At 37.0% G+C, this 121,361-nt stretch overlaps 16 protein-coding genes and 1 pseudogene across 21 annotated transcripts; 6 read left to right on the top strand and 11 right to left on the bottom strand.

Annotated features, from left to right (window-relative positions):
- Positions 1 to 2,051: 2,051 nt before the first annotated feature.
- Positions 2,052 to 3,703, bottom strand: LOC137718253 (uncharacterized). The gene has a single exon (XM_068457770.2). It carries the CDS (start codon positions 3,456 to 3,458, stop codon positions 2,418 to 2,420), a length of 1,041 nt encoding a protein of 346 aa, XP_068313871.2. The 5' UTR covers positions 3,459 to 3,703; the 3' UTR covers positions 2,052 to 2,417.
- A 13,690-nt stretch (positions 3,704 to 17,393) lies between these two features.
- LOC137718555 (ethylene-responsive transcription factor ERF003) lies at positions 17,394 to 18,480 on the bottom strand. Its single transcript, XM_068458108.2, has 2 exons — positions 18,310 to 18,480; positions 17,394 to 18,210 (listed from the first exon to the last, which is right to left on the bottom strand). Exons 1-2 carry the CDS (start codon positions 18,390 to 18,392, stop codon positions 17,754 to 17,756), a joined length of 540 nt encoding a protein of 179 aa, XP_068314209.1. The 5' UTR covers positions 18,393 to 18,480; the 3' UTR covers positions 17,394 to 17,753.
- Positions 18,481 to 24,853: 6,373 nt separating this feature from the next.
- LOC137718117 (homogentisate phytyltransferase 1, chloroplastic-like) lies at positions 24,854 to 27,929 on the top strand. Its single transcript, XM_068457622.2, has 12 exons — positions 24,854 to 24,896; positions 25,382 to 25,701; positions 25,810 to 25,893; positions 25,969 to 26,043; positions 26,137 to 26,220; positions 26,341 to 26,430; positions 26,549 to 26,650; positions 26,756 to 26,851; positions 27,037 to 27,108; positions 27,225 to 27,320; positions 27,455 to 27,559; positions 27,650 to 27,929. The coding sequence occupies exons 1-12, from the start codon at positions 24,854 to 24,856 to the stop codon at positions 27,689 to 27,691; spliced, it is 1,209 nt and encodes a 402-aa protein (XP_068313723.2). The 3' UTR covers positions 27,692 to 27,929.
- A 508-nt stretch (positions 27,930 to 28,437) lies between these two features.
- LOC137718300 (Ribosomal protein L39 family protein) lies at positions 28,438 to 29,143 on the top strand. Its single transcript, XM_068457818.2, has 3 exons — positions 28,438 to 28,532; positions 28,629 to 28,732; positions 28,864 to 29,143. The coding sequence occupies exons 1-3, from the start codon at positions 28,530 to 28,532 to the stop codon at positions 28,910 to 28,912; spliced, it is 156 nt and encodes a 51-aa protein (XP_068313919.1). The 5' UTR covers positions 28,438 to 28,529; the 3' UTR covers positions 28,913 to 29,143.
- Positions 29,144 to 30,071: 928 nt separating this feature from the next.
- Positions 30,072 to 34,236, top strand: ASP5 (aspartate aminotransferase 5). The gene is made up of 12 exons (XM_068456836.2): positions 30,072 to 31,027; positions 31,196 to 31,267; positions 31,459 to 31,530; positions 31,626 to 31,820; positions 31,982 to 32,020; positions 32,108 to 32,197; positions 32,293 to 32,401; positions 32,488 to 32,597; positions 32,808 to 32,951; positions 33,085 to 33,251; positions 33,501 to 33,765; positions 33,853 to 34,236. Exons 2-12 carry the CDS (start codon positions 31,196 to 31,198, stop codon positions 33,982 to 33,984), a joined length of 1,395 nt encoding a protein of 464 aa, XP_068312937.2. The 5' UTR covers positions 30,072 to 31,027; the 3' UTR covers positions 33,985 to 34,236.
- LOC137717456 (uncharacterized) lies at positions 34,050 to 35,019 on the bottom strand. Its single transcript, XM_068456838.2, has 2 exons — positions 34,705 to 35,019; positions 34,050 to 34,580 (listed from the first exon to the last, which is right to left on the bottom strand). Exons 1-2 carry the CDS (start codon positions 34,877 to 34,879, stop codon positions 34,321 to 34,323), a joined length of 435 nt encoding a protein of 144 aa, XP_068312939.2. The 5' UTR covers positions 34,880 to 35,019; the 3' UTR covers positions 34,050 to 34,320.
- A 764-nt stretch (positions 35,020 to 35,783) lies between these two features.
- On the top strand, positions 35,784 to 36,735 carry LOC137718118 (uncharacterized). The gene is made up of 2 exons (XM_068457624.2): positions 35,784 to 36,113; positions 36,338 to 36,735. The coding sequence occupies exons 1-2, from the start codon at positions 35,784 to 35,786 to the stop codon at positions 36,494 to 36,496; spliced, it is 489 nt and encodes a 162-aa protein (XP_068313725.2). The 3' UTR covers positions 36,497 to 36,735.
- Positions 36,736 to 37,323: 588 nt separating this feature from the next.
- CTC1 (conserved telomere maintenance component 1) lies at positions 37,324 to 43,569 on the bottom strand. Its single transcript, XM_068458178.2, has 16 exons — positions 42,400 to 43,569; positions 42,184 to 42,302; positions 42,032 to 42,106; positions 41,832 to 41,910; positions 41,670 to 41,732; positions 41,511 to 41,588; positions 41,151 to 41,348; positions 40,680 to 40,784; positions 40,264 to 40,542; positions 39,623 to 40,084; positions 38,947 to 39,528; positions 38,769 to 38,860; positions 38,426 to 38,657; positions 38,187 to 38,301; positions 37,670 to 38,004; positions 37,324 to 37,583 (listed from the first exon to the last, which is right to left on the bottom strand). The coding sequence occupies exons 1-16, from the start codon at positions 43,507 to 43,509 to the stop codon at positions 37,410 to 37,412; spliced, it is 4,098 nt and encodes a 1,365-aa protein (XP_068314279.2). The 5' UTR covers positions 43,510 to 43,569; the 3' UTR covers positions 37,324 to 37,409.
- An 8,755-nt stretch (positions 43,570 to 52,324) lies between these two features.
- On the bottom strand, positions 52,325 to 56,829 carry LOC137717668 (mitogen-activated protein kinase kinase kinase 5). The gene is made up of 10 exons (XM_068457105.2): positions 56,024 to 56,829; positions 55,141 to 55,905; positions 54,936 to 55,023; positions 54,551 to 54,613; positions 54,298 to 54,461; positions 53,871 to 53,946; positions 53,664 to 53,723; positions 53,452 to 53,577; positions 53,091 to 53,278; positions 52,325 to 52,956 (listed from the first exon to the last, which is right to left on the bottom strand). The coding sequence occupies exons 1-9, from the start codon at positions 56,413 to 56,415 to the stop codon at positions 53,099 to 53,101; spliced, it is 1,914 nt and encodes a 637-aa protein (XP_068313206.2). The 5' UTR covers positions 56,416 to 56,829; the 3' UTR covers positions 52,325 to 52,956; positions 53,091 to 53,098.
- Positions 56,830 to 70,142: 13,313 nt separating this feature from the next.
- LOC137717971 (uncharacterized) lies at positions 70,143 to 72,799 on the top strand. Its single transcript, XM_088698352.1, has 4 exons — positions 70,143 to 71,177; positions 71,628 to 72,108; positions 72,181 to 72,271; positions 72,465 to 72,799. The coding sequence occupies exons 1-4, from the start codon at positions 71,036 to 71,038 to the stop codon at positions 72,540 to 72,542; spliced, it is 792 nt and encodes a 263-aa protein (XP_088554478.1). The 5' UTR covers positions 70,143 to 71,035; the 3' UTR covers positions 72,543 to 72,799.
- On the bottom strand, positions 72,734 to 74,983 carry LOC137717970 (protein REVERSION-TO-ETHYLENE SENSITIVITY1). Of its 5 annotated transcripts, XR_015965619.1 has the most exons (5): positions 74,773 to 74,963; positions 73,824 to 74,258; positions 73,228 to 73,502; positions 73,027 to 73,110; positions 72,734 to 72,885 (listed from the first exon to the last, which is right to left on the bottom strand). XR_015965619.1 is itself a non-coding variant. In XM_088699019.1 (4 exons), exons 2-4 carry the CDS (start codon positions 74,130 to 74,132, stop codon positions 73,080 to 73,082), a joined length of 615 nt encoding a protein of 204 aa, XP_088555145.1. In that variant the 5' UTR covers positions 74,133 to 74,258; positions 74,773 to 74,964; the 3' UTR covers positions 72,734 to 73,079. The 5 variants fall into 5 exon arrangements, 3 of the variants coding, with proteins under 3 accessions (XP_088555145.1, XP_068313595.1, XP_068313596.1); XR_011065838.2 differs by having other exon boundaries at positions 73,027 to 73,502; positions 74,773 to 74,958; XM_088699019.1 differs by having other exon boundaries at positions 72,734 to 73,110; positions 74,773 to 74,964.
- Positions 74,984 to 77,031: 2,048 nt separating this feature from the next.
- On the bottom strand, positions 77,032 to 79,523 carry LOC137718502 (YCF36, putative (DUF1230)). Its single transcript, XM_068458063.2, has 4 exons — positions 78,432 to 79,523; positions 78,280 to 78,308; positions 77,891 to 77,947; positions 77,032 to 77,415 (listed from the first exon to the last, which is right to left on the bottom strand). The coding sequence occupies exons 1-4, from the start codon at positions 78,949 to 78,951 to the stop codon at positions 77,215 to 77,217; spliced, it is 807 nt and encodes a 268-aa protein (XP_068314164.2). The 5' UTR covers positions 78,952 to 79,523; the 3' UTR covers positions 77,032 to 77,214.
- Positions 79,524 to 79,612: 89 nt separating this feature from the next.
- LOC137717628 (putative serine/threonine-protein kinase SIS8) lies at positions 79,613 to 86,240 on the bottom strand. The gene is made up of 13 exons (XM_068457046.2): positions 85,334 to 86,240; positions 84,448 to 84,888; positions 84,140 to 84,243; positions 82,123 to 83,117; positions 82,009 to 82,049; positions 81,673 to 81,741; positions 81,463 to 81,563; positions 81,110 to 81,188; positions 80,925 to 81,023; positions 80,703 to 80,771; positions 80,523 to 80,572; positions 80,255 to 80,431; positions 79,613 to 80,163 (listed from the first exon to the last, which is right to left on the bottom strand). Exons 1-13 carry the CDS (start codon positions 85,763 to 85,765, stop codon positions 80,061 to 80,063), a joined length of 2,760 nt encoding a protein of 919 aa, XP_068313147.2. The 5' UTR covers positions 85,766 to 86,240; the 3' UTR covers positions 79,613 to 80,060.
- Positions 86,241 to 95,078: 8,838 nt separating this feature from the next.
- On the top strand, positions 95,079 to 96,251 carry LOC148695289 (uncharacterized). Its single transcript, XM_088698351.1, has one exon. The coding sequence runs from the start codon at positions 95,079 to 95,081 to the stop codon at positions 96,249 to 96,251; it is 1,173 nt and encodes a 390-aa protein (XP_088554477.1).
- A 6,119-nt stretch (positions 96,252 to 102,370) lies between these two features.
- On the bottom strand, positions 102,371 to 103,211 carry LOC137718119 (glycine dehydrogenase (decarboxylating), mitochondrial-like; annotated as a pseudogene). The gene is made up of 4 exons (XR_015965111.1): positions 102,864 to 103,211; positions 102,679 to 102,756; positions 102,469 to 102,594; positions 102,371 to 102,379 (listed from the first exon to the last, which is right to left on the bottom strand). The product of XR_015965111.1 is annotated as a glycine dehydrogenase (decarboxylating), mitochondrial-like (transcript).
- A 4,353-nt stretch (positions 103,212 to 107,564) lies between these two features.
- LOC137717351 (glycine dehydrogenase (decarboxylating), mitochondrial) lies at positions 107,565 to 112,702 on the bottom strand. The gene is made up of 15 exons (XM_068456682.2): positions 111,202 to 112,702; positions 110,824 to 111,069; positions 110,630 to 110,707; positions 110,439 to 110,539; positions 110,162 to 110,357; positions 109,902 to 110,027; positions 109,559 to 109,744; positions 109,376 to 109,489; positions 109,100 to 109,252; positions 108,783 to 108,971; positions 108,598 to 108,675; positions 108,386 to 108,511; positions 108,201 to 108,299; positions 107,997 to 108,114; positions 107,565 to 107,868 (listed from the first exon to the last, which is right to left on the bottom strand). Exons 1-15 carry the CDS (start codon positions 112,450 to 112,452, stop codon positions 107,780 to 107,782), a joined length of 3,150 nt encoding a protein of 1,049 aa, XP_068312783.2. The 5' UTR covers positions 112,453 to 112,702; the 3' UTR covers positions 107,565 to 107,779.
- Positions 112,703 to 117,900: 5,198 nt separating this feature from the next.
- On the bottom strand, positions 117,901 to 119,888 carry LOC137716857 (GATA transcription factor 21). The gene is made up of 3 exons (XM_068456219.2): positions 119,460 to 119,888; positions 118,528 to 118,992; positions 117,901 to 118,363 (listed from the first exon to the last, which is right to left on the bottom strand). Exons 1-3 carry the CDS (start codon positions 119,715 to 119,717, stop codon positions 118,019 to 118,021), a joined length of 1,068 nt encoding a protein of 355 aa, XP_068312320.2. The 5' UTR covers positions 119,718 to 119,888; the 3' UTR covers positions 117,901 to 118,018.
- Between the last annotated feature and the right edge of the window lie 1,473 nt (positions 119,889 to 121,361).

Here is a 121,361-nt window from a genome sequence, read left to right as displayed (position 1 = left end):
TTATGAAGAGTTTTATTTGTCAATGAAACTACCCATTCGACGAATTCAACGTTCGGATTAACATTGTGTGTGAGTAAATGTAGGTCTGTTTGATTAGAGCAATTTTCGCATTAGGTAGGACATAATGGGTTTAAGTGAAAAATATTTCATACATAATGTGATCAGACAATAATGCTCAAATTTTATTTGTAACAAATATAACTTAGGCTTTTGAATGTTAGATATATATATAAAGGATTAGATAGTAGTTTCACTGGCAATCTACTTATTTGGGGGTCGAAAAGACTCACATAGTCACTTCATCCTTACTCTAACTACCATCGTGTAATTCAGTAGCGATAAAAATCAAACTGAGAATGAATCTTATTAAATACAGATCTAGAATTCGTTCACAACACCGAATCATCCCAATGCTTTTGAATGGTACATAAATCATTTTCATACATATATTTTCTCATTTCGTACACCTTTATTTGTCCATGTAGCTTAATTTTCATTTGATTATTCAACCCTCCTTTAACTTAAATGCAAGGCGGGAGTACAGTGGAAACTGGAAAAGCAGAGTCTCTTCCGGCCGCAGTCAACCTTACCACCAATGAAAAGCTTATGAAGAATCAGACGACCTTTTTCTGTCCCAATACTCATTCATTTCATTTGACCGGTTCATACCTATTGCTTTCTGGGTCAGGTCTGGTCGCCCAATATTGTCCTTTTACTTTATCAATTTTCGTGACTCCAATCTACGGTCCGATCTCGGTTTTTTAGACGGTGTTATTCTCACCCATATTTTATTTTCTATACATTTTTTTTAACCATCCGATGAAATGAATTGAAAAAAATTAAAATAATAAAAATGTCTATCATATAAAAAGAGTTGTGTGAATGCACCGTTTATTTATTGACCAAAGAGACGATCAGCAAATTTCACGGTTCAAAGTGCGCCTAAATGATCAAGATATTGCTTTTATTTAATTTACAGCACAAAAAAAAAAAAAAAAGCCACTTCGTACCTAGTGACAGAATCCGGATTCTCTTTGTGAGGATTTCAGAATTTATAAATTATGTCTGTTTATCGTACATCGTACGGTCATAAATTATTTTATTTAAAATTAAATACAAATAGTACTTGACAAAAATTGACCGCACGATGTACGATAAATAAACACAATTTACAGATCCTCATGATCCTCACAAAGAGGATCAAGAGAGGTTCCTATTGGCTAGTGGCATTCCTCTCACTTTCAAATTTGATTCTTGTCAAAAACAAATTTAAAATTATAAGGCATAATTCACTCTTCAAACTTTAGGGTAATAATATTGTTTGTTAAAACAAAAAACACCAAGAAAATAGACTAAATAGTAGAAATATAAATAAATAAATTACATGCAACATGTCCAGTGTCGCAAACTTTGGAAAATTTCAATTGAACTACTCTACCAGAGTCCCAAACAAAATCTCACAGCTCACGACTGGAAGAGATTTTTCAGTGTGAGCATCACACAGAATGGTACAACACGTGTCATTATATAAATTGTGAGATATATGTGTTAAAAAATTAATAGCTTAAAAAATAAAAATTTTCATCACTTACATAAAAACACATGATGTACCATCCATGTTCCTGTCGCAAATAAAAATTTCTCCAGGACCAGATGTTAGAATCTTAAAAGCTTAAGGCTTTTTGTTCTTATTTCTGCGCTTTTTGATTCTCTTTGCTTTTGTTAGCATAAAAAATATATCTTGCTTAAGAATTTAAACCCGAAATGTACTGAATTGGAAAGTAATGTACAAACCATTAAAACAATCAACCACTTCGAATAAAATAATAAGTAAAAATTTCCTTCTAATAAATAAACCTCGAATAAACGTTGTTAAATGCATTTAGAGGATAAACTCTTTTAACTACTTAAACTAGTAATCAAGATGTAGTGAATTGAAAAATAACGTCCAAACCACTAAAACAATCAAAAGTCCCGAACATTGAGTGGGAATTTCCTTCCAACAAATGAACTCGAATAAACGTTCTTAAGTACTTGAGCTAGTAGCGTGATGGGCGAGCAAATACTTATGTTTTTCTTCATCTTTCACAAACTTCATTACACAAACAATACGAAAATTACACCAATTCTCCCAATACAAAAAATCAACAACTAAAAACCAGCTGGGTTTTCTCTTTTACTTGCCTAGTAACTAGCTAGCTCTAATTATCTACGAATTTTGTATATATGCTTCAATTAAATCGGAATTTATTCAATTTATGTTCAACAAACAAATGGGTTAGTAGGAGATTACTAGCTAATCAGTAATACCATTATATAATCCAATCCCACCAAGATTTAACATCTCAAACACACTATAGTACTAGTTTCATGAATTGAATTGAATTGGACTGGATTGGATTGGACTGGATTGGACTTCACCTTTTCCAAGCATAAATCTGCAGAGAAAAACCAGCAGGACCGCCGTTGAGCTCGCTCTCCTCCGTACTCGCCCACTCCATCACCGACGAGCTTCCGCCGGAAGAACCCGCAGACGACATCGATACCGACGAAGATGAGAAGCTCTTCCCCATCTTTCGCCACTCAATCCCGCTCATCCCGAAATTCCACGAATTCAGATGACCCGATTGGTAATTGTTCTCTTTAATCTCCTCATCTTCTTCGAATCTGAACATGAACACCGCGTGGCCGTCGTCGCCGTCGCTCTCGAAAAGCCAGTTGTAGACGTCCCAAGAGATCTGCAGCGGAGTCCCGTCGACTTCGATTCGCTCGTTCCCTCTGAATTTCCACTTCAACCGCTTTATCTGCAGGACAATTTGGCCGTCGACGCTGAAGCAAAGCCGGGTCGGGTCGGCGCTCGACCCGCAATCGATTTGGATCTCCCGCAATTTTCCGCCGAACCGGGCTTTCGTGGTGTAGATTTTCTTGGCAACGACGTGCTCTCGTTTCAAGATTGGGATTTGAGAGGTCTCTGATTTGTTGGCCCGGGTCTTGGCGTAGGCTTCGCGGGTCAAATCGCCGACGAGGAGGGTCATCTCGTTGTCGACGACGACAGCGATGTAGAACCCGGATTGGGGTTCGGGTCCGGAGCCGAACCGGGCTTTGGAGAGGTCCCAGTAGAGGAGAATGTTGGGGGAGAGCTTCTTGGAGCCGTGCCTCTTCCAGAAGAGGAATGGCTTGATGTTGAGGTGGAAAGAAGGGGAAGATAGCGACGGAGGGAGGGGGGAATCGAAGGAGTGGCGGAGGAGGTTGAGGTGGAGGGAGCGGCCGAGGAAGGAGCGGGACCAGGTGAGGGAGAAGAGGGCGAGGTCGGTGTGGTAGAGACAGGTGGTGAGGTTGGGGTGCCCGGAGCTGGGCGGCGGAGGAGGCGGCGGAGACGGTGGTGGGAGGCGGCGGTTCGTAGAGGTGGAGGGGCGGAAGCAAGAAGGAAAAGCGGAGGAGGAGTTGTGGCGGGACATTTGCGTGGTGAAGTTTTAGAGCCTACTTAGATTGTAGTGTTGGATTGTGTTTTAAGGGAATCTTTGAAGGGTTTTGGTGCTTTTTTGGAGAGAGAGAGAGAGAGAGAAAGATTGAGAGACGCGGTGGAAAGGGGAGGGGTTTTATGGTGGAATATTGGGAGGAGAGAGAGGAGAGAGAGAGAGAGAGAAGGGTCTCTCAGAGATTTCACAGATGAAATTGGGAGGGACAAAGGTAGGGAAAACAGAGACCGTCCGGACTTCATAGAGAAGGGATGTGATATCACACATTTTATTTTATTTTTTACACATCTTTTTAATTTTCAAACGTCGGAATATGAGAAGTAAAATAAGGTGTGTGGATAGCACAACCCTACAAAGAAATATTGGACTTTCATTGAACACGTGTAAAAAGAGTCTTCTATTTGTACTTCCTCTTTAGCATGAACAAATAAAATCACAACGTTTTAATTTAATTAAAACAAGTAGTGGATGTGGATGTGGTAAGGATTTCTATACGATTCATTTTCTGTTTAGTGCGTATTATAACGGTATTGAAACGATTTTGTTTCTGCATGCCTTCATTAATGAAAAAAAGTTTCAAACGGAAAAAACTATTGTAAATATGAATATTATTTTATTGTAACGAGCCGTTTCAAAATAATCAAAATCATCATTTTAAATGTATGCAAAATTATCAACTGAAAGTACAAAATGAGAAAAATCTACGCACATGCAAAACTGTGATCGACTCGTAAAGAAAAACCACTTGTTTCCACACGCATGTTGAAGACGGACACTGCGAACTGTATATTGGACGGTTCCCAATTGGTCGACATACTCGAGTCAAAAGTACAGTAATATTTTCTTTTCTTTTTCTTTTAAATATTACGTATATTTATTTTTTAATTATGGACCTGTAAATAAATCTTCTCAATACTCCTTTTTCCCATCCCAAATTTGTCAGATTTTCGCATAAATTACTTACCCATTTACTATTAGATTGTTTGCAGATGGAGTACTTTTACATCACATCATTGAAAAATTTTAGTAAATAAATCGTAAGTTTATTTAATCTACATGTTGATATTTAATTAGACTTGTAGAATTCATTTATGTGCCATATCAGCATACATTACATAATTTTTAATGAAATTATGACGGAATGACTATGTTGATTTGCGATACCCATTTTCAAGGACGATATCCACCAATTTCCAATTTCAAAAATCATTTCAATCGACGGGTCAATTTCAAAAACCATTTATGATAGAAGTCCTTTAATTTACATAGTTGGGAGGGGAACTGGGGAAGTAAAAGAGAAGGAAGAAGCAAGGCAAGGAGGAAGAAAAGGCCAAGAAAAAACCTGAAGCAACGCCCACGCTACGTGATTTGTGGTAAACCTTGAAAGTTCTTCCTATCTATTATTAAATCTCAAACATTATGATCACACATAAAAGTCAAGGCAAAGGCATTTGGAATATTTGAAGTTAGCCATTATTTTGGCCCCTTTGAAATTTGAAATCAAAATTTGGAATGGCCAAAGTCTCTCCCTAAAGCGTGTCAAGAACCAAATTTATCAACTTAGAACCTTTTTTTGTACATTACCAACAAATTTAGCAATATTGGTCTTTACTTAATTGGAGAATGTCTCAAAGTTCATCTTAAGTTAACATGATGATTCTATGTATGTATAATGAGTTCGGTAGTGAGTCACATTTGTCGCTTGTTATGAATGAATTAACGACCAAAGTAAAATGATAATTGGTCGTTGCTTAACTGAAGTAGGTATCATGTTCGACACAAAATGATATGAGAACGTGAGTTTGATACTATATTGTAGCATATTAGGGCTTGTTGTGAGTTAATTAACGACTGGTTGTGAATATATCTTCGTAAGTATCATATCCCTTATAAAAAGAACAAAGACAATTGGACAAGTTGAATTATTCCTTAATTTTTATCTTGGACTAACAAGGTAAGTTCCTTTCACAGTATATGATTCTATTACTGTCATGCAAGTTCCTATCACCCTGTATTCCTCGAGCTAACCGGACAATATCATAGCTTTTATGATTTTATCCTACTTTCTCAGCCTATTTCTCATATTTAATTAATTAGATAATTAGCGATGTTTTGGTGAGTGTGATATTTATATGTAATAATCATGCATTGTAAGTGTAATTTGTATTAGTTACTTAATACTACAATCTAATGGTATTCCTCTTCACTTATAAGTGAGAGACCTTATGTTCGATTGTCGCCAAAGGCGAAGTTGAACCACATTATTATAGCAACCCCATTGTAAGGTTTAGCCCACTCCCTCACCTCATTAGTTAGATAATATTGTAACATCCCACATCGGCCAGGTGAGTGGATCCTCTATGCCTTATATATATACTCTCATCTCTACCTAGCACGAGGCCTTTTGGGAGCTCATTGACTTCGGGTTCCATAGGAACTCCGAAGTTAAGCAAGTTCGGGCGAGAGCATTCCCATGATGGATGGCCCATTGGGAAGTTCTCGTGTGAGTTCCCATAAACAAAATAATGAGGGCATGGTCGGGGCCCAAAGTGGACAATATCGTGCTACGGTGGAGTCAAGCACGGGATGTTTAATTTGTATTACACTATTATCATAATGGTGTGAGTTTGATACATGAGTTTGATATATTAAATGTTGGATCCATCCATTTTTTGTTCTCTTTTTTATAATTTGTTACCTATTTTCTCTCTTTTATTTATTTATTAGGTATTACACTCATAAGTTCAATATATTGAAGTAAAAAATAAAAATCCCTTTCAAAGCATTCAAATTTTCCATCCTATTGTAGAAGGTTTTTTTTTTTTTTTTTTTTTTTTTTTTAATGAACAAACGATAGTATCTACACTAAAGGGATAGGGGTGGGCTTAGCCTCACAATGAGCTAGCAATAATATGGTTCAAACTCACATTTGACGAAAATCGAACCAAATACCTCTCACTTATAATCGTAGAAGTTTAATTTCTATATTATTGGAATCATACTCAGCTTTCCAATCTACTATAGAATGGAAGGCCTTACTGCACTATTTCATCGTGGAATACTATCACAAATTTATCGATCTAGAGAAATTTGAGAAGGGTGGTGCTATCTGCACTCATTTTTACCTTTTATACACCTCTCTTACTTTTTTGATTGAATCATATGAATGAAAGAAAAATCAATAACAAAAAAATAATAAGGATGCGTGAAAGGTAAAAACCGCAAACGATATTAGTCAAGTAGTTTAATGAGCTAGCAATAATATGGTTCGAACTCACATTTGACGAAAATCGAACCAAAGATCTCTCACTTATAATCGTAGAAGTTTAATTTCTATATTATTGGAATCATACTCAGTTTTCCAATCTACTATAGAATGGAAGGCCTTACTGTTTTTTCCTTCTCACAATTAATTACTATTTCATCGTGGAATACTGTCACAAATTTATCGATCTAGAGAAATTTGAGAAGGGTGGTGCTATCTGCACTTATTTTTACCTTTTATACACCTCTCTTACTTTTTTTATTGAATCATATGAATGAAAGAAAAATCAATAACAAAAAAATAATAAGGATGCGTGAAAGTAAAAACCGCAAACGATATTAGTCAAGTAGTGGGGACATACATAGGGAGGCTGACATCAGTTAGCCAAACCTTAGTGAGTTAGAAGCCTATTTTTAATTTTTTAGATTGAAACATGGCATGTGTTATTTAATAAAGAAAACCATGATCCAAGTTGCAAAGCAAATCAGAGCAGCCACAAAATCCTGACACTTCATACCACATGCCAGATGCACACTTTAACGCGATACAAAACCATCTGGTTAACGGCGCCACAATTTGCACAATCCATAGTTTCATATTCCTTTTTCCTATTTATGGGGTCCTACAAATTAAAATGCCACACGACAAAGTTCCTAGTAATTTAAACGGTAGAGTTAAATCAAAATTAGGCTGCGTGTTATGTGACTTAACCGAATTTTTCTTTTTTCTAGTGTAAAAATATCGATGTACTTCAAAAAATCAAAATTCATGGTAATTTAATATCGAATTCGTCTTTTATATAAAAAAAATTAAAATTTAAAACATCTCATTTATAATAAAATGAAGGACGTTTTTAAGGGAAGAAATAATCTTTTTTTTTTTAAATTGGGATTAGTTGTGGGGCCACAACACATCTAACTTTTACGATCGGAAACGTTTATTTTTCAAGTTGCACCTTTTAGATCATTCTTACAACATATTAACCAAATCGGTAGTATTTGAGATATCTAGTTGAGTTCAAAGAAATTGACGAACACTTTGTTTAATAAGAAACAATGAAGTTTCATATGATAATTAAATAACCAAATGATTTCGGATTGAATTGAAATTTTACAAGGATGATCTACGAATCGAGACTTACAAAATTGATGGTTCGGATCGTTGAAGTTCAATGTAGAGTGAGTCCCACAACTAATCCTCATTAAAAAAAAAAATAGGAATCCCTCCTTTTAAAGGGCCTAATGAAAGGAATAAACTTGGACTAACAGGTTAAGTGACAAAGAAAGCAAGATGTTTATTTATTTTCAAATGAAGAAATATTAGGCTAGATGAGCTCTTTGATAATAGTTACGTGCAAGAAATTTATCCTCTTCCGAAAAAATTAAGACCATTACACCCAGAAACTCGCCGCCCATCCTTCCTCCGCCACGATTAAACGAGATGCTTTTGAAAAACTTAACAGTATCAGACAGGCGTGACCCAATTCTTTTTCTTTTGTCATCAAACAACCATGGAAATCGAAGCATTTTGTGGTTGGCAGATGTCATCCTTTATTTTGTCTCCTTGCTTGGTCTTCTGCTTTAAAATGGCCAGCTGGTACTTTAGGTACTCGACCGTTCCTTTTAATTGTACTTTATCTTTACAAATTAGACCTCAAATTAATGTGATTGCGAGGTTTTTATTTTTTATTTTTTGTGTGTGGAATTTCCAGGAAATTGAGGCATATGAAAATGTAGGGTTGTTACTTTTTTCAAAACTGTCCTACACTGCCTAAGACAAGTATTTTAGTATAAATTAAAAAAAAAAAGAAAAGAAGGGAAGATGCTTGGATAGAGCCGGTTATAGTCTCTTAGTTAAGGGTAAGACTGAAAGAACGATAAACAATTGATGAAAAGATACAAAATCGTGATACATTACTATTTATTGGATGTTTAGCGCTGTTTTGTAATATTGTGCTACGTCACGGACTCACGAAGTTTTCTTATAGCAATATTTTATTTGAGTTGCTTATCATGAAAAGTGTCAAACTTGAGAAAATGTAGGGAAATGGCCATAAGAAATATAGGGAAATGACAGTAAATGCAAATCAAGTTCAGTTGCGTTGACCATATTGAATTTGATTTGAACGCGCACTAAAATGTCCTACTACAATGTACGTTTTTTTTCTGGGGAAAAAAAAAGTGTAGCATATTTTTTTTATAGACGATAGCGTTAGTGGTTAAATTGTTAGTTGCTAAAGAGAGAGAATCGATGAATATCAAACCTGCATTGAAGTGTATAATGCAAAAACATGATTGATTTCTTCCAATTTAAAGTCTTCATATTTTCTTAAGAAAACTAGTCAAAATAAATGCCAACAAAGACAAAGTAGACTTGAAGGGGAAGACTCAGTACAGGGTGACTAGAGTCCAAACGAAAGTCCTAACCACTCTTTTTCTTGCAATTTCCTACGCAAAAGGGTTCACAAGAAGTCTTTATTTATTTATTATCTATTTCTATAGAACCTCACTTTCACTTGTAGATGGTTAAGTTCATGATTATTACAACGTTAACGAACAATGTTATTACTTTAAAGTCTTAACATCTAATTAAGTTAGAGATAATATCAATATTGATTAGTAGTGAGCTGCTAAACCGTCTCCAAAATTTTTAACATCTACACTAGTCTACGAAAGATCTCAGGGAGTGTAGAGGTTAACCTAAACAGAGTGGAAAAAAACAGAAGGACCTCCCCCCACCCCATCACCATGTGCAAATATTCCCTTTAACTTTAAGCATACCCTACAAAACAGTCCACGCCTAATTTTGTTGTCTTTATTCTTCGTGGGTATCTGAATCTGAATCTTGGATTCAGCGCGCTTACCACCCTAACGAACCCTAAATCCTTAAATTAAGAAACCCTAATCTTAAATTAAGAGTAGCTAATCCAATCCAATACACTTCAACCTCTGCTCCAAAAAACAGAGTTAAGTTGTGCTTTCCCTTCAGATTCTGCTCCTATTTTAATTTCCAAATTTATCCATATATACAAGCCCTTTATGCAAAGGGATTTCCATTTTTTTTCAAAAAATGGGAATTAGGTCTGGGGTTCCCTCCACATCGAACTGCAACAATCCGAACAGTCTATTTTGTAAGTCTCATTTCATAAATCATCTTTACAAAATTCAATTCAATTCGAAATCATTTACCTATTTAATTATCAAGATAAAATTTCATTGTTTCTTATATACCAAAGTATTTGTTAATTTTTTTGAATTCAATAGATGTCTTAAACATTTCCAATTTAGTTAATACTTTTCAAGGATGATCTATAAAGTGCAACTTGAAAAATAAACGGTTCGGATCGTTAAAATTTGATATGGTGTGGACTCTACAACTAATTCCCATTTTTATAAGAAAAATGGGGTCCCTTCCCTTAAAGGTTTCTTATATATATTTATATATATTAGGTTTGGGTTTTATTTTTTATGAATTTAAATTGTCAACGTTAGGTGTTTAGGTTCCACAGTGGGTGGTCCTCAAGTTGAATGAATTCATATTTGCAACAACTGAGTAGACTACTTCAAACTAAAAATGACAAAACATTTGGCGTGTTCAGAACTACTTTTGAAATGACCAAAAACGGTTTAAGATACCTTAAAATTATTTAAATAACAACAACGCTTCTAACAAGCAACAATGATTGACAATAAAATATAAAAGTACTTGCAGACTATACAACCACTCGGAAATGATAAAAGTGCTTATGGATAATAAAACCACTTGAAGATGGTTTGTTGTAGAAATATTAAAAAATTCAATGTGCTTTTAATAAAAGTGCTTCCCACACATAAGTTCTTATACATGAAGTACCTTATAAACAAGCGTTTCAAATAGGCCTAATTTACGAGTAGGCAGTGAGTTTATGATGAAATTTCTGTAGTGCATGTTATTCAGGTTATACATATGAATAAAAGTCGTTAAATTATTTAATCTAAAAAGATATAACGATTTTTGTTTAAATTTATAACTTAAATGTGTACTTGTTCATATGCACCAGAAAAAGCCTAGAGGTTATGAACCACAAACATGAGTTTGTTGGGCCTTTTAATATATGATAGGGCTAGTTAGAAGCCCAGTGTCCAATCAAGTTAGGCCTAACCCATTTCAACCCAACCTTATATAGGCGGAAAAGAGTATTACGATACTAACGGCCCAACAGCCCGTGACGAAAATAACTTTCCTTTAGCTCTCACATCATGTGATCTTGTATCGAACAACCGAGAGATTTTTTAGTGTGTTAAGAATACATAATGGAATATCACATGTTATTATACTATTGGAGAGACTTGAAAACAAAACAAAACTTTTATCCAATTGTATATTGACATGTAATGTTCCATTTCGTGTTCTGGGCACAATGAAAAATCTTTTCAAACAATAACTTGCAAGAACTTCTATAAACTTATGGAATTGCCCAATAGGTTGCTGCCACGTGCTAAACTATTGATTTGTATCCATATTCCTTATGTACATGTTAATTGTAGCCCTAAGCTCCAACCCAAAAAGAGTTTTACAAATAGAAATGAAATGTGTTTAATGCATGCAGACGTGGACATAGTCACATCAATCATAACGGATGTGCTTTCTATGTACACCTAAATCTTCCTCATTATAGTTTTGATTAGTTTAAAGTACATTTACCATGTCTAAACATTCTTTTCACTAAGCGTATATAATAAAATAAGTGAAAGGGTCCACCCCAAAACCAAAAGGGTTCTAACTAACAGTTGAGTCCTCTCTAAACCGTAGGAGATAGTTGCGCGTCATACAACTCACCGATGTCACTTACCTCTATTGGAGGCTCACTCCGGGCCGGTTCAGATCACTTAGAGCAAGTCCATTGGGGCTTTATAGCCCGGCACCCAGTTAAAACCTTCTAGCCCAACCTAATAGGCTGGCACCCAGCCCAATCCAAGCCATAAGCCAGCCCAGAATCGACAGACCAAAGAGCTGGGCCATCTGACGTTCACCTTACGTCAAAGCCCACTTAAATTTTTTTTGCGCCAGGTGCGTGGGAAGAACGCGCGATTGGGCGCGCGTCGTCGACAAGAAATCAAAGGCGAGGCCCGCATACGCAGGTGCACTCACTGATCTAATGGGGAGGCCACGTGGCCCCGTCCTAGGCCGTTGGATTTCCAGCGGTAAATTTTTTTTGAAATTTAAAATTAATGGCTACTGAAGTGGCATAATGAGGACCATTCGATTTTCAAATCAACGATCCAGATTTTTCAGCCAAAAAAATATAAAAAAATAAATAAACTGTCAGAAATTATTAATATTTTTTTATAAAGTCAGAAATTAAAAATAAAATAATTATTATTTTATTGTTTTATAATAAAAAAATATTTAATAAAATTGACTACATTATTTTTTTAGGGATAGAGATGCATTTGGCCTATCACTGTTCACTGAGTGGATTAAATGAATTGGGTGCTGGCGCATTTTATTAAGGGTGGACTTGCTCTTACAATGCATGGCTTTATTACGTCAGACTTCTATCCTTCGATATAAGATACTCAATCTCCATACTATGTCAATATTTTCATACGTTCAGTTTTGTTTTTTCCAGATCCTTCTTCCAATAACAAAACTGGATGACATGTTCGATCAAGCACTGTAACACTTTGACAAATTAGGTAATATATTGACGAACCTCCACATGTGAAGTATCCAGATTCAGCCCTTCTTCTTAAGCAGTCTCAAAGCTGCTAGATTATGTCCGAATTAATATGGTGAAACCTTTGCCTGCCCCATCGCCTACTCAACAGATAATTACGTGAATAAACGACAAAAATAATTAATTAACAGAGATGATTAGTAGTGCTTGAGGCTGAGATTATCAAGCCATATATTTGTCTCATTGGATTAGTTTAAAGAGTAAGTGCGGTTAGCACCATGTGGATATGTCAACAACTTATTTAAACATGCACAAACTGCACAGGTCCAGCCATGTGAACATTAATTGGATGGGGAAACAAGAAGAAATGAAGAATGATGAGACATATACCTAATGTCATAGAAATGATCAAATTCAGTATGTGACGATTAGGTGCTGCAACGTTTACAAAAATTATTGCGATATCATAATTGTAATATGTTTAACTTACTCTTTATAATATGAGTGGACAAGGAGTTCATATACCTTGCTAATGTGATAAAAATAGTCAAATTCAATATGTGTCAATTAGGTGTTGCCACATTTACGAAAATTATTGGGATATTAGAACTGTTATATGTTTAACTCACGCTTTATACTATGAGATGAGTGGATAACGAGTTCATATACTAATGTGATATAAATAATCAAATTCAATATGTGCGGATTAGGTGCTGCGACATTTTTACGAAAATTATTATGATATCAGAACTATAATCTATTTAACTCACACTTTATAATATGAGGGAAGAGTTCACAATCACTTAAGATAACGAGTTTACATTTTATGGTTAATAGTCAATTTATATATTGTAATAGAATATACCAATTATACTACGTGATGGTGTTCTAATACAATATGAGTTATGTGCTTGAAACAGGTTCAAAGTATATTGGTTTCGCAGGGAGAGTAGGCCACCCACCAAACCTCTCACTTCCAGACTTTCCTCACACCCTACTCCCTTACAACAAAGCAATTTGCCTTTTGGATATTTTTGCATGCTTTGCACTTGATCCAAGAAGCACCTAAAAGGCTAAAATAAATGATAATTCCTATTAATTAGAAAGAAAACTGAAATAATTACTTGTAAATTTTCGTGTTGGGTCACGAAAAGATTGAGCACCAAATATGATTGTCTCTTCCAAAAACTATTCCTTCATGAGATTCTATACACCACCATGATTGGATACACCATCATTTGTTTGACTGCTTTTGCTTCTGATCAAGATCTTTCCTTTGACTCTTGTAGTCCTCTCTCTCTTTCTCTCTTTCTCTCTCGCTCTCTCGCTCTCTCTCTCTTCTGGTGTGAGATTCAAGTGAATGCCTCTGTTCTGTTCTCCAAATGCAACTTTGATCATTGCGGTCACACAAATTCCGTACGTTGCATGTTTTTACCAAAACCCTAATCAGTTGGTTTTCTGGAAGAAAGAACAGAAGAATTACTGCTTAATTAATCCATCGTTTTCTACTTTCTACCTGGACAAATGCTATGTAACGTGCAAAAACGATGAAAAAGTTCAGAGCCAAAACCCGTCCATTTCAATATCTAATCAGGTTATCAGATCAATCTTCAGTAAAAGAAGCGGTTGTCGTCTAAATGGGAATTTTCCCAGAAAACAAAATGATTTGTTCTCGTTCAACTGGTAATTTTGTAACATGGTCAATATGGGGAGAAACTCACAACAAGATAGTCACTGTGATGGTATTTTAAGTTAATTGCGCTCTTATGCGTTTTAACTTTCTCATATGTTAGTGCATGATTGATTTAAAATATTGTCATAGTTGTATTCGATGCACGGGGAATTTGAGGAAATGGGGAAAGCAGTTTTAGTTCAGGTGGAAAATTGATCATGGTCCCCAGGAGAGGTCTCAAGTTTCAAACAATTGATGATGGTGAACTCACTAACTTTGGTCATTATTTAAGCACTTTGATCAAAAGTTAAAAACAATATAATGAGAGCAAACAACTTTAGTTTTTGATGGTTGTGGGGAGCAAAATCAATTCCCAAACAGGTGAACAATCATGAAGTTTTTACTGATAGAGATGGGACACCAAAAACTCAAAACTAGCAACACACATGCATTTTGTTGCACAAATTAAACAAAAAAGTCGGGATTAAAAAAAAAAAAAAAACTAATGAAAAGAGTTTAAAAGTTGAGTTTTAATGATAAATACAAAATAAAGAGTCAAGTGAATAGTACCATGATTGATTTTTTAGTATAAAAATGTGATTTTTCGTTAAAGTAAACAGTACTATGAGTTTTTTTGTTAAAGTTTCATTTTTTTAATCCCAGTAAATAATATATATATATATATATATATATATATATTTTAACAATTGATATTATATACGCTAATAAGGAGGGGGATGAGCTTAGCCTCATAATGGACTAGCAATAATGTGGTTTAAATTCGTCTTTGGTGAAAATTGAACATAAGATATCTCACTTACAAGTGAAGAGAAATACCACTAGACCGTAATACTAAGTGACAATAAGTATAATTAAGATGAACGTATTTAGCTACAAGCACTCAAATTAGGGTTGGACTAGGAATAGGAAAAAAAATTGCCATTAGGACTGGGGTTCAAAATCCTTAGGGAGAGGTTGAATTGTTTTTTGTTTATCCAAAAAAGGGTTTATTTTTTATTTTTGTATCAATGATATTTTATATTAATTAATTTATTTAAATTAGAAAAAGAGAGATTCAAACTTGAATATAAAGGAGATATCACATTGTTGTATCCAACTTTGACTATTTAGAAGTTTGGGTTTATATAAGTAACTAAGGTTAGACATAGTACGAAACCATATGAATTTAAATAAAAATAAAATAAAACCAAGGTTACTTGTCCCCCTGCCTATGCTTAAAGTATCTTCACCATACAAACATCATAATTCGAACAATTCATTCTCATTTTCATTGTCTAAAGATCATATAGGGGAAAATTTATTCAATTTGAAGATCGTTTAGTCATTCATATGCATCAAACAAATGAAAGGTTCATTATGAGGATACTCCTTGTTATAAAAACAGTCAATTAGTTTGACACGAATGAATGGCTAAACGATCTCCAAATTGAATGATTCTTCTCATAAATGATCTTTTAATGACGACAAAGAGAATGAACAATTTAGATTATAATGTTCGTAAGGTGAAAATACGTTAATCATAAGTGAGAGACAAGTAAGTTCTCCTGTGGATGGAACGCGAGCATTATTATTCTCTCTGAAATTGAAATGAAAAGGCTTGAAAAACCGAATATTCTCTTCTTCATATCATGCCTATGTCTCAACTAACCTACCTAGATAGCATTCTACAAAAGGAATTGGAAAATAACAGCGGTAAAGAATCTAGAGATAGCTATAGCAAAAGTTACTGAATTATAGTTACTTGATCTCATAAGCGTGATAGCGATCATTCTCCAATGGTTGTAATCACCTAATTTGTAAGATTTCTAACTATGTCTTTAATTATTATCACATAATTTCTTATGTTTTTATGGCAACACCAAGCGTTTATATGTGATTTATAATTAAACTTTCTGTTAATAGTAAGTCACTATGTTATTTCCAAATTCATGAAACAAATGTTGGAAAAACTTTACATATTGTGCTTCCAAATTAGTCACTTCCCGGTTTATTCTCTAAAGTCTAAATGGGAACGACGTACCTACACTTTTTAAATGTTATTGTGTCGTTCCGGACAAATAGTATAATGTCATGCATTTTAACTTTGCCACATAACGTTATATCATTGGTTCAAAACTCACGGTGACATCCCAGTGTGCATGAGGGAAGTCTCACTTCTTGTGAAGGGCTCCTTATATATATATATAGATATACACACCAATTTTTTGGTGGATTCAAATAGCAAGCTATGACAAAAGTGTGTCCAAAATGGGTAAATCGCCAACAAAAATGCTGCTCATAAGTTGTTTTTGCAAGGGTTCATAAGTCAGAAGTTAAAAAATGATATAAACCCAGAAAGCCGTTTTAGTCCCATCAGTTATCAGAAGATAGAAAATTTTCATAAGGGTCGAAATTTTTATGGTTTTAAACACACTATTTTAATTCTTTTTGACTTGTAAATTTTAACATAAAGAAGCCACAAAACCATGTGTTGTCGGAAGTGCCTAATTTCAAGCATTACTTTTCACCTGCTCAATGTGATCCTTTTTGGATGAGATTACAGTCCCGTGAGCGCACTAGCACAGCATTGAGCAATTTTATTATTTATTTTCTTCGAAAGATATAATGTGCAGAAGCAGTGATGAAATTAGAATTTTAGGTTATGATTTTGACTAAAAAAAACTTTATTAGAGTATTTCGTTGAGCATTTGGTATTGATATGTCGACACTTGCCAATATTTACTGAAGACTTATGTCAATATATGTCAACAATTACTATGATATGTAGAGACTTGTCATTGATGGTTACAATAAACTGTAAAGTAATGTTGAAAACTGCCAAAACTTGTCAACTAAAGCATTTCGAGCGTTGGAAAAGCAAAGTAGAGTTGCACACAAGAAGAGAAGAAAGAAAGACAGAGATGATAAAATCTACATACAAATGTACATAGCATTTTTGAAGTTGTTGGGGGCCATATGGACAACCAATTACCTTAACCGATGACCCCATCCTGACTCTACAACTGTGTAGAAGAAATAATAGTCTAGTTAAATACAAACGCATGATTTTACTCATCCCGTGGCACGAGGTTTTTACTTTTTATGCGGACATTGAGAGTGATATTTGTATGTACAGGGAATTCTAATTAGTTGAATTTACTGCATACACTTTTTTATGATCTTCGAATTTTCCATGTACTTTCAAGTAAAAGGAGTGGCTGATTTAAAACATCAATTCTGTAACTTTCAGAAGAAACCCAAATCACTTGCGCTTATTGCGGAGAAGATGAACTGGAAACAATTAAAAACGATGAATAATTAAGCATAAAATTAATAATAATAATAATAATAATAATATCATACATAATAATAATGTACACATAGCATCATCAAAGTGTTACTTGGTAGTCCTAATGGGGTTCTAAGCTAATAATGCAGCTGAGGACTACAATTTCTAGCAAAGTTTGAGAAAATTGGGTTAAATCTGCTGAATGAGTTTGCATTGGCAGAGAAATAAATATAGGGCTCTAAATCAAGGCTCTCGATCGGGTCGAAGTTTTTGAAATGATTCTAATCAGTAACGTGCATGAATTGATTAACGAGATTTTCACGGTTCCTTCTAATAATCCAGCGAGACCACTGCCAGGCGAAACGGCGGGCGGAGTAAAGAAGCACACTTTAGGTAGCTTGTGGTGGCACAACAGAGCATAATTCAATGGAACCGTAATGCAGCAACTCCTCAATCATCTGCTCAATGTGATCATCTTCAAGTGGCTTGAACTGCTGGCTGCTGCTCTCTACTTTTACTTCCCTCACAACCCAATTTTCCTCTGCTACTGGTTGATGAATTTCCGGTTTGATATCCGGCATTTTCGCACCCGATGACGCTAAAGTTTGCGGCTTTTTTGGCTCTTGCAGTGAAGTTTTGGTCATCTGGAGTGAAGCCATGTAGCATCTGTGCAGTTTTGCTGTCAAAGTTGCCGAGAGAAGTTTCGAGGCCGAGGACTGAGACGCATTCGGGTTATAAGGGAAGTTTGTTCTTGCTCTAGGCCCGCACATTAGCCTCGCCGCTTCGTCGTAAGCTCTCGCCGCGTCCTCCGCCGTTTCGAACGTTCCCAGCCAAATTCTAGTCTTCCTGCAGAAGAAAAGAAAGAGAAACGCTTCGTTTAGTTTCCAAGTAACAATGCCGAAACGCGACTGTAAAAAACTGCGATGTTTTGAAGGGTGGACTTACAATAAAGGGTGGCGGATTTCGGAAACCCAAGAGCCCCAGTGCCTTTGTCGGACGCCTCGATATCGCTGTTGCGGTCTCGCCATTGCTGTGCGAAAGAAACGTTTCTTTTAGAAAGTGTGTGTGAAAATGCATCAGAGAAGAAATGGTAAGTGAAGTTTGAGGGGAGAGATTGGTTTTTGTAGTTGGGGTTTGTCAGACAGATATAAGGACAGTTTGGACTTTGGAGGCTCTCTATCCAAGGACTTGGGTCCCACAAGAATTGGGAGTCTAGAGTTTTTTTTTTTTAACCAGGTATTTCAAAAATCTTATTTTAGTGGTAATAACAGTTTTATTCTTTTATTCTTTGTATATTATTAGTTAACAGTTGGCTTTAAACTTTTGCTGCAAACTGGGATGATTTTTTGAATAAATATTTGAGGGGAAATTTTCAAACTGGACCCAATTCAGTTCACATGGCTTTGATATTATTTTTTGGTCTCAGAAATACTGTAATATTGTAAATTGGATTAGATTATACTTCTGTTGCTCTTTTGGACCTTCTATTCCTAAGAAAATCCAAGGTCATAGTCCCCACAGATTCTTCATGTGAGTTTGGTGTAAGCAGACAAAGAAATTCATACACACACACATATATATTTTTACATATATGCAAATAATTACAGTCTAACTCCTTTTTTTTATGGTTGTGAACTTTAAAATATTAATTATTGTAAGATTATTTTTTCTAAGGAATCTTGGAGTTTGAGTTTCATGTATGTTTTGATAATAAAAAATGTTATTCTTATTGTTTATTTGTAACATCTTTCTAATAAAGAAAGAACCTACATGTAATGGTGGACTCTAACTTTATTGGAGAAATGATACGAATGATGGTACAATAAATAGTAAGTGTATCACTATTATTTGACCGAAGTTTTGTAAACTCTATGACGTGATTGTTGATAATTTAATTATTACTTAACTGTTGATTAACATACCTATTTCATATTGATGAAACATCACATGATTTACAAAATTCGTCTAAAGATCTGGTCTACAAAGCATTATTCTTTTTTTATTTTTAAACAGATGATAGTATCTACACTAAAAAGATGAGAAAGTGGACTAAGTCTCACAACTCTTCGACAATATAAAGTTGCAAAAATTTGGAACTGATTGCTTATGTGCAATGATCAAAACTGATAGGCTTTGCATGCTCTGTTTTTGGAGGGTAAACAGTAAAAATATTGGTACCACAATATGATTGGGTCAAATCTTCGCATGTGACACCTAGATTAAAGATTCATGAACCAAAATAATTATCCTGTAGCTGATTTTAGAATACGAGGATCTAACGCAGCACACCCGATTAGTTTGCTTTGATAGCATGTTCGAGTGTGAAAATCTAACCAAAAATCAATTGATATCAAACGTGTAGCAATTCCAATTTGCGCAACGATATATTTCGTCGCAAATTCAATCGATTTGCCGTAAGGGAGAGCCAACTTGATTTTTTGTCGTGTGATTTGTACCCTCCTGAATCCTCGTTGAATTTTTTTTAGAAATTACGGTGATGACGCTTGCAAAACAGGGGAGATTGTTGGAACCATCTACAAAATATGGTGTGCTACTTCATAAGTGGTATTGGGATACATATGTCATATATATATATATATATATATATATATATATGGAACAATTCCATGACACTATTTATTTTTATAATTTTTAACACAAGTTGTTGTTGAGCCCATTTTGTAATTATTTTAACGATCCGAATCGTTTATTTTTTAGATATTTCTTCCAAGATTATGTCTATCAAAATCACTAAAATATGAAGCCATATGACAGTTGAATTAAAGGTTTAATGTTTCTTTTAAAATTGTATTCGTCAATTTTCTTCATTACAAATGAATATCTTATGATTTTGAATTTGTCTAATATTTTACAAGGATGATCTCCAATGATGTTCTAAAAGATAAACTATTCATATAGTTAAAATACATTACAGAGTAAACTCACAAAAACTTGCATCACAAGTTGTGGTGTTTTCGGAGCAGGCAAACCTAATGTGTTGGTGTTTTTTTGGATTGCTCTAAAACCTGGATTCTCCATGCTCGGATGCAGGGGAAAGCTTGTGGCTTGTGACATAAGCTGCTAACTGCTTTTTAGAGACTTCTTGCAGGTTTTCTGCAAAAATATCAGAGGATTAATTTGTGTAAGGTATTAATTTAACTTGAATTTTATGAGGAGTATTATTTTCCATGCTTATCTCTCTCTCTCTCTCTCTCTCTCAAGTTGCTGCAGCTATTTGTGACTTTTGGTTTCCTTTTTTGGAGGCATCAGGAGTGAGCATGCCTATTGGAAACCACTTTCCACTTTACTTGCAGTTTCAGGTTACAATTGTGTGGCATCCCAATTAGTGTTTGTCAAGACCTCTGGCATTTCCACGCGGATGGTGGAAGTAATATCGTACGCAGTAATGCTAGATACATCATATTTGGTGGATATTACCTGGTGTTACCGTTAGACAAATTTTAATAGCCGTGATTTGCTATTAGTTGTTCCTTTTAAAAAAAAAAAAAAAAAAACCCTAAATTTGTAATCCATAAAATTTAGGTTTTAACTCAAAAGCAATTTTTCTCTTCCAAAATTTTAGGGTTAAATTTTAGTCCAGAATTATTAAAAAATAAATTTAGGCTAAATGTTTTTTTCGATAACTTTTTCAACAAGTAAAATTTATGAATATTATCTTAATTTATTATTATGAACATTTTAGTCTGAAAATATTTAGATTTCGATAAATAATAAAAAAAACATTAAAAATACTTCAATTTTGAGTGATTCTTTCAATAATTTTTTAAAATTTTTTTAGACGTTGAAGTTTGGATCGTTAGATCTTTTTTTATCCTTGGATATGAATATATTCGATCTTACCAGCTGTATTTAATGTATTTATAAATTATATTTAAAATAAAAGTTTGAATCTAAATCATTGGATTAACCAACGGCCCAATCTTTACAGCCGTCATATTACAAAATAGTCGTTGGGATGATATAAGGTGGCAGACAAAACTGTCAACATCATTGATGCCAACCGTTAACCTGACTTATTTTTTGGGCTAAATCTGCCCAAATTTTAGCCCAATTGTTGGAAGAGATTTCAAGAGTTTAAAACTTAAAATTTAAGTTTTAATTCAACCATTAGAGTTGGTCTTAGACATTCAAACCGTGTTAATCGGTTTAGTCTCATGGTAAAACTTACTTTAGTAGTATAATTAGCTTTATCCACAATAACAATATGGATTAACCAATAGAGGAGTGTCAAAAACATCGAATCTTGTCTGCTATGTGAATTCAACGAACATGATTGAATAGAGCAAGACTTTACGTGCCTACGAGACTGATTCCAATAGCATTTCGGTCACAAAAATCGACACCACGTACACAAGTAAACACAAAAGCATAAAGATCATATGATTTGTTTGATTTCGTTCGCCGATATATAGGCTTTTAAAGATTTTTCACCGTAACGAATTTCCTCGATCGGATTTCGAAAAGAAGAAAGAAGACAAGACATGTGAAAAGAGCAAGAAAAAGAAGGGGAAGAAGTGACAGGAGCAAAGACAAAAGAACAAACAGCATGTTAGCATGAATCTTTGTCACAAATCATCCTGGTTTACAGCTAAACCTTTGGCTTGATTTTTTTTTTTTTTAATTAACGCGGGAAAGAGGCGGGACCCAGGCAATAAGCGCGTGATGTGGGGCCCGCGATGGTATAACACGAAAATGGGTGATGGGAGACGAAGGAAAAACTGGAAACCTTCCCTCCACGGTTTTTGTGGCCCATGACACGGTCCAGTCCATACATGTCAAATTTGTCAATTTGTCAGTTTTGGACCAACCCTCTCCGAGTCACATGCAAACATAAGTTTTTTAATTATTTTTTTTTTAACAAACGATAGCGTTCAATCCGGTGAACATTATTATAAAGGTTGAGAAAATGTTAATACATTGAATTTAATCAAGGAAAATCATAATCCTCCTTCCAGACAAGACAAAAGATTGATACGTGTATGAATAAGTTATTACATGGTTTTATGTATATATGTCAGAGTGTGATTATTAAGTTCGTAACCAAAGATAGATCGAGTGTTTATTGAAAGGTTACTTACTTCGAATGAGGTAAGCGGTTGGATCGAGGTGAAATTGAATGTGTATAAGATCATCTACTAACTTAATTAATCTAATTATTGATATTCGTATTTCACAACGAATTGTAGTGTGGGAGACACATGTTTTTGGTTTCGTATATATTAGTAACCTAAACACAAGGTCGACATTTCACATTCTTACATGACCACTGATGTATGATGTGGGGTACGTATGGTTGTTAGGCTGACATATGTGGATCAACATACTCTACTATCATGAAAGAAAATTGAAGTTTCATATTAAAACCAATTGGCTAATGACAATCGAAACGGTAATCCATTCTTTACATGCACAAACAAGTGCTTAATTTTTCAATATGAGACAACACTCTATATCCGTGACACCAGTTTTTTAACACAACTTTTGACACAGGTATTTGTGGGGCCCACTCAATCATGTATATCAACATCCGAATCGTCTATCTTTTTAGGCCTTCCCTCAATGATTATGTCTACACAAAATCAACCAAATCTGAAACTATATGACCGTTGGATTAAGAATAAATATTTTAATGGTTTTGGATTTGTCTAATTTTTTTAACCGTGTTCGTACATTTTCTCTCCTAAAAATAAATGTTTTAATGGTTTTGGATTTGTCTAATTTTTTGCAACGATGATCTATGAATGATGCTCTAGAAGATAGAACGAATGGCTACCTGAACTGGACTCGGCAGTGGAAGAACTCGCTCCAATGTAGCATTCGAGGGAAGGGGGCACCCTTTAAGAAGGAGCTTCCGAGAATTCATTACTCGTTGCATTTGGATTGTTAAAATACATTACCAAGTGGATCTCTAAAAAACATATGTCAAAAGTTGTGTAAAAAATGTGGTGTCACAGAACCGCCTCCTATATTATTAGTTAATTCGTGTAGGAATCCCAAACATCAAATATGTCATGTGGTTTGGTAGTTGGTAACCAGCTTTGCATCCCCACATATACTTGAAACATTACTAGTTTCTTTTGTTTTGTTTTGTTTTGTGGTTTGGTTTGGATACAAATAACATGCATCAAGTCTTCGACGCGGTTTTTGTGATTGTGATAGGTATAAATGTGTGTCGTCCAGCTCCAGATTTTGCCCGCATCCCATGGGATTTTTGCCCCACTGTCTTCTTGCTTCATTTCAAACTTTGAACGACAACCTCATCACCACGTTACTCATTGGCATGCAACATTGCAACGAAAATGACATATATGCCTGTGTCCCTGTTTGCAGCATCAAAAACTGAGCTTTCTAACCAATCTAGCACCGTGTTGTTGATTGGATTATTACCGGAGATTCAAACCCAAGATATCGGGTGAGGAGATTCAAGTATAAGAAGATCTCAAGTGAAGGGTCTCCGTTTGAGGCTCTGAACACGATCCGGGCAATGTTGCAAGCCTACAAAAATTAGTCAAGCTCAAGCACATGCTGTTGGCGTGCTGTGTGGGTTGCGTAGAAGGAGAGTTGAGGCTCGGCTACCATGCATGCATATGGTTCAATTCTGTAGAAACTTTCGATCAATAGAATAGGAAGGTTATTCAACCGTCAAATATCAGTCCCTTTCGAAGCCATGTGCCGCACAAATTATGCAAAATTAACATTCCTAAAACGAACTACCCTTTCATTTAAACCCTTATTACAAAAACTGAAATTTGGGTGGGTCCAATAAGTTTTTCAGAGTGATCATCACGAAATATTATATATATATAATTTTTTTTTGGCAATATATACTCTAAATGTATGACATATTAACCATGTTATAACTTTTGAATTAATAACATTTTTAAAAGGTGACTAGCTGGTGGCTTTGCCATGGTAGTCTACTCTTCCGAGGCCACCATTGTGTGGTTCATTAGTACCAGAAATCAAACCTACTACGTACCGTGTGACATACAAGTCTGAAATTCGTTCCCAATCTAAAACTGTCTTTGAGTTTAGCCATGTTGTACTCCATGTGAGTGTGACCGTTTCTTTGGGTTTGGTTGTTACAAAGTTTAGGCTTGATAGTTATAGGCCTCCATGTTAGAATTATGCAGATTCAAGTTTGGGCTTATTTGCTTCACAGACCGCGCTTTGAAATTGCAGATTTAGCCCGACAGGAATACAATTTGGCCCAAATCAAAACTCACGTTAAAATGCAACGTAAGTACATTTGGAAGGTCAAATAATCATTTCTCTTTTTTCGGTAAATAATTATTGAGGAGCTAAATAGGCAAAATCTCTCGGTTTTTAATACTTTCAAATGTCAGCACAGATTACCACCATCAAAACATTTTTACCATTTTGAACCAAAAAAATGGAGATTAGTTGTTTGAATACATTTATCATTTTTTTGTCAATCTGATTGGAAGTGCAAAGAGGAGGAAGAGAGATGCTTCAGTGCAAGTCTCCACGTTCATGGGCTTGTCCTCATGGTTAGTTTCCGTCTCTTTTATCTGATAAAAAAATAAAAAATGATTTTCACAGGCTCTGGTTAAAGCTCTTATTTGATTCTCGGTCACTTTATTCAATTCAAAAGTAAAAAATAAACAAAAGTGTGCACGAGTCGATGATCAAACTTTTCTTGATTTACTTTTACCGGGATTTCGAGAGAAGTAAAATAGTTGAATAAGCAAACAAGCGGTAAGCACATTTCTCTCCATTTCTCAACTGTAGTGGTTTTTTGAATTTTTTTTAATATTGACAAATCTCTAAAGATTATCTGTTCAGCAAAATTTGGAGTTCGTTTCGCAAATAATTTTTTATATTATATTATATTTTATTTTATTTTTTTTGCTGTAAATACATATACATGCAGGTGCAGTAACTAGTTTTAATCTCCTGGTTGATTTTCTTTACTTTTTTTATTTGATATAATGATCTTTCCTCGTTTGAAATTATCGTAACTGCGTAATGCCAGTTCAAGTGGCAGTACTGAAGCTAACACAATGCAACTTAACCAAGAACAAGAAGTCATTCCCGCGATGTTGTTCCGGATCAACGATATTATCTGTTCCCACAAATGCAAATCCAAATTGCGATCAGAAGATCACAGTAGCCAGCAGAAACCGTGGTAAAAGATTCAAGAAATGGTATTGCCTACCTATTTCTTTTCAACATGGCTACGCATCAGCAAAACCAGAGAGTGGTGATGAATTTCTGACTCGCTTTCAAGCTGGCCTTTGTAAACAATGGGATGCTTTTCGTCGATTTAGTCGTCCTCACACTGTAATTGGCACCGTGAGTTCCACATATGTGTACATTTTCCTTTCAGTTATCAATATAATCACACTCGGATATCGAACAATCGCAAGCTTCACGAATTCATCTTGTTTGGTTTGTTTTCAGGTTATAGGAATATCGTCGGTCTCTCTTCTTCCATTAGAAAATGTTACTGACCTGTCCACTGCATTTTTTGTAGGACTGTTGAAGGTAAAATTTCAATATATATATATGTGTGTGTGTGTGTGTTACATTTTTTCCTCAAATGATCATATCTTTCTGCAGGCATTGGTGCCCTCAATACTAATGAACATTTATGTGGTGGGATTGAATCAATTGTACGATGTCGAAATAGACAAGGTATATCGTTCATTCATATAATAATGGAGTTTCTAACATGGCGAAAATCTCAGTATACAGTGTTGATTTTGTATTCTTTTGCTTGGTGCTCAGGTTAACAAACCCGAACTCCCGCTTGCTTCGGGTGAATTCTCCATGGGAACTGGGATCACAATTGTTTCCACAGTTCTGCTGATGGTAGTTGACTGGCAGATAAATCAACCATGTCTTACTTCTTGTTGTCATGTTTACCTAGCATATACACGCTTTTCCAATTTTTCCTTACCATCTAATAATTGTTTTCTGTTAACTTTCAAGAGTTTTGCAATGGGATTTATGTTCAAGTCTCCGCCGCTGTTTTCTGCGCTTGTGATTAGCTTTCTGCTCGGAACTGCTTATTCCGTTGAGGTGAGTTACTTATGCTTGCTCATATAATCTCTTACTGGCTTCTGAAAAATAAATTAAAATTAATGTGACCATCAAACCAATCAACATCTGAATTTCTATGTCTCTCTGTCTTGAGTAGCTTCCCTTGCTTAGGTGGAAGAGGCATGCATTTCTTGCAGCTACTTGCATCCTAATCGTGAGGGCTATCGTTGTCCAGCTTGCTTTCTACGTGCACATCCAGGTATACATGCATAAAATGGTGACTCAATCCGAATGAAACAGGTTACGTGTGCTTGTGAATTTGTCATCCATCGGCGTTGAAGAAGTTAATTGTTTGTATTTACAGAAATTTGTCCTCGGTAGACCAGTTATGCTTACAAGATCACTGGCGTTTGCGGTCTTTTTCATGTGCATCTTCTCCTCCGTCATTGCTCTATTCAAGGTTAGACCTGCTGCAACTTAACTAATTACTGTAACAGATTTAATCATGTATAATGAAAACAGCAACTCGGTTAATCATAGCTCAAGTGATTAAGAGCATTCAAACCTTACAACCGATATACTATCTTCGACTGGAACAATCATATGTAGTTACGAATTTACATTTTGCTTGGCATATTTTTAAAGGATATACCAGATGTGGATGGTGATAGAGATTTTGGCATTCAATCATTCAGTGTTAGCCTTGGGCAAGAGAAGGTTACTGATTTCGTTATTTTGTTTATTTTTTTATTTTATTTTCTACGACATATTGTGCAATTCTCAGTTGAAACAATGAAGTCAAAACCTGAAGTATATATATCCTTCTTCTGCAGGTATATTGGGTATGCGTAAATATGCTGTTAATGGCATACGGAGCTGCCTTGGCCATAGGAGCTTCTTCCTCATTCCTGCCATGCAAGCTTTTCACTGTATGTCTGAATGTCTACCTTACAATATATAACTTACATGGCACCGGCTCAACGTCACGTCCTGTGTCATGCACGTTACTCTCCTATCCTACCTATTTTTATTTACTGTTTTACTGATATGGCTACGCTTGCAGATAATAGGGCACGGTGCACTCGCGTCCCTTCTGTGGATTCGAGCTCGGTCCGTCGACATAGCCAATAAAGCGTCACTCACTTCGTTTTACATGTTCATCTGGAAGGTTGAGTGATTTCTTGATCTCGTTTTTTCGTAATCTAAATACAAGGTTTTGTTAGTTTAACGCTAAACTTAATATTGTTGTCGAATGCAGCTGTTTTATGCCGAGTACTTCCTCATTCCCTTCGTACGCTGAGTGGTGAAGACTTTCGGTAGCGGCCATGCTCCTCTGCTGCTTCTTTTTCCTTTTAGCAAAGAGAAATTTACTCATAACAATTGATTTGGAATACTGCTACAACGACGTTTACTAGATTCTCTAGTTGTATTCCGACTCCCATTTCCATGCATTTGAATCTTGTTAGTTTTTGTTGTGTTTGGCTTGATCCTCAATTAAATGCGCAAATGCTACAAAATGCATGTGTGAATTAGATCAATTATTGATTTTTTTCTTTGCATCCAAGTTTAAGTCTCTTTAATAAATTTGAGTATTCTTAATATGGTATCGTCAAATGTAAAATAAGGGCTCGTTTGAAAATATTTTTAAAATGATTGAAAACATTTTTAAAGAAAGTGCTTTTGAAACTAATCATTTGTAAATATGTAACTAAACCCAAAAAAAAACACTCGAAGTGTTTACTACAAGAAGCACAAAACTGATGCTTCAAAAAATAGTTCAAGTGCTTTTGAAACCCAAAAATCATTTCACCAAAAGCACATTCAGTCATTTTAAAAGCACTTATAAATGAGCTTTAAGATTGTGACGAAGAATAACGTTTTACAACCGAGTTGATCCAATTAAACCCGTACAAACCTTCCGGGATATTGGGCTTGAATTCCCTTGTAATCTGGGCCTTGAAACCAACATTCACCGAGACGATGGTTTGGTTTGGGCCACAAATATAGAATTCCAGTTTTACCCTTCCCTTATATCAAAACTGAAACAGCGCCGGTTTTCGCCAGTCATCGCGCTGTTAGGGTTTTCGCTGTTTTGCTCTCTGCTGTAAACTTCGCGGCGGATCTCCAATCTCGCAAAAATGGTGACTTCTTCTCTCTATCTCCTCTCTCGCTCTGTAACTGCCATTAATGGAAAATGATTGAGTTTCTGATGGGTTTTTTTTGGTAAATATGCGCAGCCGTCGCACAAGAGCTTCATGATCAAGAAGAAGCTGGCGAAGAAGATGAGGCAGAACAGGCCCATCCCTCACTGGATCCGTATGAGGACCGACAACACCATCAGGTCCATAAATACTTCTCCATTTACTCTAATTTTCGTTTAATTATTTCTTAATTTTCTCTTACTTTTGATTTGGTTCTTGATCGGTTCTCAGATGCTTATAGTTTTTCGGTTTTTTCCGTGTTGTGGATCAGGTACAATGCGAAACGCAGGCACTGGCGCCGCACCAAGCTCGGATTCTGAGGTGCTTTGCTCCCAAATTTTCAATGGCAATTTAGCATATTTTGTCTTTTTGATTTAGGGGTTTTAGTTTTTGGTTCTTACCTTGTTGAGAATCCATCGAGTTGTAAGAACTCATAAGAGTCTTTAAATCTCAGAAGTGCTTTTATCTTCCCCTCCTTAAGTTTCAGAAGTGCTTTTAACTTCCCCTTGAATTCTCGATTAAATCTATCTGCTGGAGAATCTTGTTTTCCTTTTCCTTGTGTTCTATGAACTTGGTACATACAACAATTGCTTGATTGGTAATTTGGTAATTAGGGTTGCTTGATTGGTAATTTGGTAATTAGGGTTGGATCGGAGTGGATAAATATTAATTTCAAGGTAGGCTGTTGAATTGATTTTTCATTTGGGGTGTAAACTTATACCTTTTAATTTCCGGAAATTCGGATTTTTAATTATAATTGATAAATATTATTTATCATTTTTATAACTTATAAATGTTAGAAAGAATAAATTTTCTTCACGACTAATCGCATTTTAATATTCTCCAAATGAAAATCATTCGCCTCTCGCTTTAACATACCTTGAATTCATGTTGCCCACAAGTATCGGATCCTAAATATCGAAATTTCGTAGTTAAATTTATTCATTTTCCTTCGAATGCTTTTATAAAGTCGGTTGCAAAATCATATTTGATTCTGCATTTAATTCCAAAAACACTTGAATTGTTTTTTCAAGATTTATTATCATTTTGTTAAGGATTAGTTTTAGAAATATTTTTATTAAAATCGCTTTTAGTTATTTTAAAAATATTTTGAGGGGCCGCGGAAGTGGAAATGATTATGTATTTGATGGTGGTCAGAATTATAACCAAGGGGTTTGTAGTTTAAAGTGAGTAAGAGAAGGGATGTTGAAAGATCAATTTGTAATGGTGAAGTCTTTCATTAGAATAACGATATTAGAAGTAGGAGATTGATGCTAAACTATACAAGGAGCTTTGAGCTTGCTATTTATAGATAGTGAACTTAACTTATGATCTACAAACGTAAAACACTACGGCATTTCAATTTCTTTCTAGTCATTATTGTATGATTTTTACGCTCCGTAAATTAAGTTCATTGTGCTATGTAAAATTCTGTCCCCTAGCATATAAACCTCCCTTGGGCATTTTCTTGTGTGCTTTGGAGTGTGATGTTTGTGACATCCCACATTATCCAGGGGAGTGATCCTTAAATGTATATTCTTATCCCTATTTAGCACGAGGCCTTTTGGGAGTTCAGTGGCTTCGGGTTTCACGGGAACTTCGAAGTTAAGCGAGTAGCGCGCGAGAGCACTCCCAGGATGGGTGACCCATTGGGAAGTTCTCGTGTGAGTTTCCAGAAACAAAACTATGAGGGCGTGGTTGGGGCCCAAAGTAGACAATATCGTGTTACGGCGGTGGAGCGGGCCCGGGAAGTGATCCGTCCCGGTCCGGGATGTGACATATTTAATTGTAAGAGAAATTGTAGCAATTGTCTCTTAAATTGTAGTAATTGTCTCTTAATTTTAACCCAATTAGAGTAATAAACTTTTAGCCAAAAATTTGTGATTATTGGTCCATTAAGTTATCAAAACGTGTATGTATAGTCCTTTTCGTCAACTCCATTACAACTTTCGTCAAAATGAGTTACATGCTGTACACATGAGGTCGAGTTAAGGAACAAATATGGAAAACCAAATGAGAAAATTGTAGTAACGGTCTCTCAATCTTAATTCAATTAGAGAAATGATCCTTTAATTTTAATTTAATTGAAGCATGATCTCACAATTATATCTAATTGTAACAATAATTCTTCCAACATGATCCATTTTGTTTGAAGTCCGATAGAGTTGACAAAAAAAATCTATAACTCTACGTCTTCACGAGTTAAAAAACTAACGATGACGATAACAATTTTGAAGTGACGTTGTGAAGTTCCGTTCTTACCCACAACGACAACGATTCCAAATCTATAACGACAAAAAAAATCTCACTCTGATGCTCGCAAAACCAAAACCCACTTATCCCAGCCAATAGAAGCAAACCAACGAAAGATCACCTCGCTCAAACGGCTGAGTCCTCCTCTTCGGGTTCATCGCCCTCCTTCTCTCTCTCTCTCGGTGAGTTCTCCTAATCACTCGCATTTTAATCCGCCTGAATCTGGTTAATCACATCTTAATCGTCATCTCTTTAGCTCTTGATTTGCTCCTGGATCACGTAATTAATCAATTTTTTTGGCTCATCATTTTTTCTGGTGTTTGTTATCTTATCTCGATTGCCGAATTCAGATGGCTTCAGCGATGCTGTCCTTAGCTTCGGTCTCGCCGTCGGCTTCTCTGTCCACTCACGAGACTCCCAAGGTACTACCGCTCTTTTGATCGTTTCGTAATTAATTCCGATTTTCGTCTTCTTCTTTGATCTTACTGTTTGGTTGCCGAGAAAATGTTGAGTTTCCCGGAAAACTGAGATGGTGTGTGATTTTGTTCTCGGAATCTCGGAAATCGAAATTGAAATCGAAGTACTGAACGTGTTTGGTGTGTATTTTGAACAGGGGAAGTTGAAGCTTGGGAGTACTTCTTGGAGCTTGAACAAGGAAAGAAACTGTCTGTTTGCGAAGACAGAGGTATGTGCTGTGAGCTGCTATGGCTATTTCGCGGGCATTTATTGACTTTTTGCTTTGACATTGATGCTAATGCGGTGTTGTTTTGGTTTCTGTAGTCTTTTGGTAGGGTATCTATGGTAGCTGCCGTGAATGTCTCTAAATTCGAGGGTGTAACGATGGCCCCGCCTGATCCAATTCTCGGAGTTTCTGAAGCATTCAAGGCTAGCACAAACGAGTCAAAGCTCAACCTTGGAGTTGGGGCATATCGAACGGAAGATCTTCAGCCATACGTGCTTGATGTTGTTAAGAAGGTCAGATCGCTATCCTCCACAAAATACGAAAATCTTTTGCTAATGAGTTATGAGATTCCACTTGATACTCCTAGGAATCGAAAGCTAATTATTGTATTTGTTTTTGTTCTTGCTGTTCAATCTGAGATTCCAATTCAAAGCGACACGATTTGCTTTTGTAGGCAGAGAATCTTATGATTGAGAGGGGGGAAAACAAAGAGGTAAGCATACTCAACAATGTAACTGATCTGAATTTTTTCTTCGTAAAATTAAGATTTACTAACTTCAATATATTTACAATCATGTAGTACCTCCCAATAGAAGGTTTGGCAGCGTTCAACAAAGTGACTGCAGAGTTATTATTTGGAGCAGACAACCCAGTAATTAAGCAACAGAGAGTAAGCAAGAAATCGGAGCTCATAAAATAAATCATGCAGTACATCTCTTTGATCTTATCTCGGTCTATTAATTGTTTATTTTTCATTTTTTGAAGCTAGCAACTGTCCAAGGTCTATCAGGAACTGGTTCTCTTCGCCTTGCTGGGGCTTTTATCGAACGATATTTTCCAGGGGCAAAAGTTTTGATATCATCTCCAACCTGGGGTCTGTATTGTCACTTCTGTATTATTGTAAGACTGTCTCAAGATTACTAATTTGTCATGTCTAAGTCTAACATAATTGTGTTGCAGGTAATCACAAAAACATTTTTAATGACTCTAGAGTTCCATGGTCAGAGTACCGATACTATGATCCAAAAACAGTTGGTTTGGATTTCGAGGGGATGATAGCAGACATAAAGGTAAGATAGCTTTGTGCAGGAATTGTATAACCATGTACATATACGTTGTAGTTTTGTATTTTTGGAATCAGTATGCTCATTGATGCTAGGCTCTGGATCTTGAGCAGACATGTTTTTCAATAACTACAATTGCGATGTGTTTATATCTTCTCTATCTCTGTCTGCTGTTCTGGAGTTAACCACTAATTTGTATACCGTTCTATCTTATAGGCAGCACCTGAAGGATCTTTTGTGTTGCTTCATGGCTGTGCTCACAACCCTACCGGCATAGATCCAACCCCTGAACAGTGGGAAAAAATTGCTGATGTCATTCAAGAAAAAAACCATATCCCCTTTTTTGACGTTGCATACCAGGTATTTACAGAAATGGAAATGATAATATAGAATCTTTAGAATCAAAGTTTTGATGTTATATTTCGTATTAGTAAATATATTTTCATTCGTTTATTCATAAATGAACTTATGTTGATATGGTATCGTGCTGTAGGGATTTGCTAGTGGAAGCTTGGATACTGATGCAGCATCTGTCAGATTGTTTGCTGCACGTGGTCTAGAGCTTCTGGTTGCTCAGTCATACAGTAAAAACCTTGGGCTCTATGCAGAAAGAATTGGAGCAATCAATGTTGTCTGCGCATCATCTGATGCAGCAACAAGGTATAATAACCATCAATATGCATAAACGTCACTCATAACGCATAATTTTCCAAGTAACAAAGTTGCTTAATCTTATTTGAGGTTTTAATTTAATGGCTTGGGTATAATCTAAGTTCCTGTAATTGGTTACAGTATTGTGGTTATTTGAGTCTATGATCGTAATCACTTCTGCTAAGAGTACTTTGACATCCATTGTGACTCGTACCTGAATTTTTGGGATGTGCTAGTGATTAAAGCTTTTATGTTCAGGGTAAAGAGCCAATTGAAGAGGATCGCTCGACCTATGTACTCAAATCCTCCAATCCACGGTGCTAGAATTGTTGCCAATGTAGTTGGAGATCCAGCACTCTTCAACGAGTGGAAAGCAGAGATGGAGATGATGGCTGGAAGGATAAAGGGCGTAAGACAAAAACTATACGATAGCCTGACCGCAACAGATAAGAGTGGAAAGGATTGGTCATTTATACTTAAGCAGATCGGCATGTTTTCATTCACCGGCTTAAACAAGGCTCAGGTAAATCCTCATTCTTTAAGTCCTGTGATTTGATCTATATTTCAGCTCCTAGATTTAAACTGATCTCCTTCCGTTTTGTCTGGTCAGACCGAAAACATGACAAACAAGTGGCATGTATACATGACAAAGGATGGGAGGATTTCCCTGGCAGGTTTATCTTTGGCGAAATGTGAATACCTCTCGGATGCCATCATTGATTCGTACCACAATGTTAGTTGAAGCAACTTTGATTAGCTGACATACAAGTACGAACGAGGCGTAGAAAATTTTGGTGAGCCTGATAATTAAACAGTTATTACCATACTTGACTGAGATCTTGTAAAATAAGCATCTGCAGAATCGGGGCCATCTCTGGGTCATACATCGAACACATAACAGAGATTGTAATACTTATGTCCGTACGAAGTTCATATCGTTGGAAACATTTTATTTGAACAAAATATTCATGGTCCTGACTCCATTTTTATTGAATACATGCATCAAATCACACAAAAACAGAAAAATTAAAGCACTGCTTCTTCCCCGGCCTGAGGCCTAGCTCGTCCCTGGCATCGACTATAGCTGCCAGTGTGGCCATGGCACGGCGAAGAACTTCATCAACCCCTGTTTGCAGTGTGACCTGTTGGCTCCCTGACCGCAAGCAAAGTAGTGTGGCCGCCACTGGTTCAGCACAAACTTGAACCCCTGGCCGCCTCCCTGCTTAGCTTTTGCCACCAGCTTTGCCCTACGGAAATCACATGTTATGTAGCTCCACAGGTCCGGCAGCAAGTACACGTCATGAGCGCCGGCGTTGCTTGGTGGACTGTACTTGAAAACTGCACATCAAAAAAATGGGAAATATAAGATACACATTGTGAATAGCTGGAATTTTCTCTAACGCGAGATAGTTGCGGGATGTAAGTAACTGGTTGATCGGCACAATACATCGGGTTGACTTACCCAGCGTGTCCTTGATGTAAAATGGGCCATTTTTGAGAGTCCAGTCAGTGTAGTTGAAGCCGAAACGCCAACCTTGAGAGCCTCCTACAACGACAGTTTTGGCTTGGCAAACAGCCAACAAAGAGACAGCTACGACAATCAAAACAAGCCCTTGCGAAGAGAAACGGAAACCCATCTTCAAATTCTTGAAGAGGGAGATTAGAGAAATGTAATTAAGGTGGAATTAGTGACTAATGAGATTGAGGTGATGGAGGGTTTGAGCAGATTGGTGGGTTTATATAGTACATTTTGGTCAAATGTTATGAAGCAAATCGGCCGGAAATCGCCTCTTTTCTCACTAGAGTTGGGTATAAAGTGGCAAAAAAGGTGTAGAGATTTTGAGGGAGTTCTAAATTAACATTTTTGTTGATATAAAATGTAAGATTTGTCAACTATTTTATGGTGGCTTTTGGTTTTCTCCTCATGCCAATGTCGTTTTTCAACCATTTAGAATTAGGATGGGAAAGCTAAGAGAGGGGAAGCCTGGAAGGTGTCAAAATGTTGACGAGTGGGATTGTGGTTAGAATTTTGGCGAAACTCCACTTAGAGGGAGAAAAACATGTTTATGGGTATGATTAGGGAGGGATGGCCTCTAGAAACAACTAAACGTGGGTTGGTGCGTGGCGGACCACCATTAACCTAGAGAATTCAATGGAAAAGTAACTTGCAAAAAAATTGTAACTCAGTTAGTTAAGGACACTCTATTTATTACCGTTTGTTTCTAACAAAAAAATAAATAAAATAAAAAGTAATCTTTGTTGTAAAAGTTGTGGGGTGAATGCCCACATGCTTTCGGCAAAAGGTGAGAAGAATGATGTATTTGTTGTTGTGTGATGTTTTCAAAAGTGACAATCATTTCATCTTTGTAAGTTTTCACGGGAGTGGCTCTATTTAAAGCTCAGTTTCGCAATCCTCGTTTTCGTTGGCCAATACGTTTAAAGGAAAACTAACAAAAAAGGTTTGAAAACTTTTAGTTTTAACGATAAGGACAAAATAAAGGGTAAAGTGAATAGTACCATAATTAACTTTTTAGTGTAAAAATGTTGTTTTTCGTTAAAGTGAACAGTACCGCGAGCTTTTCATTAAAACCCCCTACGTTTAATCCCCTCCAATGCGATGCAAGAACCCGCCAAGATAAGAATGTGAAGTCGAAAACAATCTTGAGTCCGGAAGAGCAGGGGGAGGCGGAGCACCGAGCATTTGCCTCGGCATTGGCAAGTGCGAAAGAGGCTACGGTGGTTGAGTTTTATTCACCCAAATGCAGGCTGTGCAATTCTTTGCTTGATTCTGTTGTGGATGGTGAGAGTAGAAACTCGGAGTGGCTTAACATTGTCATGGCAGATGCAGAGAACGCGAAATGGCTTCCCGAGGTACCCTTCATCCTCAGCGTTTTGCTCCATATACATGTTATATGCTTGAATTTTTCGACTTTGTAATATGAAAACACACTGGTTTTTGTTACTTTGAAGCTTGTAGTGTCAAGGAAATGCTATGAAAATTACATAACCGATTTGGGTTTGAAACCGCGCTTGAATACACGTTGAAGCTAATAGATTGTCTGACAGTTTTTCCGTCGCTGGAAATGCAAATGCAGCGCCTCCTTTACGTCATCAGATATGTGCCTTGCTTTGTTATAGTGGACAAGAAGGGGAGGGCACCGGCAAAGACGGGGATTCCGAGCAGTCGACTGCACGTAATAGCAGGCCTCTCTCATCTTCTCAACATGAAGCTTCCTCACAAACCTAATAGCTAGAGTTCAGAGCACAAATGCTGTTCCATGTTTTTGTGATTATTTTGTTTTTTCTCATGCAACTAAGTGTCTGTATAGGCAGAAAGCTGATTAGATTCTGGATGCTTTGATTGCTCATGGTCAAGCTAATGCACCTTCTTAGTATAAAAACTAAAAACTTGTGTTTTCCACAAAATTTTATGCAATTTTCAAGATTTCATGTAATCTTTTGCATTCTCAATAATGTTTTAAAAGACGAAGGCTTAGGCGAGGCGTTTCATGATAGCCCTGTTTAGGCAGAAGCCTTGAGGTAATAACATGCTCTTATAGAAATGTCTTATTTTTAAGTCTTTTGAGATTTGTAAGATAATATTAAAAACAAAAAGTTTAACAGAAAGAATATGCTGAGGTAACAACTGTTAGCAAAAGTGACTCAGTTTAAAGTGACAAAACTCGCAACAAAGTTGCAGATTTCGACTAATTTTTTTCAGATTTCAGCAACTTTTAAAAAAATTAGAAGCCCAATTTAACTCCTCATGCCCACCTTGACTGCGTTTTGGCAAGTTAAAACCTACTCTTGCTAGGCAAAGGCATTTTCATGGTCGCCCCGCCTTGAAGGCCGCCTAGGCGCATCTTAAGGTGGGTTTATAAAATACTGATTCACATAAAGGAAAATGTTACAAGTCCTTAAAATAAATATATAAAAACAGTCGGGAAAATTCCACCAAAAAAATAAAAAAAAAAGTACAAATTTTGTTGAAATTTGCAAAATCAATAGTTTTGTGAAAAATGCTAATGTTGAGATTTCTTTAAAATGTGTTTGCCTGAATTTTAAGAAAATATATGATATATGTATAAATTCGTGAAAACCAATTAGAAAAGGGAGCTATAAGATATGGAGTTATATGAACATAAATTTGGTCTTGACATTTTACAATCACCCGTCGAGCAGTTGTTGTAAAACATTCCTGGCCTCGGTGAGAGGACTTGTGTAGTGAACTTCTCTGGCCCATACATGTTGCATGGAATGCACAGACGCCTCCGTTTCCAAAACGTTCGCCGTCTTCAACCGCTCGATTGCATTCGAATCCATCATCCTCCCCACAATCGTCTGCAAAGTCGAAGTAGAAGTATCGTAAGCAGTTGATAATTGAGCAATTTAGTGAAGAGTTACTGCGTGACCAGTTCCCAACTCACCCAAATTTTGCTGAAGCAAGCGTGAAAGATTATGAACTTTAAGAGGTTTTCGTCGTAGCTGCTGAGGGCGTTTTCTGAACTCACAGAGACAGTGAGATCTTGATAGGAAGACTCAAACATTGATCCGAAGTTCTTCACTGTAATTCGGTCATGGTTATTTAAAATTCTATCAAGATGGTAGATGGTGGCACTAGATGCATTGTTGTTTTTTCTCATCCACTTGAAGGTCCAGCCACTGGCATCAAAAGCCGACACTGGGAATTCTTCATACAGCCTTAGCAAGGTTGCTGCTCTTTCGGAATTAGCCCAGCAACAACATGGGGATGAGCCGTCGTCTACACGTAACAATAGAGAAGCCGAATCATAAACTAGAAAAAGGAAACAAGATACGCCCAAAAGAAGTACAAGGATAGCAAATCGAAATCTTGTTCATCCATTCATGTAGAACGAAGTGTTAAACTTTAAAATGCCGAAAATGCTGTATATGATCATCTTTCTGAAGAAATAAACAGATTACCCAAAACAAAACCAGCAAGCGGGATGTTGACAAGATATGGCCTGAAGTGATCTGTAGGCTGATGATTGACATTTCTAATTTTCCTCTCCAAAACCACGATATGGATAGCAACAACCTGTTCGATGGCCAATGTTGATACACAAGAATAAGCTTCATCCGTCCAGGAACTCGATTGTGAAAAGCAGAAAAGGAGATACAAGATTCAATCGTAAAGAGAAACAAGACAATATAAGACTTACCCTGCAATGAAACTGCATTGGCTTGGAATCCAAGCACCGTGCAAACTCTGAAATCAAACCGGAAGAAACAACGTCTAGAGGCCCATCATTCTGAACGTATGAAGCAGGACTGGAGCGCTTGTCACTGCACGATTCATTGACTACCCTTACTGAATTTTTGTTAAAGCATACTGCCCTTATGGAATTGATTACAATAAATGATGCAGATGTCAACATCCATCTATTTTGCCCCCTGGAAATCAAAGAATAGACATCAAGCCGTCAAACTAATATATAGCAGTGCAACATTAAATAAGTGAACTGATAATTAATTATGTTTGAAAAGACTAATTAGATTGCATACCGCAATTCAAGAACCCGGTGAAACGTTGCATCCACACCAGGTCCGAACCCGACAGGAAAGGAATGTTTACTCCAAGAACCAGATAGCCTTACCTATTTGATTAAAATGATGAAATGAGATAGGCACACTATTTTATCTTATTTTAATAAGAAGTTAACAACTAGGAGAAGAGAATTACAATCTGATGGTCCACCAAAACATGAATACAGCTGCTTGTAGCTCTCTGAAATAATCTCAGCTGCAGAGGATCACCAATGTTCTGATAGTTCAAAAATGAATCGACCGAATTCTCTTCAACACTATGAACAGCAAGCACTTGCCCACACAAAGATGATAGATTTCCCTGAGGAAATAGGCAGTTCAAATCAAGTGACAGCAGAGGCAGAGTCATTAAAATCTCTTCAGGTGTCACGACTGGTTTGATCAGGCCCTCTTCCAATTCGGTCAGGATTACCTCTCCAAAACCGATTTCATTTTCAGGGAGACAGAGAGATATATCTGGAACATTTCCAGGGGACATCTGAAGAAGTACTTCATCACGGTCTGCAGCCACCTCATCATTTATCAGTGAATTATCTAATGGAAGATTTTTTGATGAACTATTTTGACAGTTCTCATCAGGAGTAAATGAAAGGCTCCACAGATGGGTCTTGGATGGGATACGAATATAATCACTGCTGGAAAAGCTAGAATCCCTGAGATTACAAAAGGAATCTTCTCCATCATGCTTTGCAATATAATAACAACCAATCTGCAACAACTGAAATGTAAGAAAATAAAAATTAGTACAAGTTATTTTACGAAATTATTTACTCAAGCATCTACTAGCCAGGAAAAGGAGAAATCTGGCGTACCTGATACTTATAAAAACTTTCAGATGTAAACTCCAGCAATACCTTCTGTCCACTTTGTCTGGAAAAGCCACCATTACTTGATTTGGCACTTGTGCAATGCAAGATAACTGAACCTAGACTCTGACTGTTAACTCCACTAATCCTAGCTGAACAAGATATCTCACGAGAACTCAAGTCACAATATCTCTGTTTCTCACTAGATTCCATGTAAATAGAACAAGAACTCAGTTCTCTGGTTGGCTCACTGGAAGTGCCTATTATACTGGAAGTTGAACCCCTGCTTGATGAGTGATCAACCTTCCGTCTCTTGGGAGAAGGTTCCATGGAATTCTTCGGATCATCTCCTACAACCTCAGTTGGATATGAAATTTGATCACTTCCAGAAAAAAATAATTTCCAAGGCAAGATTATGGCCTCCACAAACATACTTGAAGGGTTCGCTATCACCAAATCACCTGAAAACTGTTAAAATTCATATAAATCGATAACTAATAAGTAGAGTGAAAACAGAAAGCATTTCCACGTCTACTATTAAGGTCCCACTCTTCCATTTTGGGGTTTGTGAAAACACACATGGAGCTCCTAGACGCAGCTTTAAAAACATTACAGAAATTATTTAAAAAGCCAAATTTGGAATATACCTTCTGTAGAACCGGAAATTTGTGGGTAACCAAAAGCAGGTCAAACGTTTCACTTTCAAGTCTCTTCACATCTTCTCCAAGTCCAGTACAAGGATAAAAGGGAAGATTTCTGCACATAGAATTCCTCAGGCGAAAGTAAACATAAACTGTTAAGTTCATCTTTCTTGTCAATGGTATCAGATGAAAGATGTTTCTGCATGAAAATAAATCACTGTCAAGCAATCCTGTACAATCCTCAGACCGGGGCATTCCTTCAATAACAAGACTGTAGTCAACTACCTGGAAAGCCAAACAGAACTAAGTGAGTCCAGATACAAAAAGGTATATTGGACATGTGCCGATTAATAGCTATCTCATTCCAGAAAGGTGGTTATTTCTAATGGAGAATGAGTGGTAACACTATTGTCAATCACGACCTTGTATATCCTACTGGCATCCTGAGTTGATGGAAGGTCTGGTACAAGAACATCAATGCTCCCAGTTGCATCAACCAACTGCAGTCTTCCAGAAGATGGAGAAGTCTGTATAATGGAATATGAAATGTAGAATAAATCAACTGCAATAAATAATAATTTGTTGAATTACACATACATTATAGTATTACACAATGATAGAGATGGTAAAACAACGAAAGTTGTGCAAATTTGGACTATAAAATTGCTTCTTTTATTTATGAGATTCAACTCTTTAATGCTAACACCTGAATATTGAGTGTCAATATAGTAAATCATATTCTGTCACAATGACCTACACCTTTCAATTACTTCACCAGCATTTTGTACTCAGATATTATCATGTACTGTTGTTGTGTAAAACAGTTTAGATAACTGGCATAGGTATCAGCAGTATTACTAAAGACATTAGGAAATACAAAACCAACCACGAACCTTCAAACTTCCAATCAAAGTTACACCTAGATCTTCACTTGAAAAAATCTTTCTAACTGACTGAACATGAGATGTCCCTTCACAGAATTGAAGGCTATATTTCTTGTTATCGTGCAAATTTCCACAGTTACTTTCCAACTGCACTGCAGTCATCCATAAGGCCTCACAACGGCATATGAAAATACATAAGGGCACTACCTGAACTTAAGAAAAGAATATGACAGTTACTTTTCAGTATTAACCTAACACCAAAAAACCATAAGAAATTGAAAAATCTATATTAGATTGAATGTGCCAATATAAAACAGAGCAAGTCGATGCAAAAGTGGATTGCCTAAATGATTCTGGCCATGGACATACCAAATTCAGGTTGCCAATGTATGGTTCACAACTGCAGACACATGAATCATGGTTGCAAAGTTCTGTGAATACTCCATGCTGCAAAAAGAAACTATTTAAGATCTTGACAGAAACTTTAAAAAGACTAAGTTTGTTTCTACCAAAGTAAAACCAATTTACCCGAGTTTTATGCATCGAAGAAGGAAAATGTGAACTAGCATACGTCTGAACCAACCCTTCCTTCTGGCAGCACCTTCCAACCATCCAACTCACCTTTTAGATATAACATAACAACTACTATGGAAAAAAAAAAAAAAGAATTCCAGTTCAGAAGTAAATTACATATTTTGTTCCCAAAATCTCCTTTTCAGATAAGATACCAGCAAACTTTTTCCGGAAACATGTGGCAACAAGCAATACCCTGAAACCCAACCATCTTACTTAGTAAACCAAACAGGAAAGTAATATACTCTAAACATTGAACACCAAACCACTAAATTTCCCATCCAAACACACAATATAGAAATCACCGAAACCAATACCATAATCTGGCAGAAAATGCTAAGGACTCAACGAACTTCTCCAACGAACTCTGTGAATGTAAAAGTACATGACACCTGCAGCTCACAATTAGATAACTTTGTGAACATGGATTCTGGGAATCTCAAGTACAATTCAAAAGACATGGCTTTACCCAGTTTCCAATGGAGAGAAAGATTCCACAGTAACACTAGTCTTAAAGCAAGCACCAAGTATAAGCATTCTTGTCCAAGAAAATCTGGGATTCACAAAATGGGTATTTCTCACAGTAACCTATGGAGAAGCCAAGAATTAAAAGAAAATAAATAGACAAATAGTATAGATCAAAATATTTCAAGTCCGGGAAAGGAACAAAATTTATAGGACTTACGAGAGCACCCGCCCTTAGACTATGTGGTGGAGTAAGCAGTTGATCAGTTAATAAAAGCCACACCTCATTGTCCAGCTCGACAACCATCCCGTGCATATACACCCCTTTGACTAGCCCTCTATACGTGCCACACTCACCTTTTCCTTTTGTATCAGCTGTACATTTCGGCAACCAGTTTTTGGACGATCTAAGCAGATGCAATGCAGAAGTTTCCGTAGTTACATACATTAGTTTAGACTCTTTCTTTCCTATAAAAACCATCTTCTTTTTCAAGCCCGACAAAGCAACAACGTTTCCTACAAGTTTCGTAAATACAGGGTGCCAACATGAAGCAGAACCGGAACAATATACAAACATTGGTTTGGTAAAAGAATGTGTATTTTTCCCTCGAACTGAATCCTTCAGGGCCAGAATTGATTCCTTTGAACTACAAAATTTGCACTCACAGACCATAAATTGGAGTAAAAAGCCTTGGAAATTCGAGGAATGGCTCGAATCCAAAGCCTTATTGGTGTTCGAATTGTTCTCACCGGCTGTACACGGAACAGTGGACAAAGGGCTGACCGAATCCAATGTGCCGAATATACCATGCCGAGCTCTGGATCCATCTCCGCGGCCAGTCGAAGAGCCTATAGCCAGAGGAACATACATGAAATTCGAACTGCAGGGACGTAGTCCGCCATTGGAATCTTGAAAGCTCCATCTGATAATCTCCAAGAACCCGCCGCTGCGTTTCAAGGGAATGAAATTCCAAGCGAGAACATTGATTTTCTTCCCGATAATCCGAGCGTCAAAATCGAGAATATCGCAGCAGATGGAAGCGGCGGAGCCGTCGGAGAATTGGAAGCAAGTGTTGTAGGAGCACGGAGAATCGGATGCGGTGGTGGTAGTGGGGAGGGCTAGGGTTCCGACGATGACGGCGAAGTGGTCGAGAGGAGTGAGAAACTTAGGGCGAGGGTTGGGATTGGGGCTAGGGTTTGAGTGGGTGGGAACGGAGCGCGTGGGGAGCTTTGACTTTTGGTTCGAGTTGGGAGAGATGGAGGACGTGGCGGTAAGGGGACGGCCGCGCGCGAGTAGCTCTGCGACTGTGAGAATTCTCACATTTTCCATTGACGAGGAGTGAGAGAACGGTAGAGCTCTTTTGGAGGAGAGTGAGTGAGAGAGGCAGTGGGGGGCGCGCGGGAGCGGGAACGAAGGTGTTTGTAAACCCCATCAACGACTTGTCGTTTCACTTTGGAAACACGCGTCACGTTTACAATGCTGGGGATTTTTATCGCAGAAAATCCACTCAAATGCAAATGCAAACATTTAAAACCATGAATCCTTGATTTTTGTTATACTTTATATATTTTTGATCTTTTAGTCTTTAATTTATGTGTTATCTTTTAGAAGAAATTTTTTTTTATGTTGTTTAGTTATCCCCAAAACCGAGCCGACCTTACTTAATGAGAACATTGACGTTATGAGATTCATACTGCCGACGTAGACTCCAGTCCACTTAGTGAGATAAAGTTCTATTGTGGTTGCTATTATTGTTTAGTTCTACCATTAGTCAATAAATTAATTTGAATATTACAAACATAAATATGTACTTTTGAAAAATACTTAATTTTCTTGACAACAAAAGAAAAATACTTTAATTTTCTGTAAATTTCTCAATTATCCGGTAAGATACATGTTTTCTTAGAGATGATAAAGTTGCATGCATGAGTTCTAGACACAGCTCCGCTCAGCGCCGTCCTCCGGGGCGGCTTCTCCGTTATTCTATGCCTGTGGCGGGCGGCTCTTTCCCGTGGCAACGTCTTTCTTTTTCTTTGTCTCCCTTTCTTCCCGTCTGTCCTAATTAACTAATTAAACCACCTAATTACGAACAAGGAAAAGTTTTAAGTTTCCTATTTCAAATGGGAACGGGATTCCTAATTGCCTCTGGATTTTTCTTGTTACCTCTAATCCTCTCCTACTAATTATGGGATAAATACTCATATATATATACACACGAGTCTCTATAAACCGATCGATCTGCATACAAACTTCTACTTCTAACAGCCATCACCCTCTCTTTTCCGATTCACAGCCATGAGTTCCGTCAACGAAATCCGAGCCAACGCCAACCAAATTCTCCGTCAGGCAGGTGAGATCCAGAACGCTAACATGTTCGGACCTCCCAAGTAGAAAACAAACTCCAGCGAGCACTCCTCCGTCAAGTTGGATGAACTAATCGAGAGTGTTAGAGATATTTACGAACGGATGGTACAACGCCGTCCTGAAGAAGCAGGGAACTGGATTCGGTATGCCAACTTCGAGATGAAGAATGGCGACGTTGCGAGGGCGAGGAATGTGTTTGAGAGGGCGGTGAAGAAGGTACCCCTAGCCGACGACGAGGAGGAGGATGACGGGGCTGGGCAGTTGTTTGAAGCTTTCGCTGAATTCGAACAGTGGTGCAAAGATGCCGAAGATGCACTGTGATAAAATAGGGTAGATAAACAGGAGTGTTCGGCCTTTTTTTGTTTTTAATTTTCTTAATCTCCAGATTTCCAATTCCTTATAGCAAATTAAATTTGTTTTAATATGTGATATTTTACTTCAAAAAAATAAATAAACCAAAATCCTTAACTGTAATCAGTCTGTTCTGCATAGAAAAGCCTTTCCCCGTCTCGAAGCGACATTTTCGGAGCTCGCGGTTTCCAGTATCCGACATGTAAAAGTAATCTGCTCGGGATAGTCCTTCAGGAAGTGCTTTGCGAGGATTCAATAACTTCCTAATAAAAGCACTTCTACCAAAAATGCTTCTGAGCAGAAGTGCTTTTTAAAAAAGCATTTTCAAACCGTCCATAAATCGTGCATTGAGTGTAAAACCAAAACTTAAAACCATCTCCGAAGAAGATGTCAAATATTAAATGGAATGCCGTATGATGTAATCAAATTTAAAGGTAGGAGCAAGCTTCAATCAATATGTCAATTCTACGTGGATTGATATATGAGTTTTCATATGTTAAATTTGACATATGAGAAAATGTGACGTCAAATAGTTTTTAATTATTTTATTATGCATATCTCATTAATGCATCAATTATAGATCTTGAAATTTCTTTTAATTGATTTATTTTTAAAATGGATCATACAAATATCATTTATAACAAAAAAAAACATATTGGTTGGAAAAAGAGAAAATTTGACATTGTCACGTCACTCATCAAATTAACATTTGACATTTATTTTTTGACATCTCCATTGGAGATGCTCTAAGAACATCTCCAAAGAAGATGTCAAATCCTAAGTGGAATGGCATATAATCAAATTTGAAGGTAGGAGCAAGTTCCAAGGAATATGTCAATCCTATGTGGATTGACATATGAGGTTTCATATGTCAAATTTGACATATGAGAAAATGTTATGTCATATTTTTAATTATTTTATTGTGTGGATTTCATTAATGTACCAATTATAGATCTTAAAAATTTATTTTAATTGATTTATTTTTAAAATAGGTCCTATAAATATTATTTATAATAAAAAAAAAACATATCAATTGGAAAAAGAGAAAATCTAACATTGTCACGTCAGTCGTCAAATTAACATTTGACATTTATCTTCTGACATCTTAATTGGAGATGTTCTAAGAAATTTAACAACAAGAGGCAAGATTACCAATTCAAGTTCACTGGCCCTCAAGGAGGAAGTCGGCGTTGCAAAATGTATACCATAAGAGAAGTCGCTGTAAAGTCGATTGATTAGACCTTGAGAAACTTCAACATTCCCTACGTCTACCGAAAAATCAAAGAACAAAATTGATTTCGTGAAAAACTACGACGGCGATAAAGTTAGGAACGGAAAGGAAAAAGGGAATTGAATACCATAGCAAAGAGGCTTCCCCATTGAAGAATTTGGGGCTTCCGGTGGCGAATTTAGGGTTCAGGCTGCTAACAGCGCCCGTTAGATGGCTAGTTGGAGCTATTGTTGTAACAGAAGCATCATTCCCGTTAGAGCAACTCCAGCGTTGCAAAAGCCCCCTAAGGCAACTTACTATTGAATCCATCCAGTGAACAGTAACTGCCTTTAATAAATAGTAACTGTCTTTTGCATCTCCACCCCTAAACTGAATAGCCGTGGCAATAGGCAATAAAATATTAGTATTTTTTATTTTATAAAATAATACAAAATAATTTTATTTGTAATTTCGGATAAGATTTTTAATCGTTCTCGTTGCGCCACGTGTCATTAGTTGAAAAGATAATTTTTGGGGATAGATTTTGATAAGATTTTTATCCAATGTTGTCGTGCCACGTGTTGTTACCTTTTCAAAATCGTTAAGGATAGATTTCCGATAAGATTTTTAACCAATCACGTAGCGCCACGTGTCACAATCTGTTTACAATCTTTGAGGATAGATTTCAATCATATTTTTAACGAATGATGGCATGCCAAGTGACATTATCTACAACATAATAATTTCTTATTCCTCCATATAACCCACCATCAATCCTAAGAAATCACACACCAAAATCAAAATCTCTACCATTATTCATAGTTTATGCTTCCTTCTTACAATGTCTTCTTCAAGGATGTTGTGGGAAATCGATGAACAAGAGAAATAATTGTTTAAGCAAGGGGATGTTTAAGCAAGGGGAAGAAAGGTTCAATCTTTAGGTGGGCAAAAATGAAATGGAAGAGGATGAGGATAAGGAACGTAAAATGAGAGATGATGAAGCAAGAAGCCCAAGAGCCTCACAATCCTATCAAACATTGATAGAAGCAGGCAAAGACAAAGTACATATATCTTGGACGATTATTTTGTCCGTAACAGTGCATTCCCTAATACGTACTTTAGACGTCGTTTTAGAATAGAACGACATTTGTTCAACAAAATCATGATTGCTGTTTGCAACCATGATTCTTACTTTGTGCAAAAATCATTGCTGCCTTGCGGATGCTTGCATATAGAGCATCTGCAAACCTAGTGGATGAGATAACGAGGATGAGGAAATCAACCATTCTTGAGTCCCTGATGAGGTTTTGCTCCATAATCGAATCTATCTACACCACAGAGTACCTTCGGAGACCTACTGAGATGGACTTGCAAAGGCTTCTAAAGAAGGGCGAAATGTGAGGTTTTCCTGGGATGATTGGAAGCATCAACTGTATGCACTAGACCTAGAAAAACTGTCTAAGTGCATGACAAGGAGCTTATGGGGATAGAAAATGAGGAAAAAGTATCATTTTGGAGACGGTGGCATTATTTGATACATGGATTTGGCACACTTTTTTTGGTGTTTCGGGAGCTCAAAATGACCTTAATGTCCTTACCTAATCCCCAGTGTTCAACGATGTCCTGCATGGAAAAGCACCAAGAGTCACGTACTGGGTCAACGGATATAAGTACCATGGGCCATACTACCTAGCAAACGGCATTTACCCAAGGTGGTCATCGTTTGTCAAAACAATGCCACGTCCGTGAAGTGCAAAGGAAAAACACTTTGCAAGCTATCAAGAGGGGTGTAGGACGAATGTGGAGCGTTGTTTTGCTATCCTCCAAGCTCGTTGGGCAATTGTTAGGGGTGCTGCCAGAATGTTTGATTTAGAGTCGCTTCGATCCATCGTGATGACATACATCATTCTTCACAATATGATTGTCGAAGATGAGTACGATTATGATGTCGTTGATGAATATGAGCCAGACGCGATGAACAATTCCAGAATACAAATATATTGTGCTTATGACTCCACCGAAAAACCCGTGCAACACGAGCCATTACAAAGGAATGGACATTACAATGAAAGGCTCATTCAACGATATACTGCACTTCAGGACCCATATATGCACAATGCCCGACAATTGACTTGATAGAGCACCAGTGGGAATTGAAACAAGCTTAAGAAACTTAAGTTCATTTAGTGTGTTTGTTTTATTTGGTGTGTTTATTTAATTTTATTTGGTGTGTTTTTTAAGTTCATTTAGTGAGTTTTTTTTAATATTTATTTAGTGTGTTTGTAATTTTATTTGGTATGTTTATTTAATTTTATTTGGTGTGTTTATGTCCTTTGAATAAAGATTCTCTTAGTTTAAATAAATTACCAAATTAAATAAATATAAAGTACTAAATTTAATAAATTGGAAACAACATAAGGTACTTTTTTCAATAAATAAGAAATTACAACTCAAAGTGATTGGAAAATTATGGGCTCCGATTAAAAACAAATTCCCTAGTCCCTCATGAATGGAAAATCATAACCTAACCAATTTGTGGTGCTAGGATCATATCCTCTTGTGGTGCTAGGACCATTTCCTATTGCTCTCGCTTCTCTTGCATGCCTACTTCGCACCACGTTCGCATTCTCCGAATTCCAAAAATATTTAGAATTTGGAGACATCGCCTCTATAGGCTGCTTCATAATGTCACAATCTTGTTGAACCCTTCTTTCTTCTTTAAGCTCTTCCTTTTCTTGCCTAAGTAGCTCTCTTTCTCTCTCATTAGCTTGAAATAATCTCTCAACAGTTGCAGTTTTTGCCTCCTCTCTAGCCTTATCAGCCTCAAATTTTGCTGTTTCCCGCGCCAAAGTCAATTTACCTTGGCAAGCAAGTTCTTCCATATATTTTGCATAATCATTCTTGGAAGCACTCCCTTTTCTCTTTGAAGCCTTCTTACCTTGAGGCCTAATTGGATAACGGGTCGACCCCAACGCTTGTTCAGGGGGCGTTTCCGGCATTTACTCTATGTCGGTTTCATGAACGCGCGAGGCATGATTGGGCGTAGAGTGTAGAGGGGTGTTGTTCATGACAACTTATGGATCGACAAGCACAACTCTGAATTTAGGACAATCTTTGACAATATTCCAACATTCCCATCGGGTGAGTGATTTGTTTTTGTTTTTGGTTTTGGCATTATACCAAGCTTGTGCTTGAAGTGTCTACATAATGCGGGAGAAGAAATAATTACAATCAAAGTAGCTAATGTAAATTTGGGTATAGTACAAACAAATAAATAATATATTGTTACCTGATCCGCTAAATTTTTCCCACTTCGAAGATTACTACTAGCTTGTGCCCAAGACATCTCTCCAAAGACTAAACGATTAGCTGAGTATTCTCCAACGATTGGACATCAATTCTTTGGTTCTTTTCCCACCAATTTTCTCAAGATAATTGGTATGAATGAGACTCCAAATTTCTCGCAGCTGCATCTCATTACCTGTAATTGGATCATGAGTAACTTCAACCCAGTTAGAACACAACGTAACATCTTCAGTAAGCGTCCAATTCGTACCTGCATCATTAGTCATTTTGTTGGAAACCAATTGGATTGAAACTATGAGAGAAAGATTGGAATGTGATTGAAAGTATTTGAGAAAATATAAAATTGTGGTGTAAGGTAGAAGATAATGAGAAGTTATTTACAGAAAAATAAAATCAACTTTTTTTTTTATTTAAATTTTTTTTTTCGGATTTTTTATTAACATAATTAATTTCTGCCGTTGGATTAAAAAAAAAAATTTGAAATCCAACCTGCACAACGATAACATTTTAGAAATTTTTAATGTGAATTTTTTTTTAAAATTTATAAAGGCGAATAACGTGGACCGTTGATCTTGAATCCAACGGCTGAAGGTTCGAATAACGTGCCACGTGTCTAGCCGTTTACGGAAGGTTTGAATTTTTTTTTTTTTACCATTGGAAATCCAACGGTCCAGATAAGGTATCCGTTGAAATCCAACAGACGACGTCGCGCCACGTGCCCCACAACGGTAACATTTCAGAACTTTACGTTATGGGCCCCAGCGCCTGAAAAGTTGTCGTGGATGCGCCCCCACGCGCACGTTTTATGCACGCACCTGATGGAAAATTAATTAAATTGTGGCTGATATCACCCTGACGTCAGCGTGGCATTACCTGGCCCTCAGGCTTTTGAGGCCACAAATTCGAGCCGGGCCTCTCACTTGGGCCCCCCTGCCCAATCGCCTGCATGGGTTGGAGAAGATAGCTAGGGCTATTGGGTCATCAAAGTTGCCGGTCCATCGGGCTTCAGCTTTTGCTGGAGTTGCTTTTATCCGTTGAGAATGTGAGATTAAACCGATTAAATTCGAAAAGAAAAAAAAATCCAATTATTTTAAAAGGAAATCGCGTAATACTTTACCCGTTAACACGTGTACCCACTTTTTAAAAATAATAATAAAATAAAAAAAAGATAAAAAAAAGGAAGATTCATGGATATTTATATTTTTTTAAATGGTCAATTTGACTAAACCCACCTATAAGCCTTGTTTCACATTTGTCTTTGAACTTTTACTTTGCTTTGCGAGCCATTTAGAACATCTTCAACCCAAACTTTGATTGCATGGTGGGGGCTCTAACGTTACGTTTTGACAGCAAATGTTTGTCTAGCCGATTTTTCAAAGTTGATGTGGAATTGATATCAAGCTGCCAGCGTCAAATGCTTTCTTTTGATTTTTTAAACAATTTCCACCACTTTCAAAGCAACTTATTCATTCTTTACTAAACAATACTTAGCTATTTAAAAATAAGTAAGAATTCATACTCAAAATTTTTCAAAATTGTTCGTTGTCAATATATAAAATTTCATGTTTATAATCAAAACCGTTCATATTATAAATCACCCTATAAATATCGCTTTTGTCAAAAATTAATTAAAACTAAGGTCGCCTCATCAAATTGTTTAAAAACAAATGAACAGTATTGGTAAAAGCATTACGAACCGTCTATATATTTGCTACAATAGATTGACTAAACGACCTTAGTTTTAATTTATTTTTTGTAGGGAAGATATTTACAGTGTGATTCATAATATGAACGTTTCTTATTATAAGTACAAAACTCTATGATTAAAACATTAAGAGTTTTGAGTAGGAGTTCCTACTTATCTTTGATTAAGTAACGTTCTTTTTCATTAGTTTGACTATGTTTCACCAAAAAAATAATATTTTATATTTATGTATGGGTCCCACTTAAACAAAAAACTCAAAAATCTTCTTTGGAAAATGAAAACTCAAAAGATGTTATTTAAATATTTTTCACCACTTTCAATTTGACTAAACCAGAAAAAGATCCTCACTGGATTCTTTTTCTAGAGATCTGGAGGATCTTGTAATCGTATCCGTTTTTCGTACATTGTGTACTATTATATTTAATTTTAAATTTTAAATGATTTCGGACTGCACGATATACGATAAACTAACACGATCATGGAATCCTCTGAATCCTCAGGAAAAGGAAGGGATCCGACTAAACCCACCTATAAGCCTTGTATCACTTTTGTCTTTGAACTTTTACTTTGTTTTGCAAGCTACTTAGAACATCTCCACTTTGATTTTACAATAGATGCTCCAACATTATGTTTTGACAGCAGATGTTTCTCTAACCGATTTGTTAAGGTTGATGGGAATTTGATATCAGGCTGCTACCGTCAAATGCTTTGTTTTGATTTTTCAAATAGTTTCCACCACTTTCAAAGCAACTTATTTATTTTTCATTGGTTTGACTGAGTCCCACCAAAAAGTAATGTTTTATATAATATGCATGAGAAAGGAATTTCTGAATCCCTTTCATCAAATTTATCAAATCAAAGAATTCAAACTCTTGAAATTTGATCTAACAGCTAAAAAAGAGAGCATCTTGAAAAATTATAATAATTTTAGCCGTTGAATCAAATTTTAAACATTCAGATTTATTTATTAGATGAATTTGATAGAAGAAATCCGAAAAGAATCCCTTTTCATATGTATGCGTCCCACTTGGACCAAAAAAATCAAGAATCTTTATTGGCAAATGAAAACTTAAAAAGTATGTTATTTAAATATTTTCACCACTTTCAGAACAACTTATTTATTTTTCATTGGCCTAAGTTTCACCGAAAAGTAAATATAACATATTTTATTTATACCTATTGGTCCCACTCGAACAAAAAAAAAAAAATTAAAAAACTAACATGTTCATTGGGGAACGAAAACTCAGCCACCAAATACAAAATAGATAATATCTTTTGACATTTTACACAAACATTTTGCACAAACATGGGAAACAAAGTTTCAAAGTTCCTATTTGCAGAATCCACAGAAATTGGTATTTACAAATTAATGGTGACCAGCTCCCATCACCTGTTCTTAGGGAGTGAGTATACAGTCTCTATCTGGATTCCCTACTAATAATCTTAACTCCGCGGAAAAATCGATCCTCTCCCCGACTATGAACCCGCCGTGTTAGCTCCAAGTCCTCAACTCGACACCAGCTTCCACATCCCGCTCAGTTGACTCACCGGTGAAGCTTATGCAACTTCATCGGAGGCACACCAAGCAATGGCAAATCTCCGCTGGAGCTGCGCATTGGCATTCCTGAAGAAAAGGGCTTCTTCCAAATGGAACGTGAGATAAAATTTGGTTCCATATCATCCGATTTCAGAGGTTTTGGGACTTCCGCTCCATGGTTCCTTTAAAAGCTTATGGCTGGAGACTTTGAACAAGGGATGCAATTCGGGACAAGGATGAAGAATGATGCAAAGCCACCTCTCAATTAGAAGTGTGTGGAGAGATCGATATATGCAATTTATCCTGCAATGGTGCACATGCAACATGCCAAGATATCTACTTAGTGGTCATATATAAAAAACTCTCAGGCTCTAGTTTCCATTGAAATTTAGTTTTCCAAACTTCATTGACCTATGGATGTTGAATTGAAAACTTACTATTAGGTTTACGATTGAAAAGGTCTGACGGGTGAATTTCTTACAAACGGATGCTCAAGTAGGTCACTAGCTGATAGTCTCTCCATAGGGTTCCTACGGAAGCACCATTGGAGGAAGTCCTTTCCCTCTGCAGACAATGTTTCTGGTATATCCGGGATGGTGTTTAGAACCTTGAACATAGCCTGAGGCTGGCAGAAGGAAGACAACATGATGTTAAAAACTTATAAAGCAATAAAGCCATTCTCGAACCGCATGTTGTCGGATTTTTACTGTACACATGAAACTAGGGGTAGTTGACAATATTCTGAAAAAATCCAAAGCTATGACGAATAAAACATAACAAGTTTCAACATGAACTTACTCCTGTAAAGTCACTCCACGGAGGTTTTCCATTGAACATCTCAATGACGGTACAGCCCAAGCTCCATATATCGACAGCCAAAGCAAGATCAGGATCAGCATTGTTCTGCATTGCAGCCCTTATGACCTGCACGAAACAAACCAAGCAAATATAATCGATATACAGTGTTTACAGGCCATCTACGATTTTGTGTATAATGATGATGTGCTTACCTCAGGAGCCATCCAGTATGGACTGCCCTTCAAAGAAAGATTGTACGACTGCCCATTGAGCTGAATACAAAAAGTAAGTTAAATATGAAACCCCAAAAGTACTGCAGGGAGTGCTCAGAGTCATGAATTGGATTGTTCAAAAATTGATTTGTCAAGCTTATGTCAGGAGCCAAAGCAAACTGAAGGTGTTTACAATTTATTACTCACAAGTTTTGCCATCCCAAAATCGGCAAGTTTAACAACGCCTGATGCATCAACAAGCAAATTTGCACCCTTTATATCCCTAGAACAAACATCCAAACATCGTCAATAAAGCAAAGTAAGCTCCGAAGGAATACAACATGATCAGCAAATAACCTTTCTTTAGAATAATCATTGGAACATCATTAATAAGGCAAAGAAAGCTCGGAAGGAATGCAACAGTGATTCTCCAAATGTTTTGCCCGGCTGGAAAAATATTAAGAATCTCTACAGTATATCCAAATATGCTCTTTGAAGAAAAACATTTTTCCTAAGGTTCTTCTTGTCTCATCATTTGTTGAGCCGAGGCAATTAGTGAAGTAACAAGCTCCTTTTAACAGATAAGTGAGGTCACAATATGTTATATAAATCTGCTACCAAGCATTATTATCACCTGTGAACTGTCTTCATGCTGTGCAAAAAAGCCAACCCAGAGAGGATATGGCGAGTAAAATTGCGAACTACAGATTCTGTCATAACTCCAATATGGTCTTGGACATATTTATTAATTGATCCAGGATGAACATATTCCAAATATATGTAGAAGTGATCATCAGTCTGCATATGCATAAACAATACTTCCCAATTTAGCAAAACTTGCAAAGATTAGATTTTAATAAACTTTCACATGTAAGAAAGATACTCACCATCTCACTACCATAATACTGCACAATATTTGGATGCTTTAGAGTGCGGAGGACTTTGATTTCCTGCAACAGGTAGCTAGTAAGAACAGAATGGGAAACATTAAAAGCTACCCCAGAATGTCCAGTAGCATAGTTGAGCACAACTGATATGTAATTTGATCATATGCGAAGAGATGTACTATGAAGGGTTTTGACCTTCTATCCTACAGAAAATATCGACCAACTCATTCCTTCCTATGATCGACACATGCAGACACAGTGCAAGTACATGCAAAACTTTCCCTAAATCCGCAGATTTGGTTGGTCCAGAGAAATCTAAAGGTAGACAACAATAAGCTACAACTGCTCTATGAATTGAAACTGGTAAAGGACTCCAGAAAAGGACCTGCTCCAATTGCCTTATACATTCAGCAGCTTTAGGATCATCAGGAATGACATCAACTTCCTTCATTGCACATAAGGCCCCGGTTTCACTGTCATATAATCAGAAAATCTTAAAAGAGCTAAATTCAAAAGAACAAAACAAAATAATGATCATTGCAGAATAAAGTCAAGAGAAAGTAGCACAAAGCTTCCGGGGACTAGCATACCGGTTGGTTGCGAGATAAACACTACCAAAGGTGCCACGCCCAATAAGTTTTCCCTTCTGCCATTGACCTTTCATTGATGATGTGGATAGAGCTTCTGCATTGTACGGCATGACAGACTGCTGTGGTGGAGGCGGCAGAGGCAAAGGGTGGGCACTGACTTGGCTAATACTTTCAGCCCTCTCTAAAGAATGCAAAGGAAATGCATTTCCATTTGAAATTTTCTGGTTGAAGCGTGGACTTCGAGATGTAGGAGAATGGCTGGGGCTATGAGCAGGTCTATTTGGTGATAATCTTGGAGGAAAGGCGTCCTGATTTTGGTCGTGGGGAGCCCCAAAAGAAGTGAAAAAATCCGCCGTGGGATTTGATCTCCTGGGACTAACTGCAGGACTTGAAAAGGGACTTGTTGGAGCACTCCTGCTGGTGTTGCAAGCTTCATATTCGTGCGGCGTTCCCCTATGGCAGTTGCTTGAACAATTAACGGGTGAAGTGGGGGCAACAAGTATAGGATAACTATCGACCGTTTTCGATCTTTGGGGACTAAAAGGATGCCTTGATACACCATTCACCAGAGCTTTCCTAGAAAGAATATTCAGACCAAAGTTGTTAAAGAAACCACCACCACTGTTAGCATCTTGGGAGAGTGCCCCTCGACGATTGTTCGAATAGGCACTCGCTGGTGCTGCTGATCCTCCCGAGGTTGTGGCAACTTGACTCGAATAAGAACTCGGCGCTGCAGATCCTGAGGTTGTGTGACTTTTGATCTTCCTGATAGTTCAAACAGTAAAAAACCACCCCAGTGCAGCATTTTAACAAACACATAGTAAGCACTTATCAAATACCCACAAACAAAAAACCTGATGAATTCTAAAGGCTTCTCTTTTACCTGCAGCCAAAGTACCCATCTTTAGCAAATTCGGGTTTCCGGGTCACGTGCGATTCAGGGAGCGGCAAGGGCTGCGGAGCAGCAGGCGCAGAAGACCAGTGGTTTGACTTGGACCCGCAACCCGGCGATCTTGACTTCTGGGTCGAATATTCCGGAGAAGTAGGCGAGGAGTAAGATTTTTCAGGGAGGGTAGAACCCAGGTCCTGGCTGTTGAGGTGGCGGAGCTTCCTCTGCCGGGTGAGCCGCCGCGGGCTCTGGTCGCTGCTGCCCCCACCACTGTCCTGTTTCAGAGCAGGAGCAGAGGAAGTAGCAGAAGAAGAAGAAGAAGAACCAGGGGAGGAGGAGGTTGTAGTTCTGCAGGGTTTGTGAAGAGGAAACGAAGAAGAAGGCATTTGGGCTTTCGAGAAAAGCACTTGTAGCAGAAGCTTAAGCTAAAAGCCGTCGTCTTGAAGTATCAGAATCTCAGATTTTTTTTTTTTACATATGTGGAAGAGGAAGATGCTGCGTCGTTTCTCGCTCGCTTTGATCTGAATTTCCTTGAGAATTAAAATTCAAACATGTTGAATTTTATAAAAAAAAAGTACTTGGAAAAAACAATAATCCTTCCAGTTTAAGACATAATCATGTGATTAGGAGATGACTAACTGGGAGACCCTTGAGTTTCGAGGTTGTCGTCGGTGGTGTTGGAGGGTTTGGGGAGTCCGATAAGAAGAAGAAGAAGAAGAAGACGACGACCCAACGAAAGATGTGGGTGTGTTCACAATGTCAAGGCACGCGACGACCTTCTAGTTCTTCCATTTTTATTCACTTTAATTTAATTTAATTTAGATTAATTAATACTTGAAAGTACTGACGTGTGCAAAGATTTTTTTAGTGTGATCGACACACGAGGTAATACATTATGTATTATTATATAAATGGTAAGATATGTATATTAAAAAGTTAATAACTTGAAAACTAAAATTTCCTATTACTTATATAAAAACACGTAATGTACCTTCACAATTAAAAATTTGTCCTTCTTTTGAAGGTAAATGTTTTTAAATTTTAAGGAATAAAGATGGTGACGAAAGCTAAGATACGCCGTATGCGTACTGCAAGGCATAGTTGAGTTGAGTTCGAGGAGCTGACTCAGTCACTCAGCTGAGCTGAGGGGAGGAGGATGAGGACTTTGTCAATGGAAATGTGAAAAACGATTTGGATTTGATCTTTTTGCGGTCCGGTTGATACCGTGTTAGGCTGTTTTACTGTGTTCTTCGACGTTTTATATCTTTTGGGGAGAGAGGGAGACTTACTAGGAGAAATATTATGATATATGTATGTTGTTACAGCGATGTTATTTGATAATAAATATCTGTAAGTTTGTGTCCACTTGTTCTTATTTTATTGATATGGAACGTCATGTGACGGCTTATTCATATTATGTACGTTGTTCTTGGTATAAAGAGATTTGATCTGTAGTTTGTCGTGTTCTTATTCGAGTGAAAGAGTTTGAGTCTCGTTGTACTAAATTAGAGTAATTTAAAATGTTCTTTGGTCAAAAGAAAAGTCTTAGGCATTTTGGACCATATAAACCATGTGTATTTACTCAAAATCAATACTAATCTCTCAATGAAAGAAAAGCGTATTACCGTATCTTAAAATTAGCTTTTTGTCAAATTCTTAACGTTTATTAATAATGTGTGTTTTTGGATAACCATTTGCACTACAACTGGTCGAATCAACCGTTTTGTATGTCTCACATCACAATATGTAATTTCCATTATGTAATCCTCACATCACAATATGGAATTTTTAATAACTCCCATACTAAAATTTTCGTTGATTGTGTGGGTAGTTCATGCTTATTAATTTTCTCATATTTTTTTTCCCCATAATAAAATGAACAATTATAAAGAAGAGCCCTATAAAACAAGCAGCAACAACGACAAAGCATTTTTCCAATAAATGGAGTCTGCTGTATGAATCCTAAAACGTCATTACTCTCGATTTTGTGTCACATCTTCCGTTAGATCCAAGTATTCTAAGTCTTTTCTTAGAATTTCTTCCAAAGTCTTCCTAGGTTCTCTACCCCTTTGGCCCTGAACCTCTGTCCCGTAATCACATCTTCTAACCGGAGCGTCAGTAAGCCTTCGTTTTATATGTTCAAACCATCGTAACTGATTTTTTTTCATCTTTCCTTCAATTTCGGCTACTCCTACTTTACTTCGAATATTCTCATTCATAATCTTATATTTTCTCATGTGCCCACATATCCTCCCATAAAACAAGCAAAACTACAAAAATTTCAAAACCAAGCAGACCGCACCTAAACGGAAGTAATTTGCCGGAAAGACGAGTTATTTCATTCTCTCATATTCTTGACTTTACCTTTTACACTTTTTTTTTTTTTCACGAAGCAATTTGTATAAAAAGTCTAATGTCTTGCTTGTAAAACGCGTAATTAATGTTCAAGTGTTGGAATACCAGAACCTCATCGTCGTCAACCCGACAACGCAACGCCCACTCACCCAGGCAACTGAGGCATCCGACGCAACCGAGGCAACTCAACGTTGCATGACTTTATACGTACGTTGATTCCCATCCCATGCCAAATTTTGGGTTTGAATAGCCGCCTCCTCCTCCTCCTTCTCGATCACTTTCTGTCTCTCTTAAATCATAGTATTCTTGGGCAGCTGGTCGTCGTCCGGCTGTGCTGTCGGGTCGGCATGCATTAAGGCTTGTCATCCCATGCCACAAACCTTAATTTCTAAGCTTACCTTTGCGTTTAACAAACTCTAACCTAAAGGCCTCAATGTTACTTAGTACTACAGTCTAGTGGTATTCCTCTTCACTTATAAATGAGAGGTTTTAGGTTTAATTCTCACCAAATGTGAGTTTGAATCATATTATTGCTAATCCATTGGGAGATAAGCCCACCTCTTCCCGCTTAGTATAAATAATATCGTTTGTTAAAAAAAAAAAAACCTAAAGACCTCAACAGTTGACATTCACATTTTCTCAGAAACTTTTACTGATTCTTTTTTGACTGTCTTTTTCTTTCATATTTCATTAGACTGTAAAGTCAATTTTTTTTTAAAAAAAATTTCTTGTACATGTATTGGTTTTTTCATAATTTCATCTATTTAAAAATTCAAATAAAGACAGTTGAATTCACGTTGAATAAGTAGCTAAAACAACAAGAAGATAATCCATATATATAAATGGAGATGGTTAGTAAGTTCATCATTGTTCAAAGTATATTTCAATGAAAAAAACTATAAACATAAAATAAATACAATTAAAGCAATCAAAAAGTCAATTGCTACACGCTTATGCTTGTAGCAAGATGTTAGTTTTTTTCTTTTTAAAATAAAAGGATAGAGAACATAATTATTTGGAATATAACATACATAAAGACAAGTTATAAATAGGCAAAAGTTAGAGAAATAACCTTTGTTAGAGACATGAACAAAACGGGTGCAAAATATCATACTGTTTAGTGTCGTAACTATAACAAAAGAATAGTAGATAAAAAGATGAAGTAAGGGATACTGATATTATTACTTTTAGTTGTTTTCTTTTGCAGGGTGTTGTGATCACACATGGAGTGCTTTTTAAATAAAGCCACTTCCACGAAAACTTATAAAGGTGAAATGAGTGTTCTTTGAAAACTTCATACAACAACAACATGATCACTATTGTAAAATCTTCTCACCTTTTGCCAAAAGCATGTGGGCATTCACCCACAACTTTTACAACACTCCCCTTGGATGCCTATAATATCAACATCAGTTGCCTCGTTAAAGCCTTGCTCGGAAAAAACCACTGGGAAAAAACCATAGCGAAGGATAAAGAGTACAACTTTACCTGGATTGTTGATATAATGTTAACCATGCTTGTGTTGCCTTGTTAAAACCTTGATAGGAAAAATCCAGTGGGAAAAATCCTAGTTGAAGGAAAAAAAGTACAACAGACATGTATCATGAAGACTCCCCCTGATTCGGCATTCTTCAAATTTAACTAATTGGTAAGCCAACGTAATCCGGTATCTTGCACTAACTTCTGAAACGTGCATTTAGGTAGACATTTGGTGAACAGGTTTGCCAGATTTTCATTGGAACAGATTTGTCTGACTTCAATAACTTTAGCCTTCTAAATCTCATGTGCATTGAAAAACTTTGAAGATATGTGTTTAGTCTTATCGCCCTTGATGAATTTTTCCTTCATTTGGACAACACATACTGCATTATCTTCATGAATGACAGTTGGAATGTCTTTCTTTGAAGGTAGACCACATGAATTCCAGATATGATGGATCATTGATCTTAACCAATAACATTCACGACTTGCTTCATGTAAAGCAAGTATTTCTGAGTGATTGAAAGAGGTAGCAACTAATGTTTATTTTGTTGAGCGCCATGAGATTGATGTATCTCCATTAGTGAACACATATCTAGTTTGTGAGCGGGCTTTATGCGGATCATAGAGAAAACCAGCATCTGCATATCCAACAAGAATCTAATCATTTGTGGATTTCTCTGAGTAGAAGAGACTCATGTCTGTTGTCACACGAAGGTTTTGTAAAATATCTTTGACTTCCTTCCAATGACGAATTGTTGAAGCATAACTATACCTTACTAACAAGTTGACTAAAAAAGTTATATCCGGTCTAGTACATTGTGCTAAATATAATAAAGCATCTATTGCACTCAGATATGATACTTCTAGACCAATGACCATTTCATTATCTCATTTTGGATGAAATGGATCTTTCTTAATGTCCAAAGAACGAACGATTATTGGCATACTAAGTGAATAAGCTTTGTCCATGCCAAATCGTTTCAGGATTTTTTCAATGTAAGCTAATTGATGGACCAAAATTCCATTAGCACAATGCTCGATCTGCAGGCCGAGACAATATTTTATTTTTCCAAGATCTTTCATTTCAAATTCGCTTTTCAGATATTCAGCAGTTTTATTGAGCTCTTCAGTGATTCCAACTAAGTTCATATCATCGACATATACTGCCACTATAGCAAATCTAGAATTTGATTACTTAATGAACACACAATGGCAAATGACATTGTTGATATATCCTTCTTTGATCAAATACTCATTGAGACAATTATACCACATTCATCCAAATTGCTTCAGGCCATATAATGATCGTTTTAATTTGATTGAGAGCATACCTCGTGGTTTGTTAGTCCTTTCAAGCAACTTAATTCATTCTGGGACCTTTATATATATGTTAATATTTAATTCTCCATATAGATACGTGTTGATGACATCCATAAGTCGCATATTAAGTTTTTCTGAAATCACCAAACTTATTAAGTAACGGAACGTAATTGGGTCCATTACAGGAGAGTATGTGTCCTCATGATCAATTCCAGGTCTTTGTGAAAAACCTTATGCAACGTGTCTTGCTTTATAACATGCAATCTCCTTTTTCTCATTGTGTTTTCTTGTGAATACCTATTTGTAACCTATGGGATTTACACCAGGCGAAGTTTGGACTACCGGTCCAAAAACACTTCGCCTTTGTAAGAAATTTAATTCTGCTTGGATTGCATCTTTCCACTTAGGTCAATCTTGTCTCTGTTTGCATTCATCAACAGAGTGAGTCTCAATATCATCGCTTAATATGATTTCAATGGCTACTGTGAATGCGAACATGTCGTTGAAGATTATTTCATTTCGATCTCGCAATTCATTAGTACATGCATAATTTATGGAGATTTCTTTGCCTTCATGTACTTTTGTCTCTTTAGGAACATGTGGCTCATCAATGACATTTTCCTTTTCTGAAAGTACAGAATCATGAATTATGGATTTGTCATTCATTTTCTCTTTCTGAATGATTTCATTTGGATTCAGTTGTACCCTCATCTTTTTTTTTTTGAGGGGCTAAATCTTTTGAACTTGGGGGTCTACCATGCTCCAAGTGTGCACCAAATGAATTATTCGCTGCCACTTTATTTTGTCTAACGGGGACATCAATTCTTACAAGCACATTTGTAGTTGGTATATGTAATTTTGTTACTTTCGTAGTATCATTAAATGTATTTAGCATTTGATTAGCAATACTTTGAAGATGAACAATCATTTTCACTTCATTTTCACATTGAGTGCTTCGTGGATCAAAATAAGATAAGGTGGGTACAACCCATGTCAACTATTGCCGTTCTTCTGGAACGGTTTTTTCTCCCCTTAATGATGGGAATACTATCTCATCAAAGTGACAATCCGTAAAACAAGATGTAAACATATCATCTGTCAATGGTTCCAAATATCTAATGATAGATGGTGAATCAAAACCTACATAAATTTCCAGTCTACGCTGAGGTCTCATTTTAGTGCGTTGTGGCAGTGCAATAGGCACATAAACAACACAACCAAAAACTCATAAATGTGAAATGTTTGGCCGATGCTCAAACACAAGTTGTACTGAGGAGTATTGGTAGTTGGTTATAGGTCTCAATCGAACCAATGATGCAGCATGTAAGATGATATATCCCTATGTAGAGACTGGCAATTTTGTTTTCATGAGGTGAGCTATTAATTGAAGCCACTTGATAAATGATTCTGCTAGACCATTTTGAGTATGTACATGAGGAACAGGATGTTCAACATCAATATCTAGTGTCATGCAGTAATCATCAAAGGTTTGAGACGTAAATTCACCAGCATTATCAAGTCAGATTAACTTGATAGGATAATTTGGGAACTGTGCTCGCAACTTAGTTATCTGAGCAAGAAGTCTTGCAAAAACTACATTTCGAGTAGATAAGAAGTAAAAATGTGACCATCGGGTATCTGCATCAACCAAAATCATAAAATATCGAAATGGTCCACAAGGTGGTTGAATAGGCCCATAAATATCCCTTTGAATTCTTAGCAAAAATGATAGGGATTCAACATCAATCTTTAGTTGTGATTGTCTAATTACCAACTTTCCTTGAGAACAAGCATTTCAAGGGTTATCATTTGATATAGTAATGTGTCTGTTCAACAATAGATGTCCATTAAAGTTGGTAATGATTCTATGCATCATGGTGGATCTTGGATGACCGAGATGGTCATGCCAAAACATGTAAATTTTTGAATCAATGAACTTCTGGTTCATGACAGTATGTACTTCAATTGTCTTTATGTATGTATAATACAATCTACTCGATAAACCACGTAATTTCTCCAATGTACGCTTTTGGGTATCATTGGAGGTAATGCATAGATATTCCACATTTTTTACACTTTTCGTTTTAATGTGGTATCCATTTAAACGTGTGTCTTTAAAACTCAATAAATTTGAGCAGATTGAGTAGCGTACATCATATTTTGTATGGACAATATTGTTCTATTTGGTAACATGATTTGGGTTTTTCCTGAGCCTTCAATTACATTTGATTGGCCCTAATATTGTTGTTGCCTTTACTTTTGTAAACATCAAGCTTGAGAAATATTTTCGATCTCAAAGTATTGTATGTGTGGTTGTGCTGTCTGCAAGACAAATATCTCTGTCATTGCTCTTGTTTTGAGAATAACCATAGTTTTTTTTCATGCTCTCTGAGTAAAGGAATCACAATTAAAAACAGTTTATTCATAATAAAAGGAAATTGAAATGCCATTTTTATTGAATTGAAATGCGAGCTTTAAACTACAAGTTCAGAATAATAAGTGTACATCAAACATAAATGATTCAATTGGACCAATACGCTTCATGCCCTCTTTCCACAATAAAGTCCAAGACATCTAGGTGTGTTGTGTTTAATTGCCTTGATAAATCGAACACTAGATCAGGTATATCCATCGCTTTAGCATGGTTGAGGAAATTTGTTTTGACACAATTCTCCTTGAGGGAGGCTTGATACAGGTCCATCAGATGTTTTGGGGTACGACAGGTATGCACCCAGTGCCCGTTGCCACCACACCTATGACATGCTCATTCAGGGTTTCTAGGAGTGTTGTTCGTATGAGCTTTTATCTTTATGACGATTTACATTTTTGAAGCTCAGGCCTGAATTATGCCTTGGAACCTGGTTGTAAAACCGGACACCATGATTCTTGCATTTCCCGTTCCACTAGCCTCGTTTGTGGTCACGTCTTCGTTTGTAATTATTGCCATGAAATGACGTGGTGTTCACTTCGAGAGAATCATCATTTACTTTTGGGAATGGTGCCAATCTAGTAGGTCGGGATTGATGATTTTTCATCAGAAGCTCATTGTTTTGTTCAGCCATAAGGAACAAAACAATGAAAGGTGTTGAAAGGTGCTGAAAGTCTTTTCCAGCATATCTTCCTTAGTGATGGTCTCCCCATAAAGCTTCATCTGGGAGCTAATTCTGAACATTATGGAATCGTACTCAGCCACCGACTTGAAATCCTGGATCCTTAGGTGCAGCCACTCATAAAGAGCTCTTGGAAGAATCACCATTTTCTGGTGATTGTATCTATTTCTCAATGCATTCCAGGGGGCTAATGGATCTTCAACAGTTAGGTAATCACTCTTCAGTCCTTCATCAAGGTGGCGACGAATAAACATCATGGGCACTCACCCGATCTTGAGATGATGCACTGTTTTTTTCCTTGATGGTTTCTTCAAGATTCCTTGCCTCTAGATGGATTTTGGTATCCACTACCCAGGTCAGGTAATTCTTCCCCGTAATGTCCAGGGCAACAAAATCAAGCTTTGCCAAGTTCGTTATTTTCTTTTCTGAAAGAAAAATGAGATGTGTAAGAATTTGCAATAATATGTATTCTGAAGGAATGTAGTGTTAGAACTTCTAGTTCTTACAAATTTTTCATTTTGATCTTCAGACCAAAATGATAAGCACTTGAAACTTCAGGCTCAAGATTTACATGCTTAATGAGGATGAAGATTGTACCGCACCACTCTTATTGGAACAAAATAGCATAGGATAGGCGATTATACCGTATCACTCAAGCAGCAGAAAAATTTAAATATGCAGAGCATGATGGGCAATTATATCGCAATTTAACAAACTCGCGCTGATAACGTGTTATAAATAGGCAAAAGTTAGAGAGATAACCTTTGATAGGGACGTGAGCGAAGTGGGTGCAAAATATCACTCTGTTTAGTTTCTTAACTATAACACAAAAGGATTGTAGGTAAAAAGAGGAAGTGAGGGATACTGATATTATTGTTTTCAGTTCTTTTCTTTTGTAGTGTATTGTGATCACACGCGGAGTGCTCTTTAAATAGAGCCACTTCCGTAAAAACTTACAAAAGTGAAATGAGTGTTCTTTGAAAACTTCTCACAACAACAACATGATCACTATTCTAAAGTCTTCTCATCTTTTGTCAAAAGTATGTGAGCATTCACCCATAACTTTTACAACACAAAAAATATTTTAAACCTTATTCAATCTCAACAGTCTTTTCAAGCTTACCCAACATGAAAAATCTGTTCCCTTGTTCCACTACAGCCTTGAATCACAATTTTGCTTGGGAAGCTAATTATCACACGTCATTTTTAGCTTTTCACATATTTTATTTTATATTTGACTATTAAATTAAATGATCAAACAAAAATAATGAACAATATAAAAATAGGTGTGTAAGAAAATAAAAATACAATATTTTTTTTTCTTCTGCTTGGAACAACATTGCCTTCCCGACAAATATAAATGAGTTTGATTGATACAGTGTTACAGTGTTTACTCTGTACTCTTTGGAAACCTTTTGTGGAAAGAGAGATACTAAAGAGATGGTTGGAGTCTTGCTCTCCTAAACCCCCTAGATGAAGAAAATTGTGAAAACCTAATCATGAAAAACTAAAAATTAGATTGATTGCCAATATATTGTTCGGCTCTTAGGGTGCCGAATTTTATAAAATGCAGTTATAAATTAAAATTGGGCACTCTCCGGTCTAATGATATTTTTTTTTACTTGCAAGTGAGAAGTCTTAGGTTTAAATATCGGAATGACGAGTTCACAACCATTATATTTATCTATCATCTTAATGTAAATGTATTGTTGTACAAAAATATTATCTAAACAATATATTTTCAGAGTTCAAATCTTCTTGTAAGAAAATGCTATTTGAAAAAGCATGAAACCTTGTGTAATGAGTCAATGTGTCGATACAGTGTGAGTGAAGGGGATCGATAGGTTAATATTAATTGTTTCGTAGTTGCAGAATGTATGGCAATTGGAGGGGATGAGAAAATATCGATGAAGAATGTATGGAGAGTCCATTGATACTCTGTCACCTCACAATTCAATGTCAATTTCTGTGTCAACATTATAAAAAATTGTGTCAAAACATGAGGTGGCAGTAAGCCCATAAACCCGTTTTTACGAGAGTCTCCTTAGCATTTCTCGCTTTTAGAATTTCAATTTTCCTTTAGCTTTCATAATAAAGGATTCATACACTCATTTTTAATTCCCACACTCTTGTTAATATTTTTCCTTTGATATTCTTCAGTTCATTTGATCTGACGATTAAAAATTAATAGTGATGTGGAAGAAGTACAAATAGGTGTGTGGATATCCTACATAGGCATTGGATGTCTGAATACCTATGGCACCATGGCCAATGCTTCAAATCCTAGCGGAATTTGTGCTAGAGTTTTGTCTCACTCCTATTGTGTTCAGCCTTGGCCCTTGTGGCTCAACTCGATCGTGTTAGGCTTTTTCTCGGAAGTGTCATAGTGGAAGACTTGAAGGTGTTCACTGTCAACATGGATCGTCTTCATCTTTTGGCTCTTAGTGTGCCAACTTTAATAACTGCATTGATCGATTTCTCTTGTCCTGCATAAGTGTCAAAGATCAGTCACACCTCAGCAACCTAATTAAACAAATTAATTAGCATGAGATTTGATCTTGTAAATTAAATTAATTGATAGCGTAGTTTATACCCTATACATTTAATAATGTTTTTTGTACTTGTACTAAAAAAATAATGATGTTTTTTGTACTAAGTAGTTTTCTAGTACTTGTTTCTTAGAGGATAAGTCAAGAAAGTTGGGGGAGGGGGGGGAGGGGTGTTGGAACGTGGGACCTCTTCCAACTTTGGTGCATTTACTATTTGCATCATATTCACATTTTCCCCACTATTCATTCTTGTAGGTTTTAGAGGTTTTAAATTTAAATTCACTCATTTCTTTTCTTTTCATCTTCCCATTTCACTCCAAAGCTCTCTCTCTTTTATTCTTTCTCTCTCTCTCTCTCCTCTTTTTATTTTTATTTTTTATTTTTACCTTTTTCCTCTCTTCTCCAATCCGCTCTCTTCATTCTCTCGGTTCTTTCTCTCACTCATCTTCCTCACTATCTCGTTATCCTCTCTTCTTTCTCTTTCCTTCAATCATCTCTTACTTTCTTTCCTCATCTCTCCTCTTTCTCCCTCTCCTGCGACCCCCTCTTTTTAGATTTTTTTATCTAGTTTAAGTCGTAAGATTTAAAATCTTTAAATCGCAAACCTATCAAGTTTTTTAGTCTGAAAGAAAATTGTTTTCAAGAAATGTTCTTAAGAAATATTTTGAGAAATAATAAAAAATTTCAAAAAGGATACCAAACAGGCTCTTAAGTTTTACGGTAAAATTAATGGGCAATAGAATAGTCCAACTCAGTACAAGCCATTCAGAGGTTTGATTACAGTATCAGCAAGGTAAATGCAATTGTTGGGTTTTGTTCAAACAGTTGTAGGGCTTGTTTGGAAGTGGTTTCAAAATAATTGAGAGGGTTTTTAATGAAAATGTTTTTAGAACTATCACTAAGTAAAAACGCATGTGAATCCTAAAAAGCAATTAAAGTACTTTTGAAACCCAATATTTTTTTGTAGAAGTGTTTTTAGTCATTTAAAAAACACTTTCAAACAAGCCCGTGATTGACAATGGCAAAAAAATGTGATAAACTGTTACTAACACAATGTCAACTAAAAGTTACCTCGATTGAAGCTTTTTATTTTGGAATAAAGGTAGCATTTTTACCATTATCTCGCCTTGAGAGGCATCTGGATTTTGCTACTACCACCTCTAAATCACGCCACGAGTAGGAGTGGGCATGGTGAGGTTCCACCCCTAAACTGGAATCGAAACCAAAAAATATCAATGGTTCAATTTGATGCGGTTCCACTTAAATTTATTACTAGAATCGTATGGTTCAGTCTACACTGGTTCCAATTCGGTTCTTGCCGATTTACGGTTCCGAATACTAAATTATTCAAACACCAAATCATCATGCATTCACATACGTATTCTAAAATGATTATATAAAGTTACATACAACACAAATAATTTTTAATGCAAATGTCTTTGGCAATGACACCAAGTTAACAAAAAGAGACAATTAACATTGTTTTAAAAATCTCCGCCTAGGAGCTAGGCGGTTGGCCACCGTCCCAATTAATGCCTAGGTGTTTGAAAATTAAGAAATGACGTCTAGACTAGTTGATGCGCTCGCCTAGACCGCCTAACCCATCCAGACCTATTAGGCACTTGCCTAGGTTGCGACTCACTTAGACAGAAAATAAATAACTTTCAATTTGCATTTAATTTTTTTAATAAATTGTAAGAGATTTGTTGAATACTTAAATGAGCACACACTATATGTTTGTTCCCCATGTTTTCATTATGTTATAATACTTCATAATACATATGTCATTTTATTTTGTACTTTATGATGAAATTATATATTAAATATAAACAGATACTTATTTATACAAAATATAATGAATTTACTTAAATCTGCCTAGGCACCCGCCTAGACCTTGCCTAGGCGCTAGGCTCCAGTTCGCCACCCGACTAGCTCCTAGCGTCTTTTAGAACCTTAATTTAAAAGAAATATGCATTGGTCGGTCAGCAAACAAAAAAATCAAGAACTTAAGCAGCATCGGTCTCCTATATTGGTCCCCTGATATTGGCAGCAGCAGCAACAACAGCAAGCAAAAACATTTGAGGGTGGGTGAGCCCTAATTTTTAACCTATTATACCATGACACGTGTGTGTGTATATATATGTATAATTAACTAATTAACTTATTATTAATAAACTGGTTCGGTTAGATTCCGACCAATTCTTGTTCCTTCAAGATCGAAATCGAAACTGGTTTGAATCGATCCGGTTCAATTTTTGACTCAAAGCTGACTTTTTCGGTCAATGCGATTCTTTTTGGTTTTTTTTTCCATACAGTTCGATGTGGTTTTGCGGTTTGACGGTTTTTATGCCCACCCCTAGCCACAAGCAAAATATTCTCCTGCTATTCATTCATATTTGAGTAATTATAGTAATAGTTTCTAAATTTTAATTAAATTGAAGTAATGATCTCTCAACTCAACAAAACGTATAGCTATAGTTATTTTTGTCAACTTTGTCAAAATGAGTTATGTTGGAAAGACCATTGCTACAATTAGGTTAAAGTTGAGGGACCATTGCTCCAATTAAATTAAAATTAAGGGACTATTTCTCCAGTTGGATTAAAGTTAAGATACTATTGATACAATTTTTCTTATTTGATTTACTATATTTGGCCCCTTAATTCAGCTTCACGTGCATGGTACTGTTTGGACCTAAAATTACACCATCGGCTCGTACAATCGAGGCCATTTGTTAAGTATAATTCTAGATCATCAGATGGGAAAAAACGAGTTGAGTTGGAAGCGAACAAAGAATCTTTAACCCAAAAACAGTGCAATTCAAAGTAATTTTGGATACGTGGTATGTGGGCATACGGATTGGTTCCACTTGGGAAGTTTTAGGAACCAAGGGATAAAGATCAACATTTCGGGAATGATTAGCAGCACGTGGCATGCTATAATCATTATCATTTTGGTTAATATTGTTTGTTTGCCCAAGGTCGCTTGAAAGTTGTTGATAGGATTGGATTTTTTGGTTGTTATTATTCATTTAAAAGTGGGTGATAATGATGATGGATAAATCTTGTTATGCACGCGGCTTGGAATTGATCAAAATGGTTTGATGAGATGCATGCATGATATGAGATTTTGATAAGAAGCCTAGATGGGATAGGATTTTGGTGGTGATGTGATAAGCGCAGATAGGCTCGGATAGATGACACGCGGATCAGTCTCCCTTCCAAGAGTTTGAGTTGCAATTGAATTCTACAAATACCATCAGGCTGCGAGCAGACACAATCACTATAAATACAAGAGGTCATGCAACATGGAGGCCCCCTCCAATTCAACACACAAATTGCCCTGTGCAAACCTCTCAAACATCTTGAGATTTTTTTTATTTTCTTTTTCCGCCAACACATCAGTTTGGATAAACAGCACTGTGAAGGCAACCAGAGAACACTTTCAGTTTGGATAAACAGCACTGCGTCGATGCCGACTGTTTACCTATCCAAGTCTCGATCAATAAGAGTTTCTGAATCCTTATCGGTGAAGGTCATCTTATTAACCTTCTCGATGAAGTAAGGTGTTACAAGTTACTATATTCGGCGCATTGAACGCCGAGTGATTTTATGATTGGATATTCACAAGTGAGTTTCAAAGTTCGGCATTCTAACGGCCGAACCACATTTACCATCAAGACATACATCTCTTTTGAGTACCTATGTCCGTATAGTTTGGAGCTTGTTCAATGTGCTTATACTCTTACGAATGTAATCACTGTGACCGAACCAGGCGCCAACAATTCGTGAACTTTGCAGAACTATCAGCCTTGTCTTCAGGCTCGAGAACCCGAAGGCTGAAACGTGTTCCTTTCTCGGCCACAAATTCCAAGATCAAGAAATCAGCAGCGTGCTCAACGCAACATCAACAAATTTTACTCCTCGGCTGAGCTCGACCGACGAGTTGGCATGCCCCGCATCGATTGAATGACATAATTAGTTCATTAGTTGACAAAAATGACTATAGTTGCACGTTTTGATAAATTAAGAAACCAATGTTAATGAAATTTTAATTGAGAAACTATTATTCTAATTCAGTTAAAGTTGTAACACCACTTTATGATTTACTCTTCATATTTTATAACTCGGGAATCAGACTCCTACGCTTTCCCAAAAATCGCACCTTTCATCTTCCTCTCGCGGATACAGCAATGGCAGACAAACCCAGCCGAGCTCTGGTTCTGTACGGAGATGGGTCGGCCCAGTTCGTCGACCCGTCACATACCCATCTCCACTCTCTCGTTTCCAAAGCTTCATGTGGATTCTTGAGCCTACCCATTGCCCCTCCCTCAGGTTTTCAATCTCCATCTCTTTTTGTGCAAATTCTTACCTTTGAACAATAGATACAGTAATTGTCACTATAAAGGAATAATCCCAATTGATTTCTTATTAAAAACGTAGATAATCATGGATTTTAGCTTTGCTTTTGTGGGTTTAATCAAGTTTGTTATTTTGGCATGCTTTTTACTGCTTTTTCAGCACTGGGATTTACTTGAGTTTAGATTGCAGAAAGCGAGGATGAGAGAATACAATGTTGCTCTTTTGTGACTGAAATATGATGGGATGAAGTCGTGGAAATAGCCTCTTTGTAAATCAAGAATAAGGTTGGGTACGACAGACATTCTCCTTGACCCTCGCAAAGCAGGGACCTTGTTAGCTTGGGGTCGTCCCTTTGGATTGTTGCGAAAAGTTATTAACTTTCGATAACCCAATGTCAAATAGTTAATAAGTTGTGTCTTTTATAATGCTTCAGGTTCATGGGGATGAAAGCTGCTATATTTACAAATAATTCAAGTTTGAAATCTTTTGGTACCAAACTTGGTCTCAACGTGTTCCAAATTGACGGTTTTCTTAAAAACAGTCCAGCCGGTGCTGAACAGCCAGTTGATTTCGGGGCATCTGAATTACTTAAGCTGCTTGGATTTCAAGAAGGGAAGGCAGCGGAGTTGAGTCAGTATGAATTGGTTTTTGTTCATGTTGGGGCTGGTGAGGTGGAATATCTCAATGCTTTGGTTGGTGGTGTATCACAAATAGACCAGCCTGGATCTGAGGTCAGTTCCCGCTTGCACTCGTCTGTTGTGTTGAGCCATGGGAAGGTCTCAGAAAACGAAGATACCAACTTGTCAGTCTCGATTAGAAGAGACGATTTAAACTCTAATCTTTCGAAGCTCGTTCCTCGTCAAAGTTACAGCGTGAAAGGAGAGAATCCTCGGGAGTATGTTACGTGAGTGAAGACTTAGTGGTTTCTTGCTCCATTCGATATACCTTATAACTCCAGCATTCTTTGTGTGAACAGGGACCATTGCCCGATGTTAATTGCTCAGCGGCAATATGCCGTAACCCGCAAGGACATGGCCGAGACATTCTCGTTTAAAGACTTCAAGGAGGTACTGTTTAGCTTATCAGATGTCGAGTCTACTGCATGACAATGCTGGATTTCGTAAGGGATTTACTGATAACTAGCTTTCCATCGTCCGGTTATATTCTCACGTCGAGTTCAAAGATTTCGGCTTTCACTTAACTAGAATGGCTTAGTGCATTTTTACAAATGAATTCTGAAACTTGTTCTTTTCCGGGCAGCGTGGTGGAAATCTTGTAATACCGGCAGATAGAGAGCGGAGAAGGCATACCAGACGGTGCATGAGTTTCTTCACATAAGCACGGAAGATAAACCGGAGGGTCAGAGCTTGCCGTTGCTCGTCTCAAATGCTGCCACAGTGTTATTCAAAGCAACTCTTAACTGCGCCTTGCCTTACCGGACTCTGCGTGTAACAAGACTAGTCTGTATGTGACCTAAAACTGGATGATGTTTCGATCGCCCCACAGCAAAAGGGGCACGATGATGTATGTGACGTAAAATTAGAGAGTTTTATTGATTTGAAGCAGAACTGCAACAAATACATTGTTTTCCATAACCGAAAGTTCATAAAAAGAACCTAACACTCCCCAAACATGGGTTTCCCTGACTCGTTCGGAAATCATAACTCGAGCATGTCACAGACTGCACAAAGTAGATAAGCTTTCTAAATCATTCATCTACAATTGTATAAATCGACCCAGTTGACATCAGAAGCGTTATTCACAAAAAAAAAACATTTAACAAAATTGCATCAGGAACTAGAGACATGAAGAGGAAAATTACCCCATGACATCCTGCTTACTCTCTTAAACTTTTCGACATGGTGACAGTAGGAACTAGCACTCCAGCAAAGTCTTGAAACAATAACTGCCCAGTATAAACCACACCAGAAGGAGGAGTGAGAAGGAGAAAAGCGCAACAACGAATGGCCATCCAACCATGGCAACACCAAGAGTGAGCACCAATACAAAAGGGAGGAATGACCTCAAGACGGACGTGGCATCAACCCAATGCCCCTTGAGCAGTACCAAGCCTGCCACGTTGATCATGTTCCAACTCATTGATCCGCCATAGCAGAGCCGATTGAGACAGTTGGCTACAAATGAATGGCAGTTGCAAGTGAAGAGGTTGTAGGTTTTATGTTCAAAGTACCGCGAACTTGACTGCAAGGCATCATCCCATGTTAATGCAGTCCCAAACTCTGAATGCTTGTAACCATGCTTGCAAATGTGGCTACCCAGATTTGCGGGAAAACAACACTGTACGCAACAACCAAAAAGATGGTAAGAAAACAAAATTCGCCTACATCTTGTAACCGTTTGTTCATCTAGCTCGGAAAGGGCACAAAAAATTGAAGTTTAAAGTGAAACAAATCGATATAAAGCGTTCCTATAAATGCGTCTTGCGACCTCATAAGCATTGTTCTTCACGCATCGATTGACAGACAATCGACAAAAGATGCACTAAAATACTTACCGCAAACAAGTTAAGACCAAACTAACGAATATACTTAAGAGTGCGACCGTAAGCTCACAAGAATTAAGGGAGCCAGGAGGAAGGAGAACACCACGGCACATTACCTGTTTTCGGTCAATTTGGAGATATCTGGCTACGGCACCAAATGCAAAGTCATCAACATTCACAAAATTGGAACCAGAGAAATCTAAAATAGCTCCATCCTCCCTGCAAATGCCAACATGTCCGATGAATGGTGCCAACCAGGAGACTACCGGCAGCGGAGTCCAAACTATACAGCAGGGAAACTTTGCCTTCTTCGGATCAATTTCAGTGAGAGGCCACAGCTCATGCTCAATATTCTGCGTAGAGGTCAAATGCTCGATGTCATACGCTTCTTTCATCTCCATCCCACGAAATCTAAAGTGCCGCATAAACTTTGTTCAATCCTTTCTTTCAAAGCATCCCAAATGTCAAACTACACCTTCAGAATACTGATTCCGTCTCCGAATGCAAATAGCATATCAGTTCAATCCGCCAGTAAACGAAAACAAAGGCACCTTCAGGACAACATAAACATTATCCAATCTAGGATGCACAAACTAAAACTTGGAAAGTACTAGGCACAAAAGATTAAAGATTATGTGGGATTATTAAGAACATTGTTAACTTCAATGGTTTGATAATTTTTTTTTTCTTTTTAACAGTACGATATTATATTCTAAACTACTCTAATTTACTCTAATTTACGACGAGAGGGGAATTATAATTTGGATGCAAGGGGCGGGCGCCAACCGGCCCAACCCACACCTACCAATAGTTTTGATCTTCTACTTCCTACAACATATATACTGCTGCCCGAAAAAGCACCTAACTGCTTTAGTTTAGCTCAAAAAATTGAAATATCAGCTTCCAAGAATGCAACTTTAGGAATTTGCTAAACAGACAAATACCCAATTGAGTTTTCCATAAAATCTACAGAAACATCGAAAGAAAACACGATCCAAACCACACAAAATGCATTTGGGTCGACAAAGGTTGGAGCTTTAAGCAAATATTTGTATGCCAACTGACCTGCAGAGGATTTCGATAGCCGGGCAGAAACTGAAGTCGGTGAGGGAACAAAGTCGAAGTTTTGAGAAGAAAGAACAACCTGAATAAATGGATGAATTTTTTTTTATTTGTTTAATTAATTAATATTTGTTTATGGACTTTATTTTTCTTGTTTTGGAAAGCAAGGAGGAAGGAGGCAGAGGCAGGTGCATGAACCTCTCCGAGATTCATGCCCCCGGGTGGGCCCCATGACCTTCTCATTCATTTAATACTCTCTTGCCTCTTTACCATGTCTATTTTTTATTAGAATCCGGATTCTCGTCGGATCTTAACTGCGGAACCGATAACCACAACATCTTAGTCTTTTATTTTCATCTTACCTTGTTTTGCGTGAAATTTTTTTCATTATTCTTCATCACATGATCAAAAATGGAAGGATGGGATGCTGCGGTCAGCTGGCGCCGCAAGCTGGGATCCGGAGGTGATTCCAGTCCTTTTTTTCTAATCTTCTTCTCTCACTCCGTCGCAACGTCGCTTGGTAGAAAGGGTGTCGTTTGTTTGTTGTTCAAGTCTGTTGACTGCAACCTACTTCTTCGTTAATCTAGACCCGGCCAAAGCTTAGTTATAAAGGATTTTATTTCATGGCAATATTACTTGTTGTGTTCAATGTCTAAAATATTGATATAGGTAAAAATATCAACATGTAAATTTATGAAAAATGACGATTATCTTCATTGGGAAATTATGAAAATTCGCAATGGATAATTATATCAATTCATTCATATTTAGTTGAAATTTCTCAAAAAAATAATTTAAGTTTGGAATCTGCAATGATTTCAGACAAATTATGTAGTGAATCAAATAAATATCATTGATATTTATTGATTTTCTTGTATCCCGCCAACATAGAATGGAGTTTGCATTTTGCATCCTGTTTTCTTATCGATCATTGATTTTTCGGATATTTCAACAAAAATATTGATAATTTTGTGGATATTTTAAACATTGGTTACACTACACCCCTTTTATGTCTGGGCCCTAGGGTTACGTTAATTATTCGTTTTTCAGTAAATAAGAAATTGTTGCATCAATTTGGATTCAAAAGTTGATATCTTTAGTATTATTTTTTATTTTGTAAGTGGACAAATTGGCGATCACAAGGGCCAATTAAGGGTTATCATGTATGAGTTAGATTATCTAAATTACATGTTAATGAAAACCTTCTTTACGAATCAAAAGAGGGTGAAAAAACATTTTTGTCTTCTATTACAACAACAAAGTTAAAGACAGTAACGTAATTTTACAAGATAAAATTTTGCTATTATTTGTTTAAACCTCACCTATATGTGATTTTATCATGAAAAAAATAAAAAAATAATAATAATAAAACAAACCTCTCTCCCTCCCTCCCCACTCTCTACCTCTCTTATTCAATTTTAAAAAACCAAAAAAAAAAATTTCACGCATACTTTATGTGTAGGCGTATACTAATAAACAATAATCGAAACTTTTTGTTTTGTTGTACTTTATCTTGAGATCTCACTCACCATCTCTCCTCAGACCAGCCCTGTTATCGACTCCATCCGAACCCTAACTTTATTTGAAGAATGTGATGGTCATATAGTCGATGTTGTATTATTCTGATCAACTTTTGGAGGACAATGCGTGGCACTTCATTATTGCATGATGCAACAACTCCTGCACCACCACCATCATTGGCCGTACAATTTTGACTATTGTGTTTTGAGAGCATTGAGGCAGGCTGGCTGGGAGGGCGATGCTCTGGGATTGGTGATTTGTAACCATCGACATTGAGGTTGGCACCGACACTAGAAACCAGAAACTAGAAACTAGAGGAAGAGAAGAGAGAGACTCAGTTTCGTAACTAAACTTTGATTTGTCTGGCATTTTAATTCTTTCATTAAATTTTTCGTCACGTTTTTCGTTAAGTTATGACATGACATAGTTTTGGCTCATCATATTTGTCAAGAATTAGCACTAAACACGGTGTCTTGGATTTACAAGAAAATCTCTAATCCATATATTTTAGAAATTCTTGAGTACGGACGACTGAACCAGATAACGGTCTGACCACGCAAATACCATATTATGGGCCATATACAGGTGTCCAGAGTCCAGAGTGATGAAGTCCTCCATGTAGACACCCTTGAGTGCCAATGGGGTTCAGCGAGATGGTCATGGACTCATCCAACTGCTCTCGTTGAAAATATTTTGTTACTTACATGTAAGAAGTCTTTCGTTTTAGCAGACAACTCAGAATTTGAAATGTACATAAAAACTTCTCTTTGTGATTTTAACGAGACATTTTGATGTGTCAAAGATTTACAATTTATATCATTACTATGTACAGCAAGGGGATTAATTCTACATCCTTGCATAGACAGTATATATACATATAGACATGTTGCGTTTTTCGCACTGCAGTTTTTCAGTGACTGAGAATTAGGGAAGACCAGGTTCACCGCAAAAGGCGTCAGGCTCGAACGATCTCGCAGAATCATCATTGTAAACTCCGGGTATAACCCTATTCCCGGCTTCTTCAATTTGGCCTCCGTCAAGGGAAACGAGGAGAAGAACACATGAAAGTATAGACGCTGCAAGAAATACGAGTGTAGTCTTTAATCTGCTCAGCACTGGCTTAACCTGTTGAACAAAATCAAGGCAACTGCGTAAGTGGCAATAATCGATCGCTCTGCAATCCAAAACAACTACCCCAGTCATTTTACTTGCTAAAAAGAATTAGCCAGTCCATTTCTTTTCGAAAGGATGCGAAAAAAATGATGACTCGACTAGCCATTTCGCGAGTTGAATGAGAACTACGGGCACATTTGGTACCATGTTCCACCCTCTCGAGAGACTTGTAAGTTCACCAAACAGCGATGACATTAGTGCAATTTTGATTGAAATGGTCCGGTCCAAGTCGAACGACCTACGAGCCCTACAAGTTATGATCTTTATTCTCTTTTGAATACGATCACTTCAGAGTTCATGAGCCTTTCACTTGGACAGACACAGAAACATACAAAATTCTCCCCTAATTTCATATAATTGACAAGGATCTTAGCATCCAGCTGCAAAACAATGAAATTACACTATCTGTTCGATATCAATCACTCACAGAGAATGAACCGAGTAGCCGATCCCGCGCCAAAACTTCAGCAGTCTTCACCCACATCTGCTTAGAAAAAAGGAAAAAAAACTCTTTAAGTGAGGCTATACCTTTACAATACCAAACTTCAAACTTCCAAAACAAATTCCTTGTCTAAGTCTAAGATGATACATAACATGGGCGAACCAAGTAAAAAGGCTCTCCGCTTTGCGATGGTAGGGAAACGTCTATCGCTAGCCTTACCTTGTTTTGCAAAAAGGCTGTTTCCACGACTCTAACCTTTCACTCACAAAGGAGCAACCTTTCCGTTGCTTTTAAACCATTCAACTTGCTCATCTCCTCTGCTATCACAAATGAATTCTTACAATTAAATAAAACCTTAAATTAAAGTTATGTACCTGACCATCATACCATCCAGTCTCTTCATCTGCAACAAGAAAGCAAAAAGGGTATTAAAAAACAATAATTAATTAAATTAAAATTTTAAATTTGAATTTTCGCAGCAATAAAATAATAAAAATTTTAAACCCAATTGAAACAGAGGAATTACATTCAACGGTGGCGCTGAGCAGTCTATTGCCGACGTAAGCCCAACCCAGGTACATCCTCACGACGGCGAGAGTGACCACCAAAAACCCACTTGAAACCGCGTACAGGGACTGTCTCAGTGGGTCCGATTGGGGCCCACCCAGGGCGCCGAAGGAGGCGACCGGGAGGCCGACGAGGAGAGCGAAAGAGGACCCGGTTGCGATCAGTCGAGAGCAGTACTCGACTAGGTCGCCGGCTGCCCAGGAGAAGGGGAAGGAGGTGGAGAGATTCTGGTACTCGTTTATCGGCTGCTGCTCCGGCGGAACAGGGCAGCCTGCCTCTGCTGGGCTGTTGCTTCCTCTTCTGAAAGATGAAGATAGGGGTATCTTGGCAATTCTATATCGACGGCAGCTGCGGTGGAGTTCGGGTTTTTGGGCGGGAGTTATTGGCGGAGTTATTGGCCGGAGGAAGTTGGGGGTGGAGGGAAAGAAATGAGCCGTTGGGGGTGGAGGGAAAGAAATGTGAAGAACTGCAGAGGCCATGGTGGCGATCTCTCTCTCTCTCTGTTGACTCTGTTCTGTTCCACTAGGACTCGTGCTCTCCCTATCTCAATCCAATTTACTCATATTTGCATAATATTTTATTTCTTGGTTGAAGTTTCCAAAATTAGAACTGTTATGGTGAAATATTCTTAAAAAAGAAATTATCTAACACAATAGCAAAAATTGACATCGATATTTGTAGCATGAGCTTGTAAGCAAGTAAAGACAATCAAACGGAAGGAAAAAAATAGATGAACGATTCATTATCACAAGACATTAAGGTCAAATTATACGTATTCTAAGTCTCAAAGTTAGTACGTACTCCCAACATATGAATAGGATAGTACTTTGAAAAATAATAGCAAATCGATAATATATACAACATATTTGTGTATTGAGATGATACCAATATAATGAGAGTATCACTTCATATTTCAAGTGTTATTTTAGAACACTGCTATGATAATAAAACTCTTTTTCAAACAACAATAATAGCGTTATTTTGAGAGCATTTACCCTCTCAGTGATTTTTTTTGTATGTCTCTCCAATTGTATAATGACATGTGACGTGCTGCTCTATGTTCCAATTACATCGAAAAATCTCTTCTAATTATTATCTCAAAAAATTTACTTCAAGAGTGAAAATAATCAACAACACTAGTGTCCAAGAAATTCTTTCTTCTTCTTCCAAATTTATTTACTTTTTTCTTTCTTTTTGGTACAATATCATATGCAGAGATCATATGCTTACAATTTTCCCAAATGAGATCTCCACACTAACACAATTAACAATTATTAGTTTCTTTCTTTCCCTTTTTTTTTTTTTTTTTCTTTTTTCTTTCCTACAACTTTTTACTAGAGACTGATCGAACATCTTCGACGGGAAGCTCCCCAACTGCCCCTTTTGCAGTATAAATTCAAGGAGGATTTTCCCACTCTGTTCAGTATACTGGTTGTGCTGAGCTCCCACTTTGACTGAGCCAACACCTCCGAATCCGGCATCGAGAAAAAAATTACGCTGCTGCTGCCCTGGCTCTTCGAGACAAGGAGCAACTTCCGATTATTAACACGGTGGTCAGCTTTTTTTCTTTTGCTTTTTGTGTTTTGGGTTATTCAGTCATTTGATTTGTAGAGTCTGTTCTTCCAACAAAACGTTGAAGGCGTCGCAGGCGGACCATGAGTTGCGAGAATGACGGCCGTAGATTTGGCTCTCTGCAAAACCACGTAGTAATTAAAAGGAATTGAAGTTAGAGGAGTTGCCAAACCCAGTTATGGTACAAGTCAATGGAACCCTAGAACTTACATTTGCCAACAATCACGTATTATCTCGGCAACCACTGGATCAATGTCCTCTGGAATTTCAAGACGTCTGTTTTGGAATCCAACAGCTCCAACAACCTGCATCGGGTTCAAACCTTTCCATGGGATACAGCAAGTAGCCAGTTCCCATAAGATAACGCCGAAGCTGTACACATCACACCTGCAAGCAACACGCAAAGCTTATGAAAACCTCCAGAAAATAAAAAATAAAAAATAAATATTCTAAACGCATCCACCTTCCGGCAACTTACTTCTCATTAGCTGGTTCATTCCTCAAAACCTCCGGTGCCATCCATTCCGGCTGCAACCCAATAGTGTGATGAGTACATAAAACAAAAGGGTTCCATTTAAAAGATAACAGACTATAACTGGGTAGGATTGTATGAGAGGGCACAGATATTGTTTGAACATTCACATTTAACAAATATTACCGTTCCAGCGGTAGACTTAGATGACAGATAAGTATGGTGCTTCGTACGCGACAACCCAAAGTCACAAACCTGCACCATAATATAACCAATATATTTGAGAAAAAGCAAATCAATTTTTCCCCAAACAATAGACATATCAATCTAAGTTGGAAAAAATAATAATAAAACAAAAAAGCATTATCAAGGAATAACTTAAGAATGTAAGCTTTGGATTGAGTCGACCTTCACATTCCAATTCTTATCAACAAGGAGGTTTGGAGACTTTAGGTCTCGATGCACAACAGTAGGATGGCTAGTATGCAGGTAATTCATTCCCTTGGCCTGCATAATTTTACGGAGCTCTGATTAAGAATCGAAAGGAAACCAGAAATGAAAAACTGCAAAATAAGAAATAAAAAAGTTTTTACCACATCAAGAGCCATTCGCATTCGCCTCCTTTCATCAAGTTGAGAATTGGGACGATGCAGCAATCTATATAAACTCCCCCTGTACACCAAGTGAATTGTGTAACAAGACGAGAATGAGATGAATGAGATAATGGAACAGGGTTGTAATGTAGATGTCTAGTTTGTAAAACGAATATGTTGCTTGAAAGGCCTATTAGTTGCCTAGTTATAGATTTACATCGCGCATGCACATCCATGTATTTACCTTTTTGTATGATGCAAATTACATCATATTCATTCAACTTTCAGAATTATATAAAATCTGATTAAAAAAAAAAAGAAAAAGAAAGAAAACAAGTGATAAAGAAATAAACCTGGGAAGAAACTCTGTCAGGATAGAAAAATGTGGAGGGCGAGTAACTGCCCCCATAAAAAGGACAACATTGGGATGTCTAAGTCTCAACATAATTTCTACCTGCATGAACACACAGCAAGAATCAATTAATACAAAACCAATGTATTTGAATTTTAGGCTCATGATACATTAATAAAATCATATATAAAAGTTAAGTATTGGCGCTTACTTCACATTTAAACTGAACTAATGCATCACCAGAAAAATCTTGATCTAAAAATTTTTTCACAGCTACTTCCTGTCATACAAAAAGTCAACAGACCAATAAGCAATTTGTAATAATAGGACCCAATAGCAGACCATATTCCAGAATTATAAAAACAAGTCTCACGCCATGAACAACCAACATATGAAGCATTGATGTTCAGAAAAGTATCACACTTCAAAGTACAGACATCTCAACGAATTATTGACAAAATGTCGCTGTTTGAGAGAAATTATATATACAAAGAAAATCTGGGAAGATATAAGATAAATAATTGCTAGTCTTGGAAAGAATACTTACAGTGCCATTCCAATCTGCATGGTATACCTCGCCATAGGAACCTACAAAACCACAAATTATATTGAACCCATTTTTACACAATATACCAAATTTAACCAAAAGATGCGTGCTTACCAATGCCAATGCGTTCACCAATCTGAAGATCCTCCCATAGAATTTCCCACTCTGCCACTTCTCCCAGTGCTGGGTACCTCTCGTAGTGATTATCACAACTAGTACACAGTCCACTATTGCATGCGTCCAATGGTTTACTCACTGATTCTTTATCCTCGTTAAAAGCTTCTGAATTCATTTTTGGGGGATTAACAAGAGCATGATCTGAATTTTTAGCACTTATCTGGGTTGTTTCACTAGTTCCACCAGTATCTAAGGGAAGCAAAAACTTGTTTGTCTCTGATTCATTTCGTTGCTCAGCTAAATCCACAGAAGATTGTTTCAGCAGGTTATTAAAATTGGCGTTGCCCACTGCAGCAGAAGTTTGAGTGGATTGCTCATTGCCTGATAATAATTGTACCAAATAATTATGAATCCCATCATCTGCAAGTTTCCCATCTGCATTCATTTGACCAAGCAACTTCTCTTCATGCAGATATTGAGGATTCATATCTGAAAATAAATCTGCAGGAGGTGATGCACCACTTTCCAACAAGACAGCATGTAGTTTTTGTGCAAACTCTGGGTTCTTTGCTGCACTGATGACATACTTTGATACATTTTTCACCTTCCTTTTTTGCGCAGATGTGGCTTTTTCAGTTGTACCCGATGAACTTTCACATGATTTAGGAAGTGATGTGAAGGGAGTTCCCATAACACTGCCAGAACTCTCCATTTGGTTTTCGTCAACAATGATTCTTCTATCATCATTTGTTTCAACCCATGTATATGATGCTTCTTCTGACCGTGAGCTGCCAGCTCTAGAAACTCTGTCAAGATTGGGAGGAACTACTAACATTCCACTGCCCTCAGCTTGAGCCAAACATGCATCTTTGGGCATTTCGGTGGCATCTTGAAAGCTCCTTATTGCAAAGAAAGAATTTGGGAGCTGACTAGTGGGTACCTCGGCAGGAATCAGTGTCCCAGGTGCACCCATCAGATCAATAATATACTCACTGCACAGAGTAACAAACCCATTAATCATCATAAAATTCAGGACATATTATGGCCTGCACTAATTCGCCTTAGCAAGATGAAAAATGTGCATGGAATTATAGGAGCAAAGCAACAAACAAGAGCATGCATCTTTAATTCTAACATCCATTACTTAAACATGATGGTAAATTCAAATCCAACAGCTTAAAATGAGGGTGCATGCGAAATGAAAAGAACTGCAGAGAATATATCGCAATGACATATCAATTTACCTTTTCCATGGGGGCAAAAACAACATAATTCCTTTTAATCCAAGACTCCAAGAAACTTCATTAAGCAACATGTCTTGCAGAAATAACATCAGCAGTTTCAAGAAGAGAAAAAAAGGTGTATGTTGAATTTTATTGCCCTACTTTAATTTGGTTCCTGTGTCTTATAGGAACAGCCAAGCACCTACAGTTTGTGGACAAATACATTGGGTGTTGGGCAGCCCCAGAGTAGCCATTGAATGTTCAGACGCAAGGACACAGCTCTAACGTGTATGGATAGATTTTCATACTTCATTCACATACCAAAGCAAGTCACATAAAAAACAACCTAGATAATAGTAAATATGTCTGGGTCTTTTGGTGTTAACAGAATTTGAACGATAATAGAGTGCCTCCTACAATATCGGAATCAGACACAGGTAATCTGTCTATTAAGCCTCCAGATTTTCCATTATAAGAATAAGAGCTGTTCTAAAAAATGATGGTTGATATAGATTGAGCTTGCAGCTCTCACCTATGGTGCTCTCCTTACCCATGGCACCCCCCACCACACCTGATAAACTGAAACCCTCATAAACACCCCCAGGGACTTCACCACTGTTATTTGAAATCCCAATTGACCAAGCATGACGTTATGTAAAACTAACAATTCAGTGGCAAGCATAAGGCACAAAAATTGTCATCTAAAAGGAACTACATCACAAAATTTACATGCACCAAAGTTATCAGAAAACTATGCATAAAAAGAGAAATTTTGAGCTGGAGGCCACTACCTTGCACTATCAATTTTAATCAAATTTACAGCGCCATCATCAGTGCCAGTGTAGTAGCTACCTTTGACCAGCATACATGGAAGGTTTATCTTATCAGCCAGTACCTAGAACCAGAAATACGAAACATTAGCTACAGAAAATTTCCCCAAAAGGACAAGAAAACTTCACAAATCTTGTCCGTAATGTCATCAATTTTTTCCAATAGAAAAACAATAGGATGAGGGTCAGATTTTGAGAAAAATCAATGAAGATGCTAGTAAGTTACATGGTGCATAATGTAGAAAGTAAGTTACGAAAACCACCACAACCTTAAAGAGCAGGGCCCTGTGGCGTGAAAGTCCAACATCAATAAGTCCGAGGGGAAGAATGATAGTTTTCATCGAACTCCGTATCTCATACCTTCTCACTTTCCACCTTCTCAAAATTTCATCAGCATCAGCAACTGGACCACCCATTCTATCAACAACAATGTCAGCAATTTTCTGAATTAAACCGCTTAAAAGGACACCATGTTGAGAAATCTGTGGCTCTAGAGATACAGCATATGCTCTTTTCTCAAGTTGTTGCAGATCGGGATCAACCAAACGGTTCACTAATATGACGTCATAATCAACATTCTCTGAAACAGATACAGCTCGAAGATCCACCAACAATGGCATCTTCCCTTGTCTAAGCAAATTTGTGGTCATTCCATACACGTCATAAAATCCATCGACAACCTTTTCATTATAATCTACAATATTGTGGCTCTGCAAGTTATAGATATACAATTAGTTAAAAACCTAAAAATCATCACAATTGACAATACTAAACAACAATACGCAACATAAAGTAATTTCAATATGAACCCAGCCGTTATCCTTGAACTGAATTTACCAATCTTATGACATTATTAGGTAACGAAACTACCAAGAAGCACCCACCTTACATAAATAACAGAATGATTCTACATGAAATTGTTACGAAAATGTCACCATAAGCAATACAAAGCATCCCACAATTCAAGCTATCAATCACTAGTACCATCTCCCCCTAGCTAGAAAATGATCCCGAAAGAAAATGACAAACCATAGAAGCATAGAAATTGAGATCCTAAGTTCACAGAAAACCTAATTCGTTCCAATTCGCACAGGCTAAGTCGTTAAATGCGAGAAAATTAAGAACCCTAGAAATATTTCTGTGAGAAAAACGTACCCAGTAGCGAAGCGAGAGCATGTCGCAGGGAGCTTGAGTGTCAGTGACAGTAGAAGCCGAGCAGCCGAGGCTAATCCGCTTAGCGGCGTCGATCTGAGCCGTCTCGGGGTCATCGCGCGAATCGGGATCCGAAGCGCTGATCGCCAGGGCCAACTGAACCTGAAACTCCTCCTCCAAGAAATTGAAATCCACGCCCCCGCCGCTACCGCTACCGCTAACATCACTCTCCCCCCCAGCCGTCCGATCACTCACCGATTCGACGGCGGCGATTCTTCCCATTGTAGCGGAGCCCGTGGACGAGGCCGGAGAAGAAGCAAGCGGGTTGAGATCCGTGTTCGGACTCGTCACGGGTCGGGTCTCGGCGAGTCTCTGGTGCTCATTGAGTCCGCCACCGATGTGAAGCCTTCTCAGTAGGTGCTTCATCTTCGACATCGATCATCAATGGAAATTCCGAAATCCTCCCCCCCCCCCCTCTCTCTCTCTCTCTCTCTCTCTCCCTCTCTCCTCCCTGTCGACTCGACTGGATTAAACTACGCCCACTAGGAAACAAAGCAGATTCGCTTCACCTGCGCACCCTTCTTCGTCAAGCTACCACCACTTAGAGAGAGAGGAGAAGGAGAGAGAGAAACAGAGAGTTAAAAATTAACCGCTCACCCCATGAAGCCAATAAACAATTTTGCTACAATTTTGCTACTAATTTTTTTTTTTTTTCCCTGAGCCCCAAGTCAAGAACTCTCCCCTCTAGTGTGAGTCACACAATTTCTTACCATGGACTTCACTCGATCCTGACCGTTGATTTTGCGTGATGAGATTTTGAATGTGGAGATGTTGGACATCCAACGGTTGGGATTGTGATGATTATGGCGGTGTTTTTATGGCTCTTTGTGACAAAAAATGGCATTGATTTGTGCAAGTGGACTTTATTCTATCTTATATGTTCATTCTTCAATCACTGATAAAGACAGTAAGAAGATAAACATCTTTCCTTTTATGTTTATTGTGTATTTATGAATCAGATATTACGCGTTTAAGAAGATGACACGTAACGCATGCATGCTGAGAATAAAAATACGACGAATGTAAAGTATTTGTTTAAATGGAGAGGTGAAACAAAACATAGAAAGAAGAAAAGTGAGACTCACCGCTATTTTTTTTTTTGTCTTGCGGTCTCGCTATTTACGGTCAACATATCATATAATTCAAAACTTGACACATGTAACACAAGCAGAATTGCATACTGAAAATACGACGAGTGTAAAGTTTTTGTTTGAAAGGGAGGTGTAAGATAAAACATGCGTTTATCGTGTATTTATTGAGTTAGATATTGTGCGTTTAAGAAGATGACATTCGTAACACATGCGTACTAAAAATGAGAATACAACAACTGTAAAGTATTTGTTCTAAAAATGAGAATACAACAATTGTAAAGTATTTGTTCAACTATTGTAAGATATTAGATGAGCTTTAGTGTTTACTTAAGTTTAATAATCTCTCCCACATTGTAGAGGAGATATTTAATATGGTAGCTCCCACTCTGCTTATATGATTAGTGACCTCATTAAGAGACTCATCTATAAATGGACTATTAAAAAAGCAAGGAGATGAAAAAGTTTTTGTTTGAAAGGGAGGTGTAAGATAAAACATGCGTTTATTGTGTATTTATTGAGTCAGATATTGTGCGTTTAAGAAGCTAACAGACGTAACACATGCGTACTAAAAATGAGAATATGACGACTATAAAGTATTTGTTCAACTATTATAAGATATTAGATGAGCTTTAGTGTTTACTTAAGTTTAATAATCTCTCTCACATTGTAGATAAGATATTTAATATGGTAGCTCCCACTCTACTTATGTGATTAGTATTGTCAAGGCTAAACCAAGTGTAAGACAACACGTAATTCAATCATATCTCATGATATCTAATATCAACAACATAAATTATATTTCAGGAATACAGCTCAACTTCATTATAGTGACAATTTATCTCAAATGCAGAAAAACTACTCTTTTGCTCACATTTCTTGTGGTGAAAGGAAGCGATATCAAGTTCCTTCAATGTATATTCTCTTGGATCCAACTCTCCAACAACTCGTCAAGAAATCGCAACCGGATGTGTTCGATGCAAAGATTGACGGGCCAATTGAGCTTGCATGTACGACCAATACTTTTGACATCAGTTTCTCAAGATCTTCAAGGAGTGGCAGATTGCATGCACGCATACGTCGCACAGCCTTGCGTTTGTTGATTACCATTGATTGTTTGTTTATTCTTGACTACTTTCAGTTAATTTTTGTGTTCGAGATTTGTTATATAAACATGTATTCAAGTTCTACGACACTCGTAACATTGTTGTAAATGTCGGCTTTTCCTTTCTCAGTCTGAGCTGAAGACTTAAGAGGTGGCTGCTGCCTGTTCCTCCACCGCCTAAGGGCGCAGATGAGGTTGCCGTCACCACACATTATCAACACGCACGTCTATATATATTCAAAGGTGAATTTGGATGTGTTTTTAGTGTTTTAATCTCAACCCTTGGTATCATATTCAAAGGTGAATGACTATGAATCTTGGTCCCCAATTAGTAACTAAGAGATCAAGACTCGTACAATCAATATTTTTTTTATTTATCATTTTGTTCCGAATATTATGATTTTTTGGACCAACTTGGAAACCCTTGCCGCTTTCACTGATTATATATATATATATATATATATATATATATAGACACTTTCTTAGCTTCTCAATTCTTACCTGCCAATTTCTTCTCTTCGAAACTCTCAATTTCTTCACGTCCAACTAGCTCTAGCTTTCAGAAAACCCTAGTTTTTTTCTCGTCTCTCTAATCCTTACCTTCCAGTTTCTTCTCTTTCCAGTTCTCACTATACCCTAGTTTGTTTTTCCTTTAGTTTAGTCAAGGAGAAGTACAAACAATGAAACTTGCAAGCACTCTTCAAGAAAAGACGAGTCGGTTCATCAAGAAGTTGAGCAAGTCCCAATACTCCGGGAAAAGTTACACAGCTTTAAGCAAGTACCAGCCCCCCAAGAAAGGTTATATCAATGTGTACGTTGGACAAGAACGAAAGCCATATCAAATTGCTTTGAAGTATCTATTGGATCCAACTCTCCAACAAATCATCGAGAAGTCGCACGTTCGACGCAAAGATTGACGGGCCAATTGAGCTTGCATGTACGACCACACCTTCGATGAGTTGCTCAAGATCTTCAGAAAGTAGTAGATTGCATGCACGCACTGCCTTGTTTGATTAATATTGATTATTCGTTCATTCTTTTGCACTTTGAATTAATTTTTGTATTCGAGGTTTATTAGTTATTGATTCATATGTACCATATTTAACTTAGTTTATAGTTCAAAAAGCATACATCTCCAATTTGAGGTTCTTTATTTTTCTGAGGAAGAAATTGAGATTATTTTAAAGTTACTCACAGTACAGTTAATCCTAAAGCTAATACCTTCTTACATCGCATGTGTTTTTCTTACTATTTTATATAAAAACGATACAATTTGCATTCGTTTGAATTAAACATAAGACATCCAACCCAACGGAGACAGAATGTCATTAGATCAACAAATCATACGCTCTTGCAATGTGCTCTTTAAAATTCAAGCGAGGGAACAATGATTTTGTTGTTCTTCCTAGCTATCACGTATTGACATTGACTGTCACATTAAGGGTCAGCTTTTCAAACTCTTTCTTTTGACAGTGAGGCAAAATAATATACATGGTTTTTTTTTTTTTTTTTTTTTCAAATATGTTTTTAGCAAAAGGATGCCTAAACTAATCTAACATAAGAAAGAGATTTAAACTTAAGTGCAATAGGGCCGACGCATTGTGGTGCTCAATGGGGAAATAACCTAATGAAGAAGGGCAATAATAATTACAACATCTGAGTTGCAATTAGCAACACTTGTACTTACCAGAAAAGATAATCGTCATCATCATAAATTGGAAATGAAAATGTCACCAGATATAAATGACTGTATTGAAGAAATTATATGCAATGTGGGAGTGAGAAGAAGAAATTGATGATGATTTCATAACATATCCATGACCAGATTGTGTTGCGCTCAATGCACCGAGCCGAAGAGACTAAGCAGTGGCTGCTGCTTGTTCCTCCACTACCCTCCGGTTGAAGGGTGCAGATGAGGTTACGGTCACCATACACATTGTCAACGCGTCCTGATACAGTAGTTAACGAAATTCAATCGTTAATAAAAGCAATCAGGCAGTACCAAAATGAAAGTATAGCAAACACTTAGCAACTTCCATGCCATTGTAGTTTCTCTATTTTTGGTGTCAATTGCATACCTGCAGTAGGCCAGAACTTGGAAGAACGGAGCCAGGAAGCGGGGAAGGCTGCATATTCCCGGGAATATGGTTTTGTCCATGCATCTCCCATGAGCAGTGATGGCAGGTGAGGAGCTCCCTGCAGGAGGAGTTCAAAAACCATTTATAATTATGTAAAATGAGTAACTTATAGTCTTGGAGGAGAGAGATGAGCAGAGCTTTTACTTTAAGGACATTGTAGTTTTTCATTGTGGGCACGAAGCCATTGTTAAATGAAATTGTTGACAGTAAATCACACGAAGAGTAATCCTGCAAGAAATTGCTATAACCGGCATGAGGGTGTGTCACAACTTTATAGAAGGTAGTTCTTTGTGAAGCTTCTGTTAGAGGCAGAGGAAGGGTGTCATGACTTCGGTACACTGATAGAGTTTTGGAAACTATGCAAAATCTGATTGATGTTGGCACTAACGATACTCTTCATATGCTCCAGAATTCAGATGGGAATGATTATCATATGGAACAAGCATGAATATATAATGACACGGAGTGAATCTGAGGTGGATGAATTCAATCATCCAGAGGGATTGCAAGATTGCAGATGGTTCAACTATGTTTTGTTTTCTGGCCTTCATAACGGTAATTGTAAATGTTCGTCCAATCTCAAACTGGGTTTCCTCAATTGAGATTGAAGGGGGGAATGTTGAATATATCACTGCCAATTCATCACTGCTAGCTCATCAAAACAGTTGTAAAGGATTGGATGATGTAATAGTTAATGTTTGTTACTCAAAGCTTAGGAGCTATGTCCTATAGTCAGCTGTATATGGCTATTTGTAAACAGATCGTAAAGTCAGTTCATTGAGATCAATAGAAAAGCTTCATTCATTCTTCTCTCACATTTCTCCTCTCTGTAAAACTTCATTTCTTGATTTGATGATTGTTCATCTCTGCTACTTCTTCAATGTAGTTAATAAAGTCAACAATGAATTCATGGGCAACAGTTCCATTGACACCACGGCAAAGAATGGTGTAGTAATTCTGTAAGAAATGACAGAAAAATTTAGCAAAAAGAGGAAATTTAACATAGAGTATAACCGTAAGCTCAATTTGTAAAGCAAAACAAGAGTGTAGGAGCAAAGTGGAACCTCCAAGCGTTTGGCCATGCCGTTTTCATTCAGAATTGCTATTTTTGATGCATTGTTGAGTCCCTTGGAGTCTTGGACCCCATCATGGCTACGTAAGTGTAAGAGATTGGCAAAACAAGTGCAGAGCCCCAAGGTGCAGCAGAGATGGTTCCAAGTGGCTGAGACATGTCGAGGGCAGGAAGGCCACCGGCCGGTAGATACCTTGAGTACAATGGCACAATTTTTGTTTGTTTGTTTATATTTTCTTCATCCCCAAGTCAAGTGCAAGAACTCTCCCTCTAGTGTGAGCCCCACAATTTCTTACCATGGACTTCACTCGATCCTGACCGTTGATTTGGTGTGATGAGATTGAATGCGGAGGTGTTGGACATTCAACGGTTGGGATTGTCATGATGATGGTGGTGTTTCATGGCTCTTTGGGACCAAAAATGGCATTTGCCTTATGCAAGTGGACTTCACTCCATCTTATATGTTCATTCTTCAAATAGTGATAAGATAGTAAGAAGATAAACATCTTTCCTTTTGTGTTGATTGTGTATTTATAAATCATATATATATTGTGTGTTTAAAAAGCTGACAGACGTAACACATGTGTATTGAGAATGAGACTAGGATAACTGTAAAGTATTTGTTTAAATGGAGGGGTGAAACAAAACATAGAAAGAAGAAAAGTGTGACTCACTACTATTTTTTTCTTCTTGTGCAAATTCGGTATTTATGATTTGAATATCATATAATTCAAAACTTGATAGCTGTAACATATGCAGATCTGCATCTTGAAAATACGACAAGTGTAAAGTGTTTGTTGGAATTGGAGGTGTAAAATAAAACATGCATTTATTGTGTATTTATGAATAAGATATTGTGCGTTTAAGAAGCTGATAGACGCAACACATGTGTACTGAGAAGTGAGAACAAGAATACGATAACTGTAAAGTATTTGTTCAAATGAAGAGGTGAAATAAAACGTTCCTTTTTATTTTGTGTAGATTTTGTATTTATGATTAGTAGACAACTATTCTAAGCTATTAGATCAGCATTAGTTTTTACTTAATTTAATAAGTAACCTTTCTCACATTGTAGACAAGATATTTGATACGGTAGCTCCCACTCTGTGATTAGTGACCTTATATATAAATAGTCCATGTTACCATCCATCTACTCATTTTGTGGTTTTATTTTTCATTACAAATAAGGTTTAGAGGGTCCAATTAAGCAAAGTATTGCACCCTCACAACTCACAAGGATTACAAGTTTGATTATAATTTTATTACGACTATTAAAAAAGGGCAAGGAGACGAAAAAGCTTGTTGCGTCTCAAATTTAGGACGGTGAAAAAATAAAACCCGTGTTCGGTGCGAAAAAAATGAAAAAAAGAAGAAAATAAACTTCTATTGTTAAATTAATCTCGAAACTTTACAAATGTACAAGAATAATAAAAATATTATGCGCTCTTCTGACACAATCTCCGTTCTTCTACCCTTCATTAATTTTGTATCGAACCTGTAAGGTCTAAAATTGATAAGGGGAGGGACATAAGTCTTATATTGTCAAGACTATCAGGCAACACATAATTCAACCATATCTCATGCTATCAAATATCACCAATATAAATTATATTTCATAAATACAGCTTAACTTCATTACAGTGACAATTTATCTCAAATGCTAAAAACCTGCCTTTTGCTTTTCTCACAAATGAGTAACAGTTACAATACTTTCTTTACTGTTGCTCACTTTTCTTGTAGCAAACGGAAGCGATTTCAAGTTCCTTCGAAGTATATCTCTTGGATCCAACTCTCCAACAATCCATCAAGAAGTCGCAACCGGATGTGTACGATGCAAAGATTGACGGGCCAATTGAGCCTGCATGTACGACCAACACACCTTCGATCAGTTTGCTCAAGATCTTCAAGGAATAGTAGATTGCATGCACGCATACGTCGCACAGCCTTGCCTTCGTTGATTACCATCAATTATTTGTTTATTATTTAGTATTTTCAATTAATTTTTTTGTTCGAGATTTGTTATATAACATGTATTCAGGTTCTACAACATTCAGAACATTGTTGTGAATGTCGGCTTTTCCTTTCTCAATCCGAGCTAAAGACTTAAGAGGTGGCTGCCGCTTGTTCCTCCACCGCCTAAGGGTAGTAATCAGAAGAATACCACACTGTACCTGAAACTTGTAAGAGTGTAGACAAACACAAAGATGAGGATTTAAGTAAAGACAACAAGTACAAAGATGAGAATCCAAGTGAAAGGAATTCAAGGGTCTAGATGATGACAAAAATCACAAGATCCAAGGGAAGTTACAAGGCTGTCAGAATTTGGTGCTAAGTTTAGATTGTTAGAATATTATCCATATCGTAGCTTATGCTACAAGCTATGTAATTAGGCTAATACATATAGCTAAGGTGTAAGAAGATAACTTGTCTCTCAAGAAATACAAAGAAAACTTCTCTCAACTCTCAGTCTTTCTCTCTCTCTCTCTCTCTCTCTCTCTCTCTACAGTTTGGTTTTTTTTATCATCTCCATTGAAGCTACTGCTTCAATCTTCACAAAACTCCTCCAAGAAATTGAAATCTACGCTCATTAAAAAAACCTAAGACATAAACTTGGTCTCCACTATTGAGAGTTCATAGTCTCATCCACGTTTTTTACTAGTGACCAAGGAAGAATGATCATCCATCTTTGAATTTGGATGTGTTTTTATTATTTTAATCCTAACCCTTAATATCAAATCCAAAGGTAAATGACTATGAATTCTTGGTCCCCAAGTAACACAAAATCAAGACTCCAATAATATTGTTTTCTTATTTATAATATTGTTCCGAATATTATGGTTTTTTGGACCAACTTGGAAACCCTTGCAGACTAGTATTTGGAAACCCTTGCCGCTTTTACTCATTATATATACACTGCTAGACTTTCTTAGTTTCTCAATTCTTACCTTCCAATTTCTTCTCTAATTCTCAATATCTTCACGTCCAACTTGCTCTAGCTTTCAGAAAACCCTAGTTTTTTTCCTCTCGTCTATAACCTTCCAGTTACTTCTGTTTCCAACTAAACCCTAGCTTTCAGAAAACCCTAGTTTTGCTTCTTTCGTTTAGTCAAGGAGAAGTACAAACAATGAGCCTTGCAAACATTCTTCAAGAAAAGACAAGTATGTTCATCAAGAAGTTGAGCAAGTCCCAATACTCCAAGAAAAGTTACACAGCTTTAAGCAAGTCCCAGCCTCCCAAGAAAGGTTATATCAATGTGTACGTTGGACAAGAACGAAAGCTATATCAGATTCCTTTGAAGTATCTCTATGATCCAACTCTCCAACAACTCATCGAGGAGTCGCAGCCGAATGTGTTCGACGCAAAGATTGATGGGCCAATTGAGCTTGCATGTACGACCACCACCTTCTATCAGTTGCTCAAGATCTTCAAAACGTAGTAGATTGGATGCACGCCACTGCCTTGTGTGATTAATATTGATTATTTGTTCATTCTTTTGTACTCTGAATTAATTTTTGTATTCGAGGTTTATTAGTTATTGATTCAAATGTACCGTATTCAAGTTTGATTCAAATGTACCGCGCCTTCAGTTGAAGGGTGCAGATGAGGTTGCCGTCCCACACTCATTGTCAACACGCACGTCCAGATACAATATAGTTGATGAAATTCGACCGTCACTAAAAGTAATCAGACGGACACCAAACTGTACAAGAAATTGAAATCCACGCCCACTAGGAAACCTAAGATATAAACTCTCCCCAAGTGAGAGTTCATAACTAGTTTCATCCACATACTTACCTATAGTGACCAAGGAATTGTTGAATTATAAGTTGTGAGCTAATTTTGAATAAGTTTGTTTATGATTAAATTGGTGTATCCACTTGTGATTAATTACCAAGTGTAAAGTTTTGGTTTGTAAAGGCCATGAGAGCCATGTGGATTCTTTCTTTGTTATTACAAAATAGATGTGTGGCTGTGATCTAAGCTAGGAGTGTGAATGGATCCAACAGTCACAATTACTGTTTTATTCCTCATCTCACGACTTGTGTGAGAGTGTGAGTGCTCATATATCTAAAAGGAAAATGCACCTCTGAGACTTGCAGAGTGTGTGAAGAAACCCTTCTTTATTCTCATTATCTTCTCCTTCGAATTCTGTTAGCAATAAAAACAATCTAAGATTCATTCATTTCAACATGGCCTCAGAGCCAAGTTCCGATTAAAAACTGGGCGTGCACTGTAAATTGAAGCATCACTAGCGTTGTGTTTTCTGGGTTCACACAAGCTTGCGATGGCTGGATCTGGAAGTGCTGAAGTAAGGACTCCGATTTTCTCCGGTGAGAACTATGAGTTCTGGAGGATTAAAATGGTCACTATCTTCAAGTCGCATGGGCTATGGAGTATGGTGGAGAAAGGGATTACGACTCCCGACTCGAAGAAGAAGAAGGTGAAGACAGATGAAGAATCTGATTCTGATGGTGACGATGATGAGAAAATGGCTGCAATCTTCATGAAAGATGCAAAAGCCCTCGGCATAATCCAAAATGTTGTCTCCGATCAGATCTTCCCCCGAATCGCAAATGCAGACTCGGCAAAAGTGGCCTGGGATCTGTTATATGGCGAATATCATGGTGGAGATCAGGTAAGATCTGTGAAACTTCAAAATCTTAGAAGAGAATTTGAATACACTAGAATGCGTGATGATGAATCCTTGTCTGGGTATTTAACTCGCTTGAATGATCTGATAAATCAAATGAAGACGTTTGGTGAAATCCTTTTGAATGAGAGGTTAGTTCAGAAGGTGTTAATTAGTCTCACTAAAATGTATGATCCGATATGTTTAGTGATAGAAAACACCAAATGTTTAGAATCTGTTGAGCTACAAGAAGTAATAGCCATTTTGAAGAGTCAAGAGCAGAGGTTTGATTTGCACTCCTCTGATGCAACTAAGAGAGCATTCTCTTCTCTTACTGTTAATTCAAAAGGACAGAATCGAGGGTATGCTCAGTCAAACACATTTAAGTCACAGAGAAATTATAATCAGAAAGGCAGGAAGTGGGATTCAAAACCCAAGTTTCAACAAAAGCCAAATCTCAATGTTGCACAGAATAGTACTTCTTTTCAAAACATGGGTCAAGAGGGTACAAAACCTCAGTGCAAAGTATGCTCTAAATTTCATTATGGTGAATGTCGATATAAGGGGAAATCTAAGTGCTATAACTGTGACAGATTTGGGCACTGGGCAAAAGAATGTATTGTTGGAAAAGCTGTTCAGAAAGCTAACTGTGCAAATCAAATGGAGGTGTCTGGAAATCTATTTTATGCAAATTGTGTTGTTGCTAAACCAAAGATTAATGGAGAATGGTATATTGATAGTGGCTGCAGCAACCATATGACAGGAAATGTTGATCTTCTTGTTGAAGTGAAGACTAATGTTGCAGGGAAAGTTCAAATGCCACCATGAGTGTTAGTGAATGTGGCAGGAATGGGATCACTGGAAATTGAAACTAACAGAGGGAAGAAATATATCAGAGAAGTCATGTACTTACCTGGTTTAAAGGAGAATCTACTTAGTGTAGGACAAATGGATGAGCACAGATATTATCTTGTGTTTGGTGGAAGTATGTGTACTGTCTTTGATGGCCCTTCTCTGGAATGTCAAATTATCAGTGTGAAGATGAGAGGAAACAGATGCTATCCCCTATCTCTAAGTCCTGAAAAGCAACTTGTGTTGAAGCTCAGTTTTGCTAACTGTGCCCGGACTTAGCACAGAAGACTTGGCCACCTGAACTTTGGTGGAATCAAACAATTGAAGGAGAAGGACATGGTTCATGGATTACCAGATCTAGAAGAGCATGATAGAGTCTGTGAAGGTTGTCAATATGGTAAACAGCACAGAGAAAGTTTCCCTAGTGGTCAAGCACAAAGAGCTGGTGCTTCACTCGAATTGATCCATGTTGATCTATGTGGACCAATGAGAAATGAATCCACTGGAGGAAACAAATACTTTATGCTGCTTGTGGATGATGCAACACGAATGATCTGGGTATACTTTCTTAAATATAAATCTGAGGCCTTCTCCTGCTTCAAGAAATTCAAAGCAATGACTGAGTTACAAACTGGTTTAAGGGTGAAATGTCTGAGGAGTGACAGAGGAGGGGAGTTCTTGTCTACTGAGTTCAATCAGTTCTGTGATACAGAAGGCATTCAAAGGCAACTTTCTCTTGCATACACTCCACAGCAAAATGGAGTGGTGGAAAGGAAAAACAGAACCGTGGTTGAAATGGCCAAGTCTATGCTACACGATAAAGGAATGCCCTATTATATGTGGGCAGAAGCTGTGCATACTGCAGTGTACATTCTGAATCGATGTCCTACCAGGTCTCTTGATAACATAACCCCCTTTGAAGCTTACAGTGGAAGGAAACCGGGTATTGCACATTTGAAGATTTTTGGCTCAGTTTGTTATGTTCATACCCTAGCTGAATTAAGGCACAAACTAGAAGCTAAGAGTCTAAAGGGAGTTTTTATTGGCTATGCAAAGTGTGAGAAAGGTTATAGGGTCTTTGATCCACTTTCTAAAAGGGTAATACTGTCAAGAGACGTTGTGTTTGATGAAGATTCAAGTTGGAATTGGCAGGAAAGCACAGAGAAACATGTGTCTATGTTCAATTATGGAGGGCAGTCTGGTGAGTCACCAAGCAGTGCATTCACAGAGGTTGAGACCCCAGCCTCTAATACTTTGCCATCTAGAAGTTTGACAGAAATACCAAGTGATACTGATAATGCACCGGTTACCCCTCAAGTCCAATCTACTGAATCCTCTAGTAGATCATGTGAAAGTACAAGAGATTCACAAGTGATTGATCATACTCCATTAAAATGAAGAAATCTGAGTAATGTACTTGCTCAATGCAATCTGTGCATTATGGAACCTGAGAAGTATGAAGATGCTGCAGAGGATGAATCTTGGATGAAAGCTATGAAAGATGAGCTTTCTATGATTAAGAAAAATGCAACTTGGGAACTAGTAGATCGACCATCTGACAAGCCTATAATTGGAGTTAAATGGGTGTTTAAAACCAAACTCAACCTTGATGGAACTGTGCAAAAGAATAAGGCAAGGCTTGTTGCAAAAGGATATGCTCAGAAACCAGGAATAGACTACAATGAGACATTTGCTCCGGTTGCTAGGTTGGATACAATCCGAACTCTCATTGCTTTGGCTGCACAAAAGAGTTGGAAACTCTATCAACTCGATGTCAAATCCGCTTTTCTGAATGGTGTTTTGGAAGAGGAAGTATATGTAGAGCAACCTGATGGATTTGTTATCACGGGAAAAGAAGATAAAGTATACAAACTCCATAAAACTCTCTATGGTCTCAAACAGGCACCTAGAGCCTGGTATGGAGAGATTGATACCTATTTTTCACAGTGTGGTTTCATGAAAAGTCTAAGTGAGGCAACTCTCTACATCAAAGCAAGGGGAGATGAGATTCTGATTGTTTCAATCTATGTAGATGACATAGTGTACACTGGAAATAGCAGTGTGATGTTAAAGGAATTCAAGGAGGATATGATGATCAAGTATGAAATGACTGATTTGGGTCTTCTTCATCATTTCCTTGGCATGGGAATTATTCAAACTCACTCTAGCATCTTTATACACCAAAGAAAGTATGCTGCTTCTCTGTTGAACAAATTTGGTTTAAGTGAGTCCAAATCTGTTGCTACACCTCTTGTTTCATCAGACAAGCTAGGGAAAAATGATGGCAGTGGACCAGCAAGTGAGGAATAATATAGAAGAATAGTAGGAAGCTTGCTATATCTTACAGCTACTCGACCAGATATAATGTATGATGCCAGTCTTCTTGCACGATTCATGCACTGTCCCACAAATAAACATCTTGGTACTGCAAAAAGAGTGCTGAGATACATTAATGGTACTCTGGATTACGGTTTGGAGTATGTGAAGGGAAAGAAAGCAATGTTAATTGGTTTTGTGACAGTGATTGGGGATGATCCATTGATGACAGCAAAAGCACCTCTGGATATGCTTTCTCCTTTGGCAACGGTGTGTTCTCATGGGCTTCAGTAAAACAAAACTGTGTAGCTCTCTCCACTGCAGAAGCTGAGTATATCAGTGCTTCTGAGGCAACTGCTCAAGCCATTTGGCTTAGGTTTGTTCTTGCAGACTTTGGTGAGTTACAAACTGAAGCAACACCAATGTACTGTGATAATACAGCAGCAATTGCAATCACCAAGAATCCAGTGTTCCATCAGAAAACCAAGCATATCGACAGAAGGTATCATTTCATTAAGGATGCACTACAAGAAGGAGTAATTGATCTACTGTATTGCCCAACTAATGAACAAGTTGCAGACATCTTTACTAAGGCTCTAACTAAGGATCGGTTCAACTATCTCAGAGATTTGCTTGGTGTGAAATCAGCTCAAAACTTAAAAGGGAGTGTTGAATTATAAGTTGTGAGCTAATTTTGAATAAGTTTGTTTATGATTAAATTGGTGTATCCACTTGTGATTAATTACCAAGTGTAAAGTTTTGGTTTGTAAAGGCCATGAGAGCCATGTGGATTCTTTCTTTGTTATTACAAAATAGATGTGTGGCTGTGATCTAAGCTAGGAGTGTGAATGGATCCAACAGTCACAATTACTGTTTTATTCCTCATCTCACGACTTGTGTGAGAGTGTGAGTGCTCATATATCTAAAAGGAAAATGCACCTCTGAGACTTGCAGAGTGTGTGAAGAAACCCTTCTTTATTCTCATTATCTTCTCCTTCGAATTTTGTTAGCAATAAAAACAATCTAAGATTCATTCATTTCAACAGGAATGAATGGTCATCCACCCTTGGATTTAGATGTGTTTTTAGTGTTTTAATCTCAACCCTTAATATCAAATTTAAACGTGAATGACTATGAATCCTTGGTCGCTAAGCAACCAAGAGATCAAAGACTCCTAAAACCAATATTCTTTTTTATTTATCATTTTGTCCCGAATATTATGATTTTCTGGACCAACTTGGAAACCCTTTCGGACAGTATTTGGACACCCTTGCCTCTTTTACTGATTATATATAGACACTGCTAGACTTTCTTATTTTCTCAATTCTTACCTTCCAGTTTCTTCTCTTTCCAGTTCTCACTAAACCCTAGCTTTCAGAAAATCCTAGTTTGTTTTCTTTCGTTTAGTCAAGGAGAAGTACAAACAATGAATCTTGCATTCTTCAAGAAAAGACAAGTATGTTCATCAACAAGTTGAGCAAGTCCAGGTACTCCAAGATAAGTTACACAGCTTTAAGCAAGTCCCAGCCCCCCAGGAAAGGTTATATCAATGTGTACGTGTGTGTGTGTGTGTGTGTGTGTGTGTGTGTGTGTGTGTGTATCATCAAGTAAAATACTTACGTTGGCATCTACAGTTTGAGGTTCTTTATATTTCTGAGGAAAAAATAGAGACTCTCTTTAAAGTTACTCATAATAGAGTTAATCCTGAAGCTAATACCTTCTTCCATCGCGTGTGTTTTTTCTTACTTTTTTTTTTTTTTTTTTTTTTTGCATAGAAATGATAGGTTTTTACGAAGTATTTTAATAACCAAACATTAAACAACCACAACAAGTCACAATGAGCCACATCTTAGTATTAACCTCAATACAAATATATATCGTATTTGCATTCGTCAGAGACATCCAAGTAAGTGGAGATGAAATGTCATTAGATCAACTCATCGTAAGGTCTTGCAATGTGATTTTTAAAGTTCAAGTGAGGGAACAATGATGTTGTAATTCTTCCTAAAATCTAGATGTCACATATTGACATTGACTGTGACATTAAAGGTCACCTTCTCAAACTCATTCGTTTGGCAGTGAGGCTATATTACATTAGATTTTTCTTTTCTTTTTTTTTTTTTTGAAATACATTTTTGCCAAGAAGACTACTAAATTAATACAATGTAAGAAAGAGATTCAAACTTAGGTACAAGAGGATCGGTGCACTGCGGTGATCAACTGGGGAAAAAACCTACTGAAGAAGGGCAATAATAATAGAACATCTGAGTTGCAATTAGCAACACATGTTATTAGAAAAGATAATCGTCATCACCATAAATAGGAAATGACAATGTCACCAGATATAAAGGGCTGTATTGAAGAAATTATATACAATGTGGGGAGTAAGACGAAGAAATTATGATGATTTCTTAACACATATCCATGACCAGACTTTGTGTTGAGCTCCATGCACCGAGCTGAGGAGGCTAAGGTCTCGTTTGGTATTGTTTTTTTTCACTAAAAACTGGTTAACTTTAAAGTTAAGCAGTAAAAAAGTGTTCGGTAAAAGTAAAATATTATTCTTATTTTAAAAGCAATGGATTCCAGACAACATCTTTTAAAAGCAGCATGTAGGTTGCTTTTAAAAGCTATTTTAATAAAAAGCAGAGTTGGTTCTTTAATAATTATTTTCAATTGTTGTAAACCTTCATTAATTTTTTTTAAATGACATTGTTTAACCTTCTACACACATTCTATCCCTTGGAGAATAGGGTAAACGTTATCACCTACCACTACAAATGCTAACCTTACACCCTTGTCACCACCACCGCCATAACCACAACCTTCACCACTGTCATCACAACCATCATTGTCACCACCATTAACGCAACCGCCACCATTGCTACCACAACCACAACTACCATTAGCACTATCATTGTTGCCACCGCTGACACCACCATAACGGCAACCGCCACCATTGCCACCATCCTACCACCATTGTTACATTTTCACCCCAACCAACACATCATTAGCACCACCACCACCACCTCCACCGCAACCACCACCACCATTACCATCACTGTTGTTGTTGCCCCCACTCCTACTATTATGTCCATTTGTCATTGTTTACAATTATATCACACTTTTACATTAAATTTTACCAAACGCTTTTCCTCTGCTTTTCATACTCACAACACTTTTAAAATTCAATTAACCAAATGCTCATCAGCTTTATTTTACAGTTGATTATTCTTAAAGCACAGCAGAAGCAGTTTTTTAGAAAAGCACAACAATCCCAAACTGGCCTTAAGCAGTGGCTACTGCTTGTTCCTCCACTGCCTCCGGTTGAAGGGTGCAGATGAGGTTACGGTCACCATACACATTGTCAACGCGTCCTGATACAATAGTCAACGAAATTCAATCGTCAATAAAAGCAATCAGATAGCACCAAAATGAAAGTATAGCAAACACTTAGCAACTTCCATGCCATTGTAGTTTATCTTTGGTGTAAATTGCATACCTGTAGTAGGCCAGAACTTTGAAGAACGGAGCAAGGAAGAGGGGAAGGCTGCATATTCCCGGGAATATGGCTTTGTCCATGCATCTCCCATGAGCAGTGATGGCGGGTGAGGAGCTTTCTGCAGAAGGAGTTCAAAAACCATTTATATGTAAAATGAGTAACTGATAGTTCTTGGAGGAGAGAGATGAACAGAACTTTTACTTTAAGGACATTGTTGAGAATATCAGCTTTTCCTTTCTCAGTCTGAGCAATCTCTTCTCTGATGGAAATTAGAGCATCACAAAGCCTGTCGCAAGCAAGAAAAACTAATATACTTTAGCTCGAAGAAAAACATCAGAGAAAGAAATTAAATGAAATCTTTCTGTTGGGGTGTACCTTGCTTTCACTTTCTGTTGGCTCAATCATGCGAGTGCCAGGAACTGGCCATGACATTGTTGGTCCATGGAACCCGTAGTCCATAAGACGCTTGGGGACGTCCTCAGGCTCTATCCCACCAGTATTCTACAAGGAAAAAAAGAAGCGGCAGAGTTCAATTAGAAAGAGATTGAAAAAGCGGACAAATCAAGGCATATGTTAAGAATATACCTTAAATCCTCTCAAATCAACGGTGAATTCATGGGCAACAGTTCCATTGACACCACGGAAAAGAATGGGGTAGTAATTCTGTAAAAAATGACAGACAAATTTAGCATACAGAGGAAATTTAACATAGAGTATAACCGTAAGCTCAATTTGTAAAGCAAATCAAGAGTGAAGAAGCAAACTGGAACCTCCAAGCGTTTGGCCATGCAGTTTGCATTCAGAATAGCTATGAGGATATCTTTGATGCATCGGTGAGTCCCTTGGACCCCATCATGGCCATGTAAGTATAACACATTGGCAAAATAAGTGCAGAGCCCAAGGTGCGGCAGAGATGGTTTCGAGAGGCTGAGACTTGTCGAGGGCAGGAAGGCCACCGGTAGATACCTTGCGTACAATGGCATAATTTTTTTGTTTGTTCATATTTTCCTCATCCCCCAAGTCAAGTGCAAGAACTCTCCCTCTAGTGTGAGTCCCACAATTTCTTACCATAGAGTTCACTCGATCCTGACCGTTAGATTTTGTCTGATGAGATTGAATGTGGAGATGTTGGACAACCAAGATGGTGGTGTTTTATGGCTCTTTGGGACCAACAATGGCACTTGCCTTATGCTAGTGGACTTCACTCCATCTTATATGTTCATTCTTCAAATAGTGATAAGATTGTAAGAAGATAGACATCTTTCCCTTTGTGTTGATTGTGTATTTATGAATCAGATATTATGTGTTTAAGAAGCTGACAGACGTAACACATGTATACTGAGAATGAGAATACCATGACCGTAAAGTATTTGTTTAAATGGAGGGGTGAAACAAAACATAGAAAGAAGAAAAGTGATCCTCACCGCTATTTTATTTGTTGTTGTGCATATTTGGTATTTATGATCTACATATCATATCATTCAAAACTTGGCAGTTGTAACACATGTAGATCTGCATACTGAAAATCTGACGAGTGTAAAGTGTTTGTTTGAATTGGAGGTGTAAAATAAAACATGCATTTATTGTGTATTTATGTATAAACATGCATTTATTGTGCGTTTAAGAAGCTGATAGATGTAACACATGTGTACTAAGAATGAGAATACGACAATCGTAAAGTATTTGTTCAAATGGAGAGGTGAAATAAAACATTTCTTTTTATGTTGTGTAGATTTTGTATTTATGATTTGCGTATTGTAGAATTTAAAACTTGATAGCTGTAACGTAAGCATAGTGAGAAGACAACTATCCTAAGCTATTAGATCAGCTTTGGTGTTTACTAAGTTTAATATATAATCTCTCTCGCATTGTAGACAAGATACTTGATATGGTAGCTCCCCCTCTAAAGTATTTCATTAGGATACTCATTCTATAAATGGACTATGAAAAAAAAAATTATAAAAAAAGCAAGGAGATGAAAAAGCTTGTTACGTCTCGAATTTAGGACAGTGAAAAAAATAACCCCGTGTTCGGTGCGAAAAAATGAAAATAAAACGAAATTAAATTTCTCTATTGTACAATAAATTTTGAAACTTTACAAGTGTACAAGAATAATAAAAATATTATGCCGCTCTTCTAACATAATCTCTGCTCTTTTACTCTTCATTAATGTTGTACCGTGTTCGAAATTTTGGTGATATGGATGCTGCTTCTCCTACAACAAATCACATAAGATAAATATTAGTAAATATTATTTCATATTGAAAGAATAAAATAGATAAAACTGATATACTAACAATAAAATACTTATTTTTATAGGTAGATAACGCTATTCGTCGATCCTTGATTAGAACAAGATTATAGGTTGAGTCTTGTAATCACTGTCCTTAAGCGTATATTCCCCCCCCCCCTCTAAAACAATGTCTCGTTGTAGCAGGTTATGGCGCCCTACTCTCCAGAATACAACAACCTATGATCCTTGTAAGCGTACACTCATAATACTTGGATTGGGTGAACAACTCGATTCTTTCCCTTAGTATGGAGAAAGTGAGAATATAATAAAGCTTTCAAGAATGAAGGTTCAAAAGGATAGAAGAAGAAGAAGAAAAAAGAAGGGGAGATGATTGTAATCTTTCATTCTTGGCAATAGAGATTAACAAGTATATATATATAAGGTTGAAAACGTTAGGAAATCAAACCCTCAAATTTCAATACTAATCAATAACGTTACAAAGTGATATTATCGGATGCAATATGAGTGTTGGAATGAAACGGTCCAATAGAAGTGAAAGACCTTGAAATTTATAATAAAGAGTCGATATAAACACCATTTGAATAGCAGTTAAGAAGAGGAAAATATCTATATCAATTATATGATATTAAACACTTGTATTTTGAAATATCCTTAAAATTTCCAACATACCGAACTTGCAAGGTCTAATATGTATAAGGGAAAGGACATTAAGTCTTATCAAAGATAATTGTCAAGGTTAAACCGACATGTAATTCAATCATATCTCATGATATCAAATATCACCAACATAAATTATATTTCATAAATACAGCTTAACTTCATTACAGTGACAATTTATCTCAAATGCAAAAAACCTGCCTTTTGCTTGATAATTTCTCACAAATGAGTAACACTTACAATACTTTCTTTATTGTTGCTCACATTTCTTGTAGTGAACGGAAGCGAAATCAAGTTCCTTCCAAGTATATCTCTTGGACTTCGATGCAAAGATTGACGGGCCTATTGAGCCTGCATGTACGACCAACACCTTCGATCAGTTGCTCAAGATCTTCAAGTAGTAGATTGCATGCACGCATACGTCGCACAGCCTTGCCTTCGTTGATTACCATTAATTATTTGTTTCTTATTTAGTAATTTCAATTAATTTTTGTGTTCGAGATTTGTTATATAGACATGTTTTCAAGTTCTACAACATTCAGAACATTGTTGTAAATGTCGGCTTTTCCTTTCTCAATCCGAGCTGAAGACTTAAGAGGTGGCTGCCGCTTGTTCCTCCACCGCCTAAGGGTGTAAATGAGGTTGCCGTCACCACACATATTGTCAACACGCACATCCAGATACTGTATAGCTACCAACGAAAATCGTCACAAAAAGTAATCAAAACAACACCACATTGTACGTACCTGAAACCCCTCCAAGAAATTGATATCTACGCTCACTAAAAAACCTAAGACATAAACTTGGTCTCCACTATTGAGAGTTTATAGTGGAGAACAAGAAATGAATGATCATCGTTGAATGATCATCCATCCACATTTTTTACTTAGTGACCAAGGAATGAATGATCATCGATCCTTGAATTTGGATGTGTTTTTATTATTTTAATCTCAACCCTTAATATCAAATCCAAAGGCAAATGACTATGAATTCTTGGTCCCCAAGTAATACAAGATCAATACTCCTATGATATTGTTTTCTTATTTATCATTTTGTTCCGAATATTATGGTTTTTTGGACCAACTTGGAAACCCTTGCAGACTAGTATTTGGAAACCCTTGCCGCTTTTACTCGTTATATTTACACTGCTAGACTTTCTTAGTTTCTCAATTCTTACCTTCCAGTTTCTTCCCTTCCCTATTCTCAATATCTTCACGTCCAACTAGCTCTAGCTTTCAGAAAACCCTAGTTTTTTTCCTCTCGTCTATAACCTCCAGTTTCTTCTGTTTCCAACTAAACCCTAGCTTTCAGAAAACCCTAGTTTTGTATCTTTAGTTTACTCAAGGAGAAGTACAAACAATGAATCTTTCAAACATTCTTCAAGAAAAGACGAGTATGTTCATCAAGAAGTTGAGCAAGTCCCAGTACTCCAAGAAAAGTTACACAACTTTAAGCAAGTCCCAGCCCCCCAAGAAAGGTTATATCAATGTGTACGTTGGACAAGAACGAAAGCTATATCAGATTCCTTTGATGTATCTCTTGGATCCAACTCTCCAACAACTCATCGAGAAGTCGCAGCCGGATGTGTTCGACGCAAAGATTGACGGGCCAATTGAGCTAGCATGTACGACCAACACCTTCGACGAGTTGCTCAAGATCTTCAAAAAGTAGTAGATTGCATGCGTGCACAGCCTTGTTTGATTAATATTGATTATTTGTTCATTTTTTTGTACTTTGAATTAATTTTTGTATTCGAGGTTTATTAGTTATTGATTCAGATGTGCGCATTCAAGTTAGATTAACGTTTAGAAAGCATATATATTGATGTGACTCTAAGTTATAGGGCTTCTATCAGACCAATTGAACTATATATCTATTGTTATTGTTATCTATTAAGCCCATTACATATGTAACACCATTAAACTCATTTAGATCTCAAACCCTACCTATCTTTGGATGTATTTAAATCCTTTTTCTGATCTAGAGAAACAAGGAATGAAGATATGAATTTACTTTAATTTTTTTTTCCATTTCTGCATTTACTTTCTTGCAATTTCCCTTTTTATCATGTCTGATCCTATATATATACCTATCTATGTGTATGTGTGTGTGTGTGTGTGTGAAAACATCAATTAAAATAATTACGTTGGCATTTACAATATGAGGTTCTTGCTATTTTGTACAGAAACGATAGGATTTTACAAGGTACTTTTATAACTGAATGTTAAACAACCACAACAATTCCCAATGTACCAATTTAATTATTCAACTCAGTACAAATATATATTATATTTGCATTCGTCTTAATTAAACATAAGACATCCATCCAAGCGGAAATCGAATGTCAGTAAATCAACTCATCGTACGATCTTACAATGTGCTTTTTAAAATTCAAGTGAGGGAACAATGATTTTGTTGCTCTTCCTAAAATCTAGATGTCACGTATTGATGTTGACTATCACATTAAACTAATCTAGCAAAAGAAAGAGATCCAAACTTAGGTGCAAGAGGGCCGACACAATACGGTGCTCAACTGGGAAAAAAACCTAAAGAAGAAGGGTAATAATAATTACAACATCTGAGTTGCAATTAGCAACATGTTATTAGAAATGATAATCGTCATCATCATAAATAGGAAACGAAAATGTCACCAGATATAAAGGGCTGTATTGAAGAAATTATATACAATGTGGGAGTAAGAAGAAATTGATAATGATTTCATAACATATTCATGACCAGACTTTGTGTTGAGCTCAATGCACCGAGCCGAAGAGACTAAGCAGTGGCTGCTGCTTGTTCCTCCACTGCTTCCGGTTGAAGGGTGCAGACAAGGTGACGGTCACCATACACATTGTCAACGCGTCCTGACACAATAGTTAACGAAATTCAATCGTCAATAAAGCAATCAGACAGTACCAAAATGGAAGTATAGCAAACACTCGGCAACTTTCATGCCGTTCTAGTTTCTTTATTTTTGGTGTAAATTGCATACCTGTGGTAGGCCAGAACTTGGAAGAACGCAGCCAGGAAGCGGGGAAGGCTGCATATTCCCGGGAATATGGCTTTGTCCATGCATCTCCCATGAGCAGTGATGGCGGGTGAGGAGCTCCCTGCAGGAGGAGTTCAAAAACCATTTATAATTATGTAAAATGAGTAACTTATAGTCTTGGAGGAGAGAGATGAGCAGAGCTTTTACTTTAAGGACATTGTTGAGAACATCGGCTTTTCCTTTCTCAATCTGAGCAATCTCTTCTCTGATGGAAATTAGAGCATCACAAAACCTGTCTAACTCGGCCTGCAAGCAAGAAAAATAATTACTTGAACTCAAAGAAGAACATCAGAAAAAAAAAAATCAAAGGAAATCTTTCTGTTGGGGTGTACCTTGCTTTCACTTTCAGTTGGCTCAATCATGAGAGTGCCAGGAACTGGCCATGACATTGTTGGTCCATGGAAACCGTAGTCCATAAGACGCTTGGCGACGTCCTCAGGCTCTATCCCGGCAGTATTCTACGGGAAAAAAAGAAGAAGCAGCAGAGTTCAATTAGAAAGAGATCGAAAATGCGGACAAATCAAGGCAAATGTTAAGAATATACCTTAAATCCTCTCAAATCAACAATGAATTCATGGGCAACAGTTCCATTGACACCACGGAAAAGAATGGGGTAGTAATTCTGTAAGAAATGACAGACAAAATGAGCAAACAGAGGAAATTTAACATAGAATATAACCATAAGCGCAAATTGTAAAGCAATACAAAAGTGAATAAGCAAAGTGGAACCTCCAAGCGTTTGGCCATGTAGTTTGCATTCAGAATTGCTATCTTTGATGCATCAGTGAGTCCCTTGGACCCCATCATGGCTATGTAAGTATAAGAGATTGGCAAAATAAGTGCAGAGCCCCAAGGTGCAGCAGAGATGGTTCCGAGTGGCTGAGACTTGTCGGGGACAGGAAGGCCACCGGTAGATACCTTCAGTACAATGGCACGAAACTTAGACATCCAGCATGTAAGGAATTACATTGTTTCTCATGTAAACCAAATTGATTATTTCTGAGTTTACAGAATCGGTTGAAAGCTTCAACTTAGAGAGTAGTTACCACAGGATGGGATGGTAAAAAGGGTGCCAAGTGCTTCTTCACACCGATAGGACCCATGCCAGGGCCACCACCTCCGTGTGGAATGCAAAATGTTTTGTGGAGATTGAGATGGCAAACATCAGCTCCAATCCAACCTGGGCTTGTCAGACCAACCTGCAAGAACAAAAAGCTCAACAGATTGAACACCCGCCAGCAAAAGAAAAAACAGCCTGCAGCACAGAAACTACTTGAATTTAAGGACATAACTATCAAGCAAGGATAGGATAAGATACAGACCTGTGCATTCATGTTAGCCCCATCCATGTATACTTGACCTCCATTGTCATGAATTATCCTACATATCTCGTCAATACCTTCTTCATAGACTCCGTGAGTTGAAGGATATGTCACCTACAATTTGAAATATGGTCAAATCTCTCCAATCTTTTGCAAATGATATAAATCTTTTTTGATTATTACCATAAGAGCTGATAGGTTATCCTTGTTTGCTTCAGCAGCCTTCTTCAGCTCTTCAATGTTGATGTTTCCCTTGGCATCAGTTCCAATAGTTACAATCTTCATTCCACACATTGCAGCACTTGCAGGATTAGTACCATGTGCTGAGACAGGAATGATACACACATTGCGATGGCGATCCCCTCTTGCCTACAGTGGGTAACCGGTGAATGGTTTAGTTACAAGGATAAACCTTTAGCTCAAATACCTTAATTTAAAGTGCTTATTTTGAGCGTGATAGCAAAGGGCTTGCTAACAATTATTAAAAAGAGGGAAAACAAAAGAAGTAAAACTCAAGATTTCTTACGAAATGATATGCCCGAATAACCATCAGCCCAGCATACTCTCCAGCAGCTCCAGCATTGGGTTGCAAAGAGAAAGAGTCAAACCCAGTGATGGTGCACAATAGGTCACCCAAATCTCTGAACATTTCCTGAAATTTATTATTTTACAGCATATAGTATCAGATTTCTATTTACATGAAGGAAAGCAACGTAACAAAAAGAAATCCAGGGGAAAAAGTTTGAAGCTGTTTTAGTTCATTCGTAAGTAAACATTTTTAACTACCTGATAACCCTCAGCCTGTTCTGTAGGAGCAAAAGGGTGAATATCGGTGAAACTAGGCCATGTTACTGGCATCATTTCAGTTGTTGCGTTCAATTTCATGGTACAAGATCCCAAGGGAATCATACTGTGGCATAGAGACAGATCCTTTGATTGCAACTTATGAATGTATCGTAGCAACTCATGCTCAGTATGATACCTAATGGAGAGAATGAATTTAAGTCGATTTAGTTTTCAAAATGTAGGCAGTAAGAGTTCAATCATCTGGAAAGGGACATACGAGTTGAAGATCGGATGGGTAAGGAATGTGCTCTCCCTCGTTAACCCAGAAGGAATTGCAGGCTGAACTTCTGGCGCAAGAGATGCAGCAGTGAAAGGGACCTGGAAATTAAACAAATTTCTTACTAAATGGACGCACTTCATAATAAATTGCAAATATCATCTTTTATGGTAAAGATATATAATACTTACAGGTTTTCCCAAAGCAAAAGCTTTGAAAAGCTTGTCAACATCCTCCAAGGTGGTTGTTTCATCAAACGAAACAGTGATCTGAAAAGGAGTTAATATTCAGTAACATTTTTAAGTAAAAGCAAGCACTCCATCATCCGTCCTCAGAGAATATTTAGTTAAATAACTGATGCAAGAGACAGAAAAAAGAAACTCACAGTGCTCGAGTCTACTACTCTCAAATTCAATCCAAGCTTGTTAGCAGCATCAGAAATTGCATGTGCGTCAGCAACCTTAACCTTCACAGTGTCGAAGAAGGTAAGGCTCTGAACTTCCACCGTTCCAAGTTTCTTCAATCCAACTGCAAATGCCCCGGCAAGACCATGAACCCTTTGGGAAATGGTTTTAAGGCCTTCGGGTCCATGATATACAGCGTACATGGCAGCCATGTTTGCAAGTAATGCCTATAAAACAAAAAACATATCCAATCAAATTGAAATATATGATTCCATCATTTTGATAGAAATTTTCAAACTTTCATCAGTTCATCCCTAATAAAAATCATAAAACAGATCAAACAAAGCATAGTATAGTACCTGAGCAGTGCAAATGTTGCTGGTAGCCTTGTCCCTCCTGATATGCTGCTCCCTTGTCTGCATAGCCATACGCAGCGCAGGCTTCCCCGAGGAATCAACACTAACACCAATAATTCTCCCCGGCATCATCCTCTTGTACTCTTGTGAGGTAGCCAGGAAAGCCGCATGAGGACCTCCATACCCCATCGGAACACCAAACCTCTGCGCAGAACCAACAACAATATCCGCCCCAAACTCACCAGGCGGCTTCAACACTGTCAACGCTAACAGATCAGTTGCCATCACAACCTTAACCCCATTGGCATGAGCATTCTTAATAAACTCCCCGTAGTCCAAAACCTCGCCCTCAGTCCCCGGATACTGAACAAGAACACCACAAACATCACCGGAACTGTAATCAACATCCTTAAGATCCGCGGTAACAACCTTAAGATCGAAACCATCAGCTCTAGTCTTGCAAATATCAATGGTCTGGGGGTGGCAGTTGTTGGCAATGACAAAAGTCTTCTTCTTTCCCTTTTGGATGTTGTTACACATCGCCATTGCCTCCGCCGCTGCGGTTCCCTCATCGAGCAGTGATGCATTCGACATGGGAAGGCCGGTGAGGTCAGTGATCAAAGTTTGGAAATTGAGCAGAGACTCCAACCTCCCCTGGGAAATCTCAGCCTGGTAAGGTGTGTACTGAGTGTACCAAGCTGGATTTTCCATAATATTCCTCAAAATTACAGGTGGGACATGTGTGTTGTAATATCCCATCCCAAAAAAACTCTTGAAAATCTGGTTTTTTGAGGCCAAATTCTTCATGTGTTCAAGCATTTGGCTCTCTGTCAACCCCTCATCAAATTTCGGAAACTTCATCGATTCAAGTCGAATCGATTTGGGCACAGTGGCGTCGATCAGCGAGTCGAGGCCATCGAACCCGCATAACTCCGCCATTTTAATCTGCTCCTCCGGGGTGGCGGAGTTATGGCGGCGGGGAAAAGTGTCGCTGCTTTTCAATGCGTCCACGGAAATCGACCGGGTTTGGAACCCGGCATTGTGGGACGCGTTTCTCGAGAGGAACGAGTCTGATCTGGGACTCGAGCGCGTGAAGGAGCATGGGGAGAGTGAGGAGACGTACCTCGACGGTGCGTAGAGAACAGGGGACGTGGAGGAGCTCAGAACAGAGCTCTCGTTCTGGCGGAACTGCTTGGCCTCCGAGACCAACCGCTTCACGAAAGCCCGGTTCGCCAGCCGCCTCGCGCGCTCCATGGAAGCTGAAAACGACTGCGTTTTGCAAAACCCAGAAAGCAGAAACTGGAAATGCAGAGTGGGTTGGTGAGAAACTTGGAAAAAATATGAATTCTTTTTCAAAGTTTGTTGCTCTGTTATTCCATTGGAGTGGGTGAGGGTTTGTTTTTGATAAGCGAAATGGTGGAGGTTTTCGTCAATATATAAATATATGAATATTTAAATATGAGCCAGATTAGTCACATCATTTTTTGTACATTTTTTTACAGACATTTTGTAAGATCTGCTTCATAATATACTTTAATGATTCGAACTATCTATTTTTTAGAACGTCATTCGTAGATTATTCTTGTCTAAAAAATTAGGCAAATACAAAGTCATTCAGAAATTCATTTGTTGGGGAGGAAATTGACGGATAAGATCCTATGAAGAAACACTAAATTTACTCCTACAGTCATATGGTTTCGGATTTTGGTAATTTTTTGTACATATGATCTTTGACAGAAGGTCTAAAAGATACACAGTTCGGATCGTTGGAATGCATTATGGATTGAACTCTAAAAAAATATTATGCAAAAAATTGTGTAAAAAAATAGAGTTACATGTTCGCCTCTTTTAATATAATAATATATATTAAATTTGGAGAAAATGTGATGGGAGTTTCAAGTTCTGGTGGTGGTGGTGGGTGGTGGATGACTGGGATGACTGGGCACCTATCGAGAAAAGGATAGAATTTTTATGGAGGGTATGAAAAACCCACAAAAATAATGAAAATTAAAATCATGAATGTGTGGGAGGGATTGGAGGAAAGGAGATTGAGTTTCAATGGATCTGAATGAATGGCTTTGTCCAAATAGTGTTGAGGGAGGAGGGGAGGGAGAAAAAACATGAACCAAAGGAGTGTTTGATGCATATCTGCTGGATTTGGAGTGAGAATTTGAGAATCTTTTCTGTAATTTGTTGGCAGATTCTCTAACACGATAGCCTTATCTTCATGTATCACCTCACACACAAGGGTTAGATTATGGGCCTTATGACTCGTGTAATATTACAAATTTCTGAATTTAAGTGTAACAAGATACATATAATTTTTTTTATGTTATGTATGCAAATATACGCACAGTTACACTCAAGATTTTTTTAAATGTAACAAGATACATATCATTCTTTTTATGTTATGTATGCAAATATACACACAGCTACACTCAAGATTTTTCCAAACGCTTTAGATCTAAGCTAATGAACAGTGATGAAAGACCTAAAAGAATTATCACATTTGTGGTAATGGAGATTTGGTTGAATATTCCAACTCCAATCTTGTGGATTATTTGCCAGATTGACTATTTGGTGGGGCCAACTGTATTTGGTGAAGCGGGGGTTGGTGGGACAGAGATTCACTCGAAATGTTATTGTCCGAAATTTAAGGATCAAACAATTTGAGTCACTCAATTGGACCTATCGTTTATTAATATCTCATTTTATTAGCTCGCCTCACACAAATTAAAGACTTAAATCTCTCTTTCACATGAACCAAAAATTCAGACTTTCTGATCCTTAAACTTGAGGTCCGAAGAAGAACTAAATCCGGGTTTGGTGTGTAATTTTGGTAAAGAATGACAGGGGATCATCCTTGAGAGGAGAAAGATGTCTGTGGCTGACAGTGTACGTTTCAACTGAACTGAGTCAGATGCTGTTATTGTGATTATATATTTGACGTTTTTATTAGTCTGATGTATTAATGACCGTCAAACTGTCAGAATCAACGGACCAGATTGTTTTTTGCTAAAGTTAGCAATCCTGATTGAGTAGGTGAATCTAGGACTTGGTCTCAGCCTTTTAGTTTTTAATCCCTGGGAAGTGGGAATCCACTACAAAGGGCACTATGTACATTTGAGAGTAAAATTCGGTTGCAGTGGCATCATGGTATTTGTGGAAAATGATTGGTATCTACAGATTTATCACAATATAGAATAGTTTCAATTAGCATTAAGTGGCATTATTGGATTGATTCTTAGCAAAAAAAGTACATTAGTGTTAGTCCATTGTGAGGTTAGTGTAGATAATATCGATTGTTAAAAAAAAAAATTATGTGGTCTTTTTGTGATATATTGAGATCTGATCATTCATTTAAATCTTACTTAACAATGTTAATTCTTCAACTTATCTCCTCAACAAAAAAGAAGAAATTAGTATTGGTCTGTAGTTATTAATGTTCATTGACCAAGACCTTATTAGTTTTTTTATTTTGATCGAAGTCCCAAACATTAATGTAATAATGAATTTGAACGTCAGTTGTGTATTTTTTTTAAAATAAAAATTAGTAATTGAATTTGGGGTTTTAATACTCACACATTTATTAAGTTCCTAATTAATTTTCAATTCAAAACATTTCGCAAATAAAATAAAATAAAATTAGAATAAGTTTGTCCCATTGGTTTATTATAAAAAGATTTTCAATTTTTAATCATAAATGTACCCATTCATCTAATTTTTTTAATCTTTAATGTACCCATCCTTAAATATTTTTTTTGAACAAACGACATTAACTACACTAAAGGGAGAGTGGTGAGCTTAGCCTCACAATGGGCTAGCAATAATGTGGTTTAAATTCACCTTTGACGAGAATCGAACGTAAGACCTCTCACTTCCAAATGAAGAGGAATAGCACTAGTCCGAAGTACTAAATGGCTAAAATACCAAATTGTTATATGTAAAATGTACTATTTTTAAATATACAATGTACCCATTTTTCTTTGTATAAAATCCATTCAATTTTTTTTAATCCATTTAAACTTATATGGGTACTTTCTTTTAGTTGATTAGAGAATGTATCCATGTCAAGTTTAATTGAAGAAATTTACTAATGTTATTAAGCCTAATTTTTTTTTTTGTGGTTTTGAAGAATGGACCCATGTTTTGGTACAATAATATTTTTTTGTTAATTTTGATTAACGTATCCATGTTTATATATACATATATATATATATATATGTATGTATAGGGAATTGATATTAGCATTAAAAAAATCTCATTTTGTACTTTAAACTTTCTATAATTAGAAATAAAAATACACTTGTGAGGAGTATAGAATGAGATTTTTGGAGGGCTAATAGCACTTACACACACACACACAAAATATATATTAGAGAGTATAATTTATATTTTATTATTTTTAATCCCACAAAATATGGGTTTTATTCTTAATATAAACAATTACAAATTTTAATTTTAATTTTAAAATTTAAATAATATATATTAACCTACATATAAATGCATTATTAAATTTATGTCATGACTTCGATAAAAAAAATAAAAATTAACAAGATTTTAGTAAAAGAATATTGATAGCTAGGGACCACATCCAAAGTATTCCTTAAAAAGTTAAGGGGATAGATTTGTGGCATTACTTTTTATAAACAATTTTGTACACACTTTTTTGTGGGATCCACTTCTTAATGTGTACACTAAAGATAAATTAAATCAAAGTAACACGTGTCACTCAGGTAGATATGTCAGAGAGAGGCCACAAAGAGTTTTGGGTGCATAAAGTTTGAACTCAAATAAAACATGAAGGAAAAAAATAACAATAGTTTATAGTTCACTTGATTAAGAGTATTCGTTCATACACTTGAGGTCTGTGTACGAATTCACCTCCTAATAGTTTAGATGACAAAGTATCAATTGACTAAATTTGAAATTACATATGTAGGACATCCAAAATCTAGTTTTTGAGTCGGTAAAGATTGATGAATGTTCAGCAAGTTTTAGGTGATCATGATAGATGGTAGGTGAAATTAATAAACTCCCATTTTAGTTCTTAGAGTTGGTAAATGAGAAGGAGGTCACTGTCATGAGGTAGGTTCAGTTTGATCATCCTTGACCACATGAGGCGGCCATGAAGTTTCCTTTCATGTCACAACATTCACTTCTGGGCTCAATTTCATAACCTTCCCTTTGGACCTATTATTTTTCAAATTTTCTTATCCAATCAGCGCAGCCCGTTGCATATGAAAATGTTTTACTTATTTAGAATGAGAGGAAGTAAGGAATCGGGAATGAAAAATTTTATTTGAACCCATCTAATATATTTATACATACAACTTATTTTCTACACTCATATTACTTTTAATTAAATTATCGATATCTCTTTATACCCAAATTTATTACTTAAATTACCCTCACAAACCCAATTCAATTTATAAATTTATCTTTACACCCATTTAGAAATAAAAACTCAAAAACCAGTGTTCTGCATCTTATTCAAGAATTATTTGATGAGATGAGTGAAAAGGATGAGGTCACTTATGGCCCATTAGTTTCGGGGTACATGTTTCATGGGTTTGTTGACAAAGCCGTAGTTGATTTTCGAGATAATAAGAAGCCAAAGTTAAGTAATTGGAATGCTGTGATTTTTGGTTTAGTTCAGAACAACTGGCACGAAGAGGCATTAAATTTGATTCGCGTAATGCAGGCATGCGGTAGCAGACCAAATACCGTGGCATTTTCAAGTATTCTTCCCACAATATCGTATTTATCAAATCTGAAAGTCAGGGAGGAAGTACATGCTTTTGCTGTTAGAAACAATTTAATTTGTCTATGCACAAAGGGATTTTGATCAAGCAAAAATCAGTGTGCTGCAAGTGCTATTATACATCGATACTCATGCAAAGTTGAGTTTTCTTTACTAGGCACAAAGGGATTTTGATCAAGCAAAATGTAAGAGCTTAATCATTTGGACATCAATAATCTCAGCCAATGCATCCCACAAAGGTGCTGATACGTCTCTTGGCCTCCTTTATGAGATGCTAAATAGCATGGTTCAACTAGAACAAGTGACATTTACAACATTATTAACATCTTGTGCAAATCAGTGTTCTTCAAAATCATCATCCATCGGGTAGGGTTTAAAGCGACATTTAGCTAAAATGAACATAGGATAAAGATTGCATAGTGGAAAGGTTTGATTATTGAATGTGAGTTTATTGATAAATTTTAATTTTATTGTTAGTTTTATCTTGTGTTTGATGGTGATTATGCAATAAAGTAAAAAAAAAACAATTCATATTTAAAATTTAAGTTGGGTGTAGAAAGAGGTTATATGGGTTTAAATAAAATTTCTCATCGAGAATTTAAGAATAAGAGAAGTATGGAGTTCTTAATTGATTTGATTTTTAATTTTTCGGTATTAGATTATGAAACTTAAGGAAAAAGAATGAGAATTATTCTCATTCATCTTATTCCCTATAAATAAACATATTATTAATTTATGTATTCAAATATGCTAATTTTTATCATTATTTAAGGGAAGTGTTATTGGCACTCCAAAAATCTCATTTTACACTCCTCATAAGTGTATTTTTCTTTCCTAATATAAAAAGTTTGGAGTGCTAATAACAATTTTTTTAATTAATAGCTCACAGTTTAACAATGCGTAAAATAAATTACAGTTACAATTTCAACAAACTCATGTTCTTCAAGTAACCCTTTCGATTTTTTATTACTACTACACTTTAGCAAAACCACATAAAAGAGAGAGAAAAAATCCTCCTAAATAAAAGATTACGGAGAGCAAAAATGTAAATGGAAATCAAGAGTGATTAATTAGGCCACAAGACAGCTCCATAAGGAGGATTGCAGCTTCAGCAACATCCTGAGGAAACACTCGTTGAAAACCCAAACCTTTGAAACAAATCTTATTATTATTACTATTAATTTTGTTGTTGGGAGATACTGATGGAGTGTCGGTGACGATGAGCTTGCTCTTGTTCTTGCTATGGCTTCCCCGCGGTTTCTTCTCCTTGTTGGCCACCTTACCCTTGGCAGATGAAGTGTCAGTGGCGCCGACTACAAACCCATTTGCAGCAGCCGCCGCAGCCTCTGCCATGGCTCTTCTCGCTTTCCTCTGTCGGATTCCACATGCATTGCACAGCGACTGCAACAAACACATATACACACACATGAACCCAAACATGTATTTGCTTATTTATCTCTTGTCAAACAGTAAATTAATTTGAACCATTAGTCATGTTTATTTATGTGTCAGTATGTTCGGTTCAGATTCAGTCTCACAATATAAAAATCTTAGACAGCAACTACCTTGGGGCCGCGAGGACCGCTCCTCCAAAGTGGCGTTGTGCTTGTGTTACAGTCAGAACAAACCCTAACAGCTGGAGTAGTTTTGTTGCTATTTCTGGAAAAGCTGGTTTCATCACTGTTTTCTTGATACTGAACAACTCGGAATTTATGTTCAGCTATCTCCGCGGCTGCAGGTATATGATTTCCAGTGGTACCGGCCGGCCCGAGATCCGGGTTGGTCATCTTTTCCATCAACCTCATCTTGGAGGACATCCATTTTACTGCCCTTGGCCTAATATTATTATTACTTTTACCCTCCTCTTCTCCTCCTCTACCATTGATCTCCCTTTCATGATCAGCATATGCCGACATCAATCTATGGTCCTTGTTGCTTATAACGTCCACCACATGAGGCTGAACTAAAGAAGATGACGAGGATGCTTGATCATAAATACTTGTTCCACAATCCCGTATGTGCTTATCAACCTAAGATAAAAAAATAAAAAATAAAAACAAAAAAAGAGAACAAACGTGGCTTTTGGAGTCTCGGACAAAAGTCTTTGTTAACTTACTAATTGATTAACAATTTATCTAATGTAATTATGAGTGTGTGTCGTACATGCATGTGACAATCATACAATGATACAAAACGCTAAAAATTAGAGAACGAATATGGCTTTTGGAGTCTCGGACAAAAAATCAATCTTATATATATATATAGATGGTAGCTAATTCTGGAGAACGAATAATTCATTTGCCTTTTAGTTTTAACTTTTATCTAAGAAAAACCCTTCAAAATTAATCAATTATGAGATCATCAGATCACAGAAGTACCAAGTTTGATCATGGACTTGTGAAGAATCAATTAAAGGAAGATCGAGCTATATGAAAATTTAATTAAGATAATTAAGTTTAATATATATGTTCGTAGCTATATAGCTAGGTTTTCTTACCTTGTGATGGTATAATAGTGATTGACCATGACCAAGAGTAGTGGTAGTAGTAGTGGTGCTAGAACTCCCAGCTCTTTGATCTTCAAAGGAGTCGAAGAAAGTAGGAAATGATGAGATCAGAGAAGAACATGATGAAGCTGCAGCTTGATTAGTATATGATGATGATATAAAAAGTTTCAGGCGTTGATCCTGATCATTTGCTTGCTCGACATGGGAGAAAGGAGAGGATGGTGGGTTCAGATAGACTGGAGTCATCATGTGAGGGAGAGAGAAAGAGAGAGAGATCTAGAGAGAGAAGAGAGGGAGAGAGAGATCTAGAGAGAGAAAGAGAGGAGGGAGATCTAGGGCGAGAAAGAGAGGGGTTAAAAGGGTGTTGTGTGTCGAGTGTCCAGCAAAGGAGGACAATATGGGATAGGGTAAAGGCTGATCAAAAGGTCTTGAGATATTCTGAAGTCTTATAAGAGAGAAAGAGCAAGAATCCGAATAGAGAGAGAGACAGAGAGAGACAGAGAGAGAGAGACCTGAAAGGCTGAAAGACATTCACGTGACATCGTGTCAAGAGGACTCAGATAGATAGATAGATAGATAAACAAGCTGCTGCTGCTGCAAGAAAATGACAAATACAAAGGAGCTGTTGAACTCGCAATGGCACTCCAGTACAGTATGTATGACAAACCCTATTAATTTTCTGCGGTTTTCAACCCCCACTATTTTATACAACTTGATAATAAAAAATTCATCAAATACATACATACACGAGAGATTTTTTTAGTATAATCGGTACACGAAGTGATACACCACGTGTCACTATACAAATAGTGAGATATGTGTGCTAAAAAGTTAATGACTTGAAAAATAAAATTTCTCACCACTCCTATTAAAACATGTGATGTACCACTTGTGTTCCCATCACAACTAAAAATTTCTCACATACAACACACAACATGTAAAACTTTACCGCGCGTAAAATTCTATTTATCATGTGCGTGTTGTGTGCGTGTGTGAGGTCTTAGCTAGGGTTTTAGAGGTTCAAGTATCTATACTCATCACTGTTATTCCTCTGTGCACTGTTAACATCTTCTAAGTGTTCTCTCACAAGTAGGCACCGCCAATACACTTTTTTCTTGTTTAGAGTTTACGTACTGAGATCTTAATCTTTTCGTTTTTATAATACAATCTTATTCCTCTTCTCAAACTGGCAATAGCTAGAAGATCTTATATAAGCTATTGTTTTTCCAATTTCGAGTTTAAATTTTGAACGTTCACAATTCAATCTAACTAATATGTGAGGACGTATAAATGTCTCACATCGATAGTTAGCAAGATTTTGTCCAATTAGATCTTTTAACAGCTTGATATATGCTCGACAACAAAGTGAAATTTCAACTTCTTTCAATGTATAGATTAAAAAATAAGTAGTTTGAAGAATAGATTAGTACTCAGAGAAATTAAACCTAGAAAACTGTGCAGATATATATGAAGAGATTGGTATGGAATGGAATGTATATGGATAGCCTATTTGCATATGGGAGCGTCTCTCATGATCTCATCCTTAACCTTGCCAAAACTCATCAAATGCTGGCAAAGGCTACAGACAGTGACAACCTCTCTTTCTCTCTCTTTCAATTTCTGATATTTTTCTTTCATTGCTCATCTTTATATTTCGATCTCCCTCTGTCCTTTTTTTTTTCTCACACTGATGACCAGGTCACATGGAGCAAGCAATGATTACTTCATCTGAAGGATATATGAAGGCAATTTCATTATATTCATTTATTTAGTCGTCTCACAAGATTTTTCCGTTAATTCTTGTCCGTTTCTAATTCGAAAAATCTTTGCTGCATTTTATAAGATCACATTGGTTTATACAGTGGTGCAGGACCAGGGGACCCCTTTTAAATC

The sequence above is a fragment of the Pyrus communis genome, chromosome 8 (assembly GCF_041283825.1).
Source record: "Pyrus communis isolate YQ-2024b chromosome 8, ASM4128382v1, whole genome shotgun sequence".
Classification (NCBI taxonomy): Eukaryota; Viridiplantae; Streptophyta; class Magnoliopsida; order Rosales; family Rosaceae; genus Pyrus; species Pyrus communis.
The sequence above is the reverse complement of the archived record's forward strand: the minus strand, read 5'-3'. Positions and strand labels throughout refer to the sequence as shown.

Bases quoted from the DNA above. Each gene is read 5' to 3' on its own strand.
- LOC137716857 (XM_068456219.2), bottom strand. From the start codon at position 119,717: ATGATGACTCCAGTCTATCTGAACCCACCATCCTCTCCTTTCTCCCAT. The intron at 118,993-119,459 runs GTAAGAAAACCT...TTTTTATCTTAG, and splicing joins CACTATTATACCATCACAAG to GTTGATAAGCACATACGGGA. The intron at 118,364-118,527 runs GTAGTTGCTGTC...TGTTTGTTGCAG, and splicing joins GCGGTCCTCGCGGCCCCAAG to TCGCTGTGCAATGCATGTGG.
- LOC137718555 (XM_068458108.2), bottom strand. From the start codon at position 18,392: ATGGCGAGACCGCAACAGCGATATCGAGGCGTCCGACAAAGGCACTGG. The intron at 18,211-18,309 runs GTAAGTCCACCC...TTTCTTCTGCAG, and splicing joins GAAATCCGCCACCCTTTATT to GAAGACTAGAATTTGGCTGG.
- LOC137717351 (XM_068456682.2), bottom strand. From the start codon at position 112,452: ATGGAGCGCGCGAGGCGGCTGGCGAACCGGGCTTTCGTGAAGCGGTTG. The intron at 110,708-110,823 runs GTGAGTTTCTTT...ACTCCTTTTCAG, and splicing joins GAGTAGTAGACTCGAGCACT to ATCACTGTTTCGTTTGATGA. The intron at 108,300-108,385 runs GTACACCCCAAC...TCTTGCTTGCAG, and splicing joins CAACTGAAAGTGAAAGCAAG to GCCGAGTTAGACAGGTTTTG.
- LOC137718117 (XM_068457622.2), top strand. From the start codon at position 24,854: ATGCTTCAGTGCAAGTCTCCACGTTCATGGGCTTGTCCTCATG. The intron at 25,894-25,968 runs GTAAAATTTCAA...ATCTTTCTGCAG, and splicing joins TTTTTGTAGGACTGTTGAAG to GCATTGGTGCCCTCAATACT. The intron at 26,221-26,340 runs GTAGTTGACTGG...TTAACTTTCAAG, and splicing joins TTTCCACAGTTCTGCTGATG to AGTTTTGCAATGGGATTTAT.
- LOC137718300 (XM_068457818.2), top strand. The intron at 28,733-28,863 runs GTCCATAAATAC...GTTGTGGATCAG, and splicing joins AGGACCGACAACACCATCAG to GTACAATGCGAAACGCAGGC.
- LOC137717668 (XM_068457105.2), bottom strand. From the start codon at position 56,415: ATGCCTTCTTCTTCGTTTCCTCTTCACAAACCCTGCAGAACTACAACC. The intron at 55,906-56,023 runs GTAAAAGAGAAG...TTGAACTATCAG, and splicing joins GATGGGTACTTTGGCTGCAG to GAAGATCAAAAGTCACACAA. The intron at 55,024-55,140 runs GTATGCTAGTCC...ATTATATGACAG, and splicing joins GTTTATCTCGCAACCAACCG to TGAAACCGGGGCCTTATGTG.
- LOC137717971 (XM_088698352.1), top strand. From the start codon at position 71,036: ATGGCAGACAAACCCAGCCGAGCTCTGGTTCTGTACGGAGATGGGTCG. The intron at 71,178-71,627 runs GTTTTCAATCTC...TGTGTCTTTTAT, and splicing joins ACCCATTGCCCCTCCCTCAG to AATGCTTCAGGTTCATGGGG. The intron at 72,272-72,464 runs GTACTGTTTAGC...TTTTCCGGGCAG, and splicing joins CGTTTAAAGACTTCAAGGAG to CGTGGTGGAAATCTTGTAAT.
- LOC137718118 (XM_068457624.2), top strand. From the start codon at position 35,784: ATGTTGTTTTTCGTTAAAGTGAACAGTACCGCGAGCTTTTCATTAAAA. The intron at 36,114-36,337 runs GTACCCTTCATC...ATGCAAATGCAG, and splicing joins ACGCGAAATGGCTTCCCGAG to CGCCTCCTTTACGTCATCAG.
- LOC137717456 (XM_068456838.2), bottom strand. From the start codon at position 34,879: ATGGGTTTCCGTTTCTCTTCGCAAGGGCTTGTTTTGATTGTCGTAGCT. The intron at 34,581-34,704 runs GTAAGTCAACCC...TTTGATGTGCAG, and splicing joins TTACATCAAGGACACGCTGG to TTTTCAAGTACAGTCCACCA.
- CTC1 (XM_068458178.2), bottom strand. From the start codon at position 43,509: ATGGAAAATGTGAGAATTCTCACAGTCGCAGAGCTACTCGCGCGCGGC. The intron at 40,785-41,150 runs GTTCGTGGTTGG...TCCATTATACAG, and splicing joins CTTTGATTGGAAGTTTGAAG to ACTTCTCCATCTTCTGGAAG. The intron at 39,529-39,622 runs GTACGCCAGATT...CTTACATTTCAG, and splicing joins AAAGTTTTTATAAGTATCAG to TTGTTGCAGATTGGTTGTTA.
- LOC137717970 (XM_068457494.2), bottom strand. From the start codon at position 74,132: ATGCGGCACTTTAGATTTCGTGGGATGGAGATGAAAGAAGCGTATGAC. The intron at 73,503-73,823 runs GTAATGTGCCGT...TGTTGCGTACAG, and splicing joins TCCAAATTGACCGAAAACAG to TGTTGTTTTCCCGCAAATCT.
- LOC137717628 (XM_068457046.2), bottom strand. From the start codon at position 85,765: ATGTCGAAGATGAAGCACCTACTGAGAAGGCTTCACATCGGTGGCGGA. The intron at 84,244-84,447 runs GTTGTGGTGGTT...TTCTGGTTCTAG, and splicing joins ACAGGGCCCTGCTCTTTAAG to GTACTGGCTGATAAGATAAA. The intron at 81,742-82,008 runs GTAAGTATTCTT...TTTGTATGACAG, and splicing joins ATGCAGATTGGAATGGCACT to GAAGTAGCTGTGAAAAAATT.
- LOC137718502 (XM_068458063.2), bottom strand. From the start codon at position 78,951: ATGGCCTCTGCAGTTCTTCACATTTCTTTCCCTCCACCCCCAACGGCT. The intron at 77,948-78,279 runs GTACATAACTTT...TTTTCTAAGCAG, and splicing joins CTGGATGGTATGATGGTCAG to ATGTGGGTGAAGACTGCTGA. The intron at 77,416-77,890 runs GTGAGTGATTGA...TTTGTTCAACAG, and splicing joins GGCTACTCGGTTCATTCTCT to GTTAAGCCAGTGCTGAGCAG.
- LOC137718253 (XM_068457770.2), bottom strand. From the start codon at position 3,458: ATGTCCCGCCACAACTCCTCCTCCGCTTTTCCTTCTTGCTTCCGCCCC.
- LOC148695289 (XM_088698351.1), top strand. From the start codon at position 95,079: ATGGCTGGATCTGGAAGTGCTGAAGTAAGGACTCCGATTTTCTCCGGT.
- ASP5 (XM_068456836.2), top strand. From the start codon at position 31,196: ATGGCTTCAGCGATGCTGTCCTTAGCTTCGGTCTCGCCGTCGGCTTCT. The intron at 32,952-33,084 runs GTATTTACAGAA...ATCGTGCTGTAG, and splicing joins TTTTTGACGTTGCATACCAG to GGATTTGCTAGTGGAAGCTT. The intron at 33,252-33,500 runs GTATAATAACCA...TTTTATGTTCAG, and splicing joins TCATCTGATGCAGCAACAAG to GGTAAAGAGCCAATTGAAGA.